This window comes from Maylandia zebra, linkage group LG23 (genome assembly GCF_041146795.1).
Source record: "Maylandia zebra isolate NMK-2024a linkage group LG23, Mzebra_GT3a, whole genome shotgun sequence".
NCBI lineage: Eukaryota > Metazoa > Chordata > Actinopteri > Cichliformes > Cichlidae > Maylandia > Maylandia zebra.
The window spans coordinates 13,484,058-13,626,259 of NC_135188.1; the positions used below are offsets into that span (position 1 = coordinate 13,484,058).

General features: G+C 41.1%; 7 protein-coding genes and 1 long non-coding RNA gene across 17 annotated transcripts; 5 read left to right on the plus strand and 3 right to left on the minus strand.

Annotated features, from left to right (window-relative positions):
- Window positions 1-7,726: 7,726 nt before the first annotated feature.
- On the plus strand, window positions 7,727-48,519 carry tmem131 (transmembrane protein 131). Of its 3 annotated transcripts, none has more exons than XM_076880597.1 (41): window positions 7,727-8,045; window positions 14,274-14,335; window positions 14,473-14,513; window positions 22,716-22,784; window positions 24,699-24,819; window positions 30,397-30,513; window positions 30,608-30,730; window positions 30,819-30,899; window positions 31,191-31,341; window positions 31,423-31,479; window positions 31,583-31,644; window positions 31,732-31,840; window positions 32,219-32,327; window positions 32,427-32,580; window positions 32,926-33,096; window positions 33,350-33,460; window positions 33,813-33,947; window positions 35,675-35,779; window positions 35,856-35,942; window positions 36,094-36,246; window positions 36,337-36,412; window positions 37,735-37,849; window positions 37,942-38,080; window positions 38,264-38,373; window positions 38,458-38,530; window positions 38,675-38,826; window positions 38,912-39,054; window positions 39,518-39,704; window positions 41,466-41,651; window positions 42,210-42,365; window positions 43,971-44,389; window positions 44,473-44,654; window positions 44,732-44,862; window positions 45,123-45,241; window positions 45,974-46,108; window positions 46,204-46,351; window positions 46,505-46,623; window positions 46,715-46,796; window positions 47,213-47,316; window positions 47,399-47,556; window positions 47,640-48,519. In XM_076880597.1, the coding sequence occupies exons 1-41, from the start codon at window positions 7,877-7,879 to the stop codon at window positions 47,916-47,918; spliced, it is 5,400 nt and encodes a 1,799-aa protein (XP_076736712.1). In that variant the 5' UTR covers window positions 7,727-7,876; the 3' UTR covers window positions 47,919-48,519. The 3 variants fall into 3 exon arrangements, with proteins under 3 accessions (XP_076736712.1, XP_004552875.2, XP_012774969.2); XM_004552818.4 differs by having other exon boundaries at window positions 7,728-8,045; window positions 46,201-46,351; XM_012919515.4 differs by lacking the exon at window positions 22,716-22,784 and having other exon boundaries at window positions 7,728-8,045; window positions 46,201-46,351.
- A 3-nt stretch (window positions 48,520-48,522) lies between these two features.
- Window positions 48,523-54,781, minus strand: si:ch211-201h21.5 (inosine-uridine preferring nucleoside hydrolase). Of its 4 annotated transcripts, none has more exons than XM_004552819.3 (7): window positions 54,640-54,781; window positions 53,515-53,707; window positions 51,526-51,714; window positions 50,617-50,799; window positions 50,361-50,472; window positions 50,148-50,284; window positions 48,523-50,070 (listed from the first exon to the last, which is right to left on the minus strand). In XM_004552819.3, exons 2-7 carry the CDS (start codon window positions 53,650-53,652, stop codon window positions 49,705-49,707), a joined length of 1,125 nt encoding a protein of 374 aa, XP_004552876.3. In that variant the 5' UTR covers window positions 53,653-53,707; window positions 54,640-54,781; the 3' UTR covers window positions 48,523-49,704. The 4 variants fall into 4 exon arrangements, with proteins under 4 accessions (XP_004552876.3, XP_076736718.1, XP_076736719.1 ...); XM_076880603.1 differs by having other exon boundaries at window positions 53,515-53,729; window positions 54,640-54,765; XM_076880604.1 differs by lacking the exon at window positions 54,640-54,781 and adding an exon at window positions 51,928-52,088 and having other exon boundaries at window positions 53,515-53,629.
- LOC101472833 (basic immunoglobulin-like variable motif-containing protein) lies at window positions 53,317-64,004 on the plus strand. 3 transcript variants are annotated; one of them, XM_076880599.1, is made up of 10 exons: window positions 53,317-53,338; window positions 57,556-58,098; window positions 58,180-58,309; window positions 60,157-60,252; window positions 60,346-60,450; window positions 60,534-60,628; window positions 60,707-60,839; window positions 61,637-61,720; window positions 61,798-61,894; window positions 61,973-64,004. In XM_076880599.1, the coding sequence occupies exons 2-10, from the start codon at window positions 57,624-57,626 to the stop codon at window positions 62,267-62,269; spliced, it is 1,512 nt and encodes a 503-aa protein (XP_076736714.1). In that variant the 5' UTR covers window positions 53,317-53,338; window positions 57,556-57,623; the 3' UTR covers window positions 62,270-64,004. The 3 variants fall into 3 exon arrangements, with proteins under 3 accessions (XP_076736714.1, XP_076736713.1, XP_004552882.1); XM_076880598.1 differs by lacking the exon at window positions 53,317-53,338 and adding an exon at window positions 54,833-55,289; XM_004552825.5 differs by lacking the exon at window positions 53,317-53,338 and adding an exon at window positions 54,834-55,266.
- Window positions 63,835-67,291, minus strand: zgc:172121 (uncharacterized). The gene is made up of 8 exons (XM_004552824.5): window positions 66,986-67,291; window positions 65,814-65,881; window positions 65,585-65,742; window positions 65,403-65,506; window positions 64,925-65,086; window positions 64,637-64,842; window positions 64,388-64,467; window positions 63,835-64,305 (listed from the first exon to the last, which is right to left on the minus strand). The coding sequence occupies exons 1-8, from the start codon at window positions 67,142-67,144 to the stop codon at window positions 64,241-64,243; spliced, it is 1,002 nt and encodes a 333-aa protein (XP_004552881.1). The 5' UTR covers window positions 67,145-67,291; the 3' UTR covers window positions 63,835-64,240.
- A 281-nt stretch (window positions 67,292-67,572) lies between these two features.
- nme7 (NME/NM23 family member 7) lies at window positions 67,573-92,614 on the plus strand. 3 transcript variants are annotated; one of them, XM_004552823.6, is made up of 12 exons: window positions 67,573-67,700; window positions 69,746-69,847; window positions 70,049-70,215; window positions 73,363-73,473; window positions 74,866-74,916; window positions 75,037-75,244; window positions 75,338-75,443; window positions 81,721-81,785; window positions 82,397-82,465; window positions 83,206-83,307; window positions 91,692-91,799; window positions 92,307-92,614. In XM_004552823.6, exons 1-12 carry the CDS (start codon window positions 67,698-67,700, stop codon window positions 92,337-92,339), a joined length of 1,125 nt encoding a protein of 374 aa, XP_004552880.3. In that variant the 5' UTR covers window positions 67,573-67,697; the 3' UTR covers window positions 92,340-92,614. The 3 variants fall into 3 exon arrangements, with proteins under 3 accessions (XP_004552880.3, XP_076736715.1, XP_076736716.1); XM_076880600.1 differs by lacking the exon at window positions 92,307-92,614 and adding an exon at window positions 91,890-92,300; XM_076880601.1 differs by lacking the exon at window positions 69,746-69,847 and having other exon boundaries at window positions 67,578-67,700.
- atp1b1a (ATPase Na+/K+ transporting subunit beta 1a) lies at window positions 92,375-100,972 on the minus strand. The gene is made up of 6 exons (XM_014414256.4): window positions 100,742-100,972; window positions 96,437-96,565; window positions 95,039-95,191; window positions 94,765-94,934; window positions 93,853-93,933; window positions 92,375-93,739 (listed from the first exon to the last, which is right to left on the minus strand). Exons 1-6 carry the CDS (start codon window positions 100,833-100,835, stop codon window positions 93,485-93,487), a joined length of 882 nt encoding a protein of 293 aa, XP_014269742.1. The 5' UTR covers window positions 100,836-100,972; the 3' UTR covers window positions 92,375-93,484.
- Window positions 100,973-124,307: 23,335 nt separating this feature from the next.
- Window positions 124,308-125,790, plus strand: LOC143415107 (uncharacterized). The gene is made up of 3 exons (XR_013095716.1): window positions 124,308-124,392; window positions 125,227-125,328; window positions 125,524-125,790. It is a non-coding gene; the product is annotated as an uncharacterized LOC143415107 (long non-coding RNA).
- Window positions 125,791-128,342: 2,552 nt separating this feature from the next.
- dpt (dermatopontin) lies at window positions 128,343-133,735 on the plus strand. Its single transcript, XM_004552826.6, has 4 exons — window positions 128,343-128,686; window positions 131,065-131,190; window positions 132,005-132,112; window positions 132,282-133,735. Exons 1-4 carry the CDS (start codon window positions 128,418-128,420, stop codon window positions 132,346-132,348), a joined length of 570 nt encoding a protein of 189 aa, XP_004552883.2. The 5' UTR covers window positions 128,343-128,417; the 3' UTR covers window positions 132,349-133,735.
- Window positions 133,736-142,202: the final 8,467 nt, after the last annotated feature.

Here is a 142,202-nt window from a genome sequence, read left to right on the forward strand (position 1 = left end):
TCTTCAGTCTACGCAATAGATACCCACACCAAAACCAGACATCCACCACTGCCGCTGTATGGTTTGTTGAGTCCCACTGTTTCCACCAGTGCTTCTCCAGCTACTTCTAATTCCCCTGTTTGTTTGTTTTTAACCTACTGGAAGAGAATGGATGATTTGGTGTTTTGGTGGTAAAATGGTGCAGAGATGTCACCGCCAAAACAACAGCACAAGTAATACTGCTAGCATCTGCAATGTCCACCTACTCGGGTGTTAAATTAAACACAAATGCACAAATTAAGACTCATAAAATAGAGAGAGTTTTTTGCAATGCTCTGCATGTACACATATATACAAATCTTATCAAACTACTGGGTATATTTATTTACTTATTATGGCACAAGCATAAACTTCAGAAAGGAAAAACAAAAAAAGGGCAACATTTTGTGGGATTACAAGGTTCTACTAAGATTTAGACTAAATGAAGTCCGCCTTCCTTTGATTCGTCGCCCATCTGCATACAATAAGCAGGGCCTCAGATGTGTCACGGCAGCCGATATCAGCTCAAGTGTCCGTGGCGCTGCCGTGGGCCCTCTTGTTCTGATTAGCTGCAGCCTGTTTATCAGTTGCTGGAGATAAGTACTTTCACTCATCTGTATTTCATACCAAACAGAGGAGATGATTTATCCTCCTCCAAGCACTTAGCCTACACAGAGTTTCTATGACAACCTGAAGGAAACTTGTGTGGGCCTTTAGGGCTGCATTAATAAGTACAGCTGCACATTGCTGTGGAAATGCAGATTAACAGAATTCAGAGGCAGCACAGAGACCTTCCTGACCCTCTGACCTTCTCTCAGGAGACTTTCAGTTGTAAATAGTAATTCTAAGAGGTAATACAAAAGAAAAATAGTATGGAGAGGGCATCATGATCCTCTTTGAAGCTCTCTGATCACCAAATCACACCAACAGTCAACTCGAGTGGCTTTATATTGTAAAGGAAAGACCCTCAGAGAAGCCCAGAAGAGAAACCACTTGGCGACAGTGGGAAGGAAAAACTCTCTTTTAACAGGAAGAAGCCTCTAGCAGAACCAGGCTCAAGGAGGTTAAAGATGCTGTTTTATAATCCACTCATAATCAGTTATTTTACCTGTGCCCCAATCAGCTGCTGTTTATTCAGTTTGCACTCACAATCAGTGGACCACACAAGTGTTTGTGTACGTGATTCACATCAAAATCACGAGAGAATTTCATTCATTGAGCTCCTTGACAACACTGATTTCACAAACAGAGAATGAAGACTTCGGTCTAAAAATTCTAAAGAACGTTTTGCAATCATGTCAACATGAACTAGAAAGTCACAGGAATGAATGCATCCTGAACAGGAAGACTGGAGGGTGTTTGAGGGAAAGGGAAGGCACTTCATGATGTGGCTTTTGCTGCATGAGTGTACGTGCCTTAATTGCAACAGTGTGCCATGTTCCGATGGCTGCTTCCAGCAAGATAACAGACCGTGTCACAAAACTCAAGTATTATAAAACTGATATCTTAAGCTAGTTTCTTGACAATAAGTTCACTGTGCTCAAATCTCCTCCACACGCATCAGATATCCAGCCTAGCCTAAGCTAGGCTAGTAAGGTTTTAGAATGAAAACTTTATCTAGTGTTTGTAATTTTACACATAGTGGTTTAGGTTTATGTATGCAGTGGAAATGCAGTGGCTCAGAATGTCATTTGCCTTTAAAATGCAGTGCTAGTCTTTTCACATCTTATTTTAATCAGATTTATGCAGATTTAGCCTAAAAGCTTTTGCTCTTCCCTGCTCATCTTAAATTTTTGTTTACAGTTTTTCTGTAGGGAAAATAAGGGTAATGACATGATTTCAGGACCCTGTTTACTCTCATAGTGTGAGCAGCTCATGGAGCTGTGGGTATTACACGTCTGCCCTCTGTTGGAGGCTTGTGAGATTAAACACACTCATTTGATGATTACATTAGATTAGATTATATAAAACTTTATTAATCGGTCAGGTGGGTTCCAGGTGGGGAAATTCAGTTTCCAGTAGCACAACACAATTGGAACTTGCATGTTACAGAGTTGGAATACCAAATAAAAGGGAATGAAAGAGTGCGAATATAAGCATAAATGTAGCATATATACATATTTTCAGGTAGGCGTGTCTCTCTCTTCCACATTAAGCTTGCCAGGTGTATTTATAGAAACGCCTGCAGTTGCTGCACGTATGCAGTTCACATAATTTGGATAGTTTCCCTTTTCTGTTGCTTTCTAAAAATTCTAGTTGTGCACGTGAGGCACTGGGAGAGGATCTAAAAAATTAGCAGGTTTACTTAATGGTAACTGCACTAGTCATTTCCAGTCCAGCTGTATTTCACATAATGCCACGTAAACTTTGCATAAGAATGTTTTGATACATCAGAAATCTAACACTTGGACTGCAAATAGCCCAAAACATTAATACATGCATAAGTAATTGCAGCCATGCACGCATGACTTACGCTGTGAGTTGTGAAGTATTGTTACAGTCAGAAGATTGCCAATAAAACTTCCAAATATTTACAGTGTTGCTTCCGATTTTCCGATAGCAGGTCCTGCAGGTTTCTCTGAGCTAAAACATTCAAAGCATCAAAATAGCACAGACCCAAACAAAGTCACGCCATTTTTGTGTCACGCTAAATATCTAAGGCGCTCCAACAAGGCAGATGTGACCAATCAGATCTAAAATGAACAGATTTTTCTTTAGGATATGCTTCACAGAAACCTGAAGGTACACATTCCTGCATATATGTAAAGGTGTTGCCTTATGAAACACAGCATTTCAATATTGGAGCTCTATAGAGGGCGACCGTGGCTCAGGGGGTTGGGAATCGCATCTGTAACCGGAAGGTCGCCGGTTCGATCCCTGGGCTCTCTGTCCTGGTCGTTGTGTCCCTGGGCGAGACACTTTACCCTACTTGCCTACTGGTGTTGGCCAGAGGGGCCGATGGCGCGATATGGCAGCCTCGCTTCTGTCAGTCTGCCCCAGGGCAGCTGTGGCTACAACTGTAGCTTGCCTCCACCAGTGTATGAATGTGAGAGTGAATGAATAGTGGTATTGTAAAGCGCTTTGGGTGCCTTGAAAAGCGCTATATAAATCCAATCCATTATTATTATAGAAGGAAGTTGTGACAGTGTTTTCCCCCATGTGTCAGCCCTGCTGCAAAGAATACCTCCAGAAGAGTTTCATCCGTCAAATCATGGCCACTAACAAGAACGTAACTGAATCAGCACAGCCAAAATTAATGCTCTAACTCTATGAAATTAAATCACCCAGAAGCTGATTAAATAATAAATTACCTAATAGTTCATACTTTTATGATAAATAATCCTCGAAAAATCACTAATACCAGCTTCTGTGCCTGGAAAAAAGGACGCTGAGCCACGATGTTTTGCATTTCCAAAAACTGAACCTGTGTGTCTTGTATGTTTGTTGTAGTTTGTTGTTGTTGTTTGTTTGTTTTTTTTTACTAAAAACAGATGGTTCTTTATGCCTGGAAAACAGTAACAAGATCATCATCACTATATTTGGCACTGACTTCCAAAGTGACAGTTGTTACTCCGCCAAAGGGGTTATGTTTTGGTAGCTTTTGCATGCATGCATGAATGTGTGTCCCCAGTCTGTCTTTAAACACGATAGCTCGAAACATTTTAAATGAATTCTGACTTTGTAGAAGTGCAGAGTAGGGTCATGTTAAAAATTCATTAACATTTGGCTTACATCCACCCAGGTCTTTAGGGTCTGACAAAAAGCCTTATAACTTTGACGATTCTTACTTGTGTGATGAATATTGTCAACATTTAGAGTATCATGTCACATTTGACCTCTGACCTGTCTTTTAAGGTCAGCAGACTGGTATTAAGGTCAAAGTGATATTTAAAGCTATATAGAACTACTTAAAACTGTTTCTTACTGCCATGTTTGTACTGACCACATTTAACACGTTGATTCCGAAACATGTTACATTTTTAAAGAAAGTATTGTGAAGAGAGATCGAATGAGCTGCCTAGTTAGTTAGAAACATACTGTAGTATAACTTATATTATAAGCTCAAGCTTTTCATGTCTAGTTATTTATAAATCAGCACCTACTATCCATTACCTACTCCTACATAATGTTTGCATAGTCAAAGTTAATGTGAGTGTTGCTACCCTTATCTGACATTTACTGAACTACAAACTTGTGAAAGTATGTTTAAAAAGGCAGAAGAAAATGAAATTAATATACAAAATGCAATACAGTTACCTTAAAAGTAAACATTGCCCAGAGACTGAGCTGCCTGGGACAGACGTTCATGCTTTAAACGGGATGATGTATCTAAAACCTGAGTGATTCCATGACTCCATACAATTTTACCTCTGGATGTGCTAAAGACATGACATGGGCAAAGTTGCTTTAAAGCCCCTGAAGATCAAGGATAACAGTTTGAAACATCATGCACTCATAAACAAATATTTATATATATTGTAAATGTGGCAGACTGTTGCATCATTCACTGGTTGGAGGTTTGCTTTTGTTTTTTTGTTTTTTAACTCGGTTGATGTTTTTGTTGCGATTTCATTATCTTCCCTATAATGCTGACCTTCAGTTTTTGGTTTTTCATTTGTGTTATCTCTCTCAGGGTGATATTTCTCTGTCCTCTCTCTATCTACAATGTATGAAAGCTGGAATATACAAGCCAAGGCAGAAGGAGGACTCAACTAAGCAGCAGTCTTTTGTTATTCAAATGTTGTTTCAGTTCTGTAAGATGAACCAACTTTCTGCGCTTCTCTGTTTCAGTGTGATTAAAATAGGTGACATATTGTCACATTGCACTCTGCTGTGAATTTAATTCAAAGTGACCCTAAATAGAAAAAATGTCATCAGCACTGTTAGATCTGAAATCAGAGATCACAAATGTGCCAAATGACTCTTTACTGACATCACATTAAAGGATTGCGGTGTAGGGATAAAAGGAATTTCCTGCAGAAGGCTAAATCAAGCTTAAGATGAGTTGGCAAGAAGTCCACGGTGTGCAATCTAGGAAATGAGAGAGGAGGTATCTGTTAGTGTTGCTCTCTATCCTTTGGTTGTTTTACTTTGAAGGTCAGACTTCTGTTGTGTCCTTTTTTAGTTTTACTTTTTTCCTCTCTTGGGTAATCAGTCCACTGTGTATATATAGTCCCGTGTTCCACTTTGGAATTTTTATTTTTTTATTTTTTTGTGGCTTCTTATTGTTTTGGATTGTGTTTTATCTCTTCGACTTTGCTGTTTTTGGATTTGATTATCAGATACTAAATTGCATCGTTCCTAGGAATATTCTGTTTCAGGCATCTGACATTTGGATCGGCACACATCACATGGTGACACATGTAGATGGTTATTTGTCAGTGACACAGCACTATTACCTCAATATAGATGTCAGCTGCTCTGTTTCACTAACAATGGAACTGATCTCATTTAGTGACTTGTAGTTCTAGTTCAGATATTACAGAAATGCCTGGAAAACATGGAGAAATTCCTCTTTTATGTTTCACAAGCAAGTAAAACATCTAATTGCATCATAACTTCTTTATTCATCATTGAGACAGGCTTCTAGAACCTCACATTTATATTAAAAAATTAACAAATTGTAGACACACTGTTGATTACTTTATTGAATTTTTTTACCGGGTTTAAAAATATACAAAGACTGCTTGATAATAAATCAAATAAACCTATACAAACACTAACTAACTTAAAAAAAATCTGTGTTTCACAGATTTGTGCTTGCATCATATCAATACTTGATGTACATATAGTGTAAATGAGTAATACAGTTTATCCCCTGGGTAAAATTACTGACGATAACAAGAAGCTTTGCAGCCAGCAGTAAATCACCAACCTTTGTCCTTGTTATGAAACAAGTCCAATCTTTGTGTTATCTTACTATAAGTTTTGCAGATAGTCACTGTCCTGTAAAAGCTCTTGCTCTGCTTTTTTCAGTACAAGAGACTCTCTTATGTTTCGTTAGAACAACATCAGTGATGAAAGTCACACTTTACAGTTCAAGGAAACATTTGTTTACACCCTTAGACAAGGCGTGAAGTGAAAGTAAACACTGATCCACGGACATCAGAGGGTTAAAGAGCACCAAGCAGAGCAGGTTTGTGTCAGCAGCAGCAGTCTTCAGGCTCCACGACCTCGTGTTATCTCCATTTTTACCTCTAAAAGATTCACTGAGTACCTGTCAGCACTCTCTGTCAATCAGTAACCTCTGTACTCCATAGTTACATTTATCTATAGGCAATGTTTTTTCTATATAAGTAAATTCGGTGGAGCCGGTATTTGGAGGGTGTTCACTGCTGCTTTTCTGCTTTAGTGAAAATATTTGGACCAAAGGAAGATCACAGCACATGTACGAGCATAGTTCAGTGTGTACACACTGGCGTTGTTTGTGACATCGGTTGAGGTGTTTCGCTTTAAGCAAAAAATAGTAAAGCTCAGAAATTACTTGCCTTAGAAATAATTCCTTGATGTAAATGGCAAAGAATTAGGGGAGATGTCATTTGTCTAAAACACTTGTCTGACACAAGTGACTTTGGTCTTTTGTAGCACTGAAATAAAAATAATAATTCTGTAATGAAAACATTACAGCTTAGGAACACATTTTATTACTGCACCCAAGTCATAGATGCAAACTGGAACCATTTAATAGAGAAACCCCAGAAGCCAGAGTAACTAAGGAATTATTTTCACCTTTATACATCACATTATATTCTTGTTCCTCTTGCAGAGAGATCGTATGCTGTGCATGTTGAAGGACTCCTGCTAAGGACAATCCGTGTCCACAGTCCATGTCTACAAGCAAGAGCTGAAAAACTTCAGCACCCAGTTTTTCTTTTTATAATTTAAATGATTACAGCACATAAACGGCAATTAAAAGTCTCTTTTTTTCCAATAAACTTTATTTCAAGTGGTTAAGAAAGATCAAAGGAAAACCTCAGAATCATACGTTTTTTAACAAAGAGGACAAAAATGCAGGAGAATGACAGAAAGTCGACTTAAACACACACAGGACTGACAGCGTTTACTATTATTACTATTTTCATTTCCTTTGTAAACACAAGAATAATTGGATTTTTATTTACATTTTAAAAAAAAGTTGAAGGACTATATGCAGCAATCTCATTTTCAACTATAGTCCATCCATCCTTTTCCACTTATCTGGGTCTGGGTCTAAGTGGACACTGAGGGATTCTGCAGCTGACAGCATGTTCTGGAGGAGCATTCTCTTTGCTTTGAGCACTTCTGTCTCACCCTATATATAAAGACCAAAATTCGAGACAGTTTTATATTAGAAATATATATTCTGCACAAACAAGATGTAAAATATGACCAAAGTGAGAAGAATGAGAGCTGTGGTGGTGCTCAGGTCACCATTGGTCCTTTCTTTGTGGAGTTTGCATGTTATGTTCTGATTGAGGCAGTTAAAGTGACTAACCTGTCTAGTATGAATGAATGAATGAATGAATGAATGAATGAAGCTTTAAAGTATATATTCCAAAAATGACAGATTCTGTTACCAAATATTCCTCGTTTTTCAATTTAAGTGTAGTTAGTTTTATAAGTTTACGGTGTCATTCTGTTCTAGCGTTTAATTTGTGTTGTCTGAAGGGTCTCCGCTGGGCTTTGATCCCGGTGATAAGGTTGTTTAATGACCGCTTGCTGTCCGTGGCAGCCGGTGACGCGTCGCATGGAGCGGAAGAGGAAGCGGGAGCAGAGAGAGGCCGACGTCCTGTTGGTAGTTAGCCGCCGCCGCTGCTCTCGGGAGTTTTTTTTTTCTTCACGGCTATGATTGACAGAGGCAGCAGAGGTTTACACGGGCATGTCCGCACACTTGCTCGTTTGTTATCGTAACAGAAAGACGTGCAGCATGGCGACTGAAGCCGGAGCCCAGAGCTGTCGCCAGAGGAGGAGACGGAGAGCTGCCTGCGTGGGGCTCCTGAGGATCTTATTTATTGCTTTTATTCACACGACGCGGGCGAATAAACAAGGTTTGGAACTTAGCTTTAGCAGGAGCTAACTTCCGCAGACATCTCACCAAGTGTGTGCGCTGTGGTTAGCGCTACCTTTGCGGGCCGACTTTACACCAGCTCGGTGCTAACAGCGACCCAGCAGTGCTGAATTATTATTAAACGCTAACAGAGAGCAGGCTGTGTTTAAACTGACAAAGAACTGCCGTTAGTTAGCCAAATGTATTTGGCCTTACTCTGGACGTTAGCTTCGTCTGTAGCATGTTGTCATTCTTTCCTTATATGGCTTAGTTGGGCTAATAATTTACCTGTGAGATATGACAGGGTTTACAGCCTCGGCTAGCCCTAGAGCTGGCTCAGAGGAGCCTCTGGGTGAGCTTGAAGCACAGACAGAGGGGAGTTGTAGGGGACAAGCTGCCCAGCAGTACTTCCTCATACCGGGCTCAGTGAGGAAAAGCCTCGACTGTTTGTTTGATTGGGCTCCAGCCGCTTGTTATCGATCTTCTGATCGTGTCAGGTCACTATGACTGGCACACAGCTGTCATCCAGGGCCAAGGTGGTCCGAGCTAGCCCTGAAACGCGCCCGTGAATTAGTCCACATGAACCTGGACCTCACAAGAAGTGCACTCAGGTGATTGTGTTACTTGTTGAGCAACTCTCAGAGCAGAGGTGTCAGACTCACAGTGGTTCATGGACCAAGCAAGAAAAAAAACATTGCGTAATGTTAATATTCAGGCTTTATGAAAAACAGCCCAAACGAAAGACACCACTTATTTTAAAAACTGGTAGATACTTGTTATATTATTATTTTTGTAGTTCATGGATGATGTATTGAGAAAACGGGTGTACTTTTACACCCGTTTTCCCCGGGGACAATTTGAGCTTTGTATCTCTGTCCAAATTCACGAGTCATCCTCTGTATATTACAGTATATTGCACTCTTTATAAATAAATAATACAAGTACTTAACGTCTTTGTAATTCAATCAGCTCGTCTAGATCGAGAAATCTAGAAATACTAAAAGTTTTCCCGTGTGAAACATTTTACAGATAATTTGTGTTGCTGTTTTGCTTATTCAATGACTTCACTGCAGTTTTCACACTTGGCACTGGATTTGGGCTCGCCCTGTAACAACATTATTTTGGTTAAAATGATTCAGAATCACAGTTACAATCACATTAACAAATATAATCCACCATTTTTTTTTTAGTTGATGTTGTGATTTTGATTTGTGACTACAAACTCTGGGGAATAATGGATTTGTTCACCAACAAGTTGTAGTTCAACTAAAATGAATTTCTAACTAACATTTAATTATTTTTTTGCTGCCTGAAATGTTCCTATAGATCTGTGATAATGCCTCACACTCCAGTAATGCACTTGAATGAATTCACGAGTTATTTAGCAACTCTTAGAGTCTGACTTCATCTTGTCATGCTTTTTACCAACAGTGCAAACTGAGTCAGCTGATTAAATTTAGGCTGTTCGCATATCAGAGGTTCACTACAACATTATTGTGGTCAAACTGACTCACAATCACATTTTTTAAAATTGGAGTAAGCCTGCTCGATCGTGACAATATTAGAATCTCAATTTCGGTAGATATTGTAATCGAATTTTTTTTTCATTATGATTATTCATTAATTTGATAAGTATCATGCAAGTTTTTACCGAGTATTTCCTCAAACTTTAAACATAATTCAACAGAAGAAGAAGAAGAGGAAAAACGGAGGGTGGCGATGGGTTCGGGGTCGTCCAGCTGGGAGTTAGAGCCTGTACGGGATTTGAAGACTATGAGTGATCCAGAGACAAAGGCGACCATTTCATTAATCCTCACAGAGGAAATGTTGAGTTTTACTTCCTCTGCATCGACCTTGTTGACTGAACGCTCTCTTTTATTCAGCTGAACTCAACAGTGAGTTTGCATTTTTAGTAGGGCTGCCACGATTTGTCGACTAGTCACGATTACGTCGACTATCAAAATCGTCGACGACTGATTTAATAGTCGACGTGTCGTTTGAAGCTTTGTAAGATCGCAAAAGACGCAGGAATAATAGCAGGATTTAAGAGTGTAATAACGGACTGAAACAGAAGATGGCAGCACAGCATGTACAAGGATGCCAGCTGCCGTTAAACCCCGAAGAAGAAGAAGCAGCTGTGTCCCAGAATTCGTAGCGCGGCCCAGCTTAGTTTCCAACAATGGCGGTAGCTAGTTAGTTTTAATATTACTCTTATTATTCTTTCTGGGTCACAAAATAAACGTTTAACATATTTTCAGGCGAGAATGTAGCTGTGTAAACCTCAAATATCGGCTCAGTTTATCAGGACACCACATATTTTCAAAAGCGCTCCGACGTTTTCGGAGACGTCTGTTACCCACTAGCTGGATAGCTAGCCGGGGGCTAGGTCACTAGCGCCGTGAGAACACCGGACTCCCGGCAAATTGTTTTCAAACCCACCGCCGTCTTTCGCGACTCAGGTTAAATATATATGAGTCACTTAGATAAATTAAAAATGTTGTTGTTTGGCTTTTTTTTTTGTATTTTATTTGTTCCTGAGTAAATCGGTTTGGCTGAGATTAAAGTTATAGTTTTTACACAGCTGAATAAACCTCAAGCAGACAGCTGATTATCAGAAGTGTGAGATGCTGGAGAATATACTCCGGTGTCCTGTTATATTTTAGATAGCAAGGAGTTTATTAAACTTTACCGAAACAATCTGCAAATTTCATTAAAATTGAATAAACTATCATCTTGTCTTTATTTTTAGTTAGCACCTTAAAAGCTTAAAGCTGTAAGCTAATGATAGTTATATAAGAGCAGATGCTGCTGGTGCAATAAGCTGTAGTTTTATGTCCAGTGGATGATGATCTGATTAGTCGACTAATCGCATAAATAATCGGTGACTAGTCGACTATCAAAATAATCGTTTGTGGCAGCCCTAATTTTTAGGGAGGGGAAAAGGGTGTGATTTGATTTATAACAGGAGCAAAAGTGAGAGCGTTGCATCAAAAACAAACTTCACGATGTAATAATTTTACCCTTTGTTTAGTATTCATGATTATTTAGCATCATCTTTTAGACAGTTAAGCTCTGGATAGGTTTAAATGGTCCTTCCCCAGGGTCATCCACAGAAACCTTTGAGTTTTACTACCTTTAGATCATTTTTGTTTGTTCCACAGATGAAGTGGCTGTGAAATTTTACCTTTCTGATTCAAACGCCCGGTGTAGATCTAGGAATTATGATTTTTAAGGATAATTTTTTGCATGACACATCAGTAGAGACAGGAAAGCAGGGAGAGTAGTGGGTAACGCCATGCAGGGACTTGAACCCCAGCCCTTGCAATAGCTTCTGGAAAATGAGTCACCTGCTCAATCAGGTGAGCTACAATATGACCTTGAGGAATGATTTTCTTTCCTCTGGAATAAAGCTGGCATCTCCAAACCAAAGATAGAAATGCATTTTGTTGAAAGGTTTGAGTAATTGCTGTCTTTACTGCAGTTTTTTTCATACTTTGTACACCATCCATGAGGCTGAATAGGCTGTTTTGGTGTGGATGGATCTAATCCTGACCCTTTGTTCACCTTAGCTGGAGCTGAACTAAACAGCGGCGAGTTTGAGCTCCTAGGGCGAGAGAAACGGACACGATTGAATAACAACACAAGAAAAACAACGAGAGCTTTGTAGCTAAAGTTAAACGCTAAGAAGTTATCTTTCTATCGTGACTGTTTTAGGTAAGAAAGTTGAGAGAGGGGAAAAAAAAATATACTCGACAGCTTCTCGCTTTCATGTTCTCTTATCTAACCGATCTACTCGATTCAGACATTGATCTGTCTGTAATCTGGAGGTGGTGAGGCAGTGGCTATGACAGACACGTCAATGTCACTGTGCAGCAAATAAGACAGAATTTGCATGTAGATTTACATAAATGGCTTAGAAGTGTTGTTGTGTTTTTGTTTTGTTTTTTTGTTAAAGACTGGCGTCCTCTACGTGGAAACATCAGCATGTCTGCCTGCAAAGTACTGTTCACTCTCGTACCAGTTTCACTGCTTGTTTCTCCGGGTGTCCATTCTGAGATGATTTCAAGAGCTCCTGACAAACTCGTAAGCTTAGGACGCCGAGAACTAAAGTGGTGGAGTTTCATGTAAAAATCTGATGCCATGGAGTCTTGCATCTCTACCAATGCCACATCATCCTTGTGGACCACAGACTGGTGACACTGTATAATGAAACACCCACAGAGGTGTTGCCGGTGCTATTCCTGCCAGTCAAATGGCGACATCCACCCCTTTTTCAAGCCACTGTAAAGACATATAATTTTAACAGACAGTGAGCACGGCATACTGAGCTGAGGTTGGTTTTACTCTGCTGTAGAGATGGGATTGAGCTTAACATTTTTTATTTAGGACTTAAAGGATGCAGGACATCTGAGTGATTCGGTTTAATTTTGTGCAGACGTGTATTCAGAGCTTGAGACTTTCATTATTTGTTAGCTTTTTTTCGTGATGTACAGCAGGAAGTGTAGCTTTTTCACACCTCTGCTCAGCCTGATGTTGGCTGTGTCTCATCGGCTCAATGAAGTTGTGAAATGTTTCTTAACTGCTTAGATCCCCTGATTCTGCTCAGATATTTGAATTTAAAACCTACATTGTAGCTTGCAGGGTGTTATTAAACGTAGCAGTTAGTTGAACGTAACAATTACGCTTGCCGACAGTGAGCTGTGAACACAGAAAAAGGTCGATCTAGTAGCACAACTTGTGAGATCTGTTAAGTTTAAGGCAAAATTTAAAGCTCTGCAGATGATGGAAGGGACATCCGGCCTTTTAAAATCATGTCGATAATGGTGGTTGCTGAGGATTCACTTCACTTAACCCCACCCTGGCATTTATATAACACCCTGAAACAGACGTGCAGAGTTGCTCTGTGTTCACAGCAGTGATTGAGACCTGGGTTATGCTCAGGTTTTGCTCCCGCAGTTGTGTCTGTTTGCGCACGTTTTTTTTTTTTTTTTTTTTTTTTTTTTATGTTTTACAGAGAGCCTTTGGAGAAAAATGCTCTGGTGTAGTCCTCCAAAATCCCAACTACATATTGCTCAATGTGTGTGGCGCTGCGCATCGTTCATATGCTGATTGGTTGATGAATGTGCCAGATCAGAGACGAGACTAACAGTGAAGTTCACCAGAGTGGGAGAAGCACAGAAAAAAACGTTAAAGAAAACAAAAACAAAACTGGTGGCTGCAGTGGACATGGCATTATTTTTAACGCTCAGCTCTTTAGCTCTTTGAATGTTAGAGCTTCGCTCTCTCCGTGGCTGACTAACACAACTGGAACACATTGGTTGTACCACATACTTTGGCACTGTCCCCCGGTACACCCCTCTTCCCGAGACTATTGGTGGCAAAACCTGTACACCTAACTCAAACTAAACTTAAACACAAAAAAAGTGTGAAAGAATGTTTTAGTTTAATGAAATCTGAATGAAAATTGGAGTTTAGAATCAAACTAAGAAAGTAAAATAAGATGGCTGGGTTTATTGGGTTGGTCAGTTAAATGCAGTATTGAAGCACATTTTAGCTGGAGACTGGGGTGAGGCTGTTCCCTCTCTACACTCTTAATTCAGATGTTTTGTATTTTTTGATTTGTTTTGTTTCCTTTTTCTACGTTTTTTTTTTTTTTTATATACTTAATGAAAGTTTTCAAATTTCAGAGCTGAAAAGCACATTTAAAATCAGTTAAAAACTGCAACCAGATCACTTTCACACCAACTCAAAAATCCGGTTTTGATCTGATCTCTTAGCTAATGAATGAGCTGCTTTTCTACTACGGTATATTTGAGATCAGGCTCATCACCTAGCCGGAATTTCTTCTGGTGAAAGTAGCTTTGGATTAGATCCTTCTTTCACCGCACATGGAGCAGAAAAGGAGCACAGATCTGGAGGCTGAACTTTCTCTTGTCTCTAGTTCAGTACACAAGATTGAAGTTGAAGTTGGTTTTTATTTCGTTAAATTCGACAGCAATCAGCAGCTGCTGCCATCTCCAGTCCATAAATCAGTCTGTACCTTTTCAGGGATTTCAAAAAGGTGCTTTGCCATGCAAATGAAGCGTTAGTTGGTTTTGGTAACCCAATCAGCAGCTCACACACATCAGTATGCTATGATTTTGTTTATTGAACATTTACCCCTTTTAGCTTTCTTTTATGTAGTGTAAAAATGTGTTTCTCTCTGATCTTCCTATTTTTCTCTTTGCAGCATTCATTCAGTCAGACACAATACTAGAAGTTCTACATTTTGGCGAGGGCAGCCTTTTACAGGTAAGGCCATTAAAATGGTATTGTAACGGACCTTCACAGAGCAAGAAGAGGCTAAAGCCCTGCTCAACTACCAAATTAATCCCCTGGTTTTTGATATTGTGATTAATTCTTACTGTATGTTTGTGTTGTGCTTGCAGGGAGAGTCTGACATCGATTTTAGTTTATATCATCAACAAAGGTATGAGAAATCCTCCCTTTTTTTATACTAGCATGAATTCAATAAAATGTTGTATTTGTATTTTTAAACCGTGTGCTTCTACATTAACTTGCCTGGACAACAAGCAAACGCAAAGTGTATTGTGTTAAAGCAAAACAAGTTTTACTGCTTCAATGCGGCTGCTGTGACAGCATGTTAAGATCATTTAGGGGGTAAAATTATACAAAAAAATTAGATTGTGGGGAAAAAGGGCAAATATCTGTGCCACTGATCATCAGAGAAACCTCTCTGTCTGTGTCACCCTGAGCGCTTTTCTGGCCACATGTTCTAGGATGAGTCGAGTCCACAGTGACATTGGTTTTATAGCCTGCAGCAGCTGTTAGAAGCAGGCAGGATTCTTTCATGCAGTCGAATGTGACTGAAGTGTTTTTTTTTTTTTTTTGAGGAAGTTATTATTTGCTTCAGGCTCTTTTTTATCCCAGCTTTGGCACAACAACAGGCAGAAGTGCTCAAACAAGTAAGGACTATTTTCATTACAGGAAGTGTGTAAAAAGTCAGTTGGTTGCATCATGTTCCTGTATAGCGGTTCTGAAGCGTCACAGAGGGCTCGCATACCTTTCAGATGGATGTTTTATCAGGGTCCAGCATACAGCTCAGACAGCATGTAAACCATACAAAGGTTATCTTTAGGGGCATGGCGTGACCACTCCCTAGACAGTTATGTTTGAGGTCAGTGTGTGTGTTCCAGTCCTTTTTAGATGTTAAACTTCCCCTTTTTTTTTTTCTGTGTGTGTGTGTGTGTGGTTTCAAACCTGTCTGTTTGCGATATGTATTTGCCAGATAAACCTCTGTACTGGTGAACAAACAGCTACAGTGGTGTTGTATATTTGGTGTGGCAATGCAGAGGCAGGCAGGTAAGAAACAAAAGGAGTCTTTATTCAGTGAAGGCAAAAAAACTGACTTAGTCAGAGAGAGAAAAAAAAAAAGGGGAAACCCAGCAATAGAACACAAGGAAACATAAGGGAGGGAATCCAGCAAGAAAAAAAAGGAAGTAAAACGGGAATGAGACACCGGTGAGACTGAGCTTACAAAGTAAAACAGGAAGTAACCAAAAGATAAACAACTAATACTAAAACACCAACTAACAGTAACCAGGGAGCACAGAAGTCACAGGAAATGAAACGCCAACTGAAAACAGAAAGTGGTACAACAGAACTACAGAACGCCAGAGGTCTGGTGTAGTAAGCAGGAGTAGGTGCTTTCACTGTTGTGAATGTGGTTCACTTCTTACTGGTGTAAATAACCACTGTAACTTGTGCTGGACCCCTGTTCTGCTCTGGAGCAGCTTGTGTTTGAGAGAAGAGATCAACAGGTACCCACTGATCCGTCAGAACACCACGTCTTTCATGCGAACGTGCTTATCGCCACATTAGGAAACCTGGTGTTGACTTATGCAGTTGATAACCACCTTTGTGACCACTTAGCGAGATTAAGATTAGCCACTGTTAGAGTAAGCGAAGCCTGGTGACGGAAAGATGATGGATTTCTTGATCACAGCCAAGCCCCTGGCAGCTTCTTAAGGTCCGTATTTAAGAGCCAGAGAGGATAATATTTAGTATTTTAGTTGTGTTTAGTTTGTTTTATTATGATGACCTTACTTTAAAAAAATAATAAAATACACGCTCTCCTGACAGAAAAACACCCACAAATGCACAAATGATTTTTTTTTTATAATTGAAGTCTTTATTTGTTTTTAACATTTCACAACACAAAAACAAACAAAACAACCAACAAACAACAACAGAAAAAAAATATATATATAAAAAATATAATAATAATAATAATAATAATAAAAAAAATTAAAAAAAAATTAAAAAAATTAAAAAAAAAACAAACAAACCTCAAATCAGTTAACTCAAATCTTTAAGTCATTCCCTTACTGAGTGCCTACACAAACAAACAGTGCAGCAAGCGTACAACATGACTAAAGATAATTGCCCTGACCAAATAAGTTCCAACCATCTCAGCCAAAAACACGTCCCCACGATTCGTCAAAACCCTCCCTATCATCATTAATCCTAGCCAAGAGCTTTTCATACGACACCATTTTCAGCATAGTTTCTTTCCACCTATTATATTCTGGAGGAGACGGTTCCTTCCATACACTGAGAATAACTCGAGCCGCTGCGATCACCCCCACCTTTATAACCACAAAGTCATATTTTGAAACCCCAGGTAATACTGACCGATCCCCTAATAAGCACAGTCTTGGTGACAGGGGTATCATCAAACCAATCCACCTTCCTATTTTGTCCAATACTTTTTGCCAAAAGGGATAAACTTTCCCACATTCCCAAATAGCATGTATAAATGTCCCTGGATCTGAACTACATTTCCAGCATACATTACTGGGACTAATTCCCATTCTATAAAGTTTGGATGGAGTGAAGTACCACCTGTGTATTAATTTATACTGAGTAAATTTACCCCTGGCCTCTCTTATATATTTATCAGAGAATGACAAAATTCTGCGCCAGTCTTCTTTAGAAATTGCACAACCCAGATCCCTCTGCCATATAACCCTCAAGTTTTCACATATCTCTTTTTTTGGATTGTTAAACAGTTTGTAGAAAACCGCCGCCCTATGTGCTGTACTGGACAATTCTAAAAACTCCACAACCATATTCGAGCTTTGAGCAAATTTTCCTTTGGTAACACAATCCCTTATTTGTAAATATTTCCAAAAATTATTTTCTCTTGTCAAACTGTATTTTCGGGTTATTTCAGCAAATGACATAAACACTCCCCCTGAGTAAAGATCACTTATCCTGCGTATGCCTTTGACAAGCCATTCCTTCCAGAACACAGTTTTCCGCCCAATCCTTACAGCAATATTGTTCCATAGCGAGGCATAAGGTTGTCTTAGATGAGATGCTCCACACAACTTGTGCACCTCCACCCAGACAGCTTTGGAATACCTGAGCACTGGGTTATCATGAGAGTCTTGTCCATTAGTTGCCGCGCCCTGCGAGAGAACATCCAAAGGTGTGAAGGGGCTCGCTAGTTCCTGTTCGATCTTCATCCAGCTCAGCTCAGAGCCCGATCCTGTCCAGTATTTGGCCAGTCTTGACAATTCAAAAGCTAAATTATACAACTTCACATTTGGGAGGGCCATTCCTCCAATGTCTTTAGAGGCCCACATTTTCTTTATATTCACTCTCGGCTTCTTGTTATTCCACAAAAAATCTTTGATTAACTTCTCAATTTGACCAAATATGTGCAAAGGAATCCGTACAGGTAACATCATGGAAACATAATTGAACTGTGGGACCACCATCATTTTAATCACATTAATTTTACCCCATAGTGTAAAATTCAATTTACCCCATTTATCCAGATTTGTTTTTATCTTTAGGAGGAGAGGTTCCACATTTGAAAGCATAATATCCTCCAAGTCGGGTTTTAATAATATTCCTAAATACTTCATACCTGAAGGTGAGTACTTAAAATTGAATGGAGTAACGCAGAATGACATGATGCTGACAATGGCATGCCCTCTGACTTGTCCCAGTTTATCTTATAACCTGACAACCCTGAAAATGACTCAACACACGTGAGTAGCGCTGGTAGAGACTGCATGGGATCCGTCAATACTGCTAAGATGTCATCAGCATATAGAAACAACTTGTGTTCCATACCCCCTGCATGAACACCTCTGACACCCCTGTTTGCTCGAATAGCCAAGGCCAGCGGTTCCAGAAATATTGTAAAAAGCAACAGGGACAAAGGGCACCCCTGTCGGGTCCTGCGAGTAAGATGAAAAAACCCTGACACCAATCCATTTGTCAAAACCGCTGCCCTTGGACTTGCATATACAGTTTTGACCCAATTACAAAACCCAGGCCCAAACCCGAACCTTGCGAGGGTCGTCATAAGGAAGCCCCATTCCACCCGATCAAAGGCCTTCTCAGCATCTAGCGAGAAGGCCGCAACCGGGGTTAGATTAGATTCGCTTCTGTGCATGAGATGAAGAAGTCTTCTAATGTTATCACCTGAGGACCTATTTTTAATAAAGCCAACCTGGTCACCATTAATGATATCTGGTAATATTTGATCCAGGCGGGAGGCCAAAACCTTTGTCAAAATTTTGCAATCAACGCCCAAAAGGCTTACAGGCCGGTAATTTGCTGGGTCCGACAGATCCCTATCCTTTTTAGGAATAAGGGAGATCAGTGCTTCATTAAACGTACTCGGCAAGGAACCTATCTCCAATGCCTCAAGGTAAACTTTATGCAGGACTGGGGCTAAAATATCGATATATTTCTTATAATACTCAATCGGGAAGCCATCCAAGCCTGGCGATTTCCCATTCTTCATTAATAAGATCGCAGCCCTGACCTCTTCTTCCGTTATAGGCTCATCCAGTCTCGTTTTCTGTTCCCCAGAGAGAGTAGGTAATTGTAGACCTGAAAAAAATGTCTCCACCTCCCCTTCATCAAGCACACCAGCAGACGTATACAAATCTTGATAAAATGATTGGAAAACGGAGTTTATTTCCTTCGATGAGGTTATCACTTGGCCGTCCTTCTTAATCATAGATATATTATTCAAATTATCTTGCTGCTTCAGTTGTCTTGCCAATAGTCTTCCACTCTTTTCGCCACCTTCATAAAATTTTGTTTTGAGCCTAAATAAGGCATATTCCGCCTTTTTGTTATAAATGTCATTCAACTGGCATTTTAATTTACATATAGTCTGATATTTATAATTTGAATATTGACTCGGTAAGTCCTTCTCCAACTCCCGTATTTCTTTATCCAAGGTTTCTACCCGTTCTAGATCACTTTTCTTAACTTTTGATGCGTATGCAATCATCTTTCCTCTTATATATGCTTTAGACGCTTCCCAAACTGTGGCTACTTTGTCTGTGGAACCCATATTGATTTCGAAAAAAATTTTGAGATCCTTTGTTAACTCCTCACTGAAACTCTTGTTCTGCAACAACATCGTGTTAAGCCTCCAGCGGCCCCTCTTCGTTCTATCCGTGTTCAAGTCAATTTGCAACTCTACTGTGGCATGATCACTAATAGCAATGGCACCAATCTCACAGTCTACGACTGACTCGACCAGAGACTTTGATATTAAGGCGAAATCTATCCTCGAATATGTTTTATGACAGTTGGAGTAAAACGTGTATTCCCTTGAACTGGGATTAACTAACCTCCAAATGTCCGTTAAGCAAAGATCCTCTGTCAGTAAATGAACAGTCTCTCTGTCCCTGGGTGTAGACGTACCCCTGGGATTACTCTTATCAATTATCCCATCCATCACCTGGTTGAAATCCCCAGCCAATATCACCTGCCCCACATGATCCCCTATTATCTTATTAATTTTGTGAAAAAAAACTGGCTCTTCCTTATTAGGTGCATAAATATTGCACAAAACTGTTCGAACCCCATTAATTAAGGCCTCCAAGCATATAATGCGTCCTTCGTCATCATTATACTTCTTCAGCAACACGAAGCTTAATTTCTTATTAACAAGGATCAATACACCATTTCGTTTACTCGAATATGAACTATGAAAAACGGAGCCCACCCAGTCTCGTTTAAATTTTTTCGCCTCTTCTTCCCCCGCAATGTGGGATTCCTGAATAAACGCTATATCTGCATTTTTAGATTTTAAGTATGTTAGAACCTTCCTCCTCTTGATTGGGTCCCCACATCCGTTTATGTTCCACGATATTATTTTAGTATACCTGTTCATCGCTTTCTAACAGAAATGGGGTAAGGCACACCTTGTGCGCTTTACAACACAACACAAATATATGCATAGGCACTCAATATTACAAAACCCATCTGGTCTTATCAAACTAGCCGTCATTAAAAACAAACAAAAAAAACAAACAAACCTGAACAAAACCAAAACCCTTCTTTGCATAGCAACTCTGAACAACGTTGCTAAGCGCCCCCTCCCTCCCCTCCTACCCAAGCCTAACTAACTTTAGCTTGAGACCCCAAACTGCTCGTGGTCCGTGAGACACGCTAATCATCTGACAGCAGCACCACCGCCACAGCCCCATTGTGCCCATTGTTTGTTTGTTACCTTATTTCAAAATCCACATACACTACTCCGATCTGTTACATCATGTCCCGCATTCCTCTAAGTCGACTCCTGCAGAAATTTCTCGGCCTCTTTTCCGTCTTTGAATGCTTTCTTTTGTCCGTTCCACGTGAAAACGAGCGTTGCAGGATACATCAGCCTATGCTTCACTTGTAGCTCCCGAAGACGCCTCTTCACCGGGTTGAATGCCTTCCTCTTCTCCGCCAGCTCCTTTGTAACATCTTCAAAAAAGGATAGCTTGGAGCCTTGCCAATCGACTCCACGCCTCTCTCTGGCCACCCGAAGCACTTTCTCCCTAGCAGATGAACGTAGAAAGCGGACATGTATCACCCTGGGAGGCTCGTTAGGTTCCGGCATTGGCACCGGGGAACGGTGGGCACGTTCAATTTCAAATTCACTTCCAGAAAGCTCAAATGCTTTGGCCAGTATCTCCATCACGTATTTGTCCACGTTCCCGGGTGTCTCCACCCCTTCTTTGAGTCCAATGATCCGTACATTATTCCTCCTGCTACGGTTTTCAAGGTCCTCCACTCGCGACCACAACGCGTCCATCCTCTTCTGGAATTTGTCCACTTTTGCCTCGGTAAGCACGCTGGCATCTTCCATGTCTGATATACGTTGTTCCGCCTCCCCTAACCTCACTTTTATATCTTCCACCGAATCTTTCAATTCTTTAGTGGCCTCTTTAATAGTGGTGACATCTTTTGCTACGACCTGAAGAGTAGCGTTCATCTTCTTAATTTCTTCAAAAATGTCTTTTTTGCTCTCGCTCCCTATACCGTCCTCAACTACTGGAGAGGCGGCCTCAGATGCAGATGCACTTTCGGGTGGTTCCGGAGCGAGGCTAATGCTAGCTTGCTTCTTCCTCGTGGTAGCTCCCTTAAAAAAGTTTGCTTTGTTGTTACCTGCCATTTTCCAAAGACGGTAATCCTTGAAAAGCTTCAAAGTCCACAAAGGGTGTCCAATTTACGACTACAGCTGGAGTGTATGTTTCCACATTCAGAACATTAATCAACAGGCTTTAGGAGCGCCTCTAGTGTGCGGCCATCTTCTTCGGCGGTCCCACGTGACTCCCCTGCACAAATGATTTTAATGATAATGTGATGTACCATGAAACCAACAGAATCTTTAAAAAACTGGCGGTGACGTCTTTGGCCATGCTGATGTTAACTTGTCACTGCACATATGGAGATCTGTGGCCAGCAGCCCCAGTCCTAACTGTGACCTCCTCAGGCTGCTCCAGTTACATGCTGGCATTCAGCACATTAGCGCTGAGCCCAGTGACAGGATTCACAGCCAGGACCCATTTGATTCCTTAATGTCATGAAATTTGTCAGTAGTTGTTTCATCGATGGCAGAAGCGATAGGCAGGGCCGCCACGTTGCTGTGTGCTGCGGGAAGCTCATCGTGTCTCCTCACTGCTGATTCCTTTGTCTGGGTAGTAAAAAGGTGAAACTGATCTCCTGTAAGTTGCCAGGTAGTGTTAGAGCAGTTACCTGTGAGAGATTCTTGAAAAATCACAATGAAACATTTTCACTTGTTTGTTGTGGTGTTTGTAAAGGCGGTGACATTACATATTTTACCCGAGGCTCCGCTGAGTGCCACGTCTGCATTGCTGATGAATTTTTCTTTTCATGCGATTTGCATAAAGGCCAAAAAGACGAGTTGCCTGTATTTAGGGACGGGCTTCTCTCTTGTTAAGATACACCTGCTGTCAAACAGGTTTGGCGAGCTGCGCGACGGGGCCAGTTTTACCCGATTCTCAAAACTAGTTGTTATTATAAGGGGAGTGATACACACCAAGGGTGACACAAAGAGAGAGGTGGTTTTTTTTGTTGTTGTTGGGGGTTTTTTTTTTTGGTTTTTTTTTTTGCCTTTCCTGTGAATCTTTAGATTTTCATGGAGACTTTACATATGGAAATCATGCTCTGCCAATGGGAGTGGTCACACTGCTGGTTAACGCACTCACAAAAAAAGTCTGAAGACTGACCGTGCGCTCATGTTTTTGACCTCTCAGTTGTTTGAAATGCACACCAACATGGAGGCTGTTTTTCCTATTTTGATTTTTCTGCTGCTGTCACACCTTCCTGTCTCTCGCAGCACGTCCACACACCGTGGGAACTGTCGACCTATACGATTTGAACCTCCAATGTTGGATTTTCATGAACAGTGAGTCTCTTTCTCTTTGGAGTGGTGTGATTTACGCTTTGATTCTCACATTGTTTGTGTGGTCCTGTTTGAACTTGCACTTGAGTGAATATTGGATCAGACTTCAATTTGCCTTACGGCAATTTTTAAAAGATAAAACCAGTATCGTGCCAAAGTCTTTTTTTGCTTTTTACCACATCCTTCACTAAAACGTTAGTCCCCACCAGGCTGTGGAAGTTTTGATTAACGCCACGTTTACATATTTATGGAGTTTACGGAGTTGAAATATGATCATAGTTCAAGGAAATTAACTTAATTCTCACTCAGATAACCAAACTGTTTCATTGTTCAGTCATATTTTATACAGAAACGTACTTTTTCCAACTCCTGAAATCAAGACATCTGCCACAGGAAATGTCACGATTCACTGCAAAACATCCCAGTGTAGTCTATAAAGAAACATACAATCAAAAAAGCTCAAGTATAATTAAACATACATATCAAAGGTTGTAGGAGAAGTTGACAAATTCATGGTAAACAACCCCCCCCCCCCCAAAAAAAAGAAGCTATAACCGTACATGGAAATATAGAGCTGACCCCATTCAATCGTTCGAAAGATAAAAAGACCAGTTTCTTCTTCTCCTCTTTTTTAAAAAGTTTAATAAATTTACTGTTTGTTTCTGTGGGTCTGAGAGTAAACATGTTAAATAACTGATCATAATATTAACCAGTATTAGCTGTACTCATACAGCTCTTAGGTATTAGTCATTCTGCAGTGCACCTCCACTCAGAGTGCACCTGCATGTCTACAATAAATTCTAAGAAAATATTTGAGCAATCTGTGGAATTCATTTTACAAACCACATATGCTTTAGCTCTTACAGACCCAAGCTTCACCTACGCTGGACTTAATATGTCACATTCCAGTCAGGCACACCCACCCAGCGTGGCTAAATTTTACACGACCAGGGTGCAGGTTCAGGAGCGCTCGGAGGAGCGGGGGTCACTCGCACTCAGACACCCGGCTGTCGCGGCCCATCTTCGCCTGTCCCACTTTCTTAGTAAACAATTTGCTTATCAGCTGTGATTGTTTTAAGGGCATAAAAGTTGTGTCACCGAGCTTGTGATGATGGTGGCTCGACTTTAGAATGATGACTTTTTAAAATGTATTTAACACATTTTTTGTGTCAAAGAGCATTCAGGGGATTATTTCAGATTTAACCAGCAGACAAAATATTTTTAGCAGAATTTGAAAACTAACTTCCCTCAATTTTATTTCACTCAGTAACGAGAATCATAAACACGCCGAGTTCCGTGTATCTGCGAGTTGATTTTCATAGCATACTGATATAACAGAAACCGCAGGTTCACTCTGAGGCTGGAAATCAAAGAGTTTATGATGAGCTTGGGGTGTTGGGTTAACAATGCAGAGATAGTCACTCTTTTGAATGTCAAATCCTGTCCCCACAGGAAAGTTACACCTGTAGGTTAATGTCCAAAAATCTCTGAAGTATCTGTTAACGTAAGACAGTCTAAACCAGTCGGTTCCCCAAGCTCATAAACCTTTAATTTTCATGGCATGTTTATCGGTGCTGCTCGGTTTCTTCTTTGAATGCGTCATGGTGGATGCTCATATTAAACATGGCCAGGGTTGCAAACATTGGGGTCAGCATATGTAGTCCAAATTTTCCTGTCTTGGATCTCTTTGATCTGTATTATCTCAGTGAGAGGGGATATCCCTAATATGCTAATATGTTTACACAGAGGCACGAAGCCCAGGATAATGCAAAAACTATTAATTTGAGCTATGAATCATGCAAAGCTATTGTAATACAGTCCAAGAATATAAAAATGGAAAGCTGGAGATGTGAGTTATGGCTCCATTTTACATATATTGTTATATACTCTAACCAAGCCTTCTCTTCTTCCTTCCAGGCCCGTTGGAATGCCAAAAATGGAAAAAGTTTATTTACATAACCCTAGCTCTGAAGAAATTAGTTTGATATCAATATCAGCAACAACAGCACATTTTCACGCATCCTTTTTCCAGAATAGGGTAAGTAGCTGTCACTTTAAAACCTTTGAAACCGTATTTATTTTGTGCGCGTGTGTGTGTTATTGCTGTGTGTAAGCAAGTTGATTGCTTTTAATCTTGAAAATGAATTCAGTGTACTGACTTTGTGTTTATCAGTATTATCATTTTGTGTGTCTTCATACACACGAGTCAGACTGCATGGATGAATGGTAGTGCACAGTAAACACACAGGAGCGAGGATAGACCTGTGACTCTCATGAAGTGTCTTTACTGATTGGTTGTCACTGGTAATGTGATGCTCTGCAACATACGGAAGCAGTGAGGAGTTTTTAATGTGTTTATTTTTGTCTCTTTTTTTTTTTTTTTAAATTGTAGAATCAAAATTAAAGCCATCAAACTTATTTATTGACACATCAAATTATGTAAGCAAAGCAAAATATCTGTTATGTGTTATGAGCTCAGTCCTTTAGAGTTGCGTTCACACCGTTCTGACTTATACCAAACCAGATGCAGTGACTTTGTTCCCACACTGAGTGGAAAAATCCAGTTGAAATTCAATCATCAGTAAAATGTATTTCATACAAAAGACAAGAACATGTCATGTTTTCAGGGTACCAAAATATCCTTCAAACCTAAAATGAAAACAAATGTTAACCAAATTAAAGTCTCTTTTCTTGTTAAACATTTTCAGGAACTTTTTAAATAAAACTTTGAATGATCACCACTTCATGAAACATGAATATCTGCTTTCATTTAGCCTGTAAATGTTGTTCTATTGCAACTAGGAAAAAAGGGGGAGGGAAATCATCCTGCAGGGAAAATATGGGAGAAGAGCAAGATGAGGCTGAAGATCATGATGATGATATTTATGAGCTATTCGTAAAGTTAGTCTTGGATTTGATCATGCGCTCAGACATAGTTTAGTAAAGTGTGGAAAAATGATCACTGTGCCCTCACAGAGCCTGCTGGGAAAACAAAAAGTTGTTTTTGGGAGTTTTCATCTGCATAGAGAGAACGATTATGGGATTTTGATCAATGCAGAGGCTACCCACGAGAAGGGAAGCCCTGGGGTTGCTGCAAATAACAAGAGTCACACAAAAAAAGAAAATGCCAAAGATCAAGAAATTAAAGAAAAGCACAAACAGTGTCTGCAGTGGCAAAGTTGTGTTTTTGTTGTTTTAAACTCCTCTATTAGGTTCTTTGTACCTTATGACTTTTTCTTCACTGCAGGGCTTAAGCTGAAGGCAGGCTTTTATACATGTTTTTGTGATTTCCCCTTTATGATAGTAGACACAAACAACTCTGCATGGACTGTGTTTTCCTGTATGCACACCAATGCCTGCTCCAACATGATCAGAAATCTGAAAACTTCCAGCAGCAGAAAGCTTTTTCCTCACAGATTGTTTGTATGCAGGATCTGGTCATAGAGTCTTGTCCCAACAGTTGATGCTGCTTGAAGAAATGTGGATGTGGCCTTTAATATGAGGGGCTGTGATTTGGTTATTTCTCGGGGAGGGAAGTCTAATGAATTTATTTAATCTCTCCAGCAGTGGGAATTTTCGGTGTTCCTTTACCAGGCGGCCTATGAGCTAGTTTCATCCCAGTATCTGAATCTAAAGGTCTGGGACCGTCTGCCCAACATGTCTTATTATACTTCACACATCTTCGACTATGCTCAGGTCTGCTTGGGTATAAGTGACGTTATTTGTCATTAGTGAGGGTGAGGGTCCATTTGGATCTACATGTGACTGCCTAGCTTTGTGACCGTGTCTTCCATGCCTTTACCGGCTTCAAAGTGCAGATAGCATAAGTTGTTATTTGAGTGGGTTGGCTGGTGACTTCGTCTGACTCGTCATCAAACATTTTCCAGACATTTAAAATAAGATTGGTATAGAGTTGGGGGAAAAACAAAGGGGAAAAAAAAAGAAAAAAAAATTCAACCGAAATGTAAATAATTTGTTTTAATTGAGTAAAAAAAAAATTACATTTAATTTTAATAAATAAAAATAATGCTACAAATAAAATAAAAAATTTCTATGTGTATTTACATATTTTTGGTTGTTTTATGTTTTTCCTGCTCCATACCTGTCCTGTTTAAAATGTGTGTGTAATGTTTTATGATGACTAAAAGTCTAGATGTGTTGGGCACGTGCTGCTGGAACTTTAACCTTTCAGAGATGTCATTGAGGCAAACGGGACACTTTTGACTTGTTTACACTTTTTTTTTTTTTTTTTTAATCTGCTTTTGGCATTTGGTAGTTTTGCTGTATTTAGGTGTTTAGAAAATGGTAAAAAGAAAAAGAAAGAATAGCCCATGAATAAGAAGGTGTGTGCATCATGTGTACGTGCTTTTTGAATGCTTTTCTGTGCTGCATTAGAGTCCTCCCTTTTATATGAGAAACCTGTTCTGTGGCTTCACAATAGGCAGTTTGTGTCTTAGAGGCTGAGACGCTGTTAAGGTGTTGCCAGTGAATCATCTTCTAGAACAAGGTGTTTGTGGTGACAACAGCCTATACAGGTGTGCAGCAGGGGGATCTGAGTCAGGTCTTTTTGTTTGCAATTCTTTGAATTGGTGAATGTACACATTCTTAAGAATCCTATCTGTCATGGAGTGAGGCCTTGCTGAGATAAATGTGCTTGCTTTTTTTTTTTTTTTTTTGTTATCTTGCATCATAACCTGAGGAAATATTTCCATAGAGTACAAAAGTATGTTTGAGCAGTCAGCAGGAAGATCAAAGTCCTTTTAATAGCTGCATTTAAATGGAAGTACAACTGAGAAACACCGAGTCGCTCTGTGGGACTGAAGCCAGGGCAGATTTTAAGGCGACGTTAAGGCTTGTTTGAATAGGCTTACTGATTCTAGGCCAGACAGGTTCACTCCTCCAGGGAGATTTTTTTTTTTTTTTATTTATTAACCATCAGAGAATTAGGCAGAATTAGGTAACCACACAAATATGAGAGCTCACATTTCAGTGCATTCCATCCCCTCCCATTCAGCCAGACTTTTCCACTCACCCTTATTCATGCAGGCCAGTCATAACTGTTTATGCAACGTGGCAGTTCTTCAACAATCACTGCCTTCTTTGCCGTTTCCCGTTCAGCTCTACGTCACACATGTCATTGCTCTGATTGGTTAAAGTTGTGTCTAAAATGGATTTGAACTCATTGATGCCACTCATTTAAAAAAAAATCAGAAGTGAGAGGTTCTAGCTCATTCATATTTGTAGCTTTCTTGTGGTGTCCATTAATCAGGAACAAGTTTGGGTTTTTTGTTTAGTTTTTTTCTGCAGGAAAAGTGTCGCATTTTGAACATATTTATTAACGGGGCAAGTTGGTGTGAGCTTGCAACCGCAGAAATGTGCCGATGGGAGTGAAAGATTATGCAAAAACCGAAGACGCAGCTCACTTTCTTTTAATAACGCAGCGCACATCAGCAGGTCGGAGACGAGCAGGTCTGATGAGAGGGCGACAAATGTACAAACCAGAATAGTGCAGCGTAAACTTTATGCTTTATGTTTCCCTCAAGAAACGACATGTGAACTGAGATCAGCGAGTCTTTACGTTTTTGAGATAAAGGCAAACTCTTCTGTTAGAGCTTGCTGGGAACTGTGCTATTAAACGTGAAATCTGACAGCTTAGGAGGACAACTGCACCATTACAAACTTCACACGAGCTTGTATGCGGTTAGCCTGTATGTGCTGCTGTAGCAGATATGTTTGGGGATCCCTCCTCTGATCACATGCTGTAGTTCAGCATGTGCTTTGAATCTTAGTTATGGTTGTACTAACAAGAGAATGCCAGAAGGTCCCAACCTCATGAGTCTCTGCTTTAAGGTATGCGGTAATACTTTCTACCTGTGCCTTTATCACTTGAATATATTGTAGAGTACATTTTTTCAAAATCCTATATTTCATCACCCTCACTTTTGTTTTCTTAGTATTGTCTCTTTGAACGCGGCACAGAGGAAGTTACAGTTTAAAAAAAAAAAAAATGAACAGAACATCATATTATTATTTATTTGTTTTGAGGAAGAGTTGAATTGTTAGTCAGGCGATCAACACCAATCATTTGTTACTGTTTTTCGTTGCACGTGAATGGATACCTTTGGATTTTGGACTCAAATTTTGTTTTTCCTCTTCACATCCTACTAACATTAGGTTAGTGGTATATTAGCTAATTTTTTTACACACACCAAAACCAGAAAAAGGTTTGTAGACTGAAAAGACGATCTGGGTAATGTCCTAATCTGAATACCTCTTCATCTGGTATCCCTCCATGGCCATAGGCCACTACACAGTCAGCTTCTTCCCTTTTGCACAATGTTCAGAGATTGTTCTGCACAAAAAGCTTTAAATTGTTAAGTCTGCTTAATTCCTGTTTGATGAAGGTTCAGAGTTAAAAACTTGATCACATAATAAACGAATAATGCACATTTTAAAGTGCACGTTTTGGATTAATCTCTGATCGGGCTTTTATTATTTAACCTATTACGTATCATCTAACACCCCTTTATTAACATTTAACCTCCAACAGCAGGAGATTCTGCTTTGGCTGAAGTCTATACGAGTATATTTGAGAATGGTTTTAGTATACAAACATAGATAATTTATTCCTCTTTTTTTAAAGGCAGCTCATGCTGTGGATTACTCATGTTGTTATAAATGCAGCAGGATGGAATCCACCTCAGAAATCCCCCTGAGCAATCGCCCACTGAAAAACCGTCCCCACCAAAATACTAAAGTTACCATGGAGCTGTGATGTTTTCATAGCACTGGACCTTTTTACGATCAGGTGGTGTGGAAGTGGGCGTTGATATCTGTGAGGTTAGAAGTTTGTTGGTCAGTGCATGTGAATAACCTTATGGGATCTGTTTGGGTTCTCTTTTTAGAGCTGGAGTTGGTGACGTTATCCTTCAGGGTCAGAGTGGCTTAGCTACTGAAGTGAAGGGCCACATGATGAACAGATGAATACAAACATGACACACAAAGTGCTGAAATATGTTCAAATCCACGAACTCTGGTAGATGTGACAGATCTGTAATAAGCTGGTGTTCAGTCGACTTTCAGTCTTTAAAAATATTCTTTTTTATAAGTGAAATAAATGCCTGCATCTGATAATTTAGACCTGTGTGTGGTTGGGGGGGGGGGGGGGATTTTTCTTTAAGGATGGTCCACTAACCAGTTATCAGGCTTTATTCACCTACACCTACATACCTCTGCAGGCTTAGGGCACAGGTGTCGAACTGCAGGCCTCGAGGGCTGATGTCCTGCAGGTTTTAGATGTCTCCTTGATCCAACACAGCTGATTTAAATGGCTAAATGACCTCCTCAACATGTCTTGAAGTTCTCCAGAGGCCTGGTAATGAACTAATCATTTGAGTCAGGCATGCTGACCCAGGGTGAGATCTAAAACCTGCAGGGACATCGGCCCTCGAGGCCTGGAATTCGACACCCCTGTGCTAGAGCATAAAAACTGAGCGTACAGAATCATCATCAATTAGCCAAATGTAACAAGGGGGGGGTTAATTCTTTTACAGATTTGTATTCTTTGGCGTCTCTTTATTAATGTCTTTTATAATGTCTCTTTTTTTTCCAACAGATAATACCACCAGGAGGGAACACATCATTTGATGTGGTATTTCTTGCTCGAGTAGTTGGGAATGTAGAAAATACTTTATTTATTAATACATCACATCATGGAGTGTTTACATACCAGGTACAAATGAAGTGGCACACCTTTTTTTTCTCTCTCTCATTTTTTTTGTGTGAAACATGTGATTAATGTTGCGTATCTGTCTTTGAAACTGAAGGTTTTCGGGGTTGGTATACCAAACCCCTACAGACTGCGACCCTTCATTGGGGCCCGAGTCCCAGTAAACAGCAGCTTCTCACCTCTTATAAACATCCACAACCCGTACAGTGAACCACTGCAGGTAATACGGACACATTGTACCCTTTGTTTATTTTATTTGCACATTTTCTTTGATGATTGATTTGGTCTGCTTCTTGTCTTTGCTTCAGGTGGTTGAGATGTACTCCAGTGGTGGGGATTTGCATCTGGAGCTTCCCACAGGCCAACAAGGAGGCACTATAAAATTATGGGTGAGTCCTCCTTTTGATTTTAAAGCTATGGACCTGTTGTGCTTGTTCACATTAAACATGGCCGGTGTTTCCAACAATGAGGTCATTGTATGCTGTTAGTGATGTGGGAAACCCCACCCACACGCTGTTAAAGCCAATCAGGCAAAAGTTGTCTTAAAGCGAGAGTAGCTAAAGGATTATTTTGACCCATGAATCATACAGATTAGAGTAAAATGGGAATAAGAGCAAAGTGAGGTTTTTAAAGGACAGTAGGCGGTCCCACTGACGCTGACCAACCCTCCCCTCCTCCAGGAGATTCCCCCATTTGAGACAAAAGGGGTGATGAGAGCCAGCTTCTCGTCCAGAGATGTGGACAACCACACGGCTTTCATCAGAATCAAAACCAATGCTCCCAATGAGGACCAGTTCATCATCCTCCCCGTAGAGGTGGAGGTCACATCAGGTGTGCTGCTAAACCTTTGTGCGACAGTTCTTTTTAATCATTATTCCCTTCTAACACTCGTGTTTCACTCATTGTTTGCAGCCCCTGGTATATACTCCTCCACAGAGATGCTCGACTTTGGCACACTCAGATCACAAGGTTTGCTTTCCTTAAAGAAACGACATCTATCAGTATTTTCTTTTTCAAACCAACCTCCCGACTCCTCCCTCTGATCTCTGCCTCCTACTTCCTCGTGTTGCAGATCGTCCAAAGCTGCTGAATCTACACCTTTTAAATTCAGGGACAAAAGATGTTCCCATTACGGTGCGTATCCAAAGCAAAATAAAGCATGAACACAACAAGTATCTCAAGGCTGTAAGAATCCATGACTGTATTCATGCTGCTTTTCAGAGTGTACGTACAACACCGTCAAATGAAGCCGTCACAATAGACTTCAAAGCAGTTACACTCAAAGCTGGAGAGAACAGATATACCAAAGTCGCAAGTATTAGTTTTGATGGTAAGTTGAGTTTTACTTCAGTTCTCTTACTTGACAGGTCACAGGAAGCTGAACTTGTCACCGTCTCTAACACTGACCTGTGACGTGGTCATTCATAAGAGTTCAGCTGAATCAGCTGTTTTTTCCTCCTGAGGAAACTCATGAACATGATGCTTCTTTGGCAGCTTTCTTTATAAAGTTATGTTAAGTAACATAACGTCACCTTCAAGATACACATCTGTATAAATAATCAAAAGCTTCAGTTGTTCTCCTTTGACTTAGTTTTTAGAAGTTCCTTCCATTTCCTTCCTTTCTATTGCGCAGCTTCCTCCTGCAGGCCCTTTGATGTGTTTTGCAGTGTCTTATCTGCTCTCTGAATCTTTTTTTTTTCCCCTGTAGCCTCAAAAGCCAGAAGACCATATCAGTTATCTGGAAAAATAACAGTTAAAGCAAAAGAGAAGAGTTATTCCAAGCTTGAAATCCCATACCAAGCAGAGGTTTTAGACGGGTAAGTTTTTCTGAGGATGAACAAGGAGACAAATGAAAATGTTGCTGTAAGAGTTAATTTGAAGCTTCACTGCTGTGTGTGTGCTTCCTCTTGTGGCAGCTACCTGGGCTTTGACCACACAGCCACATTGTTCCACATCAGGGACAGCCCCGTGGACCCGGTGGACAGACCCATCTTCCTCACGAATGCCTTCAGCTTCGCAATCCGGATACACAACGTGTCCCTCCCCGAAGAGGCCAAAACAATGTTTAATGTGAGCAGAAATGCATTAAACAAAGAAACGTAAAACAGTCAAAGCTGAGAAAAGTTCAACTGAATCTTTTTGGGTAAAATAATTAGAATAGACATGTAAAATGTTACCCTCGTAATATGAATATTTTCCACGTTACAGCCTCTAAGTGCATTGTGCATATGCTCTCATGGAATTTATCATTGTTTATTGTAGTAAAACAATCACCTGCTTGTCGGGTCTCGGGTTGGAGATACTCACTGATTTCTCTGGAACGACCCATCCAAGGTCAACCCGACTGTGAAGTCTGATCTTCCAGCATCGCGCTGACATCGCTTTCATTTATTTATGTTTTTCTTTCTGTTTTAGGTGCAGAACTTCAGCACGCCCATCCTCATCCCCCCACACGAGTCGCGTTACATCTTCTCCCTCCTCTTCCGACCGGTTCGACCATCAATCCACATAGACAGCAACATCCTGCTCATCACAAACGCATCAAAGTTTCACCTGCCTGTTCGGGCTTACACCGGCTTCTTGGAGGTACGCAGTGAACATGAAGTGGGTGCAGACGGGCGAACTCGGTCTATCATTGTAAATACAATTGTTTACTCTTAAACAATAAAATAATATCCACTGAAAGCTCTTGTACTAGTTATAGATGCTCTTGCCTCTCAGTGGTTTGGTTCACTAATACCAGACTGCATTATAGCTTCATAATACATCGCTGTTGAATCTGGTACTTAAATCTACTTTAGAGTGTGTAACATGCTGTTTTTACTGCCTGTTTTTACAGCCTCTGGTTCTGCCTCCCAGTCTGAAGGAGAACCTGCTGGACTTTGGTGTCCGCAGTGCAACAGACACCAGCAGCATCATATTTGTAGTGGTCAACAGTAACCCCATAGAGGTGAGAAGCCGTACAAGTTGATATTGGAGTGATCGATTGTAAATTGTCATAGCTCGGCATCTCGGGATGAAAGTTTCAGGCCTTTATGTGTCGTTAGGCTTCTAAAGCTTTTCCCCCATGGACGTGCTCAATTTCATAAGATTGCAAAGTGCTGAGTAAAACTGAGTTAGCTGTCGTGTCCTTATCTTCAGATAAACCTGGTTGCGGTTTGTTGGTTAAAAACTCCACTGTAGATGAACGGATGCTGGTTAGGGTTAGGCTGTTAGGTTGTTTCCACAGTGTAAACCATGTAAAGTTTAATGCTGCTTGGCAAAAGTGAAAAAGCGCCACTTTGTTCTTTTCTGTCCTCCAGCTGGAGATTAAGTCCTGGTTGGTCACAGGAGACAGTCTCTCCATGGAGCTGCTGAAGACCGAAAAAGGGAACACAACGGTGGCCCAGGGTCACCTGGAAGAGCTGCAGAACACCTCAGCCTCCCATCATAAAACGGTGAGACCTCCACAGCCCGAACGCCATCACGCTAATCCCCACAGGAAGCTAGAGTGAGCAGAGCAAGCTTCAGTCTGATGCAATCAGTCCAGTGAAATCCTACGACATGAGTTTCACTTCAACTTTTGTGGCTGTAGTTTGTGAGGACGGGAGTTTCTCGTGAGACACATGAACAAGGTCACCACTTCTGTATTTAATTGTGAAAATTTAAACTTAAAAATTGTGACAGCTTATAAATATCTATGTTCATGTTTTTTTTTTTTTTGAGAAAAAGCATGAATCTCACATGAAAAGGTTAATAAATAACAAATAACTGTTTTGCGCAGTTTACAATTTGGACTTTTTTGGCTCTAATAATTAACATAAGCAAAAGTATTTCATTAATCTGAAGCTCCCGGTTCTGTTTTTCAATGCTGACCATAAATGCACTATGAAGGCTTAAAGAAGATGCAGCTTAGCTGGGCCTGGTGTCCTCCAGTCAGTGCCCCCCCATCCTCACAAACGGCTGACTCACATTCATACATTAACCTTAGTATATTTAATGAATGCAAAATGCAGAATTTTACCTCTTTGCATTATAAAACCTCAAGTACAAAAGATTTTTGTATTTTTAGCAAGTAATTTGAGGTCCCACCTCGTCCACAGGGTGATGTGAAACTTGAAAGTTTACCCAAAATGCACTATTTCAGGTTTTCTCCAGAGAGTTATCAGGAAACCGATCAAACACACAGCGCACTGCCGCTTGTTTCTGTTCCTGTGTCACAGGCATTAAACTGCTGCAGTTGCGCTTTAAGTTGAGAGGTTTCTCTCTTTGTACCGATTTTATCTGGAATGAGGTTTGTAACACAGATCAGGCTGCTGCCTGGCTGAGTTAATGTTGTTTTTAGTAATTCACACTACTGTGAGTACTTCAGAGATCACAACAAAACAGGAAGTTGTTTAAAAGTAGAAATGAGAGACGCTGAGCAGAAGTTGGCAGAACCACTGCTGATTAATGAAGAAGCATCTTCTCATATTACTGAGGCTGTCAGACCAGCTGAGCTTGTAAAGTAGGCCCTGAAAGCCATTCTAGCTACCGTTTGAAGCACTCAGAGATTCCCTCAAGTCAATTTATCTAAAAGCTCCGTGAACCGCAGTGTCGTACAGCTAAACAAATCAGAAAATGAAACAAAATGATAAAAAAAAGAAACCTCTCAAGGGGGAAAAGAGTTTGGAAAGTATGAAAATAAAATAATAAACTGTGACATGCATCATATTGTTCAAGTAGTATGCATGTCACAAAAAATCAAATAATTAAGTTTTGTTTGTTCTTTGATTTCAAGCTTTTTCCTTCTAAGCAGCATCTCATTTTGAATCTAAGAGGTCTTCTTACTCAGATAATCTTTTCTGTCATTTGGTTGTTTGGTTTTAAACATTTTAATCATCTTAAATCCAAATTGAAACTATGTTCTTGATTGTTTTTGGCTTTTAGAGAACCATTTCAGTATTCATTTCCTTTTTAAAGGGAAGGCTATGAAACCTGTGAAAGAAATTTACTGCCTGTGTGTTTTGCTGTCTCGGATGTGGAAGCTCTTCAACCACAGTGTCAAGATCGGAGATAAAACATTGTTATTCCAAGCAATTTGATGATGTGTGCAAAGAAAACAAAACAAGAGGGGACGGACTTTAGAGAAACTGTAGCTTGTTCACAAAGTGTTGAGAGACAGAAAACCTTTTTGTTTTCACAGGTTATATTAGCATCTGGATATTACGCAGCATTCAGAGTGACACTAGTGGCCAAAGCTCTGGAGGGCACGTACGACGGGGCTGTACACCTCACCACAGATTATGAGGTAGGCTGGCTGGTGTGTAGTTTTCAGGCAGTTTCTTCAACATAAAAGCATAACCTGGTGTTGTTTTTGGCCTCAGATATTAACCATCCCGGTGAAAGCTGTCGTCGCAGTGGGCACATTAAACAGCTCTCCCAAACACATCATTTTGCCACCTTCATTTCCAGTAAGTAACACAAAATTGATTTCACAGCCATCATGTGCTGGCAGCATGCAGAAGATGAGTGTTTAAGTTAAAAAAAAAAGAAAAGAAGAAGAAGCCAGCTTCCTGTTTAATGCCTGAGGTGTTGGATTGAGTTACATGTCTTCTTCTTTAGGGGAAGGTAGTTCACCAAAGCTTTAGCATACAGAGCTCCTTCACACAGAAAGTGAGACTGCAGCAGATCCGCTCCCTGACAGAAGACATCCGATTTTATTACAAACGTCTCCGCAACAGCAAAGACGAGCTGGAGCCCAGACGGAAGTCTAAGGTACAAAAATCCTCCCAGTCCTCAACAACACAAAAAGTGGGTCACGCTTTCTTTTGAGACACAAACGTATTTTTATTACTTGTTTTACAGGTGGCAAACATTTATTTTGACGCCGGCTTGCAGTGTGGTGATCACTGTTATGTGGGCCTGCCATTTGTGCTTAAATGTAAGTTTTAGTTGTTATTAAACTCTGTGTTTGTGTGCACGTCGGTGTTTTTAACAACAAACCCTTTAGACCGGACTTATGCCTCTGTGAGGAGGTGGGATCCTTTTTAGTGTCTCAAATTTTGATGTTTACTGATGATTTGATCCAGAGGAAGTATGTATAGAGAGAACAGGATGGGACCTAAGATAGAACCCTACACCAGCACAGTGCTGCTGGTGAAGAAGAATAGTTTACAGTAAACATAGAGAAGGATCTATTATTCAGGTATAAGATGAACCAGCGTAGTGCAGATGCCAGCACTGATGTGCACGCATTGTGGTCAGTGCTGTTAAATGCAGCAGTGAAGCCAAGGAGGATGAGGATGGCACAGTCCCCAGAGCCCGAGCAGATCATTGCAAACTTTTATCAGTGGATTCTGTTAATGAAGAAAGACTTTTTCCCAGACTTTTAAAAGAAATGGAAGTCTGGAAGACAGGCTGGTAGTTTTTTGGGTAAGATGGGGTCCAGGTATTCAGCAGGGCTTGAACAACTATCTGCTTAAAGAGAGATGGAGCAGTACCAGTAGCCATAGAACTGTTGTTTAATACAGTTTTACAAACTCGTTGCAGCCCTTTTGGGTGAATTCCATCTGGAGCAACATCTGCTCATTTTGAAGTGACTTTTTTTTTTTCCTTCCCTAATGTCGCTAAGTGAGAACTGGAGGATTCAGAGTAAATTTGGATTTACTCTGGATTGAATATTGAGTCTGATACTGTCAATTCAGTTGATTTCATTGTTCTGTGTTTAATAAAAGTTAGCTGCAGGAGTGCTAACACAGCATGACGAAGCTATTCTTTGTTTGCAGTCATTTTTTTTTTTTTTTTTTTTTTTTTTTTTTTAACGACTGCAAGTTTTGGTCAGACGATGATTTTTCCGCCGCAGCAGCTTCAATCTCTCGTTATTTAGTTTATTTGGACTCTTTCATCGCAGCTTCATTAATATTATTTGATCTCTCCACTCTGTATGTGAGGAGGTGCACACACTGAGACCGAGAGCAAGGAAAGGAGAAGTGAGGTGTCTGTAAACAACAGCAGTGAAGTCGGCTCAGAAATATATAAAAAGAACAACTGAAGTGTTATTTCTGATATTATTATACATGCATAGCAGACAGATAATACCGATGTGTCATTTTTAAATCTCACAGTATCATCAGTACGTGGCATCCCTAATCCTCGAGAGATGTGGGTTTATGGTCGAGTCCCATCCCTAAAATATAAATCTAGTCTGAGCCCATGGTTGAGAATTCAGTGGTTAATTTATTATTTATTTTTTTCCTTCCACAGCTGAGGCTAAACCTCATGGGCTGGCGTTACAGGAGGATATCTGGGACGCCGATGTCGATCTTCACCAGAAGCTCCTCAGACGATGGAAAGAGCTCAAGGAGCGCTCTGTGCACAAGTAAGCACGTTGTGCATTCAAAGCGCACTATGAAATAAAAGTTCTTTCCAGGATAAAATAAAGTAAAAATGTAACTTCTTTTCTCACCAAAGGATCGAAGCTGTCTTTGAAGTTAACACAGATCTCCAGAAAAACGTTCAGGCTAAAATAACCGCACACCTGACGTGGCCTTCGCTGGTCAACTCTTCACAGAGAATCACGTTCCCCCTGACCAACACCAACAGCTCCTCTGTGAGTACTCGCCCATTAGATAGATTAGATAGAACTTTATTAATCCCTCGGGTGGGTTCCTCTGGGAAATTCGATTTCCAAAAAAGCACAGCACCGACAGAAGTCGGTGTTTAGGACACGGCACACAGGTTTTGCATGTTTTAAACATGTTTCAAACTCAGGCATGACATCGTTTGTCCGCAGGACGAGGAGGTGATTTTGCAGAACCCAGCAGATGTCCCTGTTTATGTCCAAGTACTCCCCTTGGCGCTTTTACCAAACCCCTCTGTGTTTTCTGGAAAACTGGCCGACAGGTAAGAAGTCACAACTAAACTCCCGCTTATTCTTTTTTCCCTCAGCTTACGCTGACAGTCTTCTTTACTACTTTTCTTTTTCAGGTTTCCTTTAGGAAACTTATCCAACATCAATATAAACACAAACACCTTTGAGTTCCAGGTTCACAGAAATCAAGTAAGTCCATTGTTGATTTGGTGGCTTTTCAGGAAATCGGAGAATCGGCTGCTTATTGTGCTGCTAATCACTGTCCTCTTGTCCGTGGATCTGACAGCATGTGGAAGCTGTTTGTCTCTAACAGTCTCTCCGTTTGTGTGACAGACATCGCTAATGAGGAGCAGTACAGGCTTTGTAGAAGGCTCAACCAGGCCCTTTGTGTACAACCTCCTCCTGCTGCCTGGAGAAGTCAAGTCTTTCAACATAAGATTTACTCCCATTGGAAACCACAGCGTCTCCTCCCTCCTCATAGTCAGGTAATACCACATTTTAATATTAGAAACTAAAACAAAAATGCACTCCTCCATTGAAATGAATCACTTTACTGGGGCATCTGTTTAGAAACAACCTGACGGTGATCGACACGATCATACTTCACGGACGAGGCACGACAGAGAGCCTGAAGGTCGGAGGGAAGCTTCCAGGACAAGGCAGCTCGCTGAGGTTTAAAATGACTGAAGCTCTGTTGAAAGACTGCACAGAGAGTGAGTTTATAAACGATGCAAGAGAGCGGTGTCACCCAATCAATGTGAGCCAGTCATGTTGTAGAGGTTCATCTTAAGTTCAACTGTCTGTTGGCAGGAATATGTACTCATTATGTTAGTAATTGGCCTGCTGGTCTATTTTTCTAAAGATCAGTAAATCTGCCAGTGTTCAATTTCAAAGGCAGCCCCATCCACGAGAACTCATAGATGTGCAAAGTAAAGCTCAATAAATGCAATGAAATAAAACAGATTAGACATGTAAAATATCACAGAGAAAAAGACAACATTATGTATTAATTAAACTTCCTAAATGAAAATATCCAAACACGCAGTGAGCCCTGCTGTTAACAGGATTTATTCCAGTACATTTACTGTGTGTGTGTGTGTTTCAGTATGTTCTATCTAATTTTTCCTCTTTTGAAACATTAAGTTGAATCTTGATTGTCCCTGTTTTTTGTTTCAGAAACAAAAGTGAAAGAGCCAAACTTCACTCTGAAAAGGACGTTCAGAGTGGAGAACACGGGTTTGCTCCCGATCACCATCAAATCGGCAGAAATCAATGGACAAGCCTGCGAAGGATTCGGATTCAAAGTTCTCAACTGTCAAGAATTTGCACTCAAGCCAAATGCTTCGAAAGACCTCGTCATACTGTAAGGACTCACTGCTACACACACACCTCCATCATCAGTGGTTTTCCTGTGCGTGTGTGCGTGCATTCCCCCCTTCGCCACACGAGCCATCCCTAATATGGCCATCTGAGGCGCAGAAGCTCATTTAAGTGCTGTTTAAATGTTCTCTTTGTTGGTGTTAGCTTCACGGGGGAGTAGTTAAAAGTGCTTTTGTCAGGCAGGGGAATCAATAATGGAAACACCTGCATTAATTCAACTTTTTCCAGTAATGCTACAAAAACACAGTCGGTGATACTGAAATGTTGCTTCCCTAAATTTGTAAAATAAAATGTAACAAAGAGGTGTCAGAATCTGGCCCAGCGGTGTGGCCAGGAGAGCCATGCTGTGATTGGAGAAGGATTTACAGCTGCAGAAGCCCTGAGGCAGAAATGTAGCCTTTCTTTACTCTGCCCTGACAGGTGTATGAAAAGAGTGCTCAAACCCACATAGCAGTGAGACTGAAGAGTGGGAATATAGGACACTATGACAATGACTTATCAAACTTATTAGGGCACGACAGTTTATAAAGCTTTTTCACTCGTATTTGAGGCTTACTTTATGCTAAAGCTAATCTATTCTGCTCATTTCTAGCTCTTTGTGGTCGCCCTCTCTTTAAAGCTGCTTTATAGATCAGCTTTCAACCTTTTTGTTTTTGATAATGTTTACAGTTGAAGCTAGATTGGTCAACCCTGTTGGGTTTTTTGTTTTTTGTAAATTTCAAAGATTAAGGCTTCATTAAAAGTTTGCTTCAGAAGCACTTTGAAATCTCTTCTATAGGGTCGTTGGTGTGCATTTTATTGTGCAATTAATCTTTCCATATTCAACCTCAGGGGGTCCTCTGAATGACGAAGCATTTTTACTGTTGTTCCTTTTTTGCTTTATGATAAGTTTTGTTTATGGTTGCACCACCCGTGAAAACGTACAAACGGACGGATATCAGAATATAAAAGAATATATTTGAATGAAGTGAAAATGTATTCAAAGTGAAAAGGGTTCCAGAATAAACTCCTGCAAGTCATGACTCGAATATTCCAAATAGGAACAATGCACTTGGACACAAAAAGTGTGTGTGTGTGTGTGTGTGTGTGTGTGTGTGAGTGAGTGATATGAAAAGAATAAGCTGAGTGAATTCCATAAATGTGTTTTCATGGCTTTGTTTCGTTTGAATTCCTGTACTTTTCCAGGGCGCTGTTGTTATTGTGCAGACACAGAAACACCCAGGTGCTGACACACCTGAATGCATCTCGTGTCCCAATAGTAATACTTATTACTGTAGATCTTTCTAACTGGTGTATTTGTCTGATTTGCCCACCTATTTGATGAGTTTGAATAACAAGCCTTTATTTTTGGTAGTTTTTATATGTACGCAACCTTCTTGCTGTCCTTGGTTTGTTTCTGCCTCGGTGAGAGTTTACCTGTGATATTGGGCTGTAAATATAATTTGTTTTGATCAGGACTGTCAGGTGAAACACAATGGATGCTTTTAAAGATTTGGACACAGAGAGAAATTTGGCTGGATCCTCTGAGGCGTGTACGTTCAGACAAAAGCCTCTCAGATGTTTATTATAGGCAAAGAAACATTGAAACCAGACACACCCTTCATCTTTATACTGTACATATCTTTGTGTATATAAATAACTCATTAGCTCATAAAGATACCTCCCAGGTGTTTCCTCCCATGAGCAGGTTTCACGTGGATCGCAGGACAGGCTGCTCAGTGTTCTCTCTCTCCTTTATTGTCAGGTTTACACCCGATTTCACTTCCTCTCGAGTGATCCGGGAGCTGAAGCTGGTGTCGTGCGGCGGCTCAGAATTTGTGTTTGTCCTCAATGCCTCGTTGCCCTATCACATGTTAGCCACATGTGCAGAGACCCTGCCCAGGCCCACCTGGGAGCTCCAGCTCTACATCATTGTGTCTATCGTTATGAGGTGGGTGTCGCCGCACAACGCAAGCAAAACATGCAGAACACGGTTCTTTTTATTTTAAAGCAGGATTAGATTTAAATAAAACTTTATTTGCTTGCCAGAAAAGTAACAGCAAAGACTGTATGCTCACTAAAGACAGATGAGGATGAGGAAACAGCAGAGAGGATCTGTGTGCACGCATTTCTGCTCTCAGCTATTCATGCAGCTCCACCTTCACACACCCAAAGGGAACAGGGTGGTGTTCAAGGCTAACAGGTGCTCTTACCTGGAGACAGAGCTGCACTTTTATTAATGAGCCCGATGTTTGTTTAAAACCCTGAAACAAAAAGTGTTGTTATAGCAGCAGCCTTGTCACGCTCACGCTGTAACCCTGCACTCAGGTTTAATGGTAGGATACTTAATCTAGTTCTGCAGATAGGTCACATGTTTGCATGGGATTGTTTATAAGCCTCAGTTATGCTTGTATAGCAACGGCTTTGGAATACAGATTAAACTAAGTTAGCAGAAAGCTTGATCTCAATCTGACAAACGGTTCATGTGTGCTGTTTGTTTGTGTTACAGTTCCATGTTTCTGATAGTGATCACCACGGCCTACCTGGAGGCTCAGAGCATATGGGAGCCCTTCAAGAGGCGTGTGTCCGTGGAATCCAACTCCACCTTGGAGACTGGGAGACCCTTCAATCTCAGGGACATTGTGCAAATTCACACTGATTCAAAGTAAGTGTAAATGCTCAGTGACAACCTGGGCAAAGCCCGATCACGTGGCACAAGCGGGTGTGTTCAAAGGTGCGAGCACATATTGGTAAAGAGAACTGATTTTTGAGATGAAAGAGGACGTAAAAGTGGTGCAGCAAACGCACAATAAAAATTATCCTTTCAAATGTTTGTGTGCAGAACTTAGAACAATTTTTAAAGATAAAACAGGATCAGTGTCCAACCTCTAAACATCTGAATGTGAGGGTGAACGTAATATTATTATTATTATTATTAGTGTCGTTTTCACACCAAACTAAATTTTTTTTTGGCTCCTAGCCTCCTAACCACAAAAAGAACATGTGCACACTTACCTGCGTGACTCTCACCTGGACACGTTAAGCCCGTCCAAGCGTCCGTAGCCAGCTTTTCAGTCCTTTTCAGCATGTTGAAGTCATTTACTAGGATGCTGTTCGCACATAGTTCAGATCTCACCAAACCTGGAAACCGACTGTCCATCACCTCCAGCTGTTCTTCCCCGGGAGCGTGAAGCTTTTTTTTTTTGTGTGAGTGTGTGTGTGTGTTATAGACTAAGAGCTGCTTTCTTGTAGAGTTGGCAGCTGAAGTTAAAATACATTTTTGAACCACGACCATGATGGGCACCCCAGCATTTCCCATTTGTTAACATCCTTAGCTCTACACATTCATGCGTCCATGTGAGCTCTCCTCATATAGGTATCATTGAAATTTATAGAATTCACAGATTAATAAATTCATGTTAATCCCACAGCTCTACGTGCACTGAGTAGTTACTCCAATGAGCATCATTTCTCTGTAATGTCATTTTTCATTCATTCAAAATTTAGACCTGCAGTCCAGATCTGGCCCTTATAATCAGGCACTCCTTAAACTTCAGGCTTCAGTCATTAAAATGTCCAAACATTTGAAGATTTTTGCTGTTTTTTAACTGGATTAATTGCCTCTGACGCGCCAAGAAGGTTGCTGATGGCCGTTTGCCTGTGGCTAACCGCTTCCTGCAGTTTTTACCATATCTGGCACTGAAACAGCTTATTGGCCGTTATCGCCGGCCATTCAGTCGATTTGAATTTTAATCGGAGGCGCACTGAGATGGAGCACAAAGCAAAACTTTATGGTTGCGGATAAACTTTTTTTATCTTGTGCTTGTTCTCAGTACAGCTGAGAATTCAAATCAAGACCAAATAGTTCTACATGCAAATCTTCTCACTCGGCAGCCATCTTTAAAGCGTTCTGGGAGCCTATTTGAGCATTTATTTCAAGAAATTATGAAATTATTTTAAATAATCTATAGACTCAGCAGTCAAACCTCCGAGAAGGTTTGATGATTTTGCCACAAAATAAGATTTTGAAAAGCTTTTTTCCCCTGAAAGTTAAGCTTCTGTCACCGTCGTTCCTGTTAATGCTCACTTAGTGCTCAGTGTGTCACTCAGAGGATGAGGTGCTTCTCCCTGCAGCGAGCAGGGGCTTCACAGATTTGAACCGCCGTGTTTGACGCTCTTTATCAACGCCCAGAGACAGTTTAAATGTTAAAACTATAAATGTGCATATACAGAGTTACTGACAGACTTCTTTGTGAACACTCATCTATAGCGACCCACCACAAAACTCCAGAGGTTTATACGCATCCACCAACGGGTCAGCTCGGGGAGGCCGACAGAACAGCAGCCGTCCCTCGCCAGACTCCGACGGCCAGGGTAACAGGTCCAGGATCAGCTTCACCCGCCCACCTATGCAACCTCCTTCCTCCCAGCTCACCAAAGGAAGTTCAGTCTCTGGCAACGAAGGCCCTCCAGCTCCCTGCCAGGTAACCAACCGCAAAGGTCGCAGCACCAAACAGCCTGACCTCCAGAGTCCAAGCTTAGGCGGCCCGTCGCTGCCTCACAGAGGCATCTGCCCCGACGACGAGTTCGCCAACCTCATTGGAGCCATGGACAACGACCTCGACCGTCCAGAGCCGCTCAGTCCCGAAACTCTTCAGGAGCAGAGTTCTCAGTCCATACCAAGCAAAGGTACAGACACAACTTTTAATGAGAGGAGAAATTCTCTGTGGTCGTTCACAGCGTTTTACAGTGTGTGCTGATATCGTTTGCAGGGTTGGAATCCAAAGGGAAGCTGCGCGCTAAAGCAAAAGCCCAGAGAAAGAAGGAAGAGAAGGAGAAAAAGTCAACAGTAAAGACTCAGGGAGACGAGCTCAAAGATCTCGCCGACAACGACGACAGCTCCTCCACGACTACAGAGACCTCCAATCCAGATGTGGAGACAAACATTAAAGAGGTAAAAAAATGTTAAAGTATGTGCCAGCACATGGTCTCTGTTTGTTGTTTGCTAAAAATATGCATCACTTTTTCCAGGAACCAGTAAAAAAGAAAGGAAGGACAATAACCCCGGAAATGGCAAAAGAAGAAACATCAAATTTTCTTATAAAACCTAAAATGAAGAAACAAGTAATCACAAAGAAGGAGAACCAAGCAGAAAAATCCAGGTTTGAGTCTTTTTTTTTTTTTCTTTTTCTTTTTTACTTTTCATCCTAAAGTGACTAAAATAACACAGTGGACTCATTTATGACCTCACATTTTCCACAGAAGGTTTTTCTTAATGTTCTATTTGCGTCTGATATCTGACCAAAAACATCAGTGGCACATAGAAATGCTCAGTGTGACTCCACGCAGTCACCTACAAGTTAAACTACAAGCCACTGCTTCCACTTTGTTCTCTTCCTGAACAAATCGTTCGTGTTCTCAGTTCTCTCGAGCTGCCCTACGTAACACCGCTGGAGACCAAGCAGCGGAAGAACTTCCCCTCCAAATCTCTCCATCCTCTCACCAGCATCACAAAGACGAGACCTCTACAGAAACCTAGATGTAAGTTTTGTATACAATAACTTTATTTAATTATGCCATCCAGAATTTGACCTTCATACTGTGAATATTTTCAGTATTACAGGCCTTCGAAGTACATGAGGGGTTTCTCGTTGTTTTTACTGCCATTTTTGAGGCTTCATAAATACAGCAGATATTCACATGAAATTTCCAGAGCTGAAAAACACATTTAAAGACGCTCAGTCCTTTAACTTTTAGTGGGTGTAGCACCTGATTATCTATCTATCTGATGGTCTAAAGCCAAGATATAATCATGTTTTTGTTCTTTATGGGTTTTTTTTTTTTCTTTGAGCGTCACTATGATGGGCTCATACTTTGAATAAAAAGCAGCAGTTTAATGTCTGTGATGTAGAGGAGCAGAATCAGAAAGCATTAGTGCCCTCATCTGTTTCTGAAAATTCACTGCGGGGTCATATTTTCATGTGGGCTGGGTGGCTGCTCAAAACAACTTACAGGATATTAAACGTCTCCTTTATACCTTTATACAAACATAGATTTCATGTGTCTGTCTTCGAAATTACGAGGAAGTAAAAATAACACGAATAAGCAGTGCCAAAGTTCAGTCATATTATAAAGGTAAAACTTTGCATGGCGTCATGTAACATGCTGAATAAAAATCAGCCGATTCTTAGAGTCGGATCCACTAAGGCCAGCAGGCAACTAAGAGGCACTTTCCACAGAATGACCTTGGTGGTTTTGGCGTGTTTTTCACAGTAGACGGAAAGCTGGAGGACGGGCGGCCTTCCTTTTTCCCCAAAGCGTCAGAGCTGGGACACAGCAGCAGCTCTGAAGGAGAGAAGGAGTGCGCTTCACCTGAGTGGGACGTCCCTCTTTCCAAAAACAGCATCCGTAAGTCCAGACCCAATCGGTGGCGTCAGCTCGCGTTCAGACCGGTCTTCGACGAGTCTAACGAGCTGCTTTACTCCCGTCTCCTTTTGCAGCAGCTGACAGTCTTCAGCAGATCTCCCTGCAGACGATAAATGCAGATCCTTTCCTGAAGCGATCGGCCACAGCTGGGACCTGCTCCCCTCCACCCACCTCCCCCAGCTTACTGTCTCGAGGAACCTACAGCAGTGTGGTCAGCAGCAACAGGTGATTCACATGCAGGACAGTCAGTCGTTTAGGACTCTTGTTAACAGTGAGAGGCGCCAAGGCCATAGACAGGACATGTTTTATCTTGATTTGTCAGAATAAAGCATGCTGCAATTCTAACAAGAGTACTGAACACGTGCTGTATATTCACAGTGAGATAAACCAGAAGAAAGCCCCAGGAAATAAACTGCCTGCAGCCCTCCCGCAGCCGGGCAAAAACGGGAACCTCACCTTTGCTGACGCTGTAACTAAAGGTTATGACAAAAGCCCAGGTGAATATGGAGCGCTGAATCAGTCCTTTATGTTAGTGGGAACATTTTTCCCACTGTGCTTTGTTTACGGGATGTTTTCTGCCTCCCTCAGGTGGCTCTGGTGCAGGTAAAACTGACAGCCAAGGCAAGAGTCTGGAGCACATGAGATCCTTTGAAAGCGACAGCTCAGACAGGTAACAGGAAGGAAAGTGTGCACCAGCACAAATATCTCATTTTAGAGGCAGTTTACTGCAAATTGAGCTGAAATTAGTGTTGAAATAAGCACAAGGTGATATTCTGCTCTGCCAAAGGAGTGTTCATTTATTTGGAATGACAGAGCAGATATTATGAGGATGGTATTGGCGCAGGTGAATGGCTCAAAGCTGCGAACAGGTGCCAAGGCTTCGGTTCTGTCCTGAAACTCGTCAGTTCTCTCCACAAATGTTTGGATTGGATTGAAAGGATGTGGCTGTGTCCTTGTTTGTAGATCAGCACACTGCTGCACAAATTTCCACTCTCTTGCGATCGTGGCCTGACAGTAATGTGCAGTACTCTGGATCGGTGTCCCAGGGCCAGCTCTATTAACTGAGCGTTCCTTTTTATCTTAAAGCTCTGGACTGTGGAGTCCAATCGACACGACCAGCAGTCCAAACTACCAGTCGGCCAACTCTTTCTCCGCTTTTGGCTCCAACAACCACTTCAACCTGACGGGGGGTAAGCAGACGGACGCAGAGCCTCGTGTTCAGATTGTTCACAGCCTTCCAGCTAAAATGTGTGTGGTGTCTGTTGTTTTTAGTGTTCAGTGGAATGAGTCTCCAAAAGCCATCTGAGCCTCAGCAGAGCTGGCCAGAGTTCACTACCACCGTCCCCTCCTCCATCTGGGACATACCGAGCCCCACTGATCCCCTGCACTCCTGGACCAGCACCCCCAGCTCTACGCCCACCTCAGCCACAGTGAGATCTTTTCTGTGATATGATGCAGTTCGCAGATACTCCGACTTCCTGTTCATGATTTTATTAAATTTTTTTCCCCTTAGTCACTCCTGGGAAACGGCCGCAACCCGTGGTCTACAACCACACCCTTCGGCAGCTCCATTTGGTCAACGAGTGCAGAGCCAGCCTTAAACCCTTTCCCTCCAACCACCACCTCGACACCTCTGACGGATCTCGTCAGCAGCTCCGCTCCGTCGCCACCGCCAGCCGTGGTGGCTTCCACCGAGATGAGTCGGACCTACAACCCCTGGAGCATGTGGGGCCCCACCGTTAGCAGGCGCAGCTCTGAGCCGTGGCCCAGCTCCTCCAACAACACCAACTAAGGCCACGCCGTAGCACTTAAGTTCTCTGTACTCATAAAGCAAATTCTCATGTAATCAGATTCCCGACAAGAAGCAGCCTGGAGCGATCGCCAGCCTGGCGCTGCGTATAGGTCTCTGCAGCTTTTTATTCCCGAGGGGTGGGGGTGGGGAGGGATGCTCACTTTTATTTGAATTTCTTTTAACAGGTTTCCCTAAAGTTAAGAGGCTGATAGCACGGCGAAGGCTGCGTTTGTCCTTTAAAAGTGACACTTGGAGCAAAATCTCTTAAGTTCAGTATTAATGTTGGAATAGATGTCTATTTGAAGCCATAAGTCCCGCTTTCACCATCACTTGGATTCCTACTGGTGGCTTTGAGGTCTGTCATTGCACCAGGCTTTTATTTGGCTGCAGGGATCTTGAATAAATCCAGAGTTGTTCTTCATGAAACAGCCCCCAAAAAAGCTTCAAGAAAATTCATGTCCCCACTACTTTTTTTCTTCTTCTTCAAAGCCTTCTGTGGGAATAAATTGGTCAGGTGATCAAAAAAATATTTAAGTTTGAGGTTTGTATTGTACATCACCTCGATTTGTCAGCAAAATTAAATAAAGGATTTCAGCAGAAACGCTCATGTTTCAGGTTTTTTATTCCATTGAAACATTTCAAGCTTTAGGCTTTTACAACAGCTTTGCATGATTCAAAATGATCCTTCTTTATATGACACTGGGCCTCATTGCAGCCCCTCAGTGCATTCTGTGTCTAAAGCCAGCCTTTATGACCCAAGACGTAGAAAAACCTCAGAATGATTGAAGAGCCGTCTGAAGCTTCGGGTACGTACACTGACCTCATTACAAAGAGCATCCACGACTGGACATGGAACAGCAGAGAGGTTTAGGTTGTTGTGCGCTTCACCTGAAAGCCTGAGCCCTAAAAGTTTACCCAAAACTACTGTTTGAAGAAAACCGATCAAATATCCACGGTAACAATGCTGGTTCTGTTCCTCATACATAAATATGTGTTTATGACACGATATCCCATTATCCTAAAAAACAAAGTAAAAAGTCGATTGACAAAGTTATGATAGGAAACATTTTTAGTTAAGAATATTATATATATTACTGGCACACAGTAACATACAGCCAATGAAACCCTCCAAAGGGTATTTTTAAAGTTAACGTAGCACGTGTTTAGTGGAGCATCCTCATCTTATGTCTCAGATTGTAATTTTTAATGTAAGAGATTTTACGTTAGTGCTGTTACGTTGCATGTTACTGATGCTAAAAGTTTATTATTGGAAACAGAATAAAAATTTACTCAGTATGATTTGGTGTGTTTGTGAGATGAGTACAAACAACTTTCATGTGACAAAGTTTCAAGCTTTGTTACCCTCAATGTTCGATCCGTTTTCTGATTATTAATCGTAGAAAAACTTTACCAAGTGCATTCTTTGTAAAATTTCACTCATCTTTTCGCCGTGAATCCTCCTGAGTCCAAATCATTTTCTGATATAGCTTTTATTTTTTAGATTGTGACACTTGGAGTGGGTCTAAAATTGATTTGGTTGCAGTTTAAATGTCCTTAGCTCTGATGTACTCTTGAGGGATTTTAATTTTAAACAATCACGATCGCCTATAACGGTAAAAGGTTGCATTGCTTTATTAAATAAAACATTCCAAAAAATCCAGCTTATTGTGATTGGTCAGGTGGGAAAATTTAGTAACCATCTTCCCTGACATCATTTGTGGCTATAAAATGATGTCAGTCAAAGGGCACTTAGTGATGCAGCAGTTAAATGAAGGAAGTCCAGACTTTACTTCTTGCAGGGCTGTCTGAGGGACTCCTTCAGAAGCTCGCTGAACTTGGCTGTGTCACATTTAGTCAACACAAACACGCTGTGGCTCTTCTTCAGCTGATTTGTGCGATCCAGCGCCAACATGCCTCGAGCAATGGAGCCCTGGAGCTCCACGCGGACGGGACACTCGATGCTCTCCGTCACCACGCTGCGGTCGATGCAGGCCGCCATCGCGTAGGAATCATAGGAGACAAAGCCCGGCCCAAAGTACACGTCTCTCTTAGTCATCATGGCCTCTCTGGAATAAGCCCAGCATTTAGACGTTATCATCCTCATGAAGCGTGCAGCTGGAGCGTCCTGATTGATGAGCTCCTCAAGGAACTCCTGCACAAATCAGGAATTTCAGTTTAAAGTGACCCACATGGCAGGGCCATGCACTTCTCTAAGCGTGGAGATCTTACCCACGTCAGTGCGTTTCTGCACGCATATTCCCACGATGCCAGGTAGGTAGGACAGAGGAACTCCTCAAGAACAATATAGGCCGACTCTGGATCCATGGCGAAGTTAAACTCTGCACACAGAGTCACGTTTCCTTTTCCTATAAAGGCAGAAGCACCATTATTCACTCCTGAACGCCTCACGCTCGAACACCAGTCACCACGAGGCCGTTTTACCTTCCATGTTGCCGCCCATGATGTACACCTCCCTGAGCTTTTGGGGAAAATGGGGGTCAAGTCTGACCGCCAGCGCCAGATTAGTGAGCGGGCCGAGAGCCACCAAGGAGACCTGTGGAGGACATGTTTTCTTCCATTAGTGTTTTCTCAAGGGGAATTGTTGAGATCTGTGCCTAACTGAGCAAAGAATCATGCTCTTTGGGAAACGCATCACAATTTAGGATCAAATTGTGACTAAACGAAGGAGTTTTTGAACCTGGTTCTGGTTTTCGGACACCAGTCTTATCATTGCGGTAACTGCATGCTCCTTTTGGATTTTCTCCTCCCAACAAGGATCTTTCTCCTTTATCACATCTCCGAGTCCATCACTTCCAAAGTGGTCAGTGGGTGAGTTTCCCGCTCCAACCAGAGGGCCAGCAGAACCTCGAAACACTGGAATCTACAGGAGGAAGTTCAGATTAGTGCAGCTTTCCTTACAGATTAACACCTGAGTTCTGCCGACACAACACTGCGGTGTAAACCCTGCTGGCCAGGCTCAGCAAGACTTGTCACAAAATACCAAAGATTACAATATATTAAACTCCGCCAAGGATGTTACTTTAATGCTGCCATTTGTGTTTATGTGAGCAGAAATTCACTAGTCCAGGAACCTTTCTCCTAATCTGGTTAAACTAACATTTTATGAACATGCATGACAGGAAGTCTGTTACTGACTCTCAAAGGCAGACAAATCCCATCTGTTTAAACAACCAATGGATGATTTACAAAGGTATAAAAAAAAAAAAATCCTTAAAGGGACCTCAGAGAGGGCAGTTTAGAAACAGATCATTGTTTCTAAACATAACATCTGTGTGTGTGTGATGCAGTTTTTATTTAATAATTGATATTTGAATAGCTGGAGGTCTGTGCTCTTCTAATTTCGACAATACCCTAATTGTTGTGACTAATGAGTCTGTGTGCTACACCAATACTTTGAAAAGTAACAACTTAGACTGTTTCTACAGCACATTTAAACACACGTGAACCGAAGTGCTGCACAGCAGGTGAAACATTCAGTAAAAAATTCATAGAAAATGAATCATTTAAGAACATTACATCTATATTAAAATACACAAATCTGCATTTCCTCAGATTGTGATTGTTCAGACAGCTTCAGTAAACGCACCCCGTTACGCTCACAGACTGAGAGCACCCTCAAAACGTTCTGACACACGTTGTCGACCGTCGTGTTCCCAAACACGCAGGTGACGCCCAGGATGTGGATGTTAGGCGCCGCCAACGCCATCATTATTGCCTGAGCATCGTCTATGCCGCAATCGGTGTCGATGATCATTAGCTTCTTTTCCATGGTCTCCTGTAAGATTACAAACAACACAATACATTAACTGTAAAACAGTAAAATATGATGAGCTCCTAACAGGCGGACATATGCACCACCTGGTTTTTCATTAGAGAGGAGTTTTTCACTGCTCTGCCTATCAAATATCTCCAGGATCCTGATTCTCAGCTCACACAGTAGATTCTGCTCAGTATTCAGAGCTGTCTGAAGGACCTTTGTCATCATTACCTGTATCTGCTGAGAGAAACTCCTCTAGTGGACTTCTGTACCTTTGGAGCCTGCCTCGGTTCTTGTTGCCTCACACCTGGCTGTGGCAGTACAGGTAGGTGGAGACACTCATACAGATTAACTTCTCCTCGGTGACCCTTTGGACTCTGAGGTTACTCTTTCTGGCAAGAGACGGTTTTGTTTTGTTGTTTTTTTGACATTTTAATCTTCAAGTCTTCAATCAAAGACTAAACAGCAGTGTAATATTCCTCACCATGACCTCTGAGGAGTGTTATCCTGTTATCAGGTTTGATTTACCCCTCAGCCCTTTTTCTTTTCTGTGTTTGTTAAAACAAGAAATGCCAGGGAAATGCTCTATTAGCAATGAAAATCCTACAGATAATACTAGAGTCAGTGGTGTCATTTTAGTTCAGAAAGGTACCGAAAAGTTTTGACACCAATATCACATCAATCATATGTGTTACTTGTTACGAAGAGCAAAATATCCCACACAAATCTGACTAAACTGGGAGCTGTTTCCACAAAAGAGAGCCCTGAAAACTAAAGGCTTTTCAGAATGTTTTTAAAACAACCTAATAATAATGAACTCAATTACTCAATAAAGTATTTAAGTAAGTAAGTTTGTGAGGTTTGCTCATAGGGGGTCATCTTGATTGTTAGCTCTTTGCCTTACAATAAAAAGCATCTTGATGCAACTGTTGATCTGATTTGGCGTTATGTAAATAAAAAGAAGTATTATTGGTTATTCAAATAATATTATCATCTGAAATGTGTTAAATAAATTCTAGTATTGGAACTGAAAAACATATCTTAACCATGAACAAATATTTAAAACAGAAGTTGACCCAAGGTTCTTTAAAACTCGGTTTCTAAAAAAAATTAAATGAAATAAATTCTTTTAAAAACCAAAAAACGTTTCAAAATACATGACAAGCTGAAAGGGTTGTTTTGTTGTGTTAACTAATTATTATGGAAAGTTACTATCGCTGTGATTTAGTGACCATTGTAACATGTTCAAGCACACTGCTCTGTATAAACTGCTTTTATAACTTTGAAGTATCCGTATCGGTAAGATTGGCCCTGTATTTTACTTGTTATCATATAGCACACCACCAGGGACAGGAGAAGTCATTCTGCTAGTGATTCGGCTAAGCTTAGCAATTAGGTTAGCTTCCTAAACAAACAATGAGTGAATATTATGCGTATAATTTGCAGATGATTCAGCAAAGAGTGTGTTTCTGATAAAGAACGTGAAGGTTACATTGTGAAATGAGCCGTTAAACAAAAGCATGTAAGCATGTAATGCACAGATTAACCTGCTGAAAAACACCACTGTAAGTAGTAACAGGAACCGGAAGTGATCCAATAGCAAGCCACGACCGCCAGAGGACGCGCAAAGATCAAAGTTCAGGTTTGCTTATAGTTTTTAGAGTCAGGTCACCTGTTAGAAGAAAGAAATCACAGTATGTCCACTACAAAAACGGCCAATCTGTATTTATAGAGTGATCGTGCGGTTTAAACTGCAAGTAATGTAATTATATTTTCGCTTTTAAAGGTTTAAGTCGGATCTCCAATGAACAGACTCACCTTAGGTCTGCGTGCTTGAGCTTCAAAGAGCCTCCGCAGGCGCTCGAGCAATTCGTGAGCCGCAGAGGGACACATTTCCGGTCTCTCTCTTATAGCCGTCTCCCCTCTGTCACACTGTCTTGTCTCAATCTCTTCCATTTTTCTTTCCTCAGTCTTTCTTACTGGTATGAGTACAGGGCGTGGCACTGGTAACCTTTAAACGTTTAAAATAATGCCTTGAAATAATGCAGAAAAATATTAACCGTTATGTTATTATTCATGCTGTCATTATTAACATTTTTTGTAGCTATACTGTTAAAAGTGACATACACTTTTAACAGTATAGCTATGATCAGCAGCTATGCACTCTGTGTTTGTGTGCATTGTGGTACAGGGGTCGTCCTCTGGACCACAGGGCGATGTATAAAGATGCTTGGGACAGCGTCTGCCTTCAGTCTCAACTTTCCCTTTTTAGTACAAACTGATCTGCCTCAAAATGTGCCTACAGACTAACTTCATTATATTTATTTCCATATACACAGAAACTAATTTACAGAATATGCAGCTCTACATGTCATTACATGTCTATAGGTTTATAAAAGTTTATGTTACATTAGTAACTGATGATTCTTTGCTAAATATCAGCAGGCAGTTTCCCATTCAAGCCTACTGCATGTCTGCATTTAACTTGCTCTCGGCAAAACCAATGGAGGTATTGAGATTCTCAACTCCTGGGTTTTTGGAAAATGTTTTAAGTATATGCCTTTCTGTGTGGAGTTTGCATGTTCTCTCCGTGTTTGCGTGGGTTCTCTCCGGGTACTCCGGCTTCCTCCCACAGCCCAAAGACATAACTCTAAATTAGCCCTGTGACAAACTGGCGACCTGTCCAGGGTGTACCCTGCCTCTCGCCCTATGACAACTGGGATAGGCTCCAGTCCCCCACCCTGAAAAGGGATAAGCGGAGGAGAATGGATGGGTGGATGGAAAAACAATGTTAACTTGTTACAATGGCGTTAAAGCCATAGTAATAACTGTTAACGCCGTGGGTAACGGTGACCGTTTACTCACCGCATACATATATATTAATGAAACTACATATAAGATAACATTTTTTTTAAGTTAATGCATTTAGAGATTAATAATTACCACAAATAATAAATGTATCGACGGACGTGTCTCTGAGTCTACAAATTTAAATTGCCCGGTATGCACTTTCAGGAACTATCTGAATATATCACGTGACGCTGACGAGACTCGTCCATTCAAGCGCTCTACTGTGATTGGTTTAAACTGAGAAATAATTTTACTGAGACGGGAAGAGGAGGCGCCAACTGGACACGTCCAAATATGTAGTAAATTTAATGCAGTGCAATAACATACACATGTGTGCGATGAAAAGTGTTTTTGCTCATTTAAACTTTCTGTTTTTGTTTTTTTTAACAACATCTTATAAGAATTTAACAACGTTGATATTTCCCTTCCTCCCGGTTGCTCCTCAGAATGGTATAGTCCGATGGACCTGCTCAGGAAGAGGCTGCGGGTCAGAAGGACGACGTTTGTTGCTTATTTTCGGCTATTTTCCACATTTTTCGTGCTAATGTGTGCGGCGATTTGGTAGTTTGCTCTCAGCTTTATCTTTTTCCGCCTCTCCGCCAAGGGTGGTCATTACTGAAGATTTTATGAGTCTATCTGTGATGCTGAAAATGACGGCTGGGCGTGTTTACGTCCGCTAACCAAATTGGATGTTTGTGGGTGATCGCAGCAGCTTTACAGGTGAACCGTTAGTTAATGTTTAGGTGGATATCAAGAGCCATGCTGTCTGTTTCTATGATAGGTGACTCATTGTAGGCTAAAGGCTAAGAGGAACAGTGCTTGTTTGTCTCTCCGTGAGCCTGACAAGTGACATTCAGGATTATGTCTTTGGAATTTGTTATGTTCATAGTTTCAGGTGTTTTCGTTAACGTGGACCAACACTGGGTTTGCCAGGGGGACGATTTAAAGACTGTATATAAATGAAGGAGCTAGCTTGCTTTACAATTGTATAAGACCCTCTGCCTATTAACACTCTACTTTGTCTATAAAATTTCTTTTTTGATATCTGCTTCATGTTTGTCCACCATCCCTTCCAATGAAGATCTGAGCATCTTCAGCTCTACCTCCTGTCTCCAAACCATACATGAAAGCAGGTCTCATTACCATCTTGTAAACCTTCCCTCTCACTCTTGCTGCTCTCCTGTCTTCACCTCTCTCGTCCGCGGTCGAGAGAGTTAGTTACCCCAGTTATTTAAACCGATCTATCTTCGTTACCTGTGCTCCATCCGTCTCTCTTTCATCCACAAACATGTATTCAGGCTTGCTTTTACGGATCTCCATTCATCCTCTCTCCAGTATATACTTCCACCTCTGCTGCCACTTCACCAACGCATGGCACAACATATAAGAGCCACCTCCACGTGACAAGACTCAGCAGTCCATCTGCATCTAAAGAACAAAGGTCACTCTTTCGAAAATGCCAGTGTTCACATTTTGGACAGAGAAGATGGATGGTTTGAAAGAGGAGTAAAAGAAGCCATTTATGTCCACTGTGAGCAACCATCTTTGAACAAAGGCGGTGGCTTACGACACCAACTGTCTGCCATCTATAATCCAGTTTTGAGTTCCCTTCCCAGACGCCTTAACGCCCACTCACATCCTGGGCCATATGACCTCAGGAAATCACATGATAGGGTGGGGCTAGGTTTCACAATGAGCTCACCCGAAACCTTGGCTGATTATGACCTACACCCGTTTTCACACCTTGGCTCATGTGATTGGGTAGAGGATCATTAGGGGGTCCTTTTGTCCCTCTTGGGGGGATACTCCCACAGGGTTTAAATCTGGGACTCTCCACCATTTGACCCTAGAACTGAAGAAGCTTCTCGGATGAGAGATGAAACGTCTTCAAGCAACTTAAAGAAGTCTTTCGTTAGACTTCCACCTCTGCAGACTCCACTTGATCACTACGGATCAGTGTCATCTGCAAACTCCTGCCTGACCTCATCCATCAGCCTCTCCATCACCACTGAAAAAAATTTAATCTCACCCCCAACTTGAACCCATCTGTCACTCCTAACACACATCTCCCCACTGTCTCGCTGTCCTCATACATGTCCTGCACGACCTTAACATACTTTTCTGCCACTCCTGACTTCCTTATGCAGTTCCTCTTTTGGCGCCTTATAATATCCTTTCTCTGATCCATGCAGAGACCGTCAATCTCCTTCTGACCTTTTCTGTACTCCCCCATCAACACTCCCTAAGCACACATTACATCTGTAGAGCTCTTTCTCAGCATGAAGGCATACTGCTGCTACTTAACCTAGCTTCAACAACTCTTTCCCACAGCTTCATGGTGTGGAGCTCTGCACATCACCCTTGTTCTTGAAAATCAGTACCAGTGCACTTCTTCTCCATTCCTCAGGCATCCCCTCACTCTGTAGGACTTAATTATTTAATTATTAAGCAATCTTGTTGAAAAGTCCACTGGAAATTTTTGATAATGATGGATTTTGCTAGTTATGGTAACTGTTAGACTAAGAAAGTTGGTTCATGTGTTTCAGGAGCTTTTTGGTTCTGCATTCTCTCCAATGTATGATCCAAATACATTTGAAGGCAGGTGATTGGATGCAAATTCCTTTCACAGAAGCAAAAATATTAAAATATTAAACATCACGTGCAACAAAAAGGCAAAAGTAAAGTAGAATAGTTTGGTAAAATAAAATACAGTAATGGAAGACAAGCTCAGTGTGGTAAAAATTACAAAGAAGAAGGAGAGGGAGAACAAATACACAGAAAGAGCTTGGTGAATAAAAATCTGTTGTGATATGTAACATATGTAAGATTCCCCTGTGTCTGTGTTTGTGGCAGCAGAGCTGAGCTATCCTGATGTAATACAGATGTTTCTGTGTCAGATAAAACTATTAGCTGACTGATTTCTCCTATCTGAGTGCAGTGTGAGGTCTCTATCTCTGCACTTTCATCTTCTTCTCATATATTTTGAATAACCTCCTTTTTTCCCTGCAGAGGTCACTTCTCCATCATCGCGTTCCGTCTCGTCCGGTTCTGTTGCCAGTCAGCTTAGCGGCCGCTCGATGCCTAACACCTCAGAGGGTCAGGGAACAAACCTGTCTGGGTCTGCGGAGCCATCAGGGCTGCAGCGGACCGCAGACAGGGAGGAGGAGCACAGCCTGATTCGGTCCCTGGCCCGGGATGCCGCGAGGGTGAGGCGGGCTTCTAGTGCTGAGCTCCACCTGCCGTGGACCTGCCCGGTCACACACTCCCGTGAGAAGTTCTACACAGTCTGCTCTGATTATGCCCTCTTAAACCAGGCTGCCTCCGTGTACTGCCCCCCAAACACAGGCAGGGACGCGCTCTCAAAGAAGCAGGATGACGGATCCCCACGTGTAAAGCCCAAACCCTCCACAGAGCTCAGTGCCGCACACACTGGAGGTTCCCGTGGGGGGGCAGGCGAGGACTGTGACATGGAGGACGTGTCCAAGCCTATTTTGGCCTGGGAGATTGACACAGCAGACTTCAACACTGCATATACAAGGAAAATAAGAGCAAGTAAGAAAGGTCTGGAAGTGAATTTAATCAGTTTGGTTTACATGATGTCACACTTTGATGTTTTTTGAAACACTTTTTCAGGCAATGGTAAGAAATGCGGCGCTAAGAAGATGAAGTCATCCGACAGACCCAGCAGGAACCTGCAAGATGTCCCTCCTCACGCCTCACTGGAGGAGATCAAACAGAGGAAAGTGCTCGACCTCAGAAGATGGTAATGTTATATTTAGCCTCCATTTTCATTTCCTCCATGTTCGTGCAGTGACTTTTACAGAAAGGAAAGCAGAGACCATCCCCTCCATCTCCCTGTACACACAAACAAAAAACATCTCTCTTTACTATTTACTCACTATTTAACAAGATAAACTGGATCAGATTAAAACATACCATTCATGCTGTTTATTTTCACTCTACATGGACATCTTCACATTTTTGTATCTACTATCTGTTTAGGAAAAGAACCAATAAAACACTATGAAAACACCTCAGTATACATGAAACTGTTTTATTGGAAAGTTGTGCCTAAAATATCAAAAGTAAAAATAATCACTCTACAGAATAATGTTCTCTCTCTGTGTTAAATCGTGTATTATTTATATTACCTTAAACATATAACTGCTGTGTATGTTTAAGGTTGAGCGCATTGTAAATAGTTATTCTGTTTAATGTTTAATGTCCAACATCACATGTTTGCGATGATCTCTAAAAAAGTTAATGAGCTGATAAATACAGGTCTACAAAAGTATATGAAAATATTAATCACAAAAAAATAATCTGAATTAAAAGCGTTGAGTGTTGTGTGACGTGGTTAATGGTCAATATCTATCGGGGGATTAAAATATGGATGGAAAATGTTGGTGGAGTGTTGGCAAAACAGCTGGTTAAACCTATTACGTTTAGAGATTTTTATAGATGCTATTCTGAAAGTGCTGCTGAGCCTGCACCTGCTCAGCTTGCCTGTTTTATTAGACCAGACATGGTCAGCGCCACTGTCCATTATGTCCATTATGGTTATAGCTTCCCTTGCTAATGTACTAAAGGAGTTATTAACATCCTTTTCAAACTTCATCTTCTCTACATCACACATGTCGGCTGAGGTGATTCGCCGACGGTAAATCACTGAAGCTCTTTTACTTGCTACTCCACCACTAAGCTGTGTTTCCACACAAAGGGTCAATCATAATTGATATCAGAGCAGTGAAAGCAGAGCCGGGGTTGCTTCCCTTGCATTCTTGTTTCCCATCAGACCAGACGAGAGGTTTGTCCAAAATGTGCATATGCAAACCATCAGAAAAAAGCTCCTCCGGTCAGTGTTACTGGGAGACGGACACGACTATATAACAGAGGGAGCTATGGTCTCCATTGTGCATGAAATAAGCGCAGCTTTAGCGACAACTGCTGACTGTGGCCACAAGATGGCAGTCATGTAGAGGATGGATGGAAACATTTGATTGTCTGAGATAAAAGGGGAGAGATTGATTTGACTCTCTGCACTCTCCATTTTCACTGCAGAGCTTTAGAGCCAGCTCAATGCCCTTTTTTGTCCCCTGGGGTCAGGATTTACTAAAGAAGGGCAGTAAAGTTTTGAAACCAAAGGACACGGTCAGCGCATTTGTGTTTATTTGAATGAGTTTTTCTTTCACAGCACAACGGCTGTCTCGTTTTGTTGTCGCTGTGGCTGTGACAGCTGCATCTAGAAGTGTTCATTTATCTGAAATTGTAATTGCACAGGCGGATGACTGAAAGCTGTGAGGGCAGTGCCAAATGTTTGCCTCTGTCCTCCGGGTTTTTTCTGGAGTAAGACTCTGCCATTCTGCTGAATGGTTGCACATTGATTTAAGGCAGTGAATATTTGTTACCTTCCTACTGTAATCCAGCATTTCCTGTTATTTCTGGCAATTTTGATAAACCAATATGAATACTTGAAGAAATTAAACCCCACATAAAAAAGTATTTTCATTGCAACCCCGGTGATTCTCCAGAAGCTCTTGTCTTCTTTCGGAGAGGACCCGTTACCTTAACAGAAGTCTGTCTTTTGTGTTATAATCCATTTTTCTGCAGGTACTGCATCAGTCGGCCACAGTATAAGACGTCTTGTGGGATCTCCTCGCTGGTTTCCTGCTGGAACTTCCTGTACAGCACGCTTGGCGCAGGAAAGTGAGCAGCCTGCATCTTATCTCATAAAAAAAAAATCAGCTTATGAAGTGTGGGCGATGAATAAAAGGTGTAAATGTTTGTTTGCATTGCCAGTCTGCCACCCATCTCTCAGGAGGAAGCTCTGCATATTCTGGGGTTTCAGCCGCCGTTTGAAGAAATCAAGTTTGGTCCCTTCACCGGCAACGCTACACTGATGCGGTACACAAACCTTCCGTCTTTTACTTTAAAAAAAAAAAATCTAAAGAGTGCGCAGGTCTGCAGTCAGTGCGTTTTCCTCACAGGTGGTTCAGACAAATCAACGACAACTTCCGAGTGCGAGGTTGCTCCTATATTCTGTACAAACCACACGGAAAGCACAAGACAGCAGGAGAAACAGGCGAGTCAGCTGACCCACTCAGCGCTGTTATTCTTACAGATGTGCAGCTTGAGTGATTAAACTCGTTCTTCTTTTCAGCTGAAGGAGCTCTGATGAAACTGACACAAGGCCTGAAGGACGAATCCATGGCCTACATTTACCACTGTCAGAACCACTACTTTTGCCCCGTGGGGTTCGAAGCCACGCCGCTCAAAGCAGCAAAGGCGTACAGGTAACGCCACGTCACAGCAGTTAGAACTGCTCATTTAGATCAGTGCTCGCTAAAAGCTGTGTTTTGAGATTTTTCTGCTAGCCCCTGCACAAAATATAATGAATGAGGTTTCGGTTTACTGCATTGATCCACATTAAAGGCTCATTTTATTTTATGTAGATATTTACTTGATGATGCTCGTTCATTTTTTTTTTTACTTTTTTAAACTTTTTAATTTAGCTTATTTCTTTTTGTGTAGAGTTGTTTTGTTTTGTCATATTTCTTTGTTGCATTGTTTGCTGTAAGTTTACGTTTGTTAGAGATTTTATTTAATCTTTTGGCTGCGTGAAAAAGACGTTTTAATGGGACTCTTTGCAGTCCTGAGGACAAAGTCTTGACTTGAATTAGAGGGTAAGTAACAGGAAACTGTTTATTCTTAGAGGTGCTCAGGAAGTGTGAACACCTCTTTAAAAGCAGAGGCTTCGGCACATTCAGGTGTGTGCTAAGTCTTCCCAGGAGTGGACATCCCAGCATATTCACTCCATGCTCAAACCCTGCAGTGCTCAGAGAAACTCCATAACTCTACAGGCCACAATAAGCATGTTAAAGGTTAAATCCATGAAAGCACACTTTAAAAAACTTAATTTACCTAATTTTATGACCCTCTGAGGAGCAGCTGATTTTTTTATTATGTCCTGAGATGTAAAATCTTATGGACTTAAACAAGAGACTTTACATTCTTAATGTCACCATATGAAAATATTAACAAATTAGTTGACTAGTTTTTAGTAACAGATGTTGTCCTGTTTTCTGTGAAGGGGCGCTCTTCCCACTAACGAAATGGAATACTGGATCTTAATCGGGGAACCCAGCAGAAAACATCCGGCTATTCATTGTAAAAAGTATGTTTCTGTTCAGTTTTTACTCCATTTCCACGTCTGCTGCTGTTAAGCAGTTTAACAGGAAGTTCTCTCTGCAGGTGGCTGGATATCGTGACTGACCTCAACACCCAAAATCCAGAATACCTGGACATTCGCCACACAGAGAGGGGGATTCAGCGCCGCAAAACCAAAAAGGTTCCAATTCTCAGACCAGCTGTTTAAATGTTTGTGTGTCTGAGATGGTGAATAACTAAAAGGCTTCTTCATTCGCAGGTAGGTGGAAACCTGCACTGCATCATGGCCTTCCAGAGGGTCAACTGGCAGAAGCTTGGCCCCTGGGCGCTGAATTTGGAAAACCTGCGGCACGACTTTCACCAATCTGCCACGGAAAGGGCCCACGCGAGCGACGACAGCGAAGAGAGGACGTCAGCCAAGCGGATGGCCCAGCTGGGACGCTCGCACAGCATGGGAAGCCAGAAAGACACCAGCTGGAAACGCCTGTCCAACAGCACGGAGTACAGACAGCGCAGCTCGCCCGACAGCGACCTCGAAGAAGACATCACAGACTGAAAGGTTCTTAGGGATGAGCAGGATGAGGACTGAGTATCTAAACAGTAGTGAAGTTATGAAGTTAAAGAATAGGTCTGGGGTTTTCTGCAGTTTACTGTTAATAAACGGCATGAAAACACCAAAATGCACTGTTAGTGAAGCGTTAGGACTCTTTAAATGTCCAAAAACAGCTCAGATACGTAGTTTCATTTTTTTTTAAATCATCTCCTAAAACTGCTCGATGCATCCATTTCTTCTGCTTATCCAAAGTCGGGTCACTTCTAGGCTCAGCAGGTTATGCCAGATATCCTTTTTCCCAGTGACCTTTCCCGTTCCCCCTGCGGCATCCCAAGGTGTTCCCAGTCAAAATGAGATATGGGTCTGCTAGGGGGTCTCCTCCCAGTTAAAAACCTATAGAGGGAAGTGACCAGGAAGCAGTTTTTATTGAATTTATTGACAGTAGAAGCTTTACAGAAATCACAAGAGTCTTTTTTGAATATTTAAGACTACCACATGTTCAGCTCATTTTAGTGCTTTGAAGCAGATACTCTCTTTAGGGTGTTTTCACTTCTTGTTTGTCTCCTGTGGCCATATCCTTTTTCTTTGCTCACTTTGTCCTTTAGCAGTGAAGACAAGCAATATGGAGACAGCTGCTTCGCAATCATTACAGAGGCAGTTCCATGACTGATCCACATGAAATTTCTGGCCCATGTAGCATTGCGTGCAGCTTTCAGGTCAGCAGTAACTTGAAATGGTTTTCCAGCCTTGTGTTTTCAGTCTGAAGCAGTAAACCGACAAACTAACGAAGTAAACTTTGAGGCCATCAGTCGTCTGCGTCCTTCTAACCGGGGCGACATTGAACCAGTTACAGTTATTTCCTCTGGAAAAAGGTTGAGTGTTGAGTGAGTAAAAATTCAGCAATAATTCTCAAATACATGTTTCCCATGTAAATCGTCTCAACTTTCTCTTTGTAACACTACGGCAAGTTTGGTTCTTCGGTCTGTGGAAATGTGGATTGGCAGCAGCCGAATTTCTTCAATAGCTCTGTGTTGTTGTGTCGAGACGCAGCAGAAGAACTGAAATTAATAAACTCATTTGTAGCCACCTGTTGCGAAAAGCTCAAATATTTGACCAATCAGAAAACGTGCAACACTTCTGCAGAATATCCCAGCAGAACGTTTTCTTCTAATAGAAACAGGGAGGATGCTTTGGTTTGCTGTAATCATTCCCGCAAGAGATTTGGCCGCAGATCATAAATGAATAAATCTATAAATAATAAATAAAAGGAGCTTTGAGAAGTCGGACCCACTCAAAGCAAACCTCACGGCGTTGCCGCTCATCACAGACACGTTTCTGCAGGTTTAATCTGAGCTGCACCGACACATCCACTGTACATTCTTTCAGACGCAGCTCATCGTACAGGTACAGGAGGTGGGATCGTTTCTCACCTGGCGTTCAGCGGCTCGTCCAATTAAAGTATCGTGAAAGCTGCTGGCGTTGTGTTGTGTTTCGTGAAATCTCCGGGGGGACGGTAGACAATCCTGGTGTTTAAACACAGGAGCTGTAGAAACTTTGGACACTCCGAGTGACACTCATGGTTTATTTCAGACACGAGCAGTTCCTTTACATGTTTCTTTGCACCTTTTGTGGGTCCGTTTGTCTCTGACCCACACACACAGTCATTGTGTACCTAAGTGGGTTTGATGTAGTGGTTTATTTATTGACTTATTTTACAATAAAATGGGATTTTTAAGAATTCCTGCAGCATTCGTATTTCTTTTTTGTTTAACATTTATTGTGACTCTTCCGGTGTTGCTTTTATTCACACGGCTTATTCACAGTCTCATTTCATGTCAAATAAAGCATGTAGAACCCTTTTTACCATGAAAGTCTTAGTCAAGAAAGTCAGCAGTGACAGGTTTCTGCCTCCTTCAGCTTGTCCTGTTCTTGTCGGCAGCCAAGTTTTGAGGCCTCTCTGCAGAGGCTGGAGGTTCAACGCCCCTTTAACTGCTGTCTTAGCTCTGCTATGTGAGCAGGGCCGATACGACAGCATCCCCCTGTAAGACAGAGAAGAGCTGCTCAGAGAAAATGCTGCAAAACAGAAAAAGACTGAGTATAAGAGAAAGCAGCTGAGCTCACCTATCAGAGCAGCGCCCTGCTTCACCCACATGTGGCTCAGATCAGGCGTCCATCCTGATGGTTTTCCTGATGTTTGCCACCTTTGAATGAAAAAAAGATCCTTTACTGAATCCACACAGATATTTAGCAGATTTTCCTTTTTCTCTTTAAGGAATCAAGTTTTTATGGTAGCTTTATGTTGTATTTACAGAATGTAAACGTTGATGTGAGGCGTTTAGACTTAGTGTGTTAATTTAGCTTCAGACCCACCCCCGCTCAGTGTCCCACTCCTCTCCGCTGTTAGGGTACACCACCCAGCTCATGTTTGAGACGTGCAGCGGTCCAGCAGAGTCCAGCAGCGACTCCACCACGTCTGGAGGACAGCAGTTGACTCCCACAGCGAGCAGCTGCGTGGATCTCTCGGCGACCCGCATGGCGTCAGCGAACAGGCTGCCGTCCGATATACGCTTCTCGTCCTGATGGCGAGGCGAGTCATTGTGTGACTAACAACGAACTAATATGGATCTTTCGTCATCGCTGTTCACGGGCAGCGATTACCTTACAGGAGAACGACAGCCAGGCTTTTGAGTTTGGAAACTCCCTCAGCAGCTCCACCACAGCCTCCGCCTCTTTGATGCTCGGGATTGTCTCAAAGGCGATCAGATCAACTCCCGCAGCTGCTAAGCAGTCAACCTGAGGCCTGTGCCAAACTTTAAGCTCCTTCAAATAGATTAAAGACACAAGTGTACACAGCTTAAATGTGTTTTACAATTAAAATGTCATATAGATCTCTGTTGTACTCAAAATGCTTCAATTTTGTTTGTAATTCTGAAAGTAGCCATAGTATTAAGGTAAAAAGTGTCATAGTGTCATTAAATATACTGAAGTTATTGTCCCAAAAAAGGAGGTACTTAATGATTTTTCATGAAATGAACCGAAAATATAAACAGAACCAGAACCGGAGATATAAACAACTATTCTGGGTAATCTTCTCAAAGCAGGCATAAAGTCCAGTAGGTGGCTGAGGGGTACCTACTTCAACACTCATCTGCTCTGCGTAAGCGCCAGTGTACTCCGAGCCATCGTGGAGAAAGGCCCCGTACGGCCCCACAGAGCCTGCCACCAGGGGGCGTCTCTTCCCTTTACAGAGAAATAAACAGTGAGATTATATCACAGTTTACAGCAAGAGTCGGCTCAGCTCAGCGTAAGCTCTCCTACCTGACTCAAACCTCTTCACCGTCTCTTTGGCCAGATGAACTCCGGACATCAGCAGCTCTCTGGCGCGTTCAGCGCTCACCTCCAGGTGGCTGATGAATCCTGGGATACTTGCCTGGTATGTGGCTGTCGTGATGACATCAGCACCACTGAGGAGGAACCTGTTCACACAAAGTGTATACATTAAGTGCTGATTGATTTGTATTTACCAACATTTTTTGCATGGACACACCTGTAATGAGCATCTCTTATGGCCTGAGGAGCAGTGTGCAAAAGCCTGGCGCTCCACAGAGGGTCTCCCTGCATATGTAACACACACACACACGAATTTCAGTCCAGATTCACATTAATAAAAAAAATCTTATATTTGATCTGTAAAGACCAGATAAAAATATTATTCACCTGTTTACGTACTTTATATTTCTCAAGAGGGCAGATTTGGGAAATTCAGTAAAGTAAAATACAATGAAAAAAAAATAAAAGCTGTGAAAAACAAGTAGCTCACAGTCACAGACAGGCCGTGAGAACAAGGCCAGAGGATATATTCAGGTCATTTAACCATCTCTCTGAAAATAAATACAAAACTATGCAGGTATTTTCTGCTGCAAAGATACAGAGTACACTCAGATCGCAGATGAGCCTTTGATGCTCAGGTTTGACTGACTCTGTAAAGTTCAGCAAGCTGTGATTCTAAGTAGGGAATATCTGCAGTCTACATCCCAGGTGAAGCATTGTGAGCAACTAACAAGTCCCAAGTTGCACAAGTTTCACCAGCACGTGTAGGAAATGCAGGTGTGGTGACGACTGGAAGTTTCTCGGGTGGAGTGGACAGAGTTTTTCTAACTTCACAAACAGATGTGCTGTAGACAAAGAAACTTAATGTAAGAAGAAAAAACACTTCTGTTTTGTTTTGTGCGCTTTTGAATCTCTTGGGTTTCAGTGGGTTGGACATCTCAGGGCCACATATGCTCCCATTCAGGTGACGTCTTTTTCAGGAAAGGCCTTGCGTATTTCAGCAGGATGATGGTAAACAGCATACTTCATCAAATCTGAGTCTGAGTGCTGAACTGCAGGCCTGTTGTCCAGACCTTTCATCAAGCAAAGCGTCTGGAGCATCATGAAACCAAAAACACAACAAAGGAGATTCAGGACTGCTGAGCAGCTAGAATCCTGTATCAGACCAAAATGGGATGACATTCCTCTCCTGATAAGTCCAGCAGCTGCTCTCCTCAGTTCCCAGACACATGGCCTTGTCCCACCCTTTTTTTTATAGATATGTTACTGCCATCAACTTCAAAATACAGACATGGATTAAAAATAGACACAAAACATCTCCAGAGAGAAATTAAATTAGTCTAATCAATAGAAAATGGTGACCTGTTGCAGGTTATTTTTATGATTTACCTGCAGTTTGGCTCCATGCGCTTCCAGATCAGTTGCCAGTCCACCATCTAGGATCAATGGCCCTTCATCATTAACCATTTGTGTGAGAAGAGCAGAGGAGCCCATGGAGCAACACTTTATTAAAAGATTTACTGGAGAATTCTTTGCACTGCTTTTCATAAGAAGATCATTCAGTCAAGTTACTAACGCTGACTCCTCTGAAATAACACCACCGGGCAGCTTAATTATTCACACAGAAGAGAGTGAAGTGCAACATCAGATCCTTCACGTTTCATAATGTTGTCCTTCCGGGTAACAGTGAAGGTGCGTTTATGGCCGCTCAAAACTGAACTTCTTCGCAGCATCAGCAGACCGCCACTAGATGTCCTCCTACACAATAAATGCACACTGTATTTCACCAGAATCCGATTCTTGCTCGCTCCTTTACTTTATAAACAACCACTGGAGCAAGACAGCGCAGCTTTTCTTTTGTACTGCTTTATAATTATCACGTATACAGTTTAATTTAAGATATCCATCCAATCATTTATGACTAATATATTACATTTTAAGGTCTGCATAAAAACAAATAACAAAAACTGTGCTGAAAGGTCAGACTTCCCATGAACACGTGAATGCACCTCTGCAGTTACTATAGAAACGAAGTACGGCTAATGTTTGCTAGCTAACAACAGTGTGCTGTCACACAGAGTTTACAGGGATGTTTTAAAAGATGGTGAGTAAAGATTCCCTCATGTCATCAAACCGGGGGGCGTGAGGGCTTCGGTGAAGGTAAAAACTTCCGTTAGAGCCTGAAACAGGTTGCTGTTTGCTACTGTTAGCATAATAAACACAAGCTAGCCGAGCAGTTCTAAACATCAGTGCTTCAGGCTAACGGGTTAGCCGTTAGCTCCTTTAAAAATATCATTTATGGCTTATACACAGTTTAACTACAGATACTACAGGTAGCTGTGTGGTTAATGTCTAATGGTGAACATCAGCTATGATTAAATTAGCTAAAGGTGTAGCTGAGCAGGTGCTTTTAATGTTGGTATACCTGGCATCAAACATGTTTCTGCTCAAAGAGTTTCTATCCATTCAGCTGGTGCCCATGTTTTCTGTTTATTCGATTGACTAGGCTGAGTGGAGGAGGTGGTCTGAGCTTTTAGTTGTGAGAGACATCCTTATCTCTCACACGGTGCGTTAGACGACTGATTAATGCTAAACTGCAGACTGGTTAATCAATCAATCAAATTATATTTGTGTAGCACCTGTAGGAGGTGGGTGCAGATACTTTAAAGAAAACAAAATGCAATGATACAGAATATGAGAGGAAGAAAATTCTGAGCATCTTAAAAATAATTGAAAACATATAACATTACAAAGTAATGATATTACTGATATTTTAAGAGCTAATCGAAGAAAGGAGGAGGAGGGCAGTCATTTATTATGAAAAAATAACCCACTTTGAATTTTTCTTAATTAATCAGACTAACAGCACCAAAACACTGTTACTGATTTATTTGTCCTTGAAGAAATTGTATTCATTTATCCTACTTTTTACTGCCTCTGTGCCTTTCCAGTGGTGCCATCCCACATTGAAGGAGCACTGCTTTGAATATACAAACTAAGAAAGTAATAGTAGCACTGATGTTTTGCTTGTTCGGGATAAGACCCGGATCATCCCCAGGCTTCATGAAGCAGTGGGGCAAGAGATAGGGAACATTTTCTTTGCAAAACCAATTGGATTAATGATGAGCAGAAGACCAGGAGACACCTTCAGCAAATCATCCTTTAAACATGATAACACTGGCCTGGCGGTGATTAGGACAATCACTGCAGCGAAATAGTCTGTGAAATCACTTCCTGTGTCTTCCTAACTGCTTAATCTTAATAGGAAATGTCATGAGGAAGATAAGGAGTGTGGAAATGCAAACTTGTCCTGAAGATGGAAGACAGAATGCAGAATGCAATATTTGCAAATCTCATGAGCCCATATTTTATTCGCTGTAGAACAACCAAAAAATGATCTTCTTTGTGGTATTTTTGGTTTTGTGATGCTCGAAATGTTTTCGTTTGGCGAAAGGTCTGATCTGCAGGAAGTGACCTGCAAACCAAATCCAGGCTTGTGTTGCTTAGTGGCAACAGTGCTAACCAATCGTTATCCGTGTTTACTGAATTGTTTTTGGTTGACAAGGTGAACTGAATAAAGTCTGCTACTAGTCAGGTGAGCATACTTGATCATATTGAGTCATAACATTTCTGTGCTTATTAATAACAGACGCCTTTGGTTTGTAAAAAGCCAGATTTTGTAAATATTGACCACCTTATGTACTGCATTCGTTTTCTGTTAATAAATACATTTGTGGAAATGGACCAAAATGTAAAAATAAACCTGAACTGTGTGGATTCATGCCTCCTAGTTTACATCTGTGAGGCTTGCGCATTCACCTGAACATCGGCCTGTGGTTTCAGGCGACCTTTTAAAAGCTCAGTATGTTTTATTTGTTGGCACAGATTCAGGGTTTTCCTGGCTCAAACTGGGCCTTTGGGGTTGAAAAAACACACATGATTTGTCCTCATAAGTTAGTTAGTTTCAGTTTTTGAAATAAATGGTCAATTTTGTGTTATTCTTGATCATTTTATAATGAGAAATGGAGGAAATTAAATCATGTGGGTGAAAAAATATTTTCTTTTGGCTTTTTGGGGGTTGCCAGAAATTCTCCTTTGCAGAAAGAAGCTTAATATTTAAGTTATACTTATTTATTTATTTATTTTCAGGAGGACCGGTTTGCCTTTCTTACTGAGTGGTATGACCCCACCTCCGCCCTCCTGCGGCGTTACCAACTGTTTTACTACCCCAGAGATGGCTCAGTAGAAATGGTACGCTTTTGCTCCAGTGCTTACTTTTTGTCTCTCTTTTTTCTGCCTGAAGGTGTGTTTATGAATGTTCTTTTTTTAATCCAGAATATGAATACCTTGTAGTGGAAAATGTAAATAGCTTATTTGTTTTAATTAACTCCATATTGATGAAAATTTCAGATTTTGTCTTTAGCATTTCTGAAAAATATATCTGTTTTACAGTTTGATGTAAAGAACCAGCGGATATTTCTGAGAAGGACCAAATACAATGACATGCATCAGGAGGACTTATTTATTGGGAATCGAGTGAACGTGTTCTCACGACAGCTACATCTGATCGATTATGGGGATCAGTACACAGCAAACAAACTCGGCAGTAAAAAAGAAAGGTATGATCATTCATCTAACTTACATTTGGGGGGGTGTCTACCCATGTAGACACGATTGATCTATTTGGAAAGTTATGGCCTTACAAATAAATCCTTTAACTGTAACCTGCTGACAGACATTAAAAACACCCACGAAGAGATTACAACAAAGCTGTTTGCTCTTGAGTGTTGAAATCTGTGATTTTTATAAATGTTGACAAGCTGTGTAGACACAGAATAAAATGTATATGGAAAGACTAAATCCAGGTGTGCAAACACTGTAAAGACTTACAGTGGGGCAAAAAAGTATTTAGTCAGCCACCGATTGTGCAAGTTCCCCCACTTAAAATGATGACAGAGGTCAGTAATTTGCACCAGAGGTACACTTCAACTGTGAGAGACAGAATGTGAAAAAAAAAATCCATGAATCCACATGGTAGGATTTGTAAAGAATTTATTCGTAAATCAGGGTGGAAAATAAGTATTTGGTCAATAACAAAAATACAACTCAATACTTTGTAACATAACCTTTGTTGGCAATAACAGAGGTCAAACGTTTACTATAGGTCTTTACCAGGTTTGCACACACAGTAGCTGGTATTTTGGCCCATTCCTCCATGCAGATCTTCTCGAGAGCAGTGATGTTTTGGGGCTGTCGCCGAGCAACACGGACTTTCAACTCCCGCCACAGATTTTCTATGGGGTTGAGGTCTGGAGACTGGCTAGGCCACTCCAGGACTTTCAAATGCTTCTTACGGAGCCACTCCTTTGTTGCCCGGGCGGTGTGTTTTGGATCATTGTCATGTTGGAAGACCCAGCCTCGTTTCATCTTCAAAGTTCTCACTGATGGAAGGAGGTTTTGGCTCAAAATCTCACGATACATGGCCCCATTCATTCTGTCCTTAACACGGATCAGTCGTCCTGTCCCCTTGGCAGAAAAACAGCCCCATAGCATGATGTTTCCACCCCCATGCTTCACAGTAGGTATGGTGTTCTTGGGATGCAACTCAGTATTCTTCTTCCTCCAAACACGACGAGTTGAGTTTATACCAAAAAGTTCTACTTTGGTTTCATCTGACCACATGACATTCTCCCAATCCTCTGCTGTATCATCCATGTGCTCTCTGGCAAACTTCAGACGGGCCTGGACATGCACTGGCTTCAGCAGCGGAACACGTCTGGCACTGCGGGATTTGATTCCCTGCCGTTGTAGTGTGTTACTGATGGTGACCTTTGTTACTTTGGTCCCAGCTCTCTGCAGGTCATTCACCAGGTCCCCCCGTGTGGTTCTGGGATCTTTGCTCACCGTTCTCATGATCATTTTGACCCCACGGGATGAGATCTTGCGTGGAGCCCCAGATCGAGGGAGATTATCAGTGGTCTTGTATGTCTTCCATTTTCTGATGATTGCTCCCACAGTTGATTTTTTTCACACCAAGCTGCTTGCCTATTGTAGATTCACTCTTCCCAGTCTGGTGCAGGTCTACAATACTTTTCCTGGTGTCCTTCGAAAGCTCTTTGGTCTTGGCCATGGCGGCGTTTGGAGTCTGACTGTTTGAGGCTGTGGACAGGTGTCTTTTATACAGATGATGAGTTCAAACAGGTGCCATTCATACAGGTAACGAGTGGGGGACAGAAAAGCTTCTTACAGAAGACGTTACAGGTCTGTGAGAGCCAGAGATTTTCCTTGTTTGAGGTGACCAAATACTTATTTTCCACCCTAATTTACGAATAAATTCTTTACAAATCCTACCATGTGGATTCATGGATTTTTTTTTCACATTCTGTCTCTCACAGTTGAAGTGTACCTCTGGTGCAAATTACTGACCTCTGTCATCATTTTAAGTGGGGGAACTTGCACAATCGGTGGCTGACTAAATACTTTTTTGCCCCACTGTATCTATGGAGCTGTATAACAAAGTACTGAATTAAAGGCTTGAATGCTTTTATAAGTGAGAGTTTCCAGTGCTGGGTTATGAATGACTTTGTTGATATTGGGCGGATAAAGATTATCTATTTAAAACGAAATCTACAATGAAGTATAGTATACAGTAGGGGAGGGTGAATGCTCTGAAGTGACTGTAAATCAATAAAGATCAGTAGAGAAGTAACAGGAGCACTACAAAGATACGGGACACTGTGAAGATGGACATCGATAAGTGGAGAAAATATGGCTCAATAGTGACATCACCAGCAACTGGATAGTTGAAAGATGATCAATGCTGAAGAGGAGGAAGAAGAAAACTGGTCGGGGAGGACACCAAGAGACCTGCAGGAACATTAAACAAGCTGCAAGAATTTCTGACAGAAACTTCCTGTGCACCACAGGTGACAACATTAACTGTGTTTTTCATATGTCTGAAGCTGTGTTTTGGTCTGATGAGAACAAGGTTGAACTTTATGGCCATAATTCCACAAACTACGCTGCCCATGACCACACAATACCATCCCCATGGTGAAGTACAGTGGGGGCGGCATAATGCTTTAGGGGTTCTATAGGTGGAACTGGAGCCTCGGTCTAGGTGACCAATTTTAAATACCAGTCAGTTAGCTAGTCAAGTCAGTTAGCACACAACCCTCAGATGTCCGCTAGAAAGCTGAAGAGTTTCAGCTATCAGCACAACAACCCCTCTGAAGGTCGGATTAAACGTTTGGAATGACCCAGAGCCCAGATCTGAATCCAGCTAGAGGTTTGTGGGAGGATCTGAAGAGGGCTGTGCAGAGAAGGCGCCCTCACAATTTGACAGATTTGGAGCTCCTTTGTGAGGAAAAGTGGGCCAATAGTGGAGGTCTAAATGTGCTGCAATGACACGAACTTAAAAGGCTGAATGCTGTAATTTAGTGAGGATTTTTAAATATCTGTTAGTTTGAGGGTGTGGATGTTTATTCTACCAGTTTATTGTAAGTTTTCACTTTTTTCCCCCTTAAAAGATTTATTTATTTTTTATTTGACAGGCTAAAGGTCACATCAAAGGTGGAAAAATTCAAATTATTTATCTTGAATATCACACAAACCTGGTACTATAACTGTGTAGACTTTTTGTATTCACTGTACCTACATTATTTTGTTTGTGTCCTGAGTGTGCTAATGTGCAGCCTTCTGTTGGCTGTGATATCTGCTGTCCAATCGCATCTCTTATTTTCCCTCTCCTCTCCCTGTGTCTCCAGAACGCTTGCTTTGATAAAGCCAGACGTAGTCACCAAGATCGGAGATATCCTTGAGCTGATCTACTCCTCCAACCTGATAGTGACCAAAGCCAAGATGACAAAGCTCACGTGGTAAAGTCACAGCCTCTCTGCCAAACATCCAAAAATAATAATACTAATAATCTCACTGTGGGAAAGTATCAAACAAGCTGTGGGAGAGGGAAACACGGGCAGTTTGGTGCCAGTGTCCTTGTATAAACAGACGGATGGCTCTCCGTTCTCACACACATTAGGAACATATGGCGAGCCAAGAGGCAAACAAGGTCTGATTTTTATTAAACACTAGCAATTTTATCAGGTGGATGACCTCACAACATTAGCCCAGTCTCACCCTGATCTGATCTTTCTGTGTTTAATTTGAAAGTACAGTTTGAAGTATAATGCTTGTTAAGTTGAGTGAACTTTGAGTTGAGGGGTTATACAACAAAGACATTGAACATATCTGGGATTTCTGTGATGGCTCAACAAGACCTAAAAGCCCAGTCCGGGATAACAGTCATATCACAACGGTGGTATCAACTTTCTCTTTATGTTCAAGTCTCTGAGAATGCTCACATAAAATGAGTGGTCTTTGACTCATCTGTTCACTCTTCTGCATAAAATTAACCTTTTTTTTTTATTGATTATTTTGTATTTGTATAAGTTAAATACCTGGGGTTTATGTACAGCATTTTGTCTATGCATTTGTCTGTAACCTGCTGTTTCTGCATCTAAACATCCTTCTGCTTTAAATTTGTGGAGTCAGATCATCAAATCCAAGGATATCCCCTTTTTATGACATGTCTCAAAAACACAAAAACACAGATCCAAGAGTGGAAAAACTGTGTGAGCATTTACAGCAGTCTGCAGCCCTGTGAGCCCTTTTGGCTCAAAGGGATTACTGTGCACACCCTAACCTCATTATTAGAAACTTTGACCATGTTTAACATGAACATCCTCCACTTAATCCACTGTAGGCTCAAGGTTTGAATTTACTGCCGCCTTTGGCATTGCCTGTAATAAAATTCAGAAGTTTTACATTTCATTTTGCTTCCCAGAAGTAGCAGAACTTATAACTGGGTCAATTATTTGCATATTTTAAGCAAAATGTACTGTAAAAAAAACCTCTTCTGAGTAGTAAACGCTCAGAATATTTTTCTGTAATTGGTACCAGTTTATTAATCATAACTCTTATCACCTACACATTTGAAATTGTGGAATTTCTATGTCTAGCCTTGGTGGAATCATGGTTGGGGGGCAGGGGAGAGTGCCCATCATTTACTTCCCAAAATCCAAGGACATGAAATTAATGTTGATGTTGAAATGTCACTTTATTTAAATAGTATGATTGTAGAATGAGTTTATTACCGCAGATAAAAAGCTGGGAGATAAGAAGACTGATGACCTCTATGAATGTCTTTGTCAGTAAACAGCGTCATTTTTCTGCTCATTTACTCATTGTTTTATGGGTTTCTTGCGTTGCAGGAGCCAGGCAGCTGACTTTTACACTGAACATCAAGGCAAGCCGTTCTTTAAGTGAGTGCCCCGGTGAATGATGCCTCAAATTTCAGTAGAAAAGATATCTGATAGCAAAAAAATATTATTCAAAGTAATCCTAACAGTAAATGTAAACAAACACGTTGCTCCATTTCGCAGTAACCTAGTGCAGTTTATGTCCTCGGGCCCGGTGGTTGCCATGGAGCTGATGGGTGATGAGGCCATGTCTATCTGGAGGGGGCTCTTGGGAACTTCAGACCCTGCTGTGGCGCGGAGGGAGGCGCCACAGAGCGTCCGTGCCCAATTTGGAACAGATGGCATCAAAAATGTCGGGCATGGCTCCGACTCACCCGCTGCAGCAGCGAGAGTGAGGATGTTACTCTGTGACCTCCAGACTTTATTCATCCTCACATGTGCCCTGGTAGCCCAGACGTGATCAAAGTGTTTTTATTCTTGTTAGGAAACTGAATTTTTCTTCCCTTCCACGATTGGGCACGGTCCCTCTAACACAGCCGCCTTTACGGACTGCACATGCTGCATCATCAAACCCCACGCCATATCTGAAGGTAAGGAGAACACAATTACTAACAGTAGCTGCACCTGAAGGTGAACCAAATCACACACCACAGCAAAATTTCAGCAGACTGAATTGGATACAAGCAGTTAGCCACAAATTCATCAGCTCACAAAAAGTGCTGAAACATGTTAAAATCCATGAATTTGGTTAGATGTGGCAGACTTCTTCAGAATAGACTTAAACTTAAAAAAAGTTTAAGTCTTTTTTTGCTGGGGGCATTTTTTCAGCCTTTATTTGACGGGGCAATAGAGAAAGCCCAAGTTGAGATGGCACACTGGAAACAGTCCGGGGGTGGCTGAACCCGTGTTCATGCTGCCTTTCAGCATATGACTTACAATGTGTTTATTTTATAAAATAAAATACAGGCCTGCAAGACTGAAAGAAGGTAACAATACAAATTGCAAACTAACCCATAAGTTGACTCTTTTTCTGTTTTGTTACTGTATGTAGAGCATAGATCTTTATTTTATTTTTTTATTTTCAGGATAAAATGACTCTTGAGATTAAAAATGTCTTTTGCAAGCATGTCCTGGCTAAGACAAACAGCAGAACAATCAGCATTGACTAGTTACACAGCAAAAATACCAAAAATAATTAGACCAGTGTACATGAGCTGAAGCCTAAAATAGAAAAACAACCAATGTTTAGAACATTTAACACCACTGAAACCTGAAATATCAGCGTAAGTACTAATATTCAGGCAGCCTGATTGCCTCCAGATCTTAGAGTTAACTTAGTTAATTTACTTAAATTAATCTAATAGTCAGACTATAGTCAATCAATAATAGTCAGACTATTATAAAGAAAAACCTGGCTAACATCTGTTATTAATAAAATAACACATTTTGCTTTAATCTTTTATTCAGGGTTTCCCTCACATAGGGCTCAGGTATAATGTGTGACATTTATTTATTTATTTATTTATTTATTTATTTATTTAATTTTATCATTTGAGAATTTACTGTTGGGCAATCCTTGTTCAGCTCTTCCTGTTTCCCTACCAGTAGGTTGAGGTAGAACAAGTCATCCACTAAGTGGAACGTTGCTAGCTTAATCCCTGTATCTGGTTCAGGTGCCAGTTTCCCGGGTTCACTCAGGCTGCAGAACAGAACAAAAACTTCTGTCGCAAACTCCAGTTAAACATGGTGGAGTTGGAGTCCATCCATTGGATGAGAAAGTCAGTGAAGACAGATTTGACATTTTCTCTGTCATTTATTGTCACCATGTTCTGTTTATATAAAGTGTGAAGTATTTAGGAAAGCGTGTGTGCCCCTTTCATGCGCCTCCTACCCAACTTACAGCTTTGTTTTGTTTGTTTTTTTTGTTGTTTTTTTGAGGGTTTGTTTAGTTTGTGCTCTGGCTCCTCCTCATACCTTACCTCCAATCGCTCTTACAAAAAAGACAAAGAGGTCTGAAGCTTTTGGTTCTGGGAAATCTTTTAAAAGGTTTCTCTCTGAGGGAGTGCCCTTTTAGCTAGTTTGACGTGATGTTGACACATGTAGCTTTTGCAGTGGTTTTCTTTCTTATTGTATTTAATTGTAGGGTCACCTGCACTGGTGTTCCCTTTTGGTTCCCTCAACACAAGGAACTGACTCCTGTGACATTAACCTTCTCACTAATAGTCAGGACCTTTCATGTGTCATAATTCCCTCTGCCTTACAGCTGAGCAGACAGACTGTTGATTCTCTTTTGAAGGATTTTTATAAATACTAACAATGAAGTTGTTATTTTTTGAGAAGTTGAAATAATATATAGTTGTCACAAAGTCCCACAGCAGTCCTGAGTTTTCAACCTCGATGAACACAGTTTGGAAACCACTGATCTAAATAATCAGTTTTACCATAAATACTTGCACAAGAGTACTGTTGGTTGACACTCATTCCATGCATGACTGTTATTGTGCTTGTGTCACAAGGAGGCACTGCGTGGTTACCACATTTGGATTTGGATTTTTCCAAATCCCTGCCCTGATCCCTTTTCACAGTGCATGCCTCTGGAGCTCTGACCTGTGAAATCTGAAATTCTCTGGATAAGAGCTGAAGTATGCATACACAGAGTTGTTGATTGAGGAGAGACCTGGGCTCGTTGTCCTGGAGCGCTGTGCATTAGAGTAAACAAGCTCACTGGGGTCCCTCATGAATTAATTCAATTTATTCCTCATTTAGCCTCAAGTGTTTGTCCTCAGTGGTCATTTGTTTAGTATCAGATTGGACCAGGCTCCCTGTTATTGCTGTAAATGCAAGTAACCAATAATGGCATTCCTTTCAGCCTTAGTTATAACAAAGTCTTTCTAGAAACAAATCCTGCCACTAGACAGCCGTGTTGACAGTTATTTCAGGCTAAACTGAGCACCTTCCTAAAAGAAAAATTCCACCCAAATCTGATTAAACAAAACGTAAAATGTTTGAGCTGGGTTAAAAATCCATTTCCATTACAGGTTATATTTTTAAAAATTTTTCTGGAACAGCAAAAATAATACCATTAACCAAGGATAGTGTTAGTTCAGGCACCGCACAGCTCTCCCACAATCTGAGCAGATCAGCTGATCTCAGTGCCAGTCCACATCAGCTGATACCTTTCTATAAATCTAACTGGCTAACGTTGCGTGTGGCGTGTTATTTAAGGTGCTTTAATTTGTACTCAGTAAGTACTGCAACTGCAAACTGCTTTGCAACCCACCTCCGCCCCAGCTGTCATTGATGATCTGTTCTGTGTTGCTGCTTTCTCTAGAAGTCCCAGAACAAAGTCTTAGTTATATTTTCCCCAAGTAGTAGTAAAGTAAGTATACCTTATCTTACTTACACTTACTGTTGTGGACCAGACTGAAACTGCATTCTGTTAAGGCACAGGTTAACCACCTGTGGCATGGGGCTGTTTGACCAGCTCATGGCCTTTCCAGTGACGGCATTTCTAAACTTCACAGTTAGGCTTCCACCTGTAAAGTCTTGCAAACACATCTTTCCTGCTGTCGGTACTTTTTACATTAATGGAAAAACAGAAAGAGATGCATGGAGACTGTAAAATTGATTTCAAGTGCAGATAAGATGTTAAACCCAGCAAGATGGTTTAAAGCAGCAAGGATGAGTTGAGGAACAAGAAGACTGAGACAGACTGAACCTGGGTGCAACAAGTACATTTTTCTCAAGTTAAGAAAATTGGATTCCTGTTTTTTTCCACAGGTCAGTAAAACTCTGATGTTGTGGCCTAGAGGGTTGGTGAGAGGAACGTAGTGTTTCTGGTTAAGAAATGTTTTATTCCACAGTGCAGACCATTCTCCTTGGGGGACATTTTTAAAACGCACACACGTGTGTGTGTGTGTTTGTGTGTGTGTGTGCGCCAACACCCTGCTGAATTGCATGCTGCTCTCTTGTATGACTTCCTGCCACACCTAAAGGGAATGGTGCCATTGTTAACGTTACACCTGTGGTCTCCCTGCTGTGACTTGTTCAAATGTTGTGAAACATGCGTGGGAGAGAACGCGTGAAATGGGAAAAAAAAAACTTGCATAACTTGCACTCAGGCTTTCTTTGGTTTCTTTAGGGTTTCGTTGAGCAACTGTTAATCTCACAATTTGCTGCTGCAGTAAATGACCTCAGATGTGAAGTATGTGTGAATGAAGACTTGTGGCTTATGATGGAGCTGCTCATTTAGTGCTGACTGTACACATTGATGCTGTTGTAATTAAGTCCACTTTAATTATTTTAAAAAGCTCTCCCCTGTGTTATACTCTTATTTATTTATTGTTTGGGTAAAAAAAAAAGAAGGGTTAGGGTTAACCCTGGTACCTCTGCTCTGTTATTTAGGCTGTTTTCACTCTGTTTAGCTTTCAAGAACTTTTTGTTTTACGTTGTTACAGTACAGACTGTTTATCTTTATTTAAGGAGGATCTTGCACAATCTCACAAAGTCCAGCCACAAATTTCTCTGTGCTCATTGTGGTTTGGTGGCTTAGCAGGTATTTGCTGACATAATGCTGGGAAAGCTGTGCTGTAGGCACAATAACTTTTTTTTTCGCTCATTTGTTTTCTGATATTTAAAGGGGCAGTCGCCTCAAAATCAGGTCTGCATTTGTTGAAGTCAAATCATTTTTTGTAGCAACAGATATTGAACAGTTATGTAGAGCTGAGTAAGATAGTCATAAAGCAGTGAAATGCATTTAAAAGAATGGGGGGGAAACTGCTGGACACGTACACTGTATCTAAATATGTGTATCAGTATATTTATTGATATATTGATATACGATCTGTACAGTGCTTTCCAACTTTATTAGATCATCTGTCATAAAAAAGGAAAACATACAAATTTTAGGAATGTGTTCGAAACTTCTCTGGTTACCTCATTACTTATACCCAAATATTAGCTGGGACACTGGAAGTGTTTGAGAAGTCAGATATTAATCAAGTATGACAGTGAACCCTGAAAAGTTAGTTTTCTGTTCAGGATTGGCATAAATAACTGTAATTTGGCTAGGGCTGTCAACATTAACACGTCATCACAATTAACATGATTAAAATTTTTAATGCAACTAGCCCATCTAATCCCTGAAATGTCTCTGTCAACGCATTTCAGGCAGTTTGTCCAAAGTTTGTCCATTCTGCACTCCAGATGGGTTAATTGTGTTAAAAAATTTTAATCGTGATGACGGGTTAATGCATTAACGTTGACAGCCCTAAATTTGGCATCTTAATCAAAAAATAATAATACTTCTTGCTGCTTTTTTCTTCTTCTTTCCGGTTAGTCAGTAAATTTGAAAATATGTGGATAATAGCAATAATTATGCGCTCAGGTGCTCTACCAGAGGCCTGAACAGAAATGAGAGAGAGAGAATTATTAAAATGTTTTTGTTTATATGTTTTGTTTGTGTCTTCCTGTTAAATGTAACTTTAGTCAACTTCAGCTTATATAGTTTTGGTTTTTAAGTGTCTTCAGTACCTTTCCTTTGCAATTTCATTAATTCGTTTTGATCATCTGACAGTTTACTTTTTTATTTTTCAGATTTCCAATTAACAATGAGATATGAAACTAGTTCAGGATCAGAAATTGGTTATAAAATAAAGAATAATAGTAAGTAATTTTGAACACCAAAGTTTAGTGTTGTTAGTTCAGCTTCCTTTTATTTCTTGAGATTAAAAAAATCAAATTCAAAAAAATTTAAAACTCCAAAATACATTTTAATAGAAAATCACAAAGACATTTATCCTATAGCATCATCCGTAAGGATAATTGAATTTGGCCTGTAAGTGCATATTGTCCTGTAAATTATTTGTGTTAAATTTCAAAAATGCAACTTTTAAAGTTATATGTCCCCTCCCCCCCTTTTTTTTTTATTTTTTTATTAATGCTTAGAATAATTAAGAATTTTATTAAACTGAATTTAGAAAATTGTACATCCGTCCATGTTCTGCTGCTGCAGCTGAGACCAAACTGAGATCATCAGTGCCCAAACAGCCCCGATCCCTCGGGGATCACTTAAAAGGCTAATTGACGTGACAGCTACATTTGAAGGAAGGACTCAGCCAATCACATCAGTGATGAAGGAAGTGGTGACTCAGACATGACTGGAACAGAGAAGCTACTGTTGCCAGGCACCCAGAATATGATCTCCTAGCAACAGCACCAGCTGCTGAGAGCGTGTGCCGATCCTGAACCGGCTGCTGCCTGGGGAGGGCACAGAGGACGCGGGAGCTGCTTCCTTCCCTCACAACTGGACTGAAGGAGACTCATCGATGCCAAAAGTGCAAGTCATGAATCCACACGGTGGCGTTTAGAGTTAATGGAAAGTCCGGTCTGACGAGCACACAGACGACATTTTATCAGGAAGTCAGACTGAGATTATGGGACTGGCGCCCTCATTCAGTTATGTGTCTGCATCAGTCTGACCTTCACTGTCACTGCAGCTCTGCCAGATTTTACAGTAATAGATGGCTGCAATGAGACGTGCACCTTTTTCTAAATAGTAGGCTGTCAGGAAGAAAATCATTTTTCCACTAACGGGATGCTCATAACACAATCTCAATGCAAAGGAAAAACTGAGGTCACTGCAAAATAAACACTCGCTTTATGATGGCTTCACTGCATGTTTACTAATAATAACTCTTAACTTCAGAATATTAATCAGGTAATCATGCTGCTGCTGCAGAGGCTGTTTGTTTTGGATCTCACTCCAGGTTTTATTGCCCCACTATAGACTTCACTTATCAGCCTGGGTAAACTTGACAGAAAGATTATAGAAGATTGCAGATATGAACTGTTCTGATATATCCACAGGTCTGACTGGGAAGATCCTGAACTCCATATCCGCTGGTGGATTTGAGATCTCAGCTCTTCAGATGGTAAATCTTCTTCCACTGGTCCTCATGCAAATTAGTGGTAATGGTAGATGTTCATATGAAATATACCAGAGTTTAAAGTAATAAGGCCTGTGCACACATACTTTGTCAATAAAGATGGGGATAGAAAGCATTCTTAAAGGAAGCTAAAACTGCTTGTTTCAGACAATCTGAACTGTGAATCATGCAGAGCTATTCTAGAAGAGCCTAAGTCGTAAAAATATGGACCTGGAAATGAAAATAACAGGTCCCTGATAAGTGGAAAAAGAATTCCAGGAAACAAGATTTTCTGCTAAAATCCTTGATCTGTATTTGCAATCAAATAGATGCGATGTTAAACACAAGCAGAGAGGAGACATTCTTACCAAGCGTCTGCACTGAGCAAAATTATACAGGTGTTTTCCCAGGAGTACTTGGGTACGGCATCATACACAGAGTCAGAAAGTAACAGAAGATAAGCACAGAGCATCCTAACTGAGTGAAGTCTGTCCATTTGATTAAAGCTAAATTTTTCTTGTCTGTATCCTTTTATTTTTCATCTGTCATTTCCTGGAGTGTTATCTCCATTTGTAATTTCCTACTTGTTTTTCATGTCTAATCATTTTTCCTCGCAGTTCAACATGGACCGGGTGAACGCCGAAGAGTTCTATGAAGTCTACAACGGCATCGTCACAGAGTATCCTGTGAGTATAAACACTGCCTTGTTGTGCCCTCACAGGAAGCCCTAGAATCACTGCCCTGCCCCTTGCTACTTTTGATGACACCAACACAAATTCTGTGCGATAAGGAAGTCATAAGGTCCTCAGAGAGTAACAAGGCGTGTCAGATTCCCAGCCAGCAGCCCATATTTGAAGCTCAGTTTTTGATTGTTGCTATAATGAGTATGTAAACTGATCTAAGTTAACAAAAAAACCCAAAAAACACACATTTTATGATAATCATCATTAATAAACAAACTGAATGTTGAACTTGAGTAAATATTTATTTTTACTGAATGTATATTAGTAATGCATACAGATGATTAGTAATCTTAGTTGTTTACATCATTAGTTTGTGTAAAATGAACTGATAGGAGCTGATAGGAGACATTATGTAATAATGGCGCCAATAGCGTCAGATACTGCTGTTAAGTCAGAGATACGTCTTTAGTGTCAGCCTTGTGATGCATGTATGGCAGCAAAAATGAAACGATTCTCAAACGTGCACTCACGGGAGTGTTTTTGGACACCTGATAATATTCACCCACAGCAGCAAACACAAGGAGGATGAGTGCGACCAATATCTGGAATCAAATTATAGAAACATATTTTCTAAACTTAGCAGGAAGTCTTATGTTTATAAATATAATATAATAATATAAGTACACAGTGTCACTCCAAAACAATAGCACTAGGTGGGTTTTAATTCCGCTTGGTTCCCGCAGAACATGGTGACCGAGCTGTGCTCTGGACCCTGCATGGCCCTGGAGATTCATGGCACAGACGCACCAAAGACCTTCAGGGAGTTCTGTGGCCCTGCTGATCCGGTGAGTGTTTCCTGTTTAAATTCTGCAGGAGCAGCCTGTTCAACAAGTGAAATGTCAAAATGTTCATCAATATTCTCTGCAAACGATTATCCATCCATCAGCCTGTCTTTAAAAGGGAGTTTTCCAAATGTCCTCTTCACAAAAAAATGAAGTGATTATACAACATGTAACACACACATGCACCTAGCTTTAAGTAATCCAGCAGCCCAGCGATAAATCCTCCTTTTATGAAAGGTCTTAAGTTGTTCAGCATTAAACGGTAAGTATCTCGTCTTAAGAGATAACATTTCTCTGCTGTGGCTTTACTTTTTATTGTCCTGAGTAGATCCAGTTTAGACAATTATATTCGCGCTCCTCCCCCTTTCTTTGTGCAGCCTTACATACCCGTTTGCTTGGCTAAATCTTCTGCACCTTCTTCTTATTCACCTTCTTTGGGAAACATCTGCTGAGAAGTAATTAAAGCTGGCAGCCGGACAGCAGTGAAGGAGAACCCTGATATTTCTAATTTAGACTGAGCTCACTATTTGGTTCAATGCTGCTTACAGGAAAAATAATACATAGCTCAGGTTTTTTTAAAGCTTTTGTTTGTTGTCAGACTAGACAGATAAAAAAATATTTGTGTGTGTGTGTGTGTGTGTGTGTGTGTGTGTGTGTGTGTGTGTGTGTGTGTGTGTGTGTGTGTGTGTGTGTGTGTGTGTGTGTGTGTGTGTGTGTGTGTGTGTGTGTGTGTGTGTGTGTGTGTTAATGAAGCCCGAGCTGCGTGACTATGCTGGTGTGTGATGTGAAATCTGATGATCTGACGCTCTGCTCGGTTGCCATAACAGTGACAGACTCCACACCTGCACCCGCTACAGGTGCAGCAGCTGCTGACAACTCAGCTGTGATTCTTCTTAAAATATCAAACACTCAACTTGTTTTTCACTTGTAATCAGCTCTGCTGAAGATTTAAGGCTAAAGTTAATTAGCTAATGCGTTCCAGGGCACATGACTCTACGCCGCTGCTCATTGATGTCGAAATAAAGATGTGTTTTCCACTGCTCAGTTTATAACACATTATTCTAAATACACTCAACAAAAATATAAACGCAACACCTTTGTTACTGCTCCCATTCCCCATGGGATGGACGTAGAGACCTAAAATTCATTCCAGATACACAATATAACCATCCCTCCCAAACAGTGGTCACAAATCAGTCCAAATGTGTGGTAGTGGGCACATCTGCCATATTGAGATAATCCATCCCACCTCACAGGTGTGCCACATCAGGATGCTGATCTGACATCATGAGTAGTGCACAGGTGTACCTCAGACTGCCCACAACAAAAGGCCACCCTGGAATGTGCAGGAATGTCAACCAGATCTGTCGCCCGTGCATTGAATGTTCATTTCTCAACCATAAGCCGTCTCCACAGGCGTTTCAGAGAAAATGGCAGCACATCCAACCGGCCTCACAACCGCAGACCTCGTGTAACCACACCAGCCCAGGACCTCCACATCCAGCAGGTTCACCTCCAAGATCGTCTGAGACCAGCCACCCAGACAGCTGCTGGAACAATTGGTTTGCACAACCAAACAATTTCTGCACAAACTGTCAGAAACCGTCTCAGGGACGCTCAACTGCATGCCCGTCGTCCTCATCGGGGTCTTGACCTGACTCCAGCTCGTCGCCGTAACAGACTTGTGTGGGCAAATGCTCACATTCGATGGCGTCTGGCACGTTGGAGAGGTGTGCGCTTCACGGATGAATCATGGTTCACATTGTTCAGGGCAGATGGCAGCTGAGAATGTCCCAGTTCTTGCATGGCCAGCATACTCACCGGACATGTCACCCATTGAGCATGTTCGGGATGTGCTTGACCGGCGTATACGACAGCGTGTACCAGTTCCCACGAATATCCAACAACCTCGCACAGCCATTGAAGTGGAGTGGACCAACATTCCACAGGCCACAATTGACAATCTGATAGACTCCATGCGACGATGTGTTGCACTGCATGAGGCAAATGGTGGTCACACCAGATACTGACCGGTTCTGGGTCCCCAGACCCCCAATAGCGCAAAAAACTGCACATTCCAGGGTGGCCTTTTGTTGTGGGCAGTCTGAGGTACACCTGTGCGCTACTCATGATGTCAGATCAGCATCCTGATGTGGCACACCTGTGAGGTGGGATGGATTATCTCAATATAGCAGATGTGCCCACTACCACACATTTGGACTGATTTGTGACCACATTTTTGAACCCTCATAACTTGAAAAGTACAGGAGGATGACCACATGAAATTTTCAGGCTGAAAAAACACGTTTAAGTTCTGTTACCAAAATTCAGTCTGTCACCAGGTGTATTTATGAAATGATGAGGATTGTACAATTTCAGCCCATTACTCATTAAAATGTTCATAGGGTGAAAGAAAACTTTCCATTGATCCGGTTAAAATATTCAACTTATTGAAGAATCAGTTGGCTACTACAAACCTTTTCAGATTTGTCTGATTTATATGGAATAACCCAACAGAAGAAGAAATGTGTTTAGATTAATGGGGAAATTATTTCATTGACCCTAACAAAGATTAATAGTTATTGTAGTTAACAAAAAACTAAAAGTAGGAATGAAAACAAAACAAACACAAAATGTACAAACTAACGAAAATACAATAAAAATCCACATTAAAAACGAAACATTTCCAAACTGAAATGAGTAAATGCAATCTAAGATCTAACTTAGTTGAAAAGTAACTATAAAGCTAATAAATATAATGCATAACTTTTGCAGCTGTGGTTCCGATTAGTCTGAGGAGACTGTTCACTGAGCTGCTGTCATTTCTTTTTAGCCCTCTTGCCCCATACAGGACTCTAACCGCTTTGATTGCTTCAGAGTTTTCTGACTAACTGGGAGGTCAAACAGTTTAATCACCACATGGCCTCACTCTCACCTCGTTATAATCTGACAAATCACCTAAACATCAGCACTCCTGCTCTTCAGAAGAGTTCACCTCTGTGATCCATCAGATTAGTCACATAAGGGCAGAGGTCTCTGAGAAGAAAGTCAGGGCTGGATGATTAGCTGGATTTTAATTTCAGTTACAATTTTGGCTTCTGCAGCTTCAGAAGAACAAGAAAACACATCAAAGGATTTGACTTTTGCCATTTTTGTGTTGTGATATAAATCAAGTGCACCCTTTTTGTTTCCAGATCAGCTTAAGCCAAGATGGCCTTCTGGTCAAGAAGACCCATTTAAAAGATGTAAAATTTTCTACTGTAGGTTTGAGCACAGGTTTAAGGCGTCAGCAGGTCTGCTGTATGAGCGGATGGCCTTGAATGGATTTAATTCAATTTTAAAATAAATTCCAAATTTCACTGGAAGACAGTGAAAGAAAGCAGGAACGGGGCTGATCACCCACTGGCTTTTGTTATGCATCAACTGAACAAAGAACTGAAACATGCACTGACAAGTGAGTTAAAGTGATCTAGACGGGATGAAAATGAAAGCGTGTATTAACGGTTACAAATTACTGGCTGACAAAAACGGGAAAAGGCTGGATAATATTAGAGATGTGAGATTTAAGTTTCACGTGCAGATGATTTCAGTGGCACTGGGTGGGGTACTTTATGAGGACAATAACCCGAAACTCTTATTACACTTCACACACAACCATCATCAGATATGGGACGCGCTCTCATTCTGTTATGCAACTGATGCTCACGTGCATAGGTCATGCTTAATCTGATTACCGAGTACTTTATTACTTCCTTAATTATACAAAAACACTGTCCATGCCTCCTTATAGTTTAAAACTGGATAAATGGTTGAGTGCCCAACATTACAGGCTAACATTAGAACCAGCTCTGCAAGCACAACCCCACAATCTATCCCAGGAACCGCTGCCCGCTCTGCTCGTTTTCTGTGGACAGGCACATGTAGCTAAATCCAGCCAGTCCAGTCGGTACAGAGTTTGACCACATCATCAATGCGCACAAAAATATATGAGCAGCTCAGTCAAAAGTACAACAGTAGATTGGAAATGGTTTGCATTTCACTCATAATGTTGGAAGCAGAAAGTCAGTTTTTTTACGTTTTAGTAACCATATTGTAGTTTCTAAGACCTTTATGTCACCTCATACAAATTAAAACTCAAAAATGCATTGATGCTTGATTTCTTTTTTCTTGAATCTGTCCAAAGTTTCAACACTCCAGTTTTTTAAAAAATTTGAATTTTCTGGCAAATATTTACAGTTCGGTTTAGTTAAATAATGAAGATTAAATATTGACAAAAATCATGGTTTTTACCCCCGTAGACGTCGTTATTCTTCAAACAGCGGGCACAGTAGGGAATGTTTTCTTATCAAACGTAGTGTGTGCGTACGTGTGCGTGCATGCGTGCGTAAAGACACTCCCGACGTCACTATCAGGCTGACAGATTAGACTGCACAAACACTGTCACCCCCACAAGTCTATTCATAGTTAAGGGTCAGTTGTTTGTGGTAAGAATAGACTATTGATTTAATTCTGTTTGACTAATCTATACACAGCACAGATTCAATGACCTCGAACCCACTTCATCATGCCAGAGTGGATGCTAGATCAATTTAATCCCAGTGTTTCCATACAGGAGGGAGCAGAAACGATTCGAATATACAGCCAAGTGCATTAACTAGGCATAAAGAGCGCTGGTATATTCACACCTCCACCCTTCAGCTTCCCTGCGCTGCACTCACTCAGTCATAAGATTGCACCGTGTCTTGTGATGTGTCCTCTTATCAGAGTGGACAGACACAACGGTCGTCTATACAGCTTTACTTTCTTAGATTATACACAAGCAGCATGGATGGCCACTGTGTTCCAACTAAAGATATTACTGTAAGAGATGATCCGACAGGCCCAAACTTCCCGTTACACAAGGCTATCAAACCAGCCCTGCATTGTAATGGTGAAAAATATGCTTTTCCTATTGATTTTTGAGGCGTAATGGTTTAGTGGAAAAAAGTATCGGCTTCTCTGTAGAGGTCTCCGTGCTAAATTTAGTCCAGTTTAGAGCACCCAAAACCCTAACGATGGAAACTGTAACCAGACACGTTCGTTGTTCCTTTTAAAGTTGGCCTACTGAGACGTCCGTGCCCATATTTCATTTTGGCAGCAGCTTCAGGATCTGCTTCTCTTTTATCTGTTCCATGGAATGAAAATAAAAGAGGAAAAAGATAAACAAGAAATCGTTTCCAGCTAAAGAGCTGCAAGGATAGAGGTCGAAGACAGGATACACTGCTTAGTTTTTCCTTTTTTAAAGAAATAACACAGCAGCCAGTCATCTGTTCCCTCATCTCTGTGGTTTAATTTCAAACCTGCACTGTTTTATTCAGTTTTATTTTTTTTGTAGAGCCTTTTTATTGTAACTTCAGATTTTTACACTGTTTTTGTTTGTACGTAGACATTCTCTCACTGAACTGTTTTATTTCCCTTTTATTTTTTTTCTGTCTGTGTAATTTCTGCCTTATTGAAATTTCTTTTTTCTTACATTTTTTAGAGGCTGTGTTTAATGTTTTGTCTAATTAAAAAATATATATTTTCTAAAACTTCAATAATGGTGATAGAAAACTCTCAATCTAAGCACTTCACTTTTTGTAGTATTCGTGACTTTAGGCTCAAAGAGTGCAGTACAGTGGGTGTACTCAAGTATCAGTTCAATGTCTTGCTCTTCTCAGCAGGGTGGGACAGTCAGCAGGGTGTTAAGGATCAGGCATATCTGTGTGTTCATGTGACCACTAGGTCCCTGTGCCCGAGTCTTTGCTGGCCACCAGAGTTAGCAGTTGTTATGTGAGCATCAGTCTGGTACACTATGGGACTCATTAAAATCAAATTAAACACTGACAGCAGGCCACTCATGGGTAGATAATGCAATTACAGAGAGCAGTGTTTTGCAAAGAATTCTTTTATTGCTAAGTAAATCTTCCCCTGACTTCCCCTTTGCCATCGCTGGCTTTAGTCTCATGTGGCACGGGACACATAAACTGCAGATCTGCACAGGATGTTATACTGTGTTTCCCACCAGCAGCACGCACACTCAGCAAACAGCCATATTAGGAGACCTGTTGATGTTCCTGCTGTCTTCCAGAGATGAGGAGAATCTCCACAAAAATTTCCAGTTGTATAATTCATTTGAACCATAAACGCAGTTGCAAGAACTTAGAAGTTAATGTTAGGCTGTAAATAAGCTGTACCGCAAGTGCGCGACTTTAATGCACCGTTAACCGCTTCTATTTAGCATGATGATGCTGAATGTTGAAGGTGTTTTTACTGTTGTATTTTATGATTCACCATAACCACAGGCCTTATTCCAGGGATCCACAACCCTCACTCCAGGACGAGGGAAGTCTGCTTACTTGTTAGCATGCTAACATGTGCTTGATCAGAAACTGGTAGATTGTAAAATTGGAGTTGAATGCTGGACATCCATGGGTGTTTTCTGAGCTTAATCAATTCTTAATCAATTGACTTTGTTTCAAGAAGACCGAGGTGAAAGAAATTCATCATGCTTCTGGTAGTCTTTTGCTGGCCAAGCCTAAAAATACCTATAAAACAACTTTTTGTTAGCAACAGTTCCATTTTTGATGCAATGGGTGTTAGTTGGTGGTTAGTTTTTAAGCTGTGTCATTTTTATGGCAGCCTGGTGGAAAGCCGCCATTACTGACGTCCTAATCAAATGTCTAACCTTAAAAGGGAGTTTTAAAAAAAAACAAAACTCAGTTGACACAAAGTTCCCAGCTGATCTTTAGCTACGAGTCCTTGAGCCTGTAGTCTTTATTTTCCTTTGTAGTCTTTTACGTGTTGTGTAGTGCGATTGTTCGAACAGCAGATGGGTTTCCAACTGGTTTTTTCGAAAGACAATGCATCTCTTTGAGAGGAAGCCTTGGGTGATTTGTGACCTTCAAACTGGTTCCTGTCTTTTGTCTGCAGGCTCATAATCCACCGAAGGATAAACAAGTCAGAAATGTTTCCCTGCTGCCGAACACAAAGACCACACAACCCTTGCTGTGTTAACACCGTCATATTTTTTGCTTTTCCCAGCATATCAAATATTACTTCACGTTGCGTAAGATTTGCTTTAGATTAAACAGGCATTTTGGTAAATGAACTATTCATCAGACACCCCTCTCCTGATGGCAGACATTGTTGGGAGGGTTTCATTTCCTGGAAACTCAAGAGGATGAGACAGGCCAGCTCTGACCTTAGGAGTGTCAGAAATAGACTGAAGATAAATGTGCTGCATGGAAGAAGGTGGCTACTGTTCTATAGCAGTCAGACAAAAGTGTTGAATAAAAAGACTTGATTTGTAGCCCGTAAGAAATTAAAATGAAAAAAATTTGTTATACTTAACTATAAATAAAGGAAAGGGGAGTGGTTTTAGTCTGAAAGTCAAATTTGTAAAACAGTGTCACAAAATGCTTTCTATATAAATACAAAAAACCCCAATGCAAACAAAAAGCTTCAAATTAAAGATTAAAAATTTAAACTTCAAGGATGGTTTCATATCAATTTTTAAAATGTAGATGGTAAGTTAAACATGTAATAGATATGAGGTATAAGAATATTTAGTCTTCATATAATTAAGTCAGTAGAAGAAACTGATGAATCAAGCCAGTTCGTAACAGCAAACGCTCGGTCACAGTTAAATCACTGCTAGCTGTCTGCTGTCTGGACCTTCTACTAATCGAGTGTCTGGTTTACTTTTTTTTTGCCCTTTTTGTATATTATTGAAAATCTAAACCATTTCTTAAACAGCTGCCCGCAGCTAGAAAGTCAAGTCTTAACTGAGCAGACAGGGAGGTTAAGGCTCCAAATGTGATAAGATAAGAATTGTAAAACTGATAAGATTGTAAAACTACAATTGATAAGATTGTAAAACTACAAGTCAACAAGTTATCCATCATGGAAATGAAATTTAGAAAAAAAATAAATAATAATAATAATAATAATAATAGGAAAAGGTTTAAACAGCCATTCATTGTACAGTACTCAGGATTTAGTGTTACATATTCAGGGAGGGTTTATTTATTTAATGAAGGTTAGTTTGCTTTGCCAGTTGGTCTCTGCAAAAGATGAGCAAAAAGTGAAGTCATTTTTGAAAAGCTGTGGTGAAAATGTGCTTGAGAACCAAGGCCCCCACCCCTAAGTCAGTGGAAAATTTGCTGAGTGTTTTGTCACTTCCTCCACAGGATCACATGTTCAGCCGCTGAGTAATCACTCTGCCGGTACAGGATGTTGACTTTCACAACTGTCCACAGACTTTGACACCAGGATAGAGATGGCGTCACAGCGCCGAATTCACTTAATTTAATGTTGAAGTGCAACGCTAATGAACACGTGATAATCCAGATGTTTCCATCCGACAGGAAATTGCACGGCACCTTCGTCCAACCACGCTGCGCGCCCTGTACGGCAAAGACAAAGTGAAAAACGCCGTCCACTGCACAGACCTCCCCGAAGACAGTGTTTTGGAGGTGGGTGGCGCATGCGCATGTTGTGCACTCCATACACTGAAACGACACCCATAATGTGTTAGCTGTACAGCTCCTCTCATTCTTTTCCAGATAGACACTATGAAGAAACCCTGAGCCCCTGCATAAATAAGTACCTCACATTTAGCGAGAACGAAACCTTCCTGGACTCTAAGGCCATGTCCAGTCTCATGATTGCGCCCTGTGGGCCGGGGCAGCCTCAGATCACACTGGTTTTAGAAAAGCAAGAATGGCAGAGGAATTTGAAACAAAACCATTGTTTTGCAGGGAGTGGGCCTGACCCATCGTGCGTCATTGTTCAGGAAAACTCCTGATCTGTAGTCTGGACAAACGCCTCCTTGTTGAACATTAGCCTATGACTGACTGAGCTGCCATTTTCCCCTGACTGGAACAGTAGCAAAGAAAGGGCTTGTGCAGAGACATTTGAGGTGTCAGACAGTGTTAATTCATCAGCTGTTACTATAAATGTCCCTTAAATTCCTTTTCCAGGTGCAGTATTTCTTCAAGATTTTGGATGGATGAAAACCACGTTGAACTACACAGTCAAACACTTCCAGTTTTCTCATTTTTCTGTTTATTGTTCCAGCCTTATGCAGATTAAATAAAGTAACAAGAGCAGACTCCTGACAAGTGTTTTGATCTTCAACACTGAATTAAGTATTTTTTAAACACCAACTAAAACATATTACACGGGATACTGCATTGCCTCTGATGTTCTTGAACTTTTTGACCAGCGACTTTGGTATTAGATTCATACGTTACACTTTTGGAAATAAAAAAAAATAAAATAAAAAAAATTTGTACAACTGCATAAATATAAAATTTGTCCACCATGAAAATGGCTAAAACATTCAATACCAAGTAGCGTCACGTCATGTGATGTCTCCAGCAAACCAATTTTAGAGAACTGAGTCGCCACTGTTTGTGGAGGTGACTGTCTTCTAGGCTGGACCCACAAAGCGCTACACTAAGAATCAGAAAGAAAAAAAAAAAAAAAAAAAAAAAAAAAAAAAAAAAAATTGCATTAAAGTATCAAACATAAATGTAATCAAACCATATCTAACAGCTAAGGTGAACAAAACAAATGTGCCCCTCCTCCAATAACCGGGACGACGAAGCGCAAACAGAGAGCACTTATTTACTCAGACGTGGGCCTTAAACATTCAGAGTACCATGCCAGTAATTCAGTTAGTCAGAGCACATGAACACACACTCCTGTAAACGCCTGCACATAGACACGAGCACACACGCGCGCACACACCTTGGACCACTAAAGCGGACATAAGACAAAGAGGTTACAGCTGGGACTAGACTACAGCACTGGACACTCCAAAAATATATAGAAACCACGTAAGGGTGAAGTATTTCGGGACAGAAAACAACTCGCTACACGTCAGTAGTGGAATTGCCGTTTTACAGTAAATGGATGAACGTTTCCCATGGCTCAAGGAATCTTTTCATGTACAGTAGAATAAATATTTGCTATTGCTACTTTTGTATTTTACATTCTAACCCTCGACGAACACACAGAAAAGCTAGTGTAAAGCACACGGATTAAGTGTAGGTCCTGTATATTATGAATGTTCAAAGACTAGTGGTGGTTTTTATCTGAACGGGTTTCTCTAAGTTGGATTCGTTTTCAAATTGAGTGCTCGCAGTAGCTCAGGTCACGACACGGTGAGCTTTATGTCAAAGCGTCCCTGGTAGCGGTCCTTCTCGCTGTAATCTATGTTGTCTCCGAATGCTTTGCACTCGATGCGGATCTCCTTTCCCTCCGTCACATTGACGAACTGAACGGCCATCAAGGGCTGCAGGTAGTCGGGGTGCAGCTGTTTGCCGTAATATGGGTAGTACTGCAGAGGAAAGCCTTGGCCTATCCCATAGTACTTTATCTCTCCGATCTGGCCTTCATCCTCAGCTCTCTGCAAACACAATACTTGAGTGAGACTTACAGCCGGTCCTTTTGAAGACAAATATTCATTCTCCCTGTATCTGTGAACTGGAAGGCCACAGCCACACGCTCTTGCAAACGTACCTTAAGCTTGCAGTAAATGGGGATCTCGTTAGAGCTAACTTTCACCGGCAGTTCTTCTAGTAATGAGTTGTTTGAAGGAGCCTAAAGAAAGAACAAACAAGCAATAACTGGTTTAAATTAAACTTTCACTTATTGGTGCCTACATTAACCACAATGCAACTTCAAGCTCCAGCTTCTCAAAAGTTTTCCATTTTCAAACATAATGGAAAAAGCTTCATGGATGGTTCACATGTCTGTAAGGTTTCCTAAGTTGGAAATGCACTCCCTGTAATTTTTTGGGGGGGTATTTGCTTTTCTGTTTGTGGATTTGGGTTTTCTGTTTGCTCTGACCCCTTAGCTCCCCTGACACCACACATTTGACCTTTGAGACAAATGATTGCCAACTCTACTCTGAGCAAGAGCTCACTGCAAGCACATCTCACTTGTTTTAGTCATTTGAGAGGCAGTGAGACTACGAGTAGATGGGAATGAGAAGTTTCTCTATTGTAATTTACAACATCTTTTTTCCTTGAAAAGGCAATTCTACTAGCGCTATAGTGCTACGATTGTTCACTCAGAAACGGTCCACTAAGGTAGCCAAATGATTGAGTACAGATTACTTACATCTTAAGGCCACAAAGCAAAGCTTCACAAGTTTACAGCCAAAATGGGGGATGTTAGCCAGCTAGCTCTAACTTAGCTACACAGCATATCACCGCCACCTGTGCTGTTATTATACTGATATTCAGGTATATAAAAACAGAGCAGCACAGTCCAGGACTACAGTTTACTTCATGCCTGCAGGTTAAATTAATGTCTGAGGTGAGCCTAAGCTCATTAAAAGAATTAAAAAAAAAAAAGAAAAAAAAAAAAAAAAGGACTGGTGCCATTTTGCGCTACTTATTAGCCTTTGAATTTAAGCGGTAACTATACCTTTGGTCGGAAGTTGACAATTCTGTTGAGCTTTATGATAACACATGGGTTCCCCTCCATGAAGCCATAATCAGGGTCTGTGCCTGAGCAGTCTTTCAGCAAAGACCTAGAAAACTTGCAGACTTTCTTCTTTTCTTCCATACTTCGATCTTTGTACGTGCTAGGAAGCGCTGAAAAATGCCACAAGTAAGAAAACAAAATTTAAGTTTAGATCTTCAAACATCCACTCATGAGTGACAAATGGTGAAAGCTGATTGCATTGTATGATACTTGCTTCCACATTCCTCGTAGGAGTCCCCAGTCTGCTTTGTCTCATTGTACAGCTCAAGGAATTCGTTCATGCTTTGGACATACTTTCTGTATGAACTCGGATCACTCTTCTTAAAAGAAATTTCAGATTTGTCTGAGCGTGGGGTGTGTGACAGACCTGCAAAAACACCACACTGGTTTGGTAGGAAAACAAAAGTCATGGGACAAAAAAATAAAAACATCTTATTTAAAAAAAAAAGGAAAAGAAAAAAGAAAAAACTCAATTTGTGTGAAAAAAAAAAAAGTGTAAATATCTTAGAGAAGCAACATGACATGGCACGTGAGCCATTGTGAGCATTCTCCATTATCTAAGGACAATGTGAGGGTCTTGGGGATTTCCTCTGAGAGCTCCTCACAGCAGTAATTTTCCACAGAGTTGGTGCGCGAGGCGTGGCGAGGGGAGAGTGTGACAGTGAGAGTAGCTAGAGGCAGCATGACAGCCGCGAAACCCTTCTCGGCCTCGCCGCAGGACCTGTTTTATTTGCTGCCACAGATATGAGCGGGACTCGAGCTGCCGGTTGAGACGGCGAGAGGAGAAGCAGCAGTTTGAGTGTCAGAGGAGGCTTGTGAAAGTTCACCAACCCCCACCCATCCACTCTCACGTGTGTTTCTCTCACAATGGAAACTTTTAGCCTCTGAGTGGGAGGCGGGATCACGCTCCGAAGGGAGAGAAAAAAAAAGAAAAGAGAACCTTTCTCGCCGCTTCCTTGATCATGCCACTTCTGGAAACTTGCTTCAGCTTAGAGCTCTCTACGCTCACGCTGTTGTTCTGCTCGCTCTAATCTCTGATTGTCAACAGTCGTGAACAAAACGGCAGCCACATGCAGCCAGTCATCTAGAATGGCTGCTAAAAATACTGCTAAGGGGCAGAGCATGTGCTGTGCAAACCGCGAGATGAGGCTTGGCACTCAAATCAGTCTCAGAGCGCACAGGAAATTTTTAAACTGCTGCAGCGTTGTCTGATGACACTCTCACGAGATTACACATTAGGTTTTTCCCCCCCTTCAAGCCTTTAAAAGCTGTGGTGGAAAAACAAAACTTTTTCTTCCTTTGAAGAAACAAGCTACAAACTGTAGTCACGCAAGTACATGCAGTCGTGTCAGCTGTGATGCATAATCATAGCACACATTTTAGTTCCCCTGTTGCCCGCGGGGGGAACATCGACCGGCTGAGGGGAGTGAAGGACAAAATGGCCGAACCTATTTAAGGTCAGAAACACTGCCGATAGAGGAGCTGCTCAGAGGCACACCCCTCCCAAACAGTCGTCTGTAACGCCCACGAAACACCAACAGGCTTTTTGTCTGATCGCTGAGCTGATGCAGCAGCAAAGTCAGAAAGGTGAGGAGGAAGAGGATGTGCTTACCTGGGGGAGCAACTCTGTCCTGATAGGTGGGTTTGTCTTTGCTTAATGTTAGCAGCAATGCCTGAATGGTCCCAACGAAAATTCCAGCCAAGCATCCGTAGAAAATCAGATAAAACAAGAGGATTTTAACTGTAGAGGAAGGAAGAGAAATCAAATTACTGAGATGAAAGCAGCAAGAAAGAAACTGCTTCAAATGTGAAATATAACATCGCCTCAGATTTCAGAAGTCACAAGCACCTGAAGGTGATAAGACTGACTGCTTTATTAGAGCATGACTAGCATCAGCTACCCAAAACCCAGGAAAATGTACTGCATTTCTTCACAACAGCAACATATCCTTCATAAACCCCTTTCCCAGGTTCTTTTCACCTAATTTAAAGTTTAAACAGATCACGCAGAAGGTGGGTTGGCTGTGCTTCCAGAGCAACAGGATGAGTCACTGTTCAGTCCTGCAGACCCCCCCACCCGGCTGTGTCACCTTCAACAATTAGGATTAAAAGAAAAAAAGAAAAGAAAAGAAAAAGCCCTTGTTCATGCTCCTGTGCATAGAAACGTGATGAATTTAGGCAAACGCTTCATTACACGAGTGAACAAAACTGTAACGGCACATGCTTCCCTGTATGATGCAATCAAACCATCAGCATCATATTTCCTGATTTTCCCCATCAGATTTTTGGCGTTCCAGAGGAAAATAAGTTTTGAGATCAAACAAATTTGTAAATTGTAAGTGTGGTTTAATTTCAGCAAGCTTTAAAAGGTTGTTGTTGTTCAGATGGCCAAAACAGTGGGGGTGGGGGGGATGCTTGAACCTCTGTTAACTAAGGTAACAAAGACTCTTTGTAACTCTATGCTCAATTGTGCTTAAGGTCGTAGTCACCTCCGAAAAGCCCCCGGACACCCAGTTATGATCTGTGGCAGGTTAAAAATGCTGATTCTGATTTTCTATCAAGTAGAAAAGAGCTCAGCGAACCTGAAAGGAGGTTCGCTTTAAGGCCTTTAAAGGCCACTTGGCTAGCTGCCTGTGATAGCAAAGACGCAAGCAGAATTTGTTTGGTTTTTCCCCTCAAATCCCCCCCCCCCTCAATACAGAGCATGATTAGACTCTGGGATGAGTCTAGTCGGGCCCCAAGCGGTGGCTGCTAGTGTCCTATGAAGCAGTGCCTGACAATAGGCGCGGGTTTCTGACAGTTCTGTCAACTCCTAGGAGTGCGCCATCTCGGAAAAATATGCTGCAATAACCGCCTGCTGTGCAGGGGAGGTGAATTTGCAAAACAAATAACGGCTTATTCCTCGTGTGCGAGTGAAAAGATGTCAAACAGGTGTGGCACGCAGCAGGAAGGACCATCCAATCGGGTGTTCTTTACCCGTCTTGGCCTGTTGAAATCAGAACAGGATCAGCCACAACATTAGAATCACCTGCCTGAAACTTTGTACCCTCTGTGTGCGCTGCAATGGTAACTGGCAGCAGACTTTTTTGGCTTTATCAGACCAACATTTGGGGGGGGGGGTCTTGAGGTCAGGCCAATTTCACGGTGTAAGCACCAGTCACCTTATCATGGGGGAGGGAGATGTTTGAAGGCACCACAGATGTTAAAAGAAAGACATGGCACTCAGAAATAGTGGTGGAAGTAAAACTTTATTAGGAGAAAAGAGCTTTTAAAAACCTCTCTCTGGGGCAAATTCAACAAACTTTTGGGGCAGTTTTCAGAGCTGACTGGAGATTCTACGCCTCTGAAACTCAGCTCATTTTAGATCATGCTTCAAAATGGCTGCCAAGTGGCAACACTAGGAGGGCTTTGATGGTCTGTGTCAGAGTAAAGACCCATTGGATTGCCAGGAGATTCCTCAGAAGCTTCCGTCGTGAGGGCGGCTGTTCGCGCCGTTAGTGGTTTTAATGTTGTGGCTGAGTATGTGTACAGCCTGTTGTCTGGCTGTCAGTTTGTGTGATTTCACCTGAGCGATCGGAGCGGCCTGAAACGCTGCAGGGCTCAGAGTAAACAGCATGGAGGGAGACGTAGGGGGTGGTGAAAGGCAGCTTCTGAATTGAGAGCACCTCCCCCAGCAGGCTGCTGCAGCACGCCGTGAAGGGACTGTCCCCGCATTCATACCACATGTGTCTCCACGCTCGCAGAGGCCTTCACCAGCCCCGCAGCCTACTTTCCGTCTGGCATGTTGAGACAAACACGTGGAGGAGACGTAACGAGCGCCAAGACTGACGCTGTCACCGCGCCACTTCCTGTCTGTCTTTATGAAAAGTGCAAGCGACTCACATGGCACACAATTAGCACGAGTGTTTTACTGAAACACAGTTTAATGTGCTAATGATTTACCCTGTACTGCACACTGTATGTTTTAAAGTTTTGCAGATTTTAAATTATAAATCTACCAGCACATGATGCTGCAAGTAAAGGCACCAATCTGTGTTATCTGTATTTGACTGCTTTTGTGCCAGTTGATTGTTTAAAAAAAAAAAAAAAAAAAAAAAATCCCTGGTCCAGTCTAACATGTTTTTGGGCTTTCACTGTAGCTACGAGGATGGTTTTTTTTCTTGGGGGGGGACAAAACAAAAAAGCTTAAAATGTATCATCTGTCATTTTATTTAGTCAAGCTCAGATACTTTTGTTTATTAAAGGGGGGGGGGGGGGGGGGGGGGGAGGCAGAAAAAGTAACAGGAAAAAGCACGGACTTCTGTTAAGTGACGTTAATTGACACCCTCCACCCCGAAAGGCCCATTTCAAACCAGAAAAAAAGTCCTTTATGGAAAAACCTGACCGTCATCCACCATGAAATCACTGAGCAGATGACGGTGCTGTGTTCATGATCCGGATGTGTTTGTAGTTTTAAAAAAAAAAAAAAAAAAAAAAAAAAAAGTCCAATCAGGGCTTTTTTTCTTTACAGTCTTGAAATGAAAGAGGACTTTGAAGCGTAAGAATATTTATGTGCCATTTAATTAACCCAAACTAAAATAAATCAGTGGTTATGAAATGACCAAAAATAAGACAACCACAGAGGCTTGTGTCAAGTTGGGGGATAAAGACTGGGTCACACTCAGAGGCTTTTTCTGAGCCTCAAACAAGTCTGTGATCAGCGCTGTGGCCAGAGATGCTTTGAGCAGACATACCTGTTGCTGCTAAAGCAACATGGCTCACTGCGTGTGCTCCACGGGACACTGAACTACCAGCCTGGTAACCCCACACCACCACCTAGAACATGGAGTGGGTGAAATGTTCCACCCGAGAGCAGCTCCTGATTTTAATCGCCACACACAGCCGTGCTTTGAGCCACAGAGAATTACCGTTTCTCAGAAATAAACGTGTTAGTTTGAAGCTTTCATTAAGCCCCGAAAAATGCGCTTCAACGCGCGCACACAGCGACGCCTCATTTCTTCCAGGATAAAAATACAGAGAGGGGCGGCCCGGGAGACATGTGAGTCGTGATCACAGTGTTACCGTGCGGCGTCCGGAGAGGAGGGGGAGACGCGCACATACGCGCCATATCTGACGTGCAAAACGGTTTAACGAGCCTAATTGGCGCTATGTAATGCAGGGCAGTGATCCCATCAAACCATCAACCGCTGCGGACCGCGTTAGGCGTCTTAAAGTATTGAAAACGGCGCTGAAACGATTAGAGCCGGATCCAATAATCCCGGGTTCGAGTTAAAACGTGGGGAAGGCAGAGCTGGGCCCGGGTGTCGGGTCCAGGGATCAGCTGCTCGGGTTTATTAAAGGCAGGAATAAAATGTCCTCAGCCCTTCTCCTGCTCCCCGCGGAGGGCTGACACTCAGAACAACAAAATAAACGGCGGCAGCTACCAACTTGTTGGTTCAGGTAAAAGTCTCGGCTGTCCTTCAAGATGACCTTTTCAGAAAAGACTGCCGCTAATCAGGGCTACGCCTTCGTAATGAACACCTATGACCGCGGGAGCCCTGAAAAATGCACAGAAACACCCCAAAAGGAGGAAATCATTTACGTCCACGGAAACCAAATTGCCTTATTGTCCTCATTTACTGTCCTTGTTTTGGACTCCAATCGATCCGTACCGAGCACTCCTTCTTCGTGTATCACCTTTTTTCACTTCATTCTCGTTTTAAACACCAACTTGCGCACGCAGCCTCCGTTAAAAAGGCAAAGTCACGACTCGGCGCGCCTCCGGCTGGGAGCTCTAACAGGTGCGAACGTCTGCACCGGCAAAACATTGAGTCAAAATACAAATAATCCGCTGTGAGCACGGTCGGTTTCCACTCTGCTCCATCATCAACAACCAGCAGCCCGCCTGCCGGAAATAAAGAACAAAAAGAGTACTCACACCAGCTGCCTCCTGTGCGCCCTAGAAACTCCTTCTTTTCCGAATTCCACACAAAATTCTTCCATCCTCCGTCGCTGTCTTTATTTCCAGACATGGTAACTCCCCCCCGTGTCGCTTTCTCTCTGCTTTAACGGCTCTGCTGCGTCTCAGTTCTCAGGCTGAGACTGTCGACTGTCCCTCGCAGGAAACAGAAAAGGACAGTCGATTGCGCGTTGCTCCCACTTGTACCGCGCACTATTTATCTCAGAGGGGAAACCAGTGACTCCGCCTGCAAACTCTGTGAACAAGTCCAGCCCCGGAGAGGAGGGCCGAGGGTAGCAAATCACAACCTGCCCCTGCTCAATGCAAAACAGCCAAACAGAGAGCGGCAGTTAGAGGTAGGAAGGCTAATCAGTAGGGCTGAACGATATATCGCATTTGCGATAATATCGCGACATGATCAAGTGCAATTTTCTAACCGCAAAGGCTGCGATTATACTCTGGACATGTCCAAATTCATGGGCTGCATCCTCCTGAGGCCGCATTTGTAGACCGATTACGTCACAGCGACGTGCCGAAGGCTGTCCAAATTACTACCATATCCCAGAATTCATAGCGCGGCCCAGCCAAACTCCAGTTTCCAGCAATGGCGGCCGCTACTAAGTTTTAAAATTACTCATACTAATCTTTCTGGGTCACAAAATAAACTTTTAACATATTTTCAGGCGAGAAAGTAGTTGTGTAAACATCAAATATCTGCTCGGTTTATCAAGATATCCCATATTTGTAAAAGTGCTTCGACGTTTTCAGAGGCGTCTGCTACCCACCAGCTCGACAGCTAGCCGGGAGCTCGAGGGTTACTGATGCGGCCGAGAGCGGCACAACTCCCGGCACATCATTTTCAGATCACCGCGGAGTTTCGCTGCTCGGGTTAAACGTAATATATAAGTCACTTAGACAACCTAAAAATGTTATTGTTGGGCTTTTTTCAGTGTTTTGTTTGTTCGTGAGTAAATCGGTTTGGCTGAGATTAAAGTTATTAGATTAGATAAAATAAAACTTTATTAATCCCCCGGGTGGGTTCCTCCTTGGTTTTCACACAGCTGACTAAACGTCAAACAGAAAACTTATTAAACAGAAGTATGAGACAGTCGAGAATTTACACCAGTGTCTGGTTATATTTTAGATAGCAAGAAGCAGACGGCCGAGTTTATTAAACTCCACCGAGACAGCGGTGACGCTAATCAGAAGGCTAGACCGTCCAATTTCACGCCTTTAAACTTTAAAGGCGTGTTTGTGTGTGTGTTTATACAATTGCTATTATGTTTGCATTTTATGTGTAATGTTACTGACTGCAGAGATCAGTAAGATGTGTGTATTTTTTATTTATTAGTTTTATTTATTTAATATTATTTTTTAATTGAATGACTGTCTAGTAGTTCACAGATGTCGAAAAACTGAGTGTGGTAAAGCCACTGATTTTTTTTTATGTATATTTCTGCAATCTTCACATTGTACTGACTTTCATTTTAATGTTTACACCAGGGTTCCTTGCCAGCACTTTATGCTCAGATGTTTGTAAGCTAAAAATAAACTATTGTGTATGTTCAAATATACTGTTGTGATTGAAGAAGTTAAATAAAAATGTCAGTCATCAATTCATGCATCACCTCATGTCATCATAACAGAGGTCTGTCTTCCAGGAAAGAACAGTTTAAAATTAATGTAATATAGTATTGGCCATACTATATGATGTATTGCTTGTCTTTGTTTAATAATACAGAAGACAAAGACCTTAAAAAATAATCGCATCGCAATCGCAATATTGGGGCAAAAAATCGCAATTAGATTATTTTCCATAATCGTTCAGCCCTACTAATCAGCACACGGAGAACACGACTTTCAGTCAGTCTACGTTGCAGTCATGGCAAGCATCAACCTGACTCTGGGGTGGGGGAGAAAAAGACGGGAAGCAAAATATGACCTGTAGTGTAAGGAAACCTCCAGGGTCGGATCTAGAAGGGTGGCGTCGGGTGGCATGTGCCACGCTACAATGATATCTTGCCACCCTAGTTTTGCATATGACAGTGTTGTCTATTAACTCATTCACTGCCAGGGTTTTTGAGCATTTTTACTCATTTTTGAAGAGCCACAGAAAACTGTGTGTTATGATCACATAAACGCTGAACCTACCAAAATGAAGAACAGACTCTCTTCTTCCATCCAAAAAAAAAAGCTTGTTTCTACCATTTTCCGTTCTTTAGTAATCAGCTGTAGAAGAGAGGTGGGTTCCACCAAAATTGCCTGTTTTGACCAAAAAAAGGGAGAAAACGAGCTTTTTGTGAAAAATACATTTCAAGCAGTCTGATGTTCACTGACAAGCTGCCCGAGGTTGTATTCTAGCCCCTCCCATTGAAAACGTAATTGACGTCTATAGACGTCAATGGCAGTCAACGTAAGTTTTTCAATTGACGTCTATAGACGTCAATAACAGTGAATGAGTTAAAATAAGATAGCAAAATCGATTTTGCCACCCTATTTGATTTCCATGCCACCCTCATGCCACTCTAAGAACATTTCTCTAGATCCGCCCCTGAAGGGGTCCAACATGAAGCTAATGAGGAAGTTAAAAAGCTGCAGTTCCTCTGATGGCCACTGGAGGCTTCAGCGGTGAATCAGGGCCCATAGACTCCATAGCAACTGTATAGAGTTAATTTAAAAACGAACAAACCTTCTTTTAAACATTATTAATGTTTAATGTTAGAGGCGTGCCTCTTTGACCGACAGGTGGATAACGACACAGGTAAGGATAGTAACTGATAAAAATTTAATGATTGTGATTCCTCATGTTTACCAGTTAATGACATAAATCTATAGGCTACAGCACCACACACCAACACAAACCCCTATTCTTCTCATATAATCTTACTCTTAGCATATAGGTATGAATGGAAAACAAATATGAAAACCAGCACAAAGACACTTTTCAAAGCAATCATCACAGAGAAACATGAACAGGTGAAACGGAGGCTGCTCATCTGTTTGTTACCCGTTTAAGTTCAGGGTCTGGCTGCTGGGCCGGATCAAGCAAAATAGACCCAAACTCACCAAACTTCAGCCAAGAGAGTGTGTGAGAGGATCCGTCCACAGCACAAGGTTAGAAATGAATGATGTGCAGTGTGGTTTCAGAATCAGAATCAGAATCAGAATGGGTTTATTGCCAGATGTTGAGGTTTACAACATTAGGAAATTGCTGCGGTGCTTCAGTGCAAACAATAAGAATTAAAGTGCTATGTAGAAAGAAAGATATGTGCATGAGCTATACATGAGATATATACATGAGAATAAGAATTATGAGTGCTACGTAGAAAGATATATACATGAGTGCAGGTGGTGATCAGTGCCAGACATGAAATGATGCAGTGACACAGCGTAGGGTCATGTGTTAGTGGCGGGGACAGTCATGTGGTTATTGTTCATGTGTCCAACAGCAGAGGGGAAGAAACTGTTCTTGTGGCGAGAGGTTCTGGTGCGAATGGACCGGAGCCTCCTGCCTGAGGGGAGCAGGTCAAACAGACTGTGTCCAGGGTGAGAAGGGTCGGCTGAGATCCGGGCTGCACGCCGCAGTGTCCTGGAGGTGTACAGGTCCTGCAGAGATGGGAGTCTGCAGCCAATCACCTTCTCAGCAGAGCGCACAACACGCTGCAGTCTCTGTTTGTCCCTGATAGTGGCTCCAGCGTACCACACGGTGATGGAGGAGGTGAGGATGGACTCGATGATTGCAGTGTAGAATTGCATCATCGTCCGTGTTGGCAGGTTGAATTTCTTCAGCTGCCTCAGGAAGTACATCCTCTGCTGGGCTTTCTTGATGACGGAGGTGATGGTGGGCTCCCACTTCAGGTCCTGGGTGATGGTGGTACCCAGGAAGCGGAATGAGTCCACAGAGGTGATGGGGGTGTCAGTCAGGATGATGGGGGGGAGTGGGGCTGTGTGCTTCCTGAAGTCCACAATAATCTCCACTGTCTTCTGGGCATTCAGCACCAGGTTGTTGTGGCTGCACCAGGACACCAGACGTTCAACCTCCCTCCTGTAGGCAGACTCATCCCCGTCAGAGATGAGCCCAATGACGGTGGTGTCATCTGCGAACTTGATTAGCTTGACAGACTGGTGGGTGGAGGTGCAGCAGTTGGTGTACAGGGAGAAGAGCAGGGGAGAAAGAACACAGCCCTGAGGGGAGCCGGTGCTGATGGTCCGGGAGTCCGAGACATTCTTCCCCAGCCTCACGTGCTGCTTCCTGTCCGTCAGGAAGTCAGTGATCCACCGGCAGATGGGATCAGGCACATTCATCTGGGAAAGCTTGCCTCGGAGATGGTCTGGAAGGATGGTTTGTATTACTCTTTATAAACATCCCGACCCTGCTTTTCATGCCCACACTGAAATGTTGGTCAGACCGAGACTGATTCTTTTCTCAAATATTCGGTGGAGAGGCTGAGATTGATGACTGAATAGATTTTGGGGACTCGCATTTGTTGAAAACAGAAAAGACAAAGAACTGCGACACGTTAAACAAAAGGAGAGCCTCGGTCCAGGAAACAGGGCCAATACATCAGCAGCGAACATTAGTCACAAAGGCTGCGTAAGGATTTTACAAAAGGACAGACTCACTTAAACACAACAACCTTGTTATTATTACTAGATGGTAGCAAATTGCTGTTTTTAATTAGAATAACAATACAATAACTTTAGAATGAAAATCATTCATTTATGTTAAAGTCTGAGTTATGTATGAAAAAGGTGAAGCAACAAACTGTCATGTGACCAGAACAAAAAAGAGGAAGAGATGTTCAACATGAAAGGATAAGGGAAGGGAGTGACGTACATTGCAGCATGACATTTAACTTTAACCTGCAGCTCTAAAAAGCACCTAATCTGTTGTTTTTGGTGGCTGAATTCATCATTTATAGAGGTGATTACAACTTAAGCGCTGAAGTTCAGAGTCACACGATTGTTAATCACATTAATCACAGATCCCGCTATGGTGAGACATCCGAGAGCGAAGTCATGACTGGACATCTGAGAGGTAGTCATCATTGCCAAATATATTAGTGAACACTGCATAAGACAAAGGAATTTCACAAGGAGCTGAGCAGAAGTAGATGGCACTGCTTGATTCATGGTGGTTTACAGAAGCCAGCACTCCAGGACAGTCTGGGTTTTATCAAAGCCTACTACCATGGGTGAAGTGCAGTTAACATATCACTGTATTTTCCTGCTTATATTATCCTCAGTAAGGGAAATCTGTCACCATAAAGACAGAACATTTTGCCGTTGTCTGTGGAATATGATGGAAACTAGCACATGCTAAAGGAAACGAACCAATGAAAACCAAAATGACTAACTCTGCTGAGTGAAGCCAATGGAAAGCTATTCTCAGTTTCTGTGTTTTTGTTTGTTTTGTTTTTTTGTAAATTTTGACTTTAAAGTTTTGTGGGATAAGTGACACGGTCCATGTGATCTTCACAAGAACGCTGTGGTTAAAAACATGCTGATATGCAGATGCAGCCCAAGTGAAACCAGCCAGACAGAACTGCAGCTAAAATAAGTTAAAACTGTTTCAACAGCTAAAAAATGTTGACCTGTATGACACCTTTTAGACAACTTTATTTTTTTAATTGTCAAGGATCTTGTATAACAACACTGATTCCATGTGAGAAAAAGATGCCTTTTACTAGATTTTGCTGCTAGCTTCCCAGTTGCTGCCCTTAGGCAGGTGCACGCAATATTAAACGATCTATAAAATATAAAATGCATATCAGAGACATACAATAAAACATGCACGCAATGCTTAAAAGCGCTGCATCTACCACTCCCACCCACAAAACACATTCACCGTGTTGACATTGTGCATGCATTGTTTGAAGCAAACAAGAAGTGACATGTTCTTCTGTAAATTTCCTCATGCAGCAAATTTATGATATAACTTCTTGAATAAGACAGACAGGACCGAGTAGAAGGTTTATCACCTGTATAAAAATGTAGGCCTCCATATGATGCAGAAACACCAGCAACACAATTCTTCTTGTAAAAAAATACTGTTAGCTCAGAGAACACATACAGAAATATAAATTACCTGAGGTAGACGGCGATTAAAAGGTGTGACAGCAACGACGACTCCATGTCAGTTTGTGGGAGCAGATCTTATCAAAACAGAATTTCTTTGTTAATACATGTTTCGGAAAACTGTGTTTAGGAAATGAGAAGAGAAATATTCAGAAGTTAAAGTTCAAATATATAAAAAAGAAGAACGAAAAAGCACCTTAACTTCACCAATAATATTAAAAGTGAACAGTGTAATGCACTGCTTTGGAAAGCCATTGATAGTGCAGTGATAACACAGCGGCCTACTGTTAACAGGCATCGAGGGTTTGCCAAGATTACCAGGAGGTGCAGCATTCTGAGAGCGACTGTGGATGGACTGTGGTATGCAGCATTTGAGCTGGTCTTGAGCTCACCAACAATAGTGAGTCTATGCAGAAACCACTGTTGGATCAGCTCTTTGGATATGGACCAAAACATCTCAAATCAAAACCTGAAAAAATGAGGTGTAATAAGAACAAAAGAAAAAAGAACTTCAAATAATGAACTGTTTTCATGCCAAGTTCACAGAAATGTCTTACAGTCTAAATTTTAAAAGTGATGTGAATGTAATATTGCTAACTAATATTAAAAATACATTCAGTCATTGGACTTTACCACTGTCTGGGATTTTTGGGGTGAACTTTTCTGTTTTCGATTAGGAACCTTAATAAATTCTTTGAATCCATTTAATTTCCCAGCATTTTGGTACGAGCTAATTTTTTGCATCGTTTATCCAATAAATGACTGTTACTGAGCTGCTTTGCTTGTTTTTCTTTGCCATAGTTTTAATCTGGCATTCCTGTTCTTGACACTGACTGGTGATGATCAATGATAAATGTCATGCACTTGGCTGGATGCTGTGAAAGGAAGGGCATTTCTTTATCAGGTAAAGGATCCTGCGATCATCCACCATTTCATCCTCAGTAGATGCCAAAACCTGTTTTAATGCATTTTGAATGAACAGTAGAAATGTGCAAAAGCTATTCTCTTTCTTGTGTGAGCGTGTGCTGTACTTCATATTTCTACTTCACAGACTGTCCACAGCTGAAACAGCTCGCACTTCACAGCTAAACTATTTTCCACTGGCTTAGTTTCTTATTAATAGATACATTATCTGCTTTTTTGTTGTTGTTTATTGTGACTAATTCAAATTAGAAAGTCAAGTCAGTTCATTTAGAAACACATTTATCAAGTGGCACTCATCCATTAGTGGACCACTTCTGGATGAGTGAATGGACTCTGCCGGTGCTTCTGTCATCAATGTCCAGCTCCACTTTCAACAAAACCAAATATGCAGAAATATAAATTACGTCAGGTAGAAATAAAGTGACTTTCTGTCAGGGGAAAGCAGTACTTGTCAAGTGTAAACTAAAACAGTCTGTCAGTTAAAATATACCAACATAGAAACATCTCTCTTTTCATCTCATATGGCAGTAAAGAATACATTAACACAGTGCATTTGAACAAAGTGTGACTTAAAATTTAAAAGATAAATGATTAAAATGGAAGTGAATCACAAACATCAAGGACATAATGAAGTCTATTATATAACTTACAGAAATTTAAAAATTAAAAGACACAGAGGTACATTAGGAAGCCATAACAGCAAATGCTCAATTTGCTTTAGCTGAAAATATCAAGCAGGAACAGTTCATCTCAGTTCATTTTGAATTTATTTTACATGCTGTCAAATTAAATAAATAAATTAAAAAAAAAACAAAAAAAACCCCAACAATCATATGATCCCCTAATGAGCAAGCACTTGGCGACAGTGGGAAGGAAAAACTCCCCGTTAACAGGAAGAAACCTCCGGCAGAACCAGGCTCAGTGAGGGGCGGCCATCTGCCGCGACCGGTTGGGGGGTGAGTGGAAAAAAAGTTTTTTTAGGTGTCATCTGCCTCAGAGTGGCAGATGACACCTGGGCGGTATCACTTGTTGCTGATTTTCAGTTCTGGATCTTTGAATTATTCTCTTTAAAATATTTTCCTGATGTAGGATTTCTGAACATTAAAGAGGAATAATTGCGATGAGAACAAGCCCCAGAAGGAGAATTAGAACGAAGCCCACAATCTTCAGAACATCTTTCCACCAGCAGTGATTGGATGTTTCATTTGCTGCTGGGTTGGTGATGTGGGCTCTAAAACACTGAACAATGGCTTCATCTACTGCTTGATCCTGTTGTATTATCAGTAATTCTAGATTCCTAGAATTTCTAGATTCCTCCTTCCGTTGGAAACCCAAACAAAACACGCATTAAGAGGCTCAAATGCCCGTGTCTCAATCTCGCGTCTCATAATGACGTGAAGAAATATTTTCTTAAATGATTTAATATGAAGGCAATAGGCAGAGTGTTACAGGCATAGCCCTAAAGAATGTAGCCTCATGGGCAGTGTAGTCCGTGCTGCAGGGAGAATGGACTGCCATACACGTTATGTGTCTGTGAGCGAGGGAGGGAGAAAAAAGAGAAAAGTACAAGCTGTCACCGAGCAGAAACGGGAGCTTGAAGCATGTAAATATATTAATAACCACTGCAGCCAAAAAGAGAGCCTGACGAGCCCAGTTGTAAGTACGCTATGAACACTCGACTGTACACTGTGTTCATGTTTTCCTCCGAAACAATAAGTTCCGTTGGAGCAGCCTTTCAACGCCTCTCTCTGTCTCTCGCTAGCAAAGTTGACCCAGATAACAAAGTAAAGCTAGTTTTCGGCTACGAGCCGACAGGGACCCGACTTATTAGCCAGAGGTCCCTTTACTATGGTTCGGAGCCGCGGACCTGTTTTATATACGCGCGGAATAGTTTTCTATACGAGATCGCTGCAAAAAGTGCAGCTTTACCTAATGTCCACCTACTGTTACTCATTTTATATTAAGATTTAAACATCTAGTTGGTATTGATATGGCGAGTAACCTTCAGTAATAGTAATAAATCACACAGCAATAGTATATTCATGTAGTTGTAAACAAGCATGATAATATATTAAGTAATCCAAAGTATTCAGAATACGTTACTCTCATTGAGTAACGTAACGGAATACGTTACATTTTGGGGCATGTATTCTGTAATCCGTAGTGGAATACATTTTAAAAGTAACCTTCCCAACACTGTGTGCAGTATCAGTAAGGGTTAAAAGTGAGGATGAAGTCACATACCGTAGCAAGCAGAAACATCCAGATAGCAGCACACAAGATGGGATTCAAATCTGAAAATTTCCACGCATATTCATTTTTCTCCTTGGAAGTCTCAATATTTTCTACTGAAATGAATTAGCCAATTTCCAGTTTACTGCACCACTCTTTCTCAGCTGATCTTAGTTGATGCTGTTTTAAAATTTTCCATGTTCTCATAAGGCTTTTCTGTTTGGGTTTTCAAAATGGGCAGACATTTTGTAGAATACTGGATCCACAACCTGGTGGATGTTAAAAAATTAACCTAGTTGGAATAAGAGTGTACCTGGCATATAGTTGTGGATTTCTACAATGTATGTGATGGTTTTCTGGTTTTCATCAGACTGACTTTTCTTTTCTAAATAGCAGCTTGGCTGGCTTTTGAAAAGATAAGGGTCATAGTGAGCCGATGTCCTGGTGGGGTTAAAATATGTTAATGTAAACTGTAACTGGATGAGCTGAATTGTTTGCCGTACAGTCTTAGTAGCGAATGCTTGCTGTAGAGTATGTTGATTGAGATTATGCCCTGCAGGGTTGTCTGGGTTACACAGCAAAATCAATAAACTGAACGTCACATTATTTTCCGTACAGTGATCACAGATAGAGATGTCTCTCTACAAACCGAACCCATGAGAGCTCTACCAGAGTCAATCCGTGGTCAGCTTACTATATTTTAGCCTTGGTGGCTATTCTTAAAGTGATGCTGTGTGGTAGCTCAAAGACTTACAGAATTATAGAGCATTTAATGCCACTGTAGCCTTTAGCTGAACATAAAAGCTAAAGCTGTCATTTAAACATAATGTAATTGGCATAACGTATTGGTTGGCCATCAGCCCTTGAGTTCTGTTTCTTTATTTGGTCACCCATAGAGTAACTGAAGCTGTTCTGTGTCACTTTTAAACACCCTTTTGTTCGTCTGGTAACACACAGAAATTTGCGTGACTGCACCTCTGATTTATTAAAAAGACAGTTAAACATTTTGGGAACTAATCATACCCATTGATCAGCTGGGACTGATTTTCTGGCAGGAATAGAAAGGCTTTCCCTATTCTTCGGCCTGTTTCTTTGTAGTATAAACAGAAATTGACTTTATTAGCAGGGTTTAGCTGATTGTCTCCATCTCTAACATCATTAGCCATTTCAGGGTTCAGTTGCTCCTTGAGTTCCTTCAAACTCATGATCTGACCCCTTTCTGACAGTTTTAAACAGCCCAAATTCTTTCTGTTTTCAATTTTTTTTTAGTGTTGCTGTTTTCCCAAGTGTTAAAATAAAATGTAATGTCTTGATGAGTAGAAACAAATGGACAAAACTTCAGGTGTTCAAGAGAAAATCTGAGATGATCCATCCACAACACAAGGTTAGCAGTTGTATTTGGATTGCTTACGCTGTTGTTGAGGTCCAACAACGACTGTACTATTAAAGGAGATTGAGAGTTTTTAAGAGTTTCATCTGAAATTATGACCCCTTTTTATAAAATTTTTAATGTTTTGTATCATTGCTTGGTATGGTAATTTCTCTTTGACCATTACGACCAGACTTGGTAACCTGGTTAAAGTGGCTGGTCAGATTTCAGGGAGGTCTCACGTCCAGCTTGTTCACTTTTATAAGGTGCTGATGATGGCGACCTCTGTCATGTTAAGACCGTCCTCTCTTTAGAGATTTTCAGCTGCTTCTCTCAGGTTGCTTGCAGTGAACACCAAGAGACACAGAGTGTCTTTTATACCTTCTGCTATTATCATGATTAACATCACTAAACCATAAGCGTTGATACCATCACTACTGCACATTGCACTTTGTTAATGCTACTCATGAAATTTGGGCTGGTCTCTCTCTGTGCGTGTGTGTGTGTGTGTGTGTGTGTGTGTGTGTGTGTGTGTGTGTGTGTGTGTGTGTGTGTGTGTGTGCTGGCATGTTGCAAATCAATTTCCCATTGGGGACAATAAACTTACCACTGACTATGAATGACTTTAAAAACAAGAATTAGGTATGTTTGAATTGATCTTGGATCTTCTCTAATCCACACAGAGTCAAATATAAACATATACACAAATATCACTTAAATCTTTTACTAAGTGTCCACAAATATTTACTTGGGATGAGGTCCGACTTTTGGGAAAGCTATTACGGAAGCTTAATGTTAGTCTCTTTAATCATTCCAAAACCGGTTTATATGTCTGTGTGGGATCCTTGTTCTGTTTAAACACCCAATTGTATCCAAGTTTCAATCATCTAGCTGTCAATTTGAGGTGAATTTTAAGAAGTTGGAGGTAGTCCTGCTTTTTCATTATTACATCCAGTTTGTGGGATATACCAATATCACTGGGAGCAAAACCTCCCGAGAGCATGATGCTACCACGCTCGATAGTTGTTACAGTGTTCTTAGGTTTGAAGGTCTCGCCTTTACTTCTACTTCTCCAAATATGTGGATTAATATTTATTTCATCTGACCACAAAACCTTTCTTGGGCACCCGTTTCAGTCAGGTTGAAGCTGTCAATTTTGGAGCAGGGAGCTTAATTCTTGGGCGGTACCCTTTCAGGGCATAGAGATGTAAAACTGCTTCACTGGTGCTCCAGCAGTTTTCAGTTCATGTCAGGCTTGAGCCTGGGTGGTTCCTGTGTTGCTGCTGAATATCCTAACAAAACTGAGGGTGACAGTTTGGGTCCTCTCCCAGACCTCAGCAAGGTGGTTGCACATCTGAGTTACTTGTATTTTCATACTGTTGTTTGAACTGTTGATCTTGAAATCTGCAGTTGTTTAGAAATGGCTTTACAAGACCTTCACATTCTTTCCGAGCCCCTGTCTATATAAACCAAGCTGTTTTAGTGGATTTGGTACAAAAAATTTTCATATTTTACAGGACCCTTATAAAAAGATAATGTAAATATTCCAGCAGAGAACAAGGCTGAAGTAGTAAATGTAAGTGAGATTATTTTCTGAGAAGCAGGAAGTGACAGAATATAACTTGAATTGACATCTGTGTAGCTTAGAGTTACTGGCCATTCAAAGTGCATTTTATAAACCATCACAAAACACTTCCTCTCACATCCATTTTGCCATCACTTTAAAACCAACAATTAACCTCTGACATTGTTGATGGTTGATTGAAGAGGGGTTTCATCTTTCATCTTATAATGGAATATAATTGGATTTTGCCTTCAAAAGGAAAGGAGTAAACTTGAGACTGAGAATATTGTGTACATTCAGAAAGAGATCTGCTTGTTTTGTTTAAATTCACAATCATACTATAAACATTACTTTGAAAACCTTATCTATGTAATGTAGGCTTGTGGTTCCTGATTTATTCTTTTGAATTAAAACATCCTTTTCACAGATCTTATACTGATGACAAGAGAGACCAATAAATTTAGACTAGCTCAGTATAAAGAAAAAGTAGCCTGTTCTCTCCAAAGGTAAAACTGTTTCAAATACATGACACTGAAACCTTTCCCCTCCTCTAAAACAGCAGACTGTCTGACTCCACCGTGCTCATTCAATCCAAACTAAAAACTCATCTTTGTCTAAAATTTCAGTTAATCGCTATCATACTGCCCCTATAATGTAAATGACCTATAATTATCTTTAGTGCTTTGGGTTGGTCTCACTGAATCGATTCGTGTCTAATGTTGCACTATAATCCTGTTTACACTGTGACATATTTTTCTTTGCTTTACCGATGACTGTCCTTTCTTTCTTTTTCCTTCAGTGGCTGTCTCATTCCAGATCTTTGGGATCATGAGCTTCACAGATCTCCCCCCCTTCCACCCTCTCTCTTCAGTGTGTAAAAATAGGATTCATCCTGGTTCCTCCTTTTTATTGCACCTGTTTTGCTATTCTGTGCTCTTCAGGACTGAAGGTGTTTTTATTTTCTTCTTTTTATGCCAACCTGGCCTAATGCCACTCAGCTGCATAGTTATCTTCATCTATGTTACTATGAAGTTACAAAACCAACCCCCGGGAGTGACGTCAGTCCCAAGTTAGTGCATTCCAGAAAAAGTGAGAAAGAACAGGATTTGTTTTGGTTCTTAGCATGGTAGAGCCATTCAGGTATTACTAGCAATATAGCATAATGCTATTTTTTTGTGCACTGCATATGGCTTTTTTAGTGAGTCAGAAATACATTTTTCTCAATTTAATGACTGTTTGATCACATTTTTACAGTTATTATGTAAGAATTCTACGTTGGACAAAAAGAGAAAATGACATCAGGATAAACTAGAATGTGGTTACAACGTGTGGCATCATTTATCAGTGTCCCTCTCACCCAGGATCCTGTTAATTTGTCTCCATAATTTTCTAAAAAAGCATCGTGGAAGCTTTATTTAAACTTGATTCTCACTGTGTAAAATAAAATGGAACTAAATCCATATTTTCCAGTGTGAAATGTAAGCGTCACCTTCAGCAGTAGAGGGTAATAGTTGTGTTTACATGCAACCCCACCACCCATCAGCATTCACTGACCTACTTCTTCAAATTGAGCAAAGATATAAATTCGCAGTCTGAGTGTGTCATTTAAAAAAAATGGGGAAAAAGTGATGTGAGTAAATTGATATTATGTAACGGGACAGAAATCAGCAGGATTTGACAGATTCAGTCTGGATGTTGACATAAGATGGTTCACCAGGTTCCCTTTCCAGCAGTGAGTTTAAAAATTGTCAAATTAGTTTGTGATTTGACAAGTGACCTTGGACATAGTTGTCCTTTAAGGTCAAACAGTTTTGTTTTGAAATTCAAATATGCTGGAAAAGTCTCCGATGAGCAGTAGGAGGAAAATAAATACTCAGATTAGTGAAAAAATGTTTACGCTCTGATTTCCTCTGAGTCATTTGAATATTATCAAGAGAGGAAAATAGGAAAAACATTAGCTAAGTCCATTTGTGTGTGTGTGTGTTTTTTAATCCACTTCCACTGCAGATGAGACAGATTTGTGTATAGACTGAATGACCTTCATTGTATTACATAGCAACAAGTTAGTGAAGTCCTGTTATTAGCTGATAACTACATACTCTGTACATACTAAGACTAAAGCTTCAGAATGTAAAGTCAAGTATTAATGGCTGACATCAAGGCAACTGTGGCCTTTTTCTATACAGGCTATGAATGTGCCTTGAAATTTCTATACAGTCTGCTGTGACGTCTTGATCAACTATTGATAAACCTCACTCTCTAACCTTAGCAAACAGACCACACTAAAGCTGTGCTTGGAGGTAGTACTATAGAACTGTTACTAGACAGTAGCCACAGTTTGCAGTTACAGGATTCTGGTAAATTAAATTCTGCAGTGCTTTGCAAGTTCTAGAAAACCAGGCACCTACGAGTCATAAAAACTATGCTATTAAAGATGAATGTCCAGGATGTATATTTCTTAGAGAGCTATAAATAATATCTATATTTTATTTTTTCAAAAAAGCTATTTTTTTATTCAAAAATATGATTTTAATGAAAAGATTTTTTCAGACATATTGAAAAAACCATTGCCCAAAGCATCACACTGCCTCCACTGATTCCTATAGTGTATCCTGGCACCAGGTGTTCCTCGAGTAAGCGATGCAGACACACCCAATCATCCACATGTTGACAAAGAAGACGTGATGTGAACTAGTCAGCAATTAGCATTATGCTATATGAAGTGGGTGCAACACACTTTGTACTGAAAATATAAAACTGTGTCATTAAAGTAAGGAGGCTTCACATTTCCATTTGACTTTCATAATTATTACTGAGACCTCTGCGGTAGAGGAGTACAGCCACAGGAAATAAGTTTGTTCTTGCTCTGACTCTCCAGGATCTGTCAGAGGAGATCAGAGTTGTTGAACTGTGCTGGTTGTCCAAGCAGAACTATTAAAGCCTATTCACTCAATTTGTAGGTGACAGTGTTAAAATATTAAACATATAATAGGGACATTTTAAATATATCTGTAATCAGAGAAAATAGATCATGTAAATTAGTTTTGTTGTAGTAAGGTTCCCTGTCTGTTAATCATTTTGATGCTCACACATCATCTTTCAGATTACTTTGAAGTCTGAGGCGGATGCTGTGGCCTCAGTGGATACAAATAAATGAAAACAGGGTATCAAGTGCCTGAAGTACTCGGGGTGTGATTAATTTCTGGGCAATTATTCCTACTCTCATGTTATCACTACTGTCAGTGAGGCTTATCTCTGCCTGCCTGCCTCCCTCAGCAACCATGGCTCAGACACAGCCTCCAAACAACCACGACGCATTGTTCTAACGAGGTTACAGCCTGAAGCAGAGTGATTTGTTTTGTCCACGTTACTATGGTGGCCTTTTGGCTGGCCTCTTAATTTCATCAGTGAAGGACTATTAAACAGCAAAGGCTTTTGGGGAAAATGCACCATGCCGAGAGACCTTTTAACATCCTCACAGTTGCAGTTGCGCAACACGACATGCCAGAGATAGTTACGTTTTTAAGAAGCTAAGTATCTCACTATTTATTTGTTATTATAGCCACAGGTGACAATATATTTTCAAAGTCGATTATGTTAAAGGAGACCTGTCGTACTTGCTTTTGGCACCATTTATGAATTATTGGACACTAATGAGCCCTTATTTATCTCAGGGGGCCTTAGTGGAACCCCTGAGTTAATCTGACAATAGACATTTTAGTTTCTTTCTCATTAAGACAGCTTTTTTTCTGAGTGGCTTATCAAGCTGTCACTTACACCATGTGCAATTTGTGATTTCCACGCTTTGAAAGCTGGTGATCAGATGAACCCTTGTTCTTGTACTTTTTAAAAATATACACCTTATTTATTGAAATTATACAAGGTGCTCAGGATGTAGCACCTCGATGACCGATGTTTATTAAGACAGTATCCTAATATTTAATGAAAATATTGGAGCCCCTGAAAGCATCATTGTTTTATTCATTAACCAACTAACATAATTACAGAAAATAACATGAAAGAGAGAGAGAGAGCAACATAAAAGAATTATCCCCACTCAGGATTTTGGACAGGATGTTGTGGTTCATGGTCTGCACCTTAAACTCAGGCACCTGATAGTATCTTGTGTGACCCTCCCTATAGCGACTGCTTCCATTAAGAAAGCTGCTGAGAGGCTGCGTTGAGGTCTTTACTGCGATGTATTCCACAGAGTCCATTCTGAAATCCACTGAGGATGAGGATCCTGATTTTATTAAAGTTAACTGTAAAGGCAGCAAGCATTACACCGGAATCAATCAGTGAAGCAGAAGTGACGAGAAGTCACAGGAAATATCTGAGCCATACTCACTCTGATGAAATCACGCCCATTGCACCAGTTACTGGAAACCGATATAACCATGGTAACCATTTTGACTCCTAAACTCTCCGACTGTTAAATGCTTATTTTTTAACCACACCCTCAAACTCTATCGCAGCCTTTTCCATTTCACAACTGTGTAACACAACAACAAGATGAGTGTTAGCCTTGTTATCAATTTAACTCAATTCAGTTTTATTTATGCAGCACCAAACAACATCAGTCGCCTCAAGGCGTTTCATATTGTAAGGTAGACTCTACAATAATACATACAGAGAAAAACAAAACAATCCTATGAGCAAGCATTTTGGTGACAGTGGGAAGGAAAAACTCCCTTTTAACAGGAAGAAACCTCCGGCGGAACAAGGCTCAGGGAGGGGCGGGGCCATCTACTGTGACCGGTTGGGGTGAGAGAAGCAATCATCAATATTATCAGCCTTATGAGTAACAGCATTATATGTTCTGAAAGTGATAGCTAATATTCCTTACTCTGTATGGGAAAATAACTATTTGGATAAAGGATAAATTACTAACTTGTTTAAGGAAATGATGTTCTCTTCCTTATTTTTTGTTCCAGTACTGGATGTTCATTTTAAACTGGTTCCCACTCAGTTTAAAAGTTTTCATCAATACAGTTAGCTCTGTATGATGTGAAAGAGAGCACAAATCCCCAATATGGTCACGCATCTCTGGCTGAGAGTATTGAAGCCCCTCCCACTCACTGTTCAAACCAATCAGATGAAACCTGCCTCAAAGCAGTAGTTTCTAAACTAAACTCTCACCCTATCCCTAACATCCTTCATCACATTTCCTACATCCATCAACCTTCTCTATGTTCTTTCACTTTTCCTCCTGCCTGGCTGTTCCATCTTCTGCATCCTTTGTCTAATATATGTCCAATATATCCACTATCCCTCCTCTGCACATGTCCAAACCATCTCAGCCTGGCCTCTCTAGCTTTGCCTTCAAATCCGCCCGACCTGAGCTGTCCCTCTGACACACTCATTTCCAATCCTGTACATTCTAGTAACAATGAAGATCCGAAAATCTTCAGCTCTGCCACATCCAGCTCAACCTCTTGTCTTGTTGTCAGTGCCATCATCTCCAAACAATATATCACAGCAGGTCTCGCTACCATCTTGTCTATCTCTTTCTTTGGATGGCATCTGCAAACATCATGGAGTCCTTGGAGACTTCTGCCTTACCTGATCTGACAACCTGTCCATCACACTGCAAACAAGAAGGGGCTCAGACCTACCACCCAGACCTGTATGGGGTATGTGTTTTATTTTATAAATGTTTCTGTCTTTAATTATGCTCACAGATTGCTGTATTTTTGGTTTTGTTTAATAATCTTATATGCCATCAACCTGCCAGGGACAGCACATGAAAATTAGCCTGTGCAGCTAAATCTGTATATTTATATGATTAATCTAAGTGCTCATGTTAATTAATATTCATTGCCCTTCCAAATAAACATTAACACCCGTCACTGTCCTCATACATGTCCTGTACCACCTTCATATTCTTCTCTGCCACTCATGACTTCCTCGTGCAGTACCACAGTTCCTATCTCAGCAGCCAATCATCTGCTTTCACTGATCCACACAGTGAAGCTCTTTCCGACCTTCTCTGTACTTCTCCGTGTCATCATCCAGGCTGAGTGTCAGGTTGTTTTTCCATTCCTGCCTCTGCATCCAGGTACCTCCCTTCTGGTGAGCTGGTTTCCTGCTCTTTGCAGACACACCTGCATGTCATTACCTGCAGTTAAGAGCCTGCAGTTTAAGGACAGACTGCACAGCACACTCACCTGCTCCACTGGACACTCACCTGGATGCCTCCCTTCCAGAATCTTCACTCCTTGTTACCAATGAATCTATCCCGCGTGATGCTCACTCCTTGTGGTTACCTGTTGCCCAAGTCCTTTGTATTAAATAAAGTCTTTACTGTGAGTGATCTGTTGCCTATCGTGCCCACTTCTGAGTCCAAAACTTTGTATTAGCCCTTGATACTCCACCAGTGCTCACTAAGAAAGCACGCTCTTTCTCAGGATGAAACAATCCTACTGCTCAATGATCGTCACCTGTCTCCTTATCCTAACCCCAACAAATCTTTTGCACAGCTTGATGGTATGGATCATCAACTTTGTATCTACACATCACCTTTGTTCTTAAAAATTGGTCACCCCAGACATCTGAGTCAACAAACCTGGGCTTTCTTCCTACCATCTGTGTCTGGATCACTGCCTTCATAAGAAATAATTCTCAGAGCATCAAACTTGGGCCCCGCACTTGCTTATCCATCACTCTGGAGCTACACAGGGCTGTGTGCTGAGTCCTTTTTTTTTTTTTAACCCACTCTATATATATATGATTGTAGTCCTGTCCACTCATCCATCACCATCGTGGTCACTGTTCCTCAGGCTCAAGATGAGTTAGCATACAGAGATAATTCAGTGACTATCAGCAGTCTTTTGTTGAACAACACTAAAACCAAAGAGGTAATACTGAACAACAGGAAAAAGTGTAACTCAGACCACCTCCAGCCCCACTCTGTGCTAATGGGAAATTTCAGCCAATTGGTCAGCCAACACTACTCGTGAAGAGGTGAAGAGGGAACATCAGAGACTCCACTCAGGAAGAGCAACATGGAGAGGAGACTACTCATGTGTTTTTAATATACTGCAGTTGAGTTTCTTTTAACATACTGCTTACCAATGTGCTGTTCAGGCTGCTCTGTCGCAAACAAAAAAGCTTTGGAAGGAGTGGTGAGAACAACAGAACAAATCATTGGTTGCCAGCTGCCATCCCTGGAGGACATAACCAACTCTCACTACCGCAAAAGAACAAAAAAACATTATCAGAGACTGCTCACCATCTGTTACCCTCTGGAAGAAGCTTCATATCAGCCAAAACACCCACCTGTAGATTCAGAGACTCTTTCTTTCCAAAGACCTAAACACTTTTTTTGATAAATGTCTGTACTGACAGCAAACTATGCTGCATTTCTGTCCATTTTAAATATTTATAAAATGCAGATGAATAATGGTATTTATTCATCTGCATTTTGGTCTTCAGTGGTTTATTTTAAACACCATGTTGGAGCCACATTGCTAAGTTTTGCTGTTTGCTCTGCTCACAATGACAATGATGCCATTCTACTTTATCTGCTCACCCTGGTCCACTTTTGGTCCTTAATTATAGAAGATAATTAGAGAACGTATAGTAGATCGATGGGGCATCTGAAGTCTGAAGCAGAGCTGCTGGTAGACATACATCACACAGCTGTTCAGGCTTTGAAACACACAGTAGGGGGTAGAACGAGTGGATAGCACCCTGTTAACGCCCAGCAGGGCCAAGCCTAACACCTTTTCTGGTGAAAATCCAGAAAATCTTCTGTGCTTCTCAGTAGATGGAGAGCTGTGGGAAGTGCTGCTTATTGTCCCAAAAAAATAATTATTCATTTTTATAGTCAAATATGAAATATCTCGCATGTATTCAAACATTTAAACAAATTAAGACAGACATCCCGAAATGTGAACCACAGAAAGCTACTTTTAAAATAATATATGGGGCAGGAAATGAGCATAATATTTCTCCTTCAAAGTAACTGTTTTAGATTTGGGGTCTTTCTTGAAGAAGAAAAAAGCCTCATTAAAGGGTAAGTTTACAGTTATTGCAGTCATTAAAAGAAAGCAACCCTGACTCACAGTTAAGAAACAGGAAACAAACAGCAGTCTTCAATTAGGGTTTTTTTTTTTAATGGCAAAGACACACACGAAAGAAACGTTTCGCAAAACCTTTAATTCTTCTGGTAAAAGCACAAAAAATGTATCAAAACAGTTTTATCTCTGCTCAAAGGTACATGCTGCTGTCAGAGGAGTGTAACTGCGCACAAAGTTCAACACAGCCAGGCTTTCTTTGCATCAGCTGGCTCAAACAAACTTAAAACCCCACTCGGAAGAGATAGATAAAGTGTCCAAGCCTTTTAACTCTGCAGGTTTTTTTTCACTGACTGCCAGTGAGGTGGACCAAGTTGCGATCACTATTTTAAGAGATACTGATGCAAAGGATTCTGTGGCACGCTGCATAGTGCCTTTTCTGACCAGTGTGGGGAATAAAAAGGAGTATTTTGCTTGTGTTGCTTCATACAGTTATACTACTTTCCCCCTTGGTGTCTGGCACAGTGGGAGTGGGAGTGCCAGACGAGCTGCCAGTTGCTGATGTTGATCTTGATGTGATTTGGCTGGGGGAGAGGTGTTTCCTGCCACGCCCGAAGTCACTGAAAAACCAACTGCTGATACTTGCCTTCATGCCCCCTCTTGGCTTGGTGTCTCTTCAGTTTTTCTGGCATGCATCGTTACTAGTGCCCAGGCTCTTATGCTCGGTGATGTGGTGGAGTCTGATGCTCCTGTTAGCCCTTCCCCTGAAGTTAAAAATGAAACTGTGTCGTCTGATGTGATACCAGATGACACAGTCTGGCTATAGTCTGGCTATAGACAGAAAGCAGCTCATTAAAGTATCTGATGCTACTTTGTCTGCTGCCCAGAAACAATCACATGTAACCCAACCTGTGTCTTATCAATTTTACCAGTCTTTTGCTGTGTAAGTGGTCTCCAGTGTCTGGAATGGAGTGTGAAGTGGTCACTCAGGTCTACAAGTTTTAAGCCTGGTCCATCACCACCATCTGTCTGGACACTTAGGAATCAGGAAAACTCATGACAGAGTGCTCCTCCATTTTCTCTGCCCAGGATTTCAATCTGATGTTGCCAGATACTGTCGATCATGTCTTATATGTCTAACGGGTGGTAAACTCAAAAAGTTAATCCCTCCAGCTTCTTCACATCCAATCCGTATTTGACTGAGTAGGACCAAAGATGGTCTTCAATATGTACTCATCACTTTGTATGTCGCCACACGTTTTCCCGAGGCCACCCTGCTGCGTTCATTGAGGGCAAAACCTGTGGTGAAAGCACTGGTTAAGTTTTTCTCCACATTTGATTTGCCAAAATGCATTCAAACTGACCACAGATCAAATTTCATATCAGTGCTGGGTATTAAGCATAAAGTGTCTAGTGCCTGTCAGCTAGAAAGTCAGGGTGTGCTGGAGGGATTACACATGACTTTGAAATCCATGCAGAGAAAACGAACAATGCCACCATTAAGTGTGGAGGAGCAAAAACAATACACAAAATTATGACCTGGGTCAGAACAAAAGCTATAAACAGTGAAATACAACACAGTTCAAAATAAGACAAGACATTAATGCTGCACAAAATCGTTAACCCGGTGATTTCATGCACAGAGCAGTAAAACTGACATTTTAATTCCAGCTCATTATATTATGGCTGAGTGTGGTCTCAGCGCTGCAGCTTTTTTTTTTTTTCAAAGATAATGGCTCAGATGAAAGCTCAGAAACGTTGAACATTAAAGCTTACTGTACCACAGCCTGAAAAAGGAGATGTAGAAATCTCTTTAGTTTGTTAGCAGTAAGGTGAAATTAAATTGGTTGATGGAAGAGGTATTTTCGGCGTATGTTCTGCATTTCCTTGAGCGTAAAAGCGATGACAACATTTATACACTTTCTGCACCACCTAATAACACTGAAAGCATGCTGAAAAAATCAACTTCCAGGCGAGTTTAACCTGAAACTCTGACCATATCCATGTTCAGCATGAGTTACCATGGTGAAAGGAGCCTGTGTGACACAGAACATTCTGCATTTAGGCTCAATCTCTCCTCTGGTCCTTTTCTGTTTTTACTTCTTATTTTGTATTTTTTGCAGAGAGACAGCCACATGCAGTTTGGAAAACTTGACTTGCATATCCTTTAACAAAATTTTGACTGTGTGTGTGTGAGAGAGCTGCAGACATTGTGTGGATTTGATGAGTTTGGGACATTTTGCCACATACATTTTGAGTCATGCATTTTGTCAAAGGAGCTGAAAAATTCGGTTTTGTGTTTAGTTGTGGAAAAAAAGAGTGGGACTTATGCTCGGAATTGGCCGCACTATCCATTTTTAGGAGTTTGTAAATGTAAATTTCACTTCTTGGAAACAAAATTTGTTAGCTATAAATCTATGTGTTGTTGTTTTTTTATGTAGAAGGAAGTGTAAATGGTAAATGGCCTGTATTTGTATAGCGCTTTACTAGTCCCTAAGGACCCCAAAGCACTTTACACATCCAGTGATCCACACACACATTCACACACTGGTGATGGCAGCTACATTGTAGCCACAGCCACCCTGGGGCGCACTGACAGAGGCGAGGCTGCCGGACACTGGCGCCACCGGGCCCTCTGACCACCACCAGTAGGCAACGGAAACTTCCAATGTGTTACATGGAAACATTTCTCACAAAAGATAAGAAGAATTGCTGAATATTTGTATTTCTTTTACTTGGCCACACAGTGTACACATTTGGAATGTGTACAAACTGTACTCCTGTACAAACTGTTTCAAGACATTTCTGAGAGGAACAGCATCTACTTGGCAGCTGCTCGTGTCCAAATACCAGCTTCACTGAGTTTTATTGAGCTGACAGACTTTAGAAACGAGCCTTTTTCCCAGAGTAATTAATAGACAGGACATTGTTCTCCATACAGAGTTTGAATGAAACACTGGGCAGGGAAAACTGGTTTTTCTCAGCCAGTGTGTTTATACAAAGAATAACCTTAATGCTTTAGTGTCTTCCAAAAAATCCACAGTTTTTTTCCTCTTCCACCATCAGGTCAAAAAGATTTGTTTTGCTTCAACTCAAGCAACAATCTGATACATGAAGTCATTGTGGAAGTACTAAAACCTGCAGGTTATAGTTTTGTTTATCCTTCCTCCCCTGTGTGTGCGTATCTTGTTAGTCTCAGGCTCTGTGTTTGGTGTCTCTTGTCTTGTCCTCCGTGATTAGTTGAGCTGTGTCTTGTGTTTCCCAGCTGTCTCACCCCCCCCCCCCCCCCCCCCCCCCCCGATTGCCCTCCTGTGTGTATATATAGCGCTGTCTCCTGCTTAGTGTTGGTCAGAGTTTCTCGTTTCCCTCTCAGTGGCTTTGTTGGTGTGACTCCTGCTGGGTCTGACTTTATATGACTTTGTTAGACTCGTATCCAGCAGTAAAGGTGTGTTTTCTGTTTACTCTATCTGCATCTGTGTGTCTGAATTTTAAATCTTAACACTTCACATCAATATACAAGCTCTGCAGACTCGTGACACTGCCCGCTTTTACTGACATCTGGATGCCAACCTAGGCCGGCTAAACCTCAGCTTATTACAGTCTCTGAGCTGGATCTCTGGATGTTTATGGTTTTGGTGCCTTTTCAAGCTTTTTTTTTCTACAGTGCAGTTATCTGGGAAATAATGACTTGCAGTCTACCAGTCTGCTAGCAACCAAAGCAATCATGAGGAGGCTTTTGGTACAGCACCCTCTTTGCAACTAATTTCACCCAGCAACAGCCAGTAACCTCCAGCAACCACTTGCCAAGCATTCAGGGAATGCCATGTTTTCCCTAAAGGTTGCTGCCTGGTCTCCAGGCCTGTGTGGCTGAGGTCTTAGAGGCAAATATCAGTTATGTGCTCATGCTGACTTTAGTGTTTTGCCAAAGTGTCTTCAAACAGACCCACAGAGGTGTAAACTCTGACGTATGGTGTGAATTGTACATTTAATATCTCTGTGGGTAAATTATGAAGCATTTATACAAACACAGACTTTTCTGTGTTCTTTAGCCAAACACGGTAAACAAATGGAGTGCTGCTGACTCTTGTCTGAATGATGATGGGCTTTGAAGATGAAAAACAGATGCCTATTTGTGTTTATTTGTGCACATCTGATTCAAAAAATTTTTTTATTCACATACTGCATCAAAGATCTTTTCAGCATGTTCATGTTACTCATCCTGATGTTAGAAACCAGTTACGTTAAATGATCTTTCATTTGCCAAATCGTTTGCACGCAGGAGATTTCGGAGCTCAGACCTCGGCACACCGACACCGTGAGAAGCCACTTTCAGTCAGAGGCCCGGCCGCCACCTCTGTGTGATCTTCGGCTTGTACAGCGTGTATGTCACATTCAGATCAAAGTATCATGAATGAAGCCCTACATTCTCAGAGTAGCAACAGAACTGCTCTAAATAGAGATTTTTAAATAGACAATAGTGTCTATAAATACCCCCCCAGATCTGCTCCATTTTGACTTTTGTGGAACTCCTGCAGTGACACATTCCTGATGAGCATGTGCTGTTATTTATTTTTAGATGCTTTGACGATGGCGTCTCACATGGGATCAGTTTCTCAGGCGAACCGTGATCAAATGGATTTCTGTCCTCACTGCACTAATAAAAGTTGTATATTGAACCCCTAACATTGGTCTGCTGTGACTGTAAGCGGCATTTTATTGTGGTAATAACTTCTTATAAAAATGTTTAATTAATCATAAATTGCTGATTATTTTCTCAATCAAATAATTGATAGTTATAGCCGAGAACCCAAAGGTACAGTTTGACGGTGTTTTTTTTATCCAAATAACCATTCCATGTTTAAGAAGCAGGAAGCTTCAAATGTTTGGGATTGTATCTGAAAAATTGCCTTTAAAGTAAAAAATGTTGCTACTTTCTATAAAATAATTCTTTCACCAGTTAGAGACTGATGGCTGACTCTAACTGAGCCTGGTTATTCCTGAGGTTTCTTCCTGTTAAAAGGGAGTTTTTCGTCCCTACTGTTGCCAAGTGTTTGGTCATAAGGGGTCTTCTGATTGTTGGAGTTTTTTCAGTATCATTGTAGTAGAGTTTCACCTTGCAATATAAAGCGTCTTTAGGTGATCTTTGTTATGATTTGGAGTTGTACTAATGTACTGTTATTGTATTATTGTAATCTGATATATTTAATCAGATTAAGAAGAGTTAAAAACAAACAAACAGGTAGACTTTTGAGTGAATGTCAAAAAGGAGTAATTTTATCCTGTTGAAATTAAAATGATGCTTTCGTCAACTGTAATTGGTGTATAAAAACTTGCTTGGCAACATGATGACATCATAAAATCTAATACAGGAAGAACCTTCAAGTTCCAAGATATACCTGCTATATCGCAACTCCTGATTGTGTAGAAGTTGTAGAAGAAATAAACACACAGACATTTTGTCTATTACATTTAGATACACAGTTGGCAACTTTTATCTGTAGTAAAAATATATATATACATATTTATTTTCTAAAATTTAAATGTGAAACCTAAGTTTGATCATAACTGTCACCACACTGTTTGTATGTGTGTGTTTCTTCAAATTTATGACATAATTAAATATGTGTAAAAATTTGTATGACTTACCATTGACTTATTTTCAAGTGATGTCTTATGACTATAATAAATATTCATATTTTCCAAGCAATTAATATATTTAAAAACATTGTGGTTAGAAATAAAACATTTAAAGTCATAAGAATAATATAGCAGGGTAAAAAGTACAACCTATGTGTAAAAAGAAGTTGGGACAAACTGGTATTATTCAAATGTAGCTGAAGAGGAAAAAGATGGAATTTATTATTATTATTATTATTATTATTGTCTGGATGGATCAGTATATGCTAAAAATAGGACCCTATATTTAGCTATATTTCAATAATTTCTTCCAAGAATCCCTCACATTTGATAATCCAGTACTCAGGTCACTACTCATAATTAATCATATGAACAATATATCTTTAAATTAATTTAATAAATGAAAATAAAATAAATCCAGTCTCCAAACGTGTTTTTGTCCATATTAAATTTACATATACAAAAAACCCAAACAGTGTGTTGGCACCTTAATGAGGTGAAAGATGTGCTCCAGACCCCTTGTGACGTCTTCTTGTTAGATTTTTTTTTTTTAAAACTGGGACATAAAACAAGCAAGCGTGACCAAAAGCAACACCTGCAGAAATGATTCTCACACCTCACTCCATAAATAATCCAAGCACATCTTCTGACAGCAGTCATGCTTTTACAGGAGTGCTGTTTCACAGGAACAGAAGAAACTGAGGAGATGTGTAATAATGGTTTTTCGCCAAACAGCGAGGAAACTTTGCAATCATCCACTGTACTTTGTGCCATGTGCATTTGTGCCTGGTTTTCACAAGTTCTAAAGGTGTGTCATGTGTGTTACTGTTTGTAATGGATATTGCTCTGCTGACAGTTTTCTTTATGATATTAAATGCTAACTTGAAGCTGTTCCTCTAATTCCCTATAACCATGCAAAACAGGTCACAAATGTAGTGTTTAATGTCTTTAAAACGGCTCAGTAGTTTCCCTAAGCAGCTTGGCTCTTGTGTTTTTTTTTTAAGTCACACATTGCACGAGCAGGGGTAATCAGTGTTTTCCTTTGGGACTATTTTCTTGGCATGGTAGTGAAAATTCACAGCACAGCATTGAGTATGTGGGAGTGACTCGCACCTAACTTCAGCGCCCATGTTTATGGTCACCCTAAGCAATTTCCACATAGTAAATTTAGTATATATGGAAAACTTCATGTGGTGGTTGAAAAAAAACCATTCTTGGGCTAAAGGCTGTATATAAAAGATGGAAATAGCTACTGTGCTGCCATCCACTGTCCATTTAGAAGTTTGCTGTCTTGTATTTGTTTGTTTGTTTTGCTTTTATTTTTAACACCAGATGCTTTTTTTGAAAAAGCTGAATGGCAAATGGTCTTTTTATTCAATTTCTTGCGGTTAAGAAAAATACATGATATCAACAATTTGTATAGTTTTTCATGATTTTGAGCACAATATTTATACAGACCTGCTGTACTGCTCAGTTTTTGCTTAGCTGTTGCCAAACTTTTAAACAAAAAGAATTAAACATTTGGAAAAAATAAGACATCAAATATTTAAGATGATTTCATCCTCCATATTTAGACGGTTAACATGTGAATGCATTCTCCAGAGGATTACAGCGCTGTCTTTTAAGGTAAACCTTCATCTGCACTAGGACTTTGTGAAAGCTCTGTCTCAGAGTCCACCTTAAAATGACGCGAGGTCTACTTGTGGATTTATCCTGCCAGCAGCAAATTACACATCACTCCTGGATACAAAACATCTGGACAACAAAAGGCTTGGAGGAGTATAAGCTGAGGCAGATGTGAAGAAGTGCAGCAGATGGACTGATCTCCTCATCATGAATCCAGCTCTGGTGCTGTTGGCGTTGCTGGCCTCAGTGGCAGCTCAGTCTCAAGACCATTATGACATGGGCTGGGTCAATGGCTACCGTCAGGGATTCAACTTCCAGTGTCCCCACGGTGAAGTCATCGTGGCCATCAGGAGCTACTTCAGTGAGAATGATGGCTCCGACCGCCTGTGGTCGTTTGAGTGCCAGCCCACACCTGCGGGTCTGGGGGAGCCCAGTGACTGCTGGTGGGACGACATCAACCGTGCTGGGATGGAGTGGTGGGTCCGCTAAGTCTTAATCTGTCTTTTACTTGCTTGGTGCCAACTTCTATTTGCTTTTTAAAACTTTGACAGCTGTGTGCTGAGGCATGCTGGAAGACAGTCATATGCGTCCCAGGTTTATAGTTAGATCAGAAAATGTCATTCATGTTTAAGCAGTCAGCTGTAAGTCGGCTCATAGCAGTAAATCATTTAATGTGAAGATGCACAAAACCCAGTCTGCTTAACTGTTGGAGTTTACAATCTTTCTGAAAATGACATTATGCTAAATGGCTTTTAGGGGCTTTAGCCAGCTACTTGCAGCAATACCAAAATAAGTGATGCACAGTGATTGAGAGCATTAGGTTGTAAATGCACTCAAGGGACAATCCCCAATGGAAACATCAGGGAAGCAGGAAAATCTTGTTTTTCCTCAGTGGAGCAGCTGTGGACAAGCTTGGATTTGTTCTTTTATGTAATAATTATACAAGTAATGCATCCCGGAGCCAATAAGCATCACTCGGCTGTTAACTTCAGGCAAATCCAAGAGGCACAGCTTTGTTGGTTGTTGCTCCAACTAGCCCATAAATGCCACTGTTACTGGGTGGATCACTTAAACACAGCAGCAAAATCTCAGGAATAGACGTCACAGGCTCAAACTCATAGGTTTTGTCATGAACTAAAGGTGGAGATTAAAGTGCAAAGCAGAGGAGCGAATATAATCCCTGTGAGGTGTGAAATCAATCAATCAACGCACCACTGAGAGTTTAAAAATGGTCCAAATTCCACAGTAAAAAGATCAATGTTTCTGTTCTCCCTGGAGACCCAGTGCAGTTTAACGTCCACATCCAGCCGAGTTAGAAGTTAGCAAGAAGTTAGCTTGTCTATCTACAGATGATACACCAAGTTTTGATTGAAGGATTTCTAAATCAAACTGAAACACCGCGCTGAAAGAGCTTTGAATATAAACAAGGAGATTAAAAAGCAGTTTCTAAAGTTTCCACATATGTGGCCACCTGGTGGCTAGCTACAGAGCTATGGTTAATATAAACACATTAGCACAGGGAAGATGGAGGACAAGGGTCAAACTGTTCTTAATAAAAGTTTATAATGAGGGTTCCCAATAAGCAGAGGACCAAACTTCAGCTAAGAAAACCTCTGAGACAATCCGCAGCACATGGTTAGTCATTTATATGATAGAGGAGGTTCTCAGAATAGTAAGAGTGCTGAACCTGTGAGGACAGGAAAAAAAGTATTCAGTTATGACAGAAACCACCACATAAACACTAGCCCCTGCACTTGCTCCGCTTTATTTACTCAGGCATTTCTTACATTATAAGCAGATGCAACCAGCCAAACATAATTTGAAAACAGTAATTAAATTACTTTTTAAGCTGAAGTTCTTTGGACCTATAAGGTTGTCATACTCAGAGTTAGTATGTAATAACTTTCAGCTGTTCTCAGACTTTCCACATATTTGTCCTTCTGTTATTTTCATAAAACATTGCTTTTTGTTCTGTTGTTTCATTCAGAGGAACAGATCCAGGTCCTCCTGGGTCTGTATGAATCACCATCTCACTGCAGAGCAGCCATAAGTGTTTTCCGCTGAAATTTCTGGGAACAGTGAATTTTAAAGAGCTTCGTCCAATTGTGTTCTTTAGGGATATCCGTGCATTTTGTAGGCCACATGTTTCACGTGTTTCTGAACTTTTGCAATATGCCATTCATGAAAAAAGGATTAAAAGGATCACTGCAATGCACAATAGGCTCTGACAGTAAGAATCCACTAAAGCGAAGAAGAAAATAAAATGAGTCCTTTCCAACTTGACATAAACATTTCTGACTAACTATCAGTTCCACTGAAAGGTTGATCTAATTAAAGGACTTGGGTCAACCTTTAGAAAACCGGTTTGGGTCTATGATTCAACCCGCTGTTTACACAGAGACGTCAGTCTACAATTCCCCCTCCAAACAGACCGCTTATCTGTTTCAGATGACTCTTTCTGGTTTGGACAGCAGAACACATTTGTGCTCTTTAGATTTATTTCAAGTTGAGCTTGACTGCACCCATCCCACTGATTGGTCTGCAAACACTGTGAAGGCTCTTTACCGCAGCCTCGCCTGCCCCTCTTTAACATAGCTGTCTGTTTGAATTACACCAGGGAGGACAGTAAACTGCAGGGAAACTTAGCCCCCGACTGAAAGGCTGCAGGCCAGGTCCATGTTGCCATGACAAACGTCTATGCATGCTGCATGTCTTTAGCCCAAACATAAAATAGCTGGTCTTTCCACCAAACTGTCTAAATGAGTCTCATCTAAAACAGTTTCTCAGCTTTTTAACTGTTGAATATATATTAAGTAAGTGTTACTCACTTAATGACTTTTATACTTCTTTGCAGGACTTCAACATGCACCCGTAACGGCCTGGTAGCAGGTGTTCAGAGCAAGTACTTTGAGTCCACTCTTGACCGGGAATGGCAGTTTTACTGTTGCTTCTACAAACGCCGCTGTCCCTACTCCTGCATGTAGGTTTTCAGATTGGATTTCGATTTTTTTGAGTGGGGATGCAAAATTCAAACAGAGAAACTGTGAACAACTTGAGGTTTTGAAGCGTCAAGCAGAAAATTTTAGACGTCATCAACTTTTTGAAACCAGACTTCACAAGTCTGGTTATAAAAGGATTCCTGACTCTAATAACGACCATAATGTGACCACAGAATTTGATCATAAAATAACGACAAAATAAAACTCGTGTTTTGGTGACTGAACCCATAAACTTGTCAGGAAAGTGCTTACTGAGCTCATTGAATAAGGGAGCTGAATGTTATTTTCTCACGGACTTCTATACAACTGGATATCTTTTTTTAAGCCAGAGGAGTCGCCCTCTGCAGGCCATCAGTAAGAATGCAGGCTTAAGGCTCTTTAACTCACTTTCAGACCCAGTTGCTAGCCATGCCTTACATCATATCCTTCAGTATTACCTCATTTTTTTCCCAGTCAGACCACATTTAAAAAATAATCACACTGTTATAAATAGACTTTAAAATATCAAATGACACCATTAACCATTGAGATCTAGGCTAATTTTCACATAGACTTCTAGACAGTCGCACATCTTTTCTCCTGCCACCTGCTGGACATTAGACAGAATTCAGGTTTAAGCCACATTAGTCTGACTTACATCTTTTGTACAGTATATAAGATGTTACTTAGTTGGCTTTAACGATGCTGTTAGGTAAACTGTGAGCGTGGTATTAATGTTTTTATTTGTATTGCTACAAAACAGACTGACTCAATCAGCAAATGGTTAATAAAATTGTGATTTGCGGCTTCCTGCAGGAAGACCACTGACATTCCTGAATACTACAAAGAAGAGGGAGAACTAGTTGTCCCAAGTTATGGATACTTTATCCGAGGTGCCCAGACCACCTTCAGTGGAGTGCTAAGGTTTGTCAAGAACATTTTTCCATGTCTAACTGCAGCTGTATGTTTATATCTCAAAATCAGACCTACGGGATCAGAATTTATTGGCACAGTGGACGAGACATGGAGGAAACGATAAAACTTGATTCACGTGTTGTGGTCACACTCACAAGATGTTCTTTCTTTCTTTCAGAGATCGGCAGTGGAAGTACATCCTGTGCAGAATGACAGACTTTGACTGTGAATTTGACAATTTATAGACATGTGAGGAGTTTTTTTATCGGTGCATAAACATTTTTAATACATATTCACATATACATTTAAAGGTGACCTATTATGCCTTTTATTTTACTGTCTTATATCTCCTGTTCCACTGTCAGGTGCTCATATTAAACACGGCCAAAGTCACAACCCCTGTGAGCCAAATGCTCAGGGAAGATTCAAACATACCTGTATCCATCGCTTCAAACAGCCAATCGATCAGTGAAAGAGAGATAGGCGGTTGCTTTTTGGTAAAATTACCCCTCACAGTTACTGACAGCCGAAAGCTGTTCAAACCCTCTGTATGAGAGGAGCATCCAATCAGAAACAGTTGGTTTAAAGGGAGGCAGCTTTTGTATAACGTTTCTGCTCATGTTCATGGACAGAGATTCTCCCTTTTTTTGTTTGATTAGACCTGAAGCTAATGTGTTTCTACAGGAAGTGCTGTAAGTTTCAAGACTCTTCATATGGGAGGAATCAGCCTGGCAACCGAGAAAACTGATCTTTAGAAAAAAAAAACTCTTCCTTTAATCCAAACCCTGTTTTTCCGCAGCTAATGTTGCAGGTAATTGAAAATCCAAAAGATGTTTCAGGCATTTTAAATGTTTGACACCACGGCCATTGGGGCTATTCCTGTTAACTTTATTTAAACGAGTTTAAACCAGAAAAAACATGAGAACGAGCTGCACCAGGGCCCCGTATAAGAATAAAATATGAAGTTGGAAATAGGTCCCCTTTAAAACAGCATAATACTGATGTTAATCATAAGTGACTTGGTTCATGTTTTCATCCATATGTATAGTATACATATGTATATTTTATTTTATGCATTTTTAACCACTGTTTCTATTAGTCTGGCATGAAGAATATAAATATATCATATAAACAGTTAAAATGAACATCTCCATGGTGGTTCTGGGGGGATTTGGGCTTCTCTGGGCTCTCTGGACAGCTTCAACCTTTTTTTGTTTGTTTGTTTGTTTGGTTACTGGATGAAGTGGAAGTCCATTGGCAGCACGTCACAAACAAAACAAAACAAAGTGAATTTGATACTCTGTTAATGGCTGTGGAAAACACAGCTCATCAGGCTCCCCTCCAAGATTTCCCGAACACGTGACTTTCATGCACATAATGGTATTCACAGAGCGGACTGAGATACTCTGCTGGTAGTAACATCGGATCAGTCATGTTGGGAGCAATGAGAGGCTCTCTCTGAGTCACTGGCGAAACAAGATTTGCATGCAATGAACGAGGTCCCACCTGCTTCCTCTGTCCATCCTTTATTAAAGTGTCTTGTCCAGTTTGGCAATTATAACCTGTACTTAAATCCATGTAACCGTGCTGTGTGAAAACCTGGATTAAAAACCTCATTTATTTAATGTGAAACTCTGTTGTGTTCAGTTTGAATTTTATTTCACCTAAAAATATAATAAAAGGGAAATAAAAGGCTGTGACGGTGGCAACAAGAGCTTTTATTGAAACATTAAAATAACCACGTTAGTATCTCAGAGAAAGAATAATGCAGCTACCCAGCTGTGATGACATCAGCAGCTTCTCTGGGCTTAAATTGGCTTAAGGTAGACTCCAGACTGCTTCATATCGCCATAAGCAAAAACTCAGAGGCAGATTGTTTTGATTATCTGTTCAACAGCTCACAGGGTTTTATAAAGAAAGCTGCGTTCAAGTCACACAACTGAACAAACAGATGGAAGGACCACGAGAATGAAAGTGTGCAGAGAGGTAAGAGACTGTGGAAGGTAAATCCCCCGGTAGCGCCTGTAAAGCTGATTAGTGAACAAATATCATGTTTGTTTATTTTTCAGTGACGTTGATTCCCGATGGCGTCGTGGTTTTAAGGCGCCTTAAAGTCATAAAACATGACAAAGAATGCTTGACCTGAAGCGCAAAGATTTATTCTTGTATTTGAACACAGAAAAGACAGAAAATAATGAGAATTTTTTTTGTAAATATGCTTTTAACACATCATTCAGTTGAAATCCCAGAAATGTATGTTGATGAGCGCAGGATAAAGTTTCAGGGCTGAAAAACACATTTAAGCTGTGTTAGAAACTGCAACCAAGACTCACAGTATACATGGCAACTGTATATTCCAGATAAGCAGATAAAGTAAGCATAAGACACACACCTTAACTAGAATTTAATCCCATATAGTGGAGTTAAAAAAGCCAAAACCTATTTTGTTTTTTTAAATTAAATCTTTCCTCTAAATCTTCCGAATAGCACATCAGGTCCCGACGGCCTAATAAAGCATCTAGCAGCCACTTTGTCCTCGTTCTCATCTAGTTTGTTTTGGATTTCTTTACCAGCTTGACTCTCAAAATCTGTCCAAACTTCATGGAATGAGTCGGGTGAAGGTCACTGGGGTCACTGGAGTGTCTTGAAAAGAGCTGGGGCTCGAGCCAGCAGCTGTTTGTTTATGGCAGCTGCTATCGCGGAGCACGAGCCAAACGCCGCAGCCGATCACAGCTGTCCCCTGAGGCAGCGGGCGGCAGACAGCCACACGCCTGCAGCGGCCTCCCGCCCTCAGAGACCTGAAGTCTCTGTGGTGCAAGTTTCCTTCCTGAACTGAAAAAGATGGGGAGATATATTGTCCAGCTTCCTCCTCTCCACCCACCAACACGTTTTCATTACGGGCAGATGAAAAACGATTCTTTCAAAACAATACTCACACTGACTATAATTAAAGTTTATAGGAGGAGCCACAAAGCTATTAAAGTCTCCTTGCTGCAATCACTTTTTGGATACTCTATAGTTAGACACTGTATAATTAAGAACTAAGTATGCATTTGAGGCAGAAAAGCAAGAAAGAATTTTAATTCTGATGAAAACCTGATTCTGTTTTGGACAAATCCCTCAATTTTAAAACGATCACACTGTATCTCTGCTCCCTTTTATGACCACACTTGCGGGCGTAAATCTGGATTTATGGTATGTAATATGGTAATGTATTACATGGAAGAACATTATATAAAAGATAAATGGAAACAGCTGCTGTACAGCTTTGCATGACAAAACAGTAGGTAGAGTTAGTGTAGTCACCTAAACATTAAACTTAAAACTAAAGTGTGGAAAAAAATGAAATAAAAGACAAAAAAACTAAAACTAAACTGAAATTATATTGTGCACTTGTCGTGTGTCATGTCATTTGCCGCTTTTGCAACCTGGCTCCAGATAAGTGGAAGAAAATGGATGAACAATGAGACAGTGCAGCACCTCCATATGAAGGAAAAATAAGAATAAATAATAAATAAACGGAAAAGTTTAAACAATGACGATAGCGCCTAGCAGGGAGAGTTCAGGAGCTAATCAGAACTCTTGTTTTAATGGACGTCTTGAACCATTTGCCAGACAGGTGCAGCTGGAACGGGGTTAGGGTTAGTGAGGATACAGACTGATCACTGCAAACTGCAGAGGTGGAGCTGATATCTGGCAGCTTTGTTCAGCAGTTGTAATGACCCTCTGGACGGCTTCCTGTTCTGCCTTTGTGCAGCTGAACAAGCACAACAGAACTCTTATTGCACATTGGTTTTCTCCCCTCAGTTTCCTGAAGTAAAAGATGTGTTGTTGAGCAGCCAAAGTTGTGTTGGAGCCCCAGGACAGTTGTTCTCCTTTCCCTCTTCTTATAAGCAGACTCCATGTTGGGGATGAGGCTTGTATTAAAAGCAGGATTGTAGTCAATAGAAAGCATGCAGACATACGTGTTCTTAAGATCCAGGTGCTTCAGTGCTGTGTGCACCTGATCTCCCTGTAAGCAAACTGATAGCGTTCAAATAAAGTTGGTATAATACTTGAAGGTTTCCTGATCAGTCTCTCAGACTGATGTTGTTTCAGTTGTTCACCTTAAAGTTGAAATTAGTTTTCGAGGCCGGCTGTGTGGGGTCGCTCAGTCTGAATCAAATATTCAATAAAGCATAAAGTAAACCTATTTCTAATCTTAGCGTTAGAAAATGGACAGTTTCCTTTATGCTGAATGTCAACGGTAACTGTTGGGATGAAGAGAGCCGCTCACGTGTATTCAAAATGATCGATCACAAGAGCACTTAACCATAATGCCTGTTTCATCAAACACCAAACACTTCTGTGAATAAAAGAGCGCATGGGATGATTGTACTCAAATCTGAGTGCCTCTTTCTCTCTGCTCAGAATTTAAAGCCAACTGGTGCCGGAGTTCATTAGCTGTGAAGCTGAAAGAGTTGAATAACAGACTGAGTGGCTACTGCATTCATGCTGGAAATCCTTTTGAAAATTGTTCTCAGTCTTCACAAACAGTGCTCGGAGTGTAAAGCTGGGTAAACACTTATTCAGAGCTGGCTTAATTGTCTCGACTGTTGTTTGGTGTTAATACATATGAAGACCAATTAAAATGTTCCAGAGCAAACCACCTAGACTGATGCCCAGCATGTTGCAGGACATCTGACAATGTCTTGATGCATGCTCAATCATGCAGGTAAATAAACCAAAAAGGTTGATTCTGATCATCTGGACGTAGCGTTTTCATTGGGAGAAACGTTTCGTCACCCATCCAAGTCACTTCTTCGGTCTCAGCTGACTGCAGGTTTCCCCAACCTTATAAACACTACATTTGCACAAATAGTTCCTTGATCATTAATATGGAAATTGCTATGACCACTGATCAACAACCACTGATCAGTGACCATTCACAGAGAGTTGGGGAACGGCTGCAATCACAGCATTTTAATGTGGTGGAAGATGCATCCTTAGGCCCCCTCCTCCATTCAGAGGTGGTCTGTCCCTTTTCACGTAAATGGCCTCCTTGACTCCGTGCTCAAACCAGCATTCCTCCTTGTCCAGGATGTGTACATCCTCATCACTGAAAGAGTGTCCACTGGCCTGAAGGTGTAAATAGACTGCAGAGTCCTGGCCTGACAATGTAGCTCTTCTGTGTTGTGCCATCCGCTTCGCCAGAGGTTGTTTGGTTTCTCCGATCATGGCAATCCTGATGGCACTTAACAGCAAACACTACGTTACTCTGTTTGTATCGGGGGACCTGATCCTTGGGGTTGACCCATTTTTGGCGCAGCGTGTTTTGGGGTTTAAAAGCCACGGAGACGCGGAGTTTAGAAAAAAGGGTCTGAACTGTTCCGATACTCCTGACATACAGGGAGTGCAGAATTATTAGGCAAATGACTATTTTGTCCACATCATCCTCTTCATGCATGTTGTCTTACTCCAAGCTGTATAGGCTCGAAAGCCAACTACCAATTAAGCATATTAGGTGATGTGCATCTCTGTAATGAGAAGGGGTGTGGTCTAATGACATCAACACCCTATATCAGGTGTGCATAATTATTAGGTAACGTCCTTTCCTTTGGCAAAATGGGTCAAAAGAAGGACTTGACAGGCTCAGAAAAGTCAAAAATAGTGAGATATCTTGCAGAGGGATGGAGCAGTCTCAAAATTGCAAAGCTTCTGAAGCGTGATCATCGAACAATCAAGCGTTTCATTCAAAATAGTCAACAGGGTCGCAAGAAGCGTGTGGAAAAACCAAGGCGCAAAATAACTGCCCATGAACTGAGAAAAGTCAAGCGTGCAGCTGCCAAGATGCCACTTGCCACCAGTTTGGCCATATTTCAGAGCTGCAATATCACTGGAGTGCCCAAAAGCACAAGGTGTGCAATACTCAGAGACATGGCCAAGGTAAGAAAGGCTGAAAGACGACCACCACTGAACAAGACACACAAGCTGAAACGTCAAGACCGGGCCAAGAAATATCTCAAGACTGGTTTTTCTAAGGTTTTATGGACTGATGAAATGAGAGTGAGTCTTGATGGGCCAGATGGATGGGCCCGTGGCTGGATTGGTAAAGGGCAGAGAGCTCCAGTCCGACTCAGACGCCAGCAAGGTGGAGGTGGAGTACTGGTTTGGGCTGGTATCATCAAAGATGAGCTTGTGGGGCCTTTTCGGGTTGAGGATGGAGTCAAGCTCAACTCCCAGTCCTACTGCCAGTTTCTGGAAGACACCTTCTTCAAGCAGTGGTACAGGAAGAAGTCTGCATCCTTCAAGAAAAACATGATTTTCATGCAGGACAATGCTCCATCACACGCGTCCAAGTACTCCACAGCGTGGCTGGCAAGAAAGGGTATAAAAGAACAAAAACTAATGACATGGCCACCTTGTTCACCTGATCTGAACCCCATTGAGAACCTGTGGTCCATCATCAAATGTGAGATTTACAAGGAGGGAAAACAGTACACCTCTCTGAACAGTGTCTGGGAGGCTGTGGTTGCTGCTGCACGCAATGTTGATGGTGAACAGATCAAAACTCTGACAGAATCCATGGATGGCAGGCTTTTGAGTGTCCTTGCAAAGAAAGGTGGCTATATTGGTCGCTGATTTGTTTTTGTTTTGTTTTTGAATGTCAGAAATGTGTATTTGTGAATGTGGAGATGTTATATTGGTGTCACTGGTAAAAATAAATAATTGAAATGGGTATATATTTGTTTTTTGTTAAGTTGCCTAATAATTATGCACAGTAATAGTCACCTGCACACACAGATATCCCCCTAAAATAGCTCAAACTAAAAACAAACTACAAACTACTTCCAAAAACATTCAGCTTTGATATTAATGAGTTTTTTGGGTTCATTGAGAACATGGTTGTTGTTCAATAATAAAATTATCCCTCAAAAATACAACTTGCCTAATAATTCTGCACTCCCTGTATACTATTGGTTTTCGCTTAGGCAGCAGTTGTCCTTCTCTCCTGGATCAGCTTTATTTAGGCGCCTTCTCAGCTTTGACAAATGTCCAGCTGGGATAACCACATTTACTCAGGGCCTTCTTGATGGGATGTTCGTCTGCTTCCCTGGTGTTGTAGGATCCTGATTGACACCCAGTTTGTGCTCCAGTGGATGATGAGAGTCAAACCTTAAATACTGATTGGTGTACGTAGGTTTATGGTACCCATCAAAGCTGACAATGAACTAAAATCTGAGAAAATATACCTCATTTCAACTTAATTCCCTCTCATATCATTACAGTCCAGGGTTCTGAGACTGAATTAATATTCCAAAACAGGTTCCTAGTGAAAAAAGTGAGTTTCTGCTTTCTGTGTTTACTTTGCTGTTTTTCTGGATCATGCTCACATAGGCCTCCTTCTTTGCATGATAGAGCTTTAGCCTGCATTTCTCAACGGTGAGCTGGTTTCACAGACACTGATTTCTGGAAGTGTTCGTGAGCCCATGCACAGAATCTGTCATCTGTTTTTAAAGCAGCACTGCCTGAAGGCCTGAAAATCCAAGGCATCAAATACTGATGTTTGGCCTTGTCCTTTGTGCGCACAGATTTCTCTAAATTGTCCGAATCTGGACAATATTATGTTGTGCATTTTAAATAAGACAATAAGATACTCAAAGTCTTCACAAGTTCACGCTGAGGAACATTATTCTGAAACTGCTGCACAATTTGTAACTCCTTGTTTTCACGCTCTGACTCAATAAGATGCTCTTTTTATACTCAGTCATGTTGCTGAACTGTTGTTAATTAACCTAATTAGGTACAAAATGTTCCTCCAGCTGTTTCTTTTTAGTACTGCTTACTTTTCCAGCCTTTCATTTCCCCCCTCCCGGATTTTTTTGAGACGTGTCACTGCCATCAAACTCAAAATGAGCTAATATTTTAAATAAAACAGTAAAAGGTCACAGCCCAAAGTTGAACATGTTTTCTATTTTCTGCTGTGAATAAAATAGGAGTTTATGACATCTCAGGATTTTTTCTCACACTGGGAAAAAACCCCACAGTACCTCTAAAACTAACTCAAATCAAATGTTCTCAGGCAGCAAAGAAGTGAGCGGCTTTGTTTGGCTGTTCAGGGATAGACCAAGTGTGCGAGTATCATGCAGCGCGACCCTGACCCAGCTCCAGGGCTTGCACAGCTTGCCTGTTTACTTTAGGGAGCCTCTGCTCGCTCCCACCGCTCTCACTCGAGGGCAAAAACAGCTGCCTGGATTCACGTCTGACGATAAGAGGTTCCACAGCGCCGTCTGAACACAACTCATATTGAACGAGTCTTTATTACAGAACTGCACCAGTGTTCTGAGAACACATAAATCGTAAAGGTGTTTAGTGTGTATGTACAGGGCAGGGGCCAGTTGGAAGCCCTTTAAAGGGTCAGTTCAATCAAAAATATTGATCCATGTGAATTCAGCTTCAATCCAAAACGTGTGGTGGAGTAAATTCTATATGCAGTGCTCAGAGGATTAAAAATGGCATTTAAAAGAATAATTAAACAGGAAGAATCTTTTGCAGAAACATTCTCATTAGTCTGGATAATCCAAAGAGCTGACCTTTAGGAATTTTAATAGGGACTATTTCTTTCTCAGGAAATCACTGAAGGAAAAACTTTTTTAACCACAAACACTGCAGAACTAGATACCACTGTGGCTGAGTAAGGACACATGGTTTCTGTATTTTCTGGTTTGGTTAAATGCTGGATTTTGGTCCTTTTTAAAAGGTTTAATTTGTTTTCGTTCGCACTGAAATGAGACCGTGGAAATTTAGAGGAACCACAGTCAGAGTCAGCGACTTTAAATATGCAGGATTATGGAAGGAACTGGATAAACAACAAAAATGTTTACTTCCTGTTTTTTTAATTTAAACCGATACAGGCCAAAATCACCGGGTTGGATATCGCATGAAAAGCAAGAGAATAACCAAACAAAATCATCACATCAACGACTCAGACACAACAGGATGGTGAAGTGGATAATGCTGCTAGAGTGCTGTGTTTTGCTGGGAAACACCAGTTGATGTTACTTTGATTTGTGTCACCCGGCACAATATCACTGCAGACCACAAACTGTATATTGAAGATGAACATGCTGTCGCCAACTGCTTAGCGAAGTCCCGTTGAGCTGAGAGCTTTTCTCAAAGCCAGCTAGTTGATTTTGAATCTGTGATTCATCGTACCATTTTATATGGAGCAGATAAGCATTTTTTTCTTTTTCTAAATAAATGTGAGCAAAATATCTACCGTCCAAGAGAAAAGTCGACTAATTATTGAATAACTGCCAACATATTACAGCAAAACAGAACTCTGTAATGCTTAAAAGAGATGTGATGTATATATACTTGCTAAACCGACGGGCTAATTCCTGAAAAGTTGGAGAAACAGATAGGGATTAAAAAGAGATGAAAAAGATCAAAACGGAAAATAGAAATAGAATCGAAATATACAGCTGGTCTCATAAACGCCCCCACTCAGTCACTTGGAGGTTGATATGTAATCCTCTTTTTGCTCCTGCACACTGTGCACAAAACTGCATATTTCAGAAAATGTGATGGAACCTTCACAAAGAAAATAGAGCGGCAATAAATACTAATAACTGTGTGAGTCCAATAGAAGAGCTCTTTGTTTTCCATCAGGCTTTCCCATAGACTATAGAATTGAAAGTAAATTTGGAGTCACACTGTGAAATGATCAGGACCCACACAGAGTTCAAGTGTCAATCTGAGCACCTTTATTTTTAAATACAGCATTTCCTGCTGATTTGGCCCAGTATATATTCCACTGGGAAACCAGCTTTCCAGTTCCTTCCCACACCACACACTCCTCCCCTGACTCCAGGCCCTAAAAAGGGGCTGAGTTCATTGGTTGTAATCCCTCTCACCTGTCCCCTCCATCCTCCTTACCGCACCACCATTGCAGCAGAGCCAGAGAGCACACCCCTGCTGCACACACCCTGCTGGTCATTACAAAAAGCACTTATACATTGGTTTTGCTTTTCAGACAGAGAATAATACATACAGCTTATGCTGTAGACCAAGGATGCCCTCACTGCAAAGGCACATGCCGACAGCATCAGTTTCCCTC

Bases quoted from the DNA above. Each gene is read 5' to 3' on its own strand.
- tmem131 (XM_004552818.4), top strand. From the start codon at position 7,877: ATGTCCGCACACTTGCTCGTTTGTTATCGTAACAGAAAGACGTGCAGC. The intron at 33,097-33,349 runs GTACGCAGTGAA...CTGTTTTTACAG, and splicing joins CTTACACCGGCTTCTTGGAG to CCTCTGGTTCTGCCTCCCAG. The intron at 33,948-35,674 runs GTGAGACCTCCA...TTGTTTTCACAG, and splicing joins CAGCCTCCCATCATAAAACG to GTTATATTAGCATCTGGATA.
- si:ch211-201h21.5 (XM_004552819.3), bottom strand. From the start codon at position 53,652: ATGGAAGAGATTGAGACAAGACAGTGTGACAGAGGGGAGACGGCTATA. The intron at 51,715-53,514 runs GTGAGTCTGTTC...GTAATCTTACAG, and splicing joins CTCAAGCACGCAGACCTAAG to GAGACCATGGAAAAGAAGCT. The intron at 50,071-50,147 runs GTAAGATCTCCA...TGATTTGTGCAG, and splicing joins GCAGAAACGCACTGACGTGG to GAGTTCCTTGAGGAGCTCAT.
- LOC101472833 (XM_004552825.5), top strand. From the start codon at position 55,236: ATGTTTGTGGGTGATCGCAGCAGCTTTACAG. The intron at 60,629-60,706 runs GCGAGTCAGCTG...TCTTCTTTTCAG, and splicing joins CAAGACAGCAGGAGAAACAG to CTGAAGGAGCTCTGATGAAA. The intron at 61,895-61,972 runs GTTCCAATTCTC...CTTCATTCGCAG, and splicing joins AGCGCCGCAAAACCAAAAAG to GTAGGTGGAAACCTGCACTG.
- zgc:172121 (XM_004552824.5), bottom strand. From the start codon at position 67,144: ATGAAAAGCAGTGCAAAGAATTCTCCAGTAAATCTTTTAATAAAGTGT. The intron at 65,743-65,813 runs GTGTGTCCATGC...TTGTGTGAACAG, and splicing joins ATAAGAGATGCTCATTACAG to GTTCCTCCTCAGTGGTGCTG. The intron at 65,087-65,402 runs GTAGGTACCCCT...ATCTATTTGAAG, and splicing joins CAGAGCAGATGAGTGTTGAA to GAGCTTAAAGTTTGGCACAG.
- nme7 (XM_004552823.6), top strand. The intron at 73,474-74,865 runs GTAAAGTCACAG...CTTGCGTTGCAG, and splicing joins AAGATGACAAAGCTCACGTG to GAGCCAGGCAGCTGACTTTT. The intron at 82,466-83,205 runs GTGAGTATAAAC...TGGTTCCCGCAG, and splicing joins GCATCGTCACAGAGTATCCT to AACATGGTGACCGAGCTGTG.
- atp1b1a (XM_014414256.4), bottom strand. From the start codon at position 100,835: ATGTCTGGAAATAAAGACAGCGACGGAGGATGGAAGAATTTTGTGTGG. The intron at 95,192-96,436 runs GTAAGCACATCC...GTGTTTTTGCAG, and splicing joins GGACAGAGTTGCTCCCCCAG to GTCTGTCACACACCCCACGC. The intron at 93,934-94,764 runs GTATAGTTACCG...TTCTTTCTTTAG, and splicing joins TTGTCAACTTCCGACCAAAG to GCTCCTTCAAACAACTCATT.
- dpt (XM_004552826.6), top strand. From the start codon at position 128,418: ATGAATCCAGCTCTGGTGCTGTTGGCGTTGCTGGCCTCAGTGGCAGCT. The intron at 131,191-132,004 runs GTAGGTTTTCAG...GGCTTCCTGCAG, and splicing joins CGCTGTCCCTACTCCTGCAT to GAAGACCACTGACATTCCTG. The intron at 132,113-132,281 runs GTTTGTCAAGAA...TCTTTCTTTCAG, and splicing joins ACCTTCAGTGGAGTGCTAAG to AGATCGGCAGTGGAAGTACA.